At 43.8% G+C, this 144,179-nt stretch overlaps 1 protein-coding gene across 2 annotated transcripts; it reads right to left on the bottom strand.

Moving 5' to 3' along the window:
• Positions 1–33,083: 33,083 nt before the first annotated feature.
• Positions 33,084–123,788, bottom strand: ATG4C (autophagy related 4C cysteine peptidase). 2 transcript variants are annotated; one of them, XM_038752835.1, is made up of 11 exons: positions 123,764–123,788; positions 111,870–112,010; positions 106,502–106,585; positions 103,818–104,051; positions 98,614–98,944; positions 88,417–88,487; positions 86,058–86,197; positions 78,210–78,288; positions 77,455–77,531; positions 53,618–53,737; positions 33,084–33,538 (listed from the first exon to the last, which is right to left on the bottom strand). In XM_038752835.1, exons 2-11 carry the CDS (start codon positions 111,943–111,945, stop codon positions 33,368–33,370), a joined length of 1,383 nt encoding a protein of 460 aa, XP_038608763.1. In that variant the 5' UTR covers positions 111,946–112,010; positions 123,764–123,788; the 3' UTR covers positions 33,084–33,367. The 2 variants fall into 2 exon arrangements, with proteins under 2 accessions (XP_038608763.1, XP_038608764.1); XM_038752836.1 differs by lacking the exon at positions 106,502–106,585.
• Between the last annotated feature and the right edge of the window lie 20,391 nt (positions 123,789–144,179).

Raw genomic sequence — 144,179 nt, 5'->3', positions numbered from 1 at the left:
ATGTTTTCCCACAAGAGACACCCGCACACATTCCACCCTCGTCATCCCCCCATCTTACCTCCTTCCCCTCCCCACAGCACCTGTATATATGTATATATATTTGTACATATTTATTACTCTATTTTACTTGTACATATCTACTGTATTTTATTTTGTTAGTATGTTTGGTTTTGTTCTCTGTCTCCCCCTTCTAGACTGTGAGCCCACTGTTGGGTAGGGACTGTCTCTATATGTTGCCAACTTGTACTTCCCAAGCGCTTAGTACAGTGCTCTGCACACAGTAAGCGCTCAATAAATACGATTGATTGATTGATTCCAGCCAGGGAATCCGGGAGGGGGCCACGAGGCCGAACCCGGTTATATCGCCAAGCCCAGTTTCCCACCTCCGGACCCTCAAGCAGCAACCGGACGACAACGAGCGGTATCGCCATCCTGGGTACATATTAACCATGATTGAAACTACGCCCATTGGAAGTCTTAAAACCTTAACCACCAGTTTTACTTCTAAAATAAAGTAAACTGCCAAAAGTTCGGATGAAAGTGACAATTTATATTTTCACGTAGTTCATCCGGATTTTCCCTATAGCCGCAGACAAAGGAATTCTTATCCAGATAAGTAGAAGAGCACCGATAAATTTAAGGTAGCTTATGCAAGTTAGGCACTAATGAATGTCATCTTCTGTTTTGTCATGAAAAAAGATCTTTCTGCTGCTAAAGGAGACTGATTTAGATTATGAATAGCTGTAGTGATTTGCAAAAATGGCTCCAGAGAGATAGAATGAGACTCCATATACTCATGGCACTTGAGGTTTCTGCCCTTTTTGTTGAAAATTAATTTGTCCTGTGGGTTATTGGATTCGAGCTCAGCCAATGTATATTGCTCAGTCATCACAAATTTACTTAAAATTTAGTGTAGCTGAAGTTCATTCAACAAGACAAAAGTCTACAGTTGAAAGCTTCTAAAAATCTTTTTTACAAACCGGCTAACGGGGTAATTGAAAGTGTTGGAATCTAAGTAGATTCAGAAAATGTTTTGCAGGTACCCGAATATGGTTTATTATTATGTTAGAGGGGGATGTTTTTTCGGTGTTTTCAATGAAGAGGAAGTTGTATGGGGTTTAGTCCTCTTTGGCACAAAGGGAAGTGTGTTCATGTGTTGGTGTGTGGACACACACACACAGGTGTGTGTTCTGTGGTGTGACAGACGCCTCCAATCCAGACTGGCCTATATTCTTCTCCCACTCCCTTTGTGTCGTCCTGACTTGCTCCCTTTATTCCTCCTTCCTCCCCATGCCACCACCCAGCCCCTCAGCGTGTGTCATTCATTTATTTGTATTGACGTCTGTCTCCCCCCCTTAGATTGTCATCTCGCTGTGGGCAGGGAATGTGTCTGTTTATTGTATTGTACTCTTCCAAGCGCTTAGTACAGTGCTCTGCACACAGTAAATGCTCAATAAATACAATTGAGTGAATGAACGAGTGAATAATGCATGCCCATTATTTCCTTTGGGGTTCTTTTCTTTATCTGAAAATCGTTTTTGTCATGCACACAGCGTATACAAGACCTCCCTTTCTAAATTGCTAGGTTATGTACACTTCTATTTATTCTGACGACTTGACACCTGTCCACGTTTTGTTTTGTTGTCTGTCTCCCCCCTTCTAGACTGTGAGCCCGCTGTTGGGTAGGGACCGTCTCTATAGGTTGCCAACTTGTACTTCCCAAGCGCTTAGTAGAGTGCTGTGCACACAGCGCTCAATAAATATGATTGAATGAATGAATGAACTGGTTCAGGGGTTCCACCTGGCTAAGCGTGTTTTACTGGCATCAGACTGAGACTGTGCAATTAAGTTTTGTGGAGCTTCCAAGAGCATCATCATCATCATCATAATAATAATGATGGTATTTGATGGTATTTGTTAAGTGCTTACTATGCGCAAAGCACTGTTCTAAGTGCTGGGGGGGATACAAGGTGATCAGATTGTCCCACGTGGGGCTCACAGTCTTCATCCCCATTTTACAGATGAGGGAACAGAGGTCCAGAGAAGTGAAGTGACTTCCCCAAAGTCACTCGGCTGACAATTGGAGGAGCTGGGATTTGAACCCATGACCTCTGACTCCAAACCTCAGCTCTTTTCAAGCATTCTCTTGGATCTTAGAAGGTCTGTTGACTGTGAGCCCACTGTTAGACTGTGAGCCCACTGTTGGGTAGGGACTGTCTCTATATGTTGCCAACTTGTACTTCCCAAGTGCTTAGTACAGTGCTCTGCACACAGTAAGCGCTCAATAAATGCGATTGATTGATTGATTGATTGATTGAAGCCCATCGCGTAGATTCCCTGCAGAGGCTGGGGTTTGAGTTGCAGCCCTTTGAAAGATTTCACGGAGTAGAGGGGGGGCGGTTGGGATGGCGCGGTAGTTCGTCCACCTGGATTGCGCTGTCGACAAGGTTGTCGTGGGTCAGGTTGTGTAACAGGGACCGAGCACCTCCGTCCTCTTTCTCCTCCTGGTCAGTCGCCTTCATCAATCAGTCAATCAATCGTATTTATTGAGCGCTTACTGTGTGCAGAGCACTGTACTAAGCGCTTAGGAAGTACAAGTTGGCAACATATAGAGGCGGTCCCTACCCAACAGTGGGCTCACAGTCTAAAAGACTTGATGTTGCTAACAGTTCTGCTTTGCGTATAGTAAGCGCTTAACAAATGCCATCATCATCATCATCATCCTTGTCTTTTGGTTTGGCGCTTTCTTCCTCGAGATTCAAGTTGCTCAACAATTCGGCTGCCCCTTCCAGCTCGTCCTCTGCCAGGGTGCCCCACTCGGTGGCCACGGTCCCCCCAGAATAGGCTGGCACGGGGGCCGAGGGGCTCTGCGACTAGTTGGTCGACACCCGACCGCGTCTGGAATGGGCACCGTTAAGTGCTTACTATGTGCCAAGCATTATGTGCCAAGCACTGTTCTAAGTGCTGAGGGAGATCCAAATTAATTGGGTCAGATACAATCCCTGTCCCGCGTGGGGGTCACCATCTTCATCCCCGTTTTACAGAAGAGGTAACGGAGGCCCAGAGAAGTGAAATGACTTGCCCAAGATCACACAGCAGGCATGTGGCGGAGCCGGGATTCTATTTCCCATTCCTAATGATAATAATAATAATGATGGTATTTGTTAAGCGCTTACTGTGTGCAAAGCACTGTTCTAAGCACTGTGGGGATACAAGGTGCTCAGGTTGTCCCATGTGGGGCTCACAGTCTTTTCATTCATTCAATCAATCAATCAATCATATTTATTGAGCACTTACTATGTGCAGAGCACTGTACTAAGCGCTTGGGAAGTACAAAGTGGCAACATATAGAGACAGTCCCTACCCAACATTGGGCTCACAGTCTAAAAGGGGGAGACAGAGGACAAAACCAAACATACTAACAAAATAATAAAATAAATAGAATAGATATGTACAAGTAAAATAAATAAATAAATAAATAGAGTAATAAATATGTACAAACATATATACATATATACAGGTGCTGTGGGGAAGGGAAGGAGGTAAGATGGGGGGGATGGAGAGGGGGACATTCAATCATTCAATCGTATTTATTGAGTGCTTACTGTGTGCAGATCACTGTACTAGCTGTGTGACCTTGGGCAAGTCACTTAACTTCTCTGTGCCTCAGTTACCTTATCTGTAAAATGGGGATTAAGACTGTGAGCCCCCCGTGGGACAACTTCATCACCTTGTAACCTCCCCAGCGCTTAGAACAGTGCTTTGCACATTGTAAGCGCTTAATAAATGCCATCATTATTATTATTATTATTATTACTTGCCTGGGCCCAAAGGTACCAGGCTCCACAAATCAAATCATATTATCTGTTTCCAGTGCTTTGAAATATCATTTATTTCAAGTATGAATTTCCTTGTGTTGCTTTAAAATGCTATTTTTTTCAATTATGAATAACCTCGTGAAAATTGGAAACAGCGTGGCGTAGTGGTTAAAGCATGGGCCTAGGACTCAAAAGGACTGGATTCTAATCCCTGCTCTGCCACTTGTCTGCTGTGTCAACTTGGGCGAGTCATTTCACTTCTCTGGGCCTCAGTTACCTCTTCTGTGAAACGGGGGAAACGACCGTGAGCCCTGTGTGGGACACGGACCGTGCCCAACCTGATTACCTTCTAGCTACCCAGCGCTCAGAACAGTGCCTGGCACATAGTAAGCGCTTTCATTCATTCATTCAGTCGTATTTATTGAGCGCTTACTGCGTGCAGAGCACTGTCCTAGGCGCTTGGAAAGCGCGGTTCGGCAACAGATAGAGACAATCCCTGCCCAACAACAGGCTCTCAGTCTTGAAGCGCTTAACAAATACCACACAAAAAAAAAGATTTCCGACTGTAGTCCCCCTTTTAGACTGTGAGCCCACTGTTGGGCAGGGACTGTCTCTATATGTTGCCAATTTGTACTTCCCAAGCGCTTAGTACAGTACTCTGCACACAGTAAGCGCTCAATAAATACGATTGATGATGATGATGACTGTAAAAGGAGGTAGGGTCAAGCTGGCAAGGGGCTTCCAAAGCCAGTGAGGCCCCCAGCGTACCGCACAGAGTGCTAACCTAAGACGCAAGAAAACCAATCCACCAAATCAGTCCATCAACTAACCAGTCAGTGGGTGCAGAGAATTGGACCGTACTAAGTGCTCATGAAGTGCAAAAAATGAGTAGACGGAATCCCTCCAGGAGCTTCCCGTCTAGCAGGGGAGAGGGGCACGCTGAAATAATTTACGGATAGGAGCAGGAAGAAGCGGATGCGGGATGAGTTAGGGCTTCCAGAGAGTTCCGGGGCAAAGGTCATGGAAGATTTGATGAAAGGAACAGTGTTCCTGCTTTCCGCAGAAATGCAGAGCAACAAGGAAATGAGGTTCTGGGGTTCTGAGCAGGGAGCTGGATAGGAAGAGATGCCAGGAAAGGAAGAGTGCTGAGAACAGTGCCAGCGCTTAGAACAGTGCTTTGCACGTAGTAAGCGCTTAACAAATACCATCATTATTAATAATAATATTTTATTATTATTTTATTTTATTTATTTATTTTATTTATTTTATTTTGTTAGTATGTTTGGCTTTGTCTCCCCCTTTTAGACTGTGAGCCCACTGTTGGGTAGGGACTGTCTCTATATGTTGCCAATTTGTACTTCCCAAGCGCTTAGTACAGTGCTCTGCACACAGTAAGCGCTCAATAAATACGATTGATGATGATGATGATGATGATAATAATATAATAATAATGGCATTTATTAAGCGCTTACTATGTGCAAAGCACTGTTCTAATCGCTGGGGAGGTTACAATCAATCAATCGTATTTATTGAGCGCTTACTGTGTGCAGAGCACTGTACTAAGCGCTTGGGAAGTACAAGTTGGTACCATATAGAGACAGTCCCTACCCAACAGTGGGCTCACAGTCTAAAAGACTGTTACAGGTGATCAGGTTGTCCCACGGGGGGCTCACAGTCTTAATCCCCATTTTACAGAGGAGGGACCCGAGGCTCAGAGAAGTTAAGTGACTTGCCCAAAGTCACACAGCTGACAAGTATTATTATTATTATTTCTAGCCATTCTACTTGATGACTGAAATTTCCCTTACCTAAAATAATTTTCCTTCATTTGAGCTACACCTCTCAGATAGATTTCAGATCAGGAAAAGGAGGGTTCTCTCCCCTTCCCTGCCGTATATAATTGCCAAAGAGTGGGCTTTGCAGTGGAAAAAAAAAATCACACAAAAGCCAAGTCACAGCACGATTCAGGCCATCGGGATGGCTCCTAATGGAATTAATCGTAGGCGAAGAACTAACACAAGATTTGCATCCTTCCTTCGTGCCTGTAGATTATCAGCTAGTACGTCTACATTTCTCTGAAACCACTTGCCTTCGGAATGAATGAAGAATTAAAGCTCTTCATAGAAACGCTAGAAATAATTGTGCCGCACTTCATTAAGGAGAACAAACAAAAACCGGTGAGAACCCCCCAAAACCTCAGGGCCGAGAAGGGCGCGTCTTGCGTTGTGATTTCCTTCTCCCATCTTGCTCCTTGTGAATCCATCTAAAAACAACCAAGAAAGTTGAAGCCATGAAGCGATCATCTCTTTGATTGAGGTTCAATCGCACAAAATGAGATTCCCCCGATCTAACCAAATCATGGCACAGTGGACTGGAAATTTGAGATTAATAAACCTCTTTCAGCGGAGAACTAAAGAACTTTTACAGTTTTCATCCGGGGCTATTTGTTGCTTTGAAGATTTATGGTGCCCGCAGCCGATACGCTCCTTAGCCTTCACTCTCCAGATTAGACGGTTTTAAACGTGGTTCTGACTGGCATGATCTGGAATTGCCGATGATCTCAATTGAAAAAAGGGAAAAAATGTTAAAAGCGAACTTGCAAGTCAAATGAAAAGGCTTTTCCGCACGATGGGACACCCAAGGAGCCCGCATACAGTTAAAACAAGGCTAATCGTTGCTACTGGGGGCTCCTACAGCCCCCAACCAGTCAGGTGCAACCTAAGCGCGCCTCACCGGGAATTAAAACTCTCCGTGCCGTGGCGGCTTTAATTGATTGATGCTAAAAGTTTAGAAAATAAAACCTCGCCGGCTATTACAAAGCTCCTTTAACCAAGCCTTCTCCTCTGAAAGCAGGGGCCTCAATTGAAACTGGCAGTCCACATTTTTAGGTTTCAAGCCGCCCTGTCATTCTACAAGGAATGTGTCTGCCACTTCACACGATAGCCCGGGCTGAAAGACATGTACTTTGAGTCAGAGAATCAATAGAACACTTAATGGACAATTAGGAGAACAGCTGTAGGACTGTCAGAGACCCATCTGTACACAGCTCAAACCCCCTCGGCCTGGACAGGGCATGGAAAACAAAGTACACTGCTCCGGGGCATTGGCCTCATTACAAAATCTCCCTTTCATTTCCCATTTCATGTTAATATAGTATTCTTTTTCATTACAAATTTTAACACGTGTAGAAAATTATGGAAATTGCTTAAGCCATTTGTCAACTTATATCATGTGAATTGATCAATAAATTTCAGTACTTTGTTGTTAATGTAGATAAATTTTGGCATTTAATTAAGCTCCGCTGAAAATGTGACCACTTCTAGTTTCAGCAGATGCCGTCTTTTCATCTGTAATACATAACTACAGGGGTAAATACAAGCCGGTCGTGAGTTATTGCTGCGTATTTATAGACAGCCCGGCAACTCGGGAAATAGTCGGCAAAGATTTTTACAGTCAGACATTTACTCGGTGTTAATCTGAAGTGGATGACGATGAATTCTGATAGGAAATTATCAACAGAAATGCAGTCTTGTGACGCCACCGAAGAATTATGGGAGTGTATCTTTCTCAGATGATTTTGCGTCCGTCGATGTTACCGGCAGTAATTTAACAGATATTCTTAGCGGATAATTTGCAAAGCTTTAATGTGAAAAGTTCCCCAAATTATCATTATGCTTGTATGAGAGATAAAAAAGGAGCCACAACACTCATGTTCCTGCCTACCAGAATAATTGAAAATTCAGTAGTGCCTTTTTTTGTTACTCTTAGGAAGCAGAATTTTTTTTTTAATTAATTGCGCTCGAGGCGCTCGAGGTGGATAGGGTCCTTTAATAAATGCTTTGACTAGATGCTTTTTTGTTTCCAAACCCAACACACCTTATCCTAATTTGTATTTTCAGTGAGTAAGGGGGTGGGGAGGGGAGGAAAGGGTGGGAGGAAGATGTTGTCAGACAATGGAGAGCAGAAATGTACTTTTTAGGCTTTTGTCCATATGGCCTAAGGGAGCCGAGATGAAACCCTGCTCCCGACAGCCAGGGGCCCCGTAGGCTGAGCAGGGCAGTTTGACATGATAAACTGCTGGAACACATTGGGAGCGGGAAATGCACTGCTTCGTGGTGATTTTGCGATGCCTCTGGGGGAAAGAGGTTGTCGAATCCTCTGGTCCTCTACACTGTGTAATCTGCCCCCACAATCCAGATTCCCACCATTGTCTCAGGTCTTTGAGGGGTGGGGGCTTCCCAGCTCTGTGCAACAATCTTTTTCCACGGAAAAGGAGGCAGGAAGAACTCCCTTTAACGATTGCTAAGGCTGGAGACCTCAAGGCCGATCTCCCCCTTCCTATTTGGAAGAAGCGTTTTCCCCGTCGGGCCGGAAAAAGGCAGTTGAGTATTTCTGCCGCTGTGGGTTAAGAGGGCCTGGTGACCTGGGGTGATTCCCTGAGTCTGGACTCAGTCGGAGGACACAAACTGAACCTCTTCAGGGAAAAATGATTTTGTTTAAGCTGTAGGCTTCTCCTGCTTGCGTGGATCAGGTACAGCGGCCCAAATTGAAGGCCAAGACTCTGGCTCGGCGTTTCGAATCAAATGAAATTCCCCACAGTCTGGACGAGTGCTACTTTCCTGGCGATTTCTTGGGGAAAGGGGCTGGAGAGAGGGGAGGAAGACTGAAAGGCCAGAGTTGTGTATGTGCGGTTTGTTCATTATAAAAGGATTCATTCTCAACCCTGAACCTTGAGAGTTTCCCTCCTAACCCATCCTTTCAATCAATCAGTGGTATTTATTGAGTGGTTAGTGAAGCAGCATAGCTGAGTGGAAAGAACACAGGCTTGGGAGTCAGAAGGTCATGGGTTCTAATCCTGTCTCCTCTACTGGTCTGCTCTGTGACCCTGGGCAAGTCATTTCACGTGCCTCGGTCACCTCATCTGTAAAATGGGGATGAAGATCGTGAGCCCCTTGTGGGACAGGGACTGTGTCCAACCTGATTATCTCCTGTATCTATCCCAACGCTTAGTACTGTGCTTGGTACACAGTCAGTGTTTAACAAATACCATTAATATTATTACTATTACAACGCTCTGCATACAGTGAGCATTCAGTAAGTGCCATTGGTTGATTAGCTGATTGACTGGTTAATCGATCCAGAGAGATCTGGCGCTTGTCTCCTAGTGTTCAGGTCATTAGGGCAGGAAAGTGGAATATTGCCTGGGTGTAGTCTGGATTGACCTGGGCTGCAAACTGACCATGGATAATAAAATGCTAAGAAAATTCAGTCTGCTTCAGCTGGTGTGAGGAGGAAGCTTCCAGAAGAGACAGAGTTTGTAAATATTCTGGCCTGTGGCCTGGATCGCCCTCCCTCCTCATATCCAACAGACAATGACTCTCCCCTCCGTTCAAAGCATTATTGAAGGCCCATCTCCTCCAAGAGGCCTTCCCTGACTAAGCCCTCCTTTCCTCTTCGCCCACTCCCTTCTGCGTCGCCCTGAATTGTTCCCTTTATTCACCTTTCTTCCTAGCCCCACAGCACTTAACCTGCATATCTGTAATTTATTTATTGAAATTAATGTCTGCCTCCCCCCTGTAGACTGTAAGCTTCTTAAGGGCAGGGAACGTGTCAGTTTATTGTCATATTGTCCTCTCCCAAGCACTTAGTATGGCGCCCTACATACAATAAGCTCTCTGACTGACTGACTGACAAATATGAAATGGGAAACTGGCAAAAACTGTTCATAGCCCAAAGCAAGGAAGCTGGTGTGTCGGGCACCTAGTAAGCACCCAATAATAATAATAATGATGGCATTTGTTAAGGGCTTACTATGTGCAAAGCTCTGTTCTAAGTGCTGGGGGGGGATACAAGGTGATCAGTTTGTCCCAAAGGGGGCTCACAGTCTTAATCCTCATTTTACAGATGAGGTAACTGAGGCTCAGAGAAGCTGAGTGACTTGCCCAAAGTCACACAGCTGATAATAATATTAATAATAATGGTGGCATTTATTAAGCGCTTACTATGTGCGAAGCACCGTTCTAAGCGCTGGGAAGGTTACAAGGTGATCAGGTTGTCCCACGGGGGCTCACAGTCTTAATCCCCATTTTACAGATGAGGGAACTGACGCCCAGAGAAGTGAAGTGACTTGCCCAAAGTCACACAGCTGACAATTGGCGGAGCCGGGATTTGAGCCGACGACCTCTGACTCCCAAGCCCGGGCTCTTTCCACTGAGCCACGCTGCTTCTCAAAAAATACCATGAATTGATTGATTGGTTTCAGCTCCATCCCTAAGGTCACATCTGCCTCCATTGGCTTCGAGAGTCACCACCAGTATTTCCACCAAATAGAGTTCCACCAGTATGGGGCTAAGATAGGGCCCCCAGGAAGTCGATTCCCTAGACCCTTCCATTGAAGAATCAGCTTTGCGGCTGTTGTGATGGAGCAGTGTGGTTTAGTGGCAAGATCCCAGGCCTTGGAGTCCGAGGACTTGGGTTCTAATCCTGGCTCTGCCACTTCTCTGCTGTGTGACCATGGGCAAGCCACTTAACTTCCCTGCGCCCCATTACCGCATCTGTAAAATGGGGATTAAGATTGTGAGCCCCAACAAGGAGCCCACTGTTGGGTAGGGACCATCTCTATATGTTGCCAACTTGTACTTCCCAAGTGCTTAGTACAGTGCTCTGCACACAGTAAGTGCTCAATAAATACGATTGAATGAATGAATGAATGAATGAACAAGGGCTAACCGGATTTCTATTTATTTTATTTGTACATGTTTATTCTATTTATTTTATTTTGTTAATATGTTTTGTTGTCTGTCTCCCCCTTCTAGACTGTGAGCCCACTGTTGGGTAGGGACCGTCTCTATATGTTGCCGACTTGGACTTCCCAAGCGCTTAGTACAGTGCTCTGCACTCAGTAAGCGCTCAATAAATACGATTGAATGGAATGAATGGAATTACCTTGTATCTACCCCAGCACTTAGAAGAGTGCTTGGCACATAGTAAACACTTAATAAATACCATTATTATTATTATTATTATTACTACTTCTAGAAGGGTTGTTTTGGAGGGTCTCCTGGCCTCCTAAAGTAGCAACAAGATGAAACATCACCTAGCGAAGCAGCGTGGCCTTGTGGATAGAACTCAGGCCTCGGAGTCAGAAGGACTTGGGTTCTAATCCTGATTCTGTCACTTGTCTGCTGTGTGACCTTGGACAAGTCACTTCACTCCGTGCCTCAGTTACCTCATCTGTAAAATGGGGGTTGGAACTGGGAGTCCTATGTGGGCCGTGGACTACATACAATCCATTTGCCTCGTATCTGCCCCAGCACTTAGCACAGTGCCTGTCACATAGTAAGCGCTTAACAAATACCACAATTATTGTAAGTATCACTGCAACCAGAGTCCCACTGCCCTGAACCCCAATCCAGAGGGCAGTTTGGTAGAAATCAGTCAACCAATCAGTCAGTGATATTTATTGAGCGCTTACTGTGTGTAGAGCACTGTACTAAACTCTTGGGAGATTACAGTACAATAGAGTTGGCAGTCACAATCACAGCCCTCAAGGAATTTACAGTGTAGATGGAGAAATCAGAGGGGTGTCTTCCCAAGTCTTTAGGAGGTGGATGGAATTAAGCTCGCTGTGGGCAGGGATTGTGTCTATTTATTATTATAGTGTTCTCTCCCAAGCGTTCAGTACAGTGGTAGCACACAGAAAGCGCTCAATAGGTACGTTTGAGTGAATGAATGAACGAGTGAATTCACCCTCAGCCATGGAACCAGGTACTTCAGAATAATCCGCGTGCAGGGGGAAGATTCTCTGTCTCCAGCTTCCAGAAAGATGGAGAGGGAAAGGTGGAAGAAAACCTGAACATCTGTTATCTTAGACAGGTTTCCTTGGCCTGAGGCTGGTTTGGCTCTTTTTCCCCTCAAAAGTCCTGGTAAATGAACAAAATGAAACCAGCGCCTAGCCCAGATAGCCCAGTTCTAATTTTGTTCAATTACTCGTTCTTGCTCATCCATGTCAATTAGCTCAGACGATCGACTTTCTAAGCTCCCAAGTTTGACGGATCATCTAATGTTCAATTCAGGGACTTAAACAAATGATAGCAGTGCACCGTGCATCAGTTGGAAGAGACCCTTTATTTGATTCCCAAGCCACCCAGGCCACACTCAATTTCACTCACTATCGTTATTGTGGTGGTATTTTTAAGGGGATCCAATATAATCAATCCTTGGCCCACCCAAGGAAGCGAAATCTAAAAGGAATCTCAGAATCTAAAAGGTAAGGTGAGCAGGTACCTTATCCCCATTTCTCAGATGGGGAAACTGAGGCTCAGAGCTGGGACTAGCACTTGGGTCTCCTAACTCCCAGTTTGATGCTCTTTCCACTAGGCTACTCTGCCCCTTTGGCACTCCTTCCCTCCCTGCCCTTCCCCTACCCCCCAAAAAAAGGCCAAGGAAGGGAGCTAAATATCAACCAGATCTGCCATCATCTGAGATTCTCCTACGTGGTTTAAGGCCTGGTCCGCTTTTAAAAGGAAAGAAAAGAATAGTTCTGAACAGACCGACAGGGCTGGAATAAAGAAATCCCAGGCTACCCCCTGAGGGATTATTCCTCCATTCCCCGGTATAGGAATCTGGGATCAGGGGGATGAACCAACTTCCTGAGAGGGTCTAACGGCTGAAATTCCAGTGATACCGGTGAAGGTTTCGGGGTCGAAGAGCGGGGCTTCTCCGGGATCCGGTTGGTGGATTACTGAGAGTCTTTTCTTCCCTGTCTGGCATTCTGCCTCTGGCCACTTCACTGTTTGGAAGCCCGTTCGGCAGGGGGGAAAAGAAGGGAGATGAAACCCCAGTCCATCAGATTTCCTATTTTTAGCCGTTCTGGGAAGCGGCTGGGTCGGACGGAGATTGCAAAGTATTGGCTAAGATGAGGTTTGGAAAGTCCCAAGATTTGAACTCTCCAGTTTGTTCCTCTCCCTCCTGTCTCCCCAGATAATTGAGACTGGTCTGCTGTGTGACTGTATTTTTCAAGACAGGTGGCCTTTGTAACTCAGGGGGCCTCTGCTTCTGTCTTTCCAGCAACAGTTTCCCCTCGAGCTGAACCATAGAGGTCACAAGACTGAATAAAATCTAGTTCAGCTAACACTAGCCATCCTTAGCTCTTATTTATTCGATCACACCTATACTCAGCACTTGAAGATACACATAGAGGAGCGGCAGGGCGTTAGTTAGTCACTCGCATGACCCTGGGCGAGTCACTTAACTCCCCTGTGCCTCAGTTCCCTCATCTGCAAAATGGGGATGGAGACTGTGAGCCCCCCGTGGGATAGGGAGAGGGTCCGACCCAATTGGCTGGTTTCCACCCCAGCTCTTAGAATGGTGCCTGGCACGTGGTAATTGCCTAGCAAACAAATAATAATAATAATAATGATAGCATTTATTAAGCGCTTACTATGTGCAAAGCACTGTTCTAAGCGCTGGGGAGGTTATAAGGTGATCAGGATGTCCCACGGGGGGCTCACAGTCTTCATCCCCATTTTACAGGTGAGGGAACTGAGGCACAGAGGAGCCAAGTGACTTGCCCGGAGTCGCACAGCTGACAAGTGGCGGAGCCGGGATTTGAACCCAGGACCTCCGACTCCAGAGCCGGAAATGAAAGGAAATGGCAGTCAAACCAATCTGCGTTCCTTTTTCGTAGATCCAAAATTATATCCGGTTGGGCAAAGGTTGGATTTTGAGAATTCGCCTAGGGATTTTAGTTAGCCAGGCCAGCTCTCTCTTACGGCCATGGGTAACCAAGAGTTAGCCACTATTTAACCTCTACCTTTAATAATAATAGTAATAATGATAATAATACTTTAAAGCACTTACTCTATGCCAAACACTGTAATAATGATAATAATAATGATGATGGTGTTTGTTAACCGCTTATAACTACTACTACTAATAATAATAGTAATGATGGCATTTGTTAAGTGCTTACTATGTGCAAAGCACTGTTCTAAGCGCTGGGGGGGGATACAAGATGATCAGGTTGTCCCACGTGGGGCTCACAGTCTTCATCCCCATTTTACAGATGAGGTAACTGAGGCTCAGAGAAGTTAAGTGACTTGCCCAAGGTCACACAGCAGACATGTGGCAGAGCTGGGATTAGAACCCATGACCTCTGACTCCCAAGCCCGGGCTCTTTCCACTGAGCCACGCTGCTTCTCTGTGCCAAGCACTGGTCTAATCAATCAATCAATCAGTCGTATTTATTGAGCGCTTACTGTGTGCAGAGCACTGTACTAAACGCTTGGGAAGTACAAGTTGGCAACATATAGAGATGGTCCCTACCCAACAGTGGGCTCACAGTCTAGAAGGGGGAGACAGAGAACAAAACCAAACCTACTAACAAAATAAAATAAATAGAATAGATATGTACAAGTAAAATAAATAAATAGAGTAATAAATATGTACAAAGTATAAGGGTGACTCAGAACAGAGAAGAAGAGAAAATGAGGGCCTAGTCAGGGGAAGTGCTGTTGGGCTGAATATCAAACACTTAAAGACTACAGATCCAAGTGCACATATAAAATGAGGGTTTAATAATCATCATCATCATCATCATCAATTGTATTTATTGAGCGCTTACTATGTGCAGAGCACTGTACTAAGCGCTTGGGAAGTACAAATTGGCAACATATAGAGACAGTCCCTACCCAACAGTGGGCTCACAGTCTAAAAGGGGGAGACAGAGAACAAAACCAAACCTACTAACAAAATAAAATAATAGGTATGTACAAGTAAAATAAATAAATAAATAGAGTTATAAATATGTACAAAGTATAAGGGTGACTCGGAACGGAGAAGAAGAGGAAATGAGGGCCTAGTCAGGGGAAGTGATTTTGGGCTGAATATCAAACGCTTAAAGACTACAGATCCAAGTGCACATATAAAATGAGGGTTTAATAATAATAATAATAATAATAATAATAATGGCATTTATTGAGCGCTTACTGTGTGCTGAGCACTGTACTAAGCACTTGGGAAGTCCAAGTTGGCAACATATAGAGACAGTCCCTACCCAACAGTGGGCTCACAGTCTAAAAGGGGGAGACAGAGAACAAAACCAAACCTACTAACAAAATAAAATAAATAGAATAGATATGTACAAGTAAAATAAATAAATAAATAGAGTAATAAATATGTACAAAGTATAAGGGTGACTCGGAACGGAGAAGAGGAGGAAATGAGGGCCTAGTCAGGGGAAGTGCTGTTGGGCTGAATATCAAACGCTTAAAGACTACAGATCCAAGTGCACATATAAAATGAGGGTTTAATAATCATCATCATCATCATCAATCGTATTTATTGAGCGCTTACTATGTGCAGAGCACTGTACTAAGTGCTTGGGAAGTACAAATTGGCAACATAGAGAGACAGTCCCTACCCAACAGTGGGCTCACAGTCTAAAAGGGGGAGACAGAGAACAAAACCAAACCTACTAACAAAATAAAATAAATAGAATAGATATGTACAAGTAAAATAAATAAATAGAGTAATAAATATGTACAAAGTATAAGGGTGACTCGGAACGGAGAAGAAGAGGAAATGAGGGCCTAGTCAGGGGAAGTGCTGTTGGGCTGAATATCAAACGCTTAAAGACTACAGATCCAAGTGCACATATAAAATGAGGGTTTAATAATAATAATAATGGCATTTATTAAGCGCTTATTATGTGCAAAGCACTGTTCCAAGCGCTGGGGAGGTCACAAGGTGATCAGGTTGTCCCACACAGTCTCAATCCCCATTTTCCAGATGAGGTAATTGAGGCACAGAGAAGTGAAGTGACTTGCCCGGAGTCACACAGCTGACAAGTGGCGGAACCGGGATTAGAACCCACGTCCTCTGACTCCGAAGCCCGGGCTCTTTCCACCAAGCCACGAGCCTCGCTTCTTCGCTGCTTCTGTAGTCGCAATGGGGCAGAAGCAAGATAATCAGACAGTCCCTTGTTCCGCGTGGGGCTCACAGTCCAAAAGGGAGGAAGAAACTGGTATTTTATTTAAGTGGGGGAGTCCACTGTCTTACCCAGAGGCAAAGTTTCATTTTCTACCCTTTCCTCAGGATCCCCAAGCAACTCATAAGTCTTTTGGCTGCTGCTGCTGTTGCATATTGAACCCGTGACCCAAAAGATCCGTCAATTATGACTCCGAGATCTCTTCCTGAGTTGTAACTAAAAGCTTCAAACCCCAAATACCTTGAATTTGTAGAGGCAATTTCATTTTTTTCCCAAATGCTTTAATCAATCAATCAATCGTATTTATTGAGCGCTGACTGTGTGCAGAGCGTTGTACTAAGCGCTTTGGAGAGTACTTGAATTTGTAGAGGCAACTTCATTTATTTCCCAAGTGCTTTAATCTATCAATCAATTGTATTTATTGAGCGCTGACTGTGTGCAGAGCGTTGTACTAAGCGCTTTGGAGAGTACAATACAAAAAGAGTTGGTGGACCCATTTCCTGCCCACAACGATCTGCTTTTTTCATCAGAGATCTCATTTTAATCCACACGATGACCCTGAAGTATGTAGGGGTAGGAATTATTGTTGCCGTTAGACAGTTGTTGTTTTTAATGGCATCTATTAAGTGCTTACTATGTGCAAATCACTCTTCTAAGTGCTGGGGAGGTTACAAGGTAATTAGGTTGTCCCACGGGGGGCTCACAGTCTACATCCCCATTTTACAGATGAGGTAACTGAGGCCCAGAGAAGTGACGTGACTTGCCCCAAATCACACAGCTGACAGTTGGTGGAGCTGGGATTTGAACCCATGACCTCTGACTCCAAAGCCCGGGCTCCTTCCACAGAGCCACGCTGCTTCTGAATACAGTATAGCAATGTAGCAGACATATTTCCTGCCCAAACGGAGCATACAGTCGGCAGGGACTGAGGCACGGGGAAGTGAAGTGACTTACCCAAGGTCACACGCCAGACAAGTGGCAGAGCCGGGATGACCTCATCTGTAAAATGGGGATGAAGACTGTGAGCCCACCGTGGGACAGCCTGATCACCTTGGAACCTCCCCAGCGCTTAGAACAGTGCTTTGCACATAGTAAGCGCTTAATAAATGCCATTATTATTATTATTATTAGAACCCAGGGCCTCTGATTCTCAAGCCGGGGCTCTAAGCAGTAGGCCACGCTGCATGGTGATCTTTTCATTTTTTCCAGGCGCTTTCCGGAAACGTGGATTCAGGCATAATGGGGGGGGAACCGCTTGGGGTGGTGGTTTTTAGGGCTACTGGCCATCCCGAAAATAAAATCCCTTCCACTGGGATGTGGGATAACCTCCGTTTCCAGCAAAATGGATTCTCCTTCATGTATCGTAAGGGAACGTTGCCCGTGGTTCCACTGGGACTAGGTGGAGAGGAGTACACGGGTGCAATTCCCTCTCAACAGGTTCAATTCCTAAATGCTACGTATACTTGTTTAATCTCTCATTTTAAAAGTAGGAAAGGTTAGATTATAACATCAGGTTAGCTCTCTTTGAAGCAGGTAATAATTAAGTTGATTCACTGGTGCAATTACTGTCAAATCCCCCTTAATTACCAGAGATTTTATAGCAGCTTCATTATAAGTCTGCTGTAATGCATTGTGGCCCTGAGGAAAAGTGTTGCAGGAATTTCTGCAGAGCCTGGATAATTCGAACCTGCAGTTAAAAGCTTCCAGCGAAACCCCCTGCACTAAATTGGTCTTTTTTTTGACATTTTCCTCCGTTACGGAAAGTAGTTCAAGCGAAGGAACGTCGCTGAAGTAGCTCCCTAACTTTGCAAAGAAGAGTTGGCTCTATCCAGGTAGGAGGAACAAAAAGGGTCGGAAAAAGCGTAAACTAGCAGTCGATTATTCCCGAAAATGTGACATCGCATTTGACGATGAATCGAAACCGCGGAATCCGGGTAGGCATTTTGTCTGCACGCTCACAATCTAGTGTCCGTTTGACAACTTCTACCTCCCCGGCTTGTTCGAGTAGTAGTTTTGGAGGTAATAAACTGTGTAAAGAGCAGACGTGTCCTGCCGTATCACTGTTGGGGTAAGGCTTTTTGTGTTAAAAGTGTGACCCGTAACAGAAAGCAATTTGAAAAAAAAAAAAAAACCTTGGGGAAAAAAAAAAACTTCTGATTTAACTAACTTCCATTAAAGCAACTGCACAAAAAGTAGCTTTTATCGCTCTCCAATCACTGCTTCTTTCCACTGGAAAAATCTTTACAAATCAGGGACTGTAAATTGAGCTTGCGACCACTCAAGACAGATAACTGAATAATGTCTCTCATAGATCCCTTTTTAACCCAGGAATTTACTCCCGAGAATATATTAGATTCAGAAAGGGCTCCAGTGTCAATGACACTATTGGCAGCTGTGTTAACTTTTAAGGAGCGGGCTTTGTGCGGCAGTACAGTTATTAAATTTCTCCAGAGACCATGACTCATTAATCAAATATTCATACATCTCTGTAAATACACTCGGAACAGAGAATACCCTCAGAGCTGCCCATCCCAGGACAAGCGCCCTTTCATGTAACACTGACAAAATCCTGAGAACATGCGGTCATGTTTTGCATTTCTAATGCTCTATGTACTCTTGAGTAACCCGTCTCCTAAAAACGGAACACAAATGATCTTACTGATGGCCAGAGTTAGGGGGTTACAATGAAAATGATTCCGCTGTTGCTTCATACCATCTTTTTTTAAAAGTGAATCGATTCTTCTGTTCTTTGTTTACCGTCGAACGAGTAACTTTTTCCCATGCGGATGGAGAAGCTCGGGGCTGTGCTCCTATTAATCCGAGAATTTGTATTGGCGTGAAAAACAGCGGATCGCTCCTGAAACGGGAAGGCCTGAAGAACGCGCTCAATTGGAAGATTCGGGGGTTTGGGGGTTCACCGCCGTTTCCATCTGCTTGAAGCCCCTTCAAGAACCTGATGGGTCGACCAGACGACTGTCTTGATGTTGCCCGCTCTTAGAAAAATCAAGATACAATACCTGCTATATTACGGTGCTTTCTTTGTGCCAAGCACTGTGCTAAGTACTGGTAATAATAATAATAATAATAATAATAGCATTTGTTAAGCGCTTACTATAGACTGTATAGACTGGTATAGACTGTAAGCTCGCTTTAGGCAGGGCCTGTCTGCTTATTGCTATGTTATCCTCTCCCAAGTGTTTGGTACAATCAATCAATCAGTCGTATTTATTGAGCGCTTACTATGTGCAGAGCACTGTACTAAGCGCTTGGGAAGTACAAATTGGCAACACATAGAGACAGTCCCTACCCAACAGTGGGCTCACAGTCTAAAAGGGGGAGACAGAGAACAAAACCAAACATACCAACAAAATAAAATAAATAGGATAGAAATGTACAAGTACAGTGCTTTGCACACAATAAGCGCTCAATAAATACGATTGAATGAATGAACGAATGTAGATAAGCAATAAACCATCAAGACGCGGTCAGATCAGAGGCAGTTCCTGTCAATCAGTCCTATTTATTGAGCGCTTACCGGGCACAGGGCACTGTCCTAAGCGCTTGGGAGAGTGCCACACAACAATATAACAGGCATGTCCCCTGCCCACAGGAAGCTTACAGCCTCGCAAACAGGACTCATCATCTCAGAGAATCTAAGAGGGTGCAAATTCATTCATTCAGTCGTATTTATTGAGCGCTTACTGTGTGCGGAGCACTGCACTAAGCGCTTGGGAAGCACAAGTCGACAACACATAGAGACGGTCCCTACCCAATGACGGGCTCATGATAGAAGGAGAGCCTTGAGGTCCCTGGGCCTCTCTCTAGCTGTAAGGTCACGATACTCCCATGAGGAAAGGACACTGTACTAAGCATCAAAAACATGAAAGAACTGGATGGTACCCCCAAAGTTTATCTGTACTTGGGGCCATATGTCCTTTTTTTTTTTATAGTATTTGCTAAGAGCCTACTACTACTAATAATAATGATAATGATGGCATTTATTAAGCGCTATGTGCAAAGCACTGTTCTAAGCGCTGGGGAGGTTACAAGGTGATCAGGTTGTCCCACCAGGGGGGCTCACAGTCTTAATCCACATTTTCCAGATGAGGTCACTGAGGCCCAGAGAAGTGAAGTGACTTGCCCAAAGTCACCCAGCTGACAATTGGCGGAGCAGGGATTTGAACCCGTGACCTCCGACTCCAAAGCCTGGGCTCTTCCCACTGAGCCACGCTGCTTCTCTGTTCTAAGCACCGGGGTAGGTCCATCGCAATTAGGTCCAACACAGTCCCTGTCCCGTGTGGGCTCACAGTCTAAGTTGGCAGGAGAACATATCCCCGTTTTACAGTTGAGGAAACTGAGGCACAGAAAAGTGAAGTGACTTGCCCAAGGTCACACAGCAAGCAACTGGCACCTCCAGAATTAGAACCCAGGTCCTACTGACTCCCAAGTCCCAGCTCTCTCTGCTAGACCACGCTGATTCCCCCCACCCCTCCAAAAATCCCTAGAGAATCATGGCTCAGCGGGAAGAGCATGGGCTTTGGAGTCAGAGGTCATGGGTTCAAATCCTGACTCGGCCACAGGTCTGCTGTGTGACCTTGGGCAAGCCACTTAACTTCTCTGACCCTCGGTTACCTCATCTGTAAAGTGGGGATTAAGACTGTGAGCCCCATGTGGGACAACTTGATCCCATTGTATCCCCCCCCCCAGCGCTTAGAACAGTGCTTTGCACATAGTAAGCGCTTAACAAATGCCATTATTATTAATAGAGTCTCCATAACTTCCCTCAGTTTCCTGCGCTAATATTAATATACCCCAGGCTGCCAAGAAATCTTTCTACACTTTCAGCTAAACTCTCTCCTGGAACTATTGTAAGCCCACACCTCTTGTTGTGGGCGTGAGTGGCGTTTTCCTCATAAGAGCCCTCCATATGCTTGAATAACAATAATGATGGCATTTGTTAAGTGCTTACTATGTGCAAAGCACTGTTCTAAGCGCTGGGGAGGTTACAAGGTGATCAGGTTCTCCCACGGGGGGCTCACAGTTTTAATCCCCATTTTACAGATGAGGCAATAACTCTGTTTCCAATTTCCTACGGTCATTTTGAGAAGCCGTATGGCTTAGGGGATAGAGTGGATAGTGGATGGAGAAGCAGCCTGGCTCAGTGGAAAGAGCCCGGGCTTTGGAGTCAGAGGTCATGGGTTCAAATCCCGGCTCCGCCACTTGTCAGCTGTGCGACTTTGGGCAAGTCACTTCACTTCTCTGCGCCTCAGTGACCTCATCTGTAAAATGGGGATGAAGACTGTGAGCCCCCGCCCGTGGGACAACCTGATCACCTTGTAACGTCCCCAGCGCTTAGAACAGTGCTTTGCACATAGTAAGCGCTTAATAAATGCGATCATTATCATTATTAGAGTCCGAGCCTGGGAGTTAGAAGGGCCTGGTTAATAATAATAATGGCAATTATTAAGCGCTAATCCCGGGTTCTAATAAGGGTTCTAATCCCGGCTCTGCCACACGTCTGTTGTGTGACCCTGGGGAAGTCGCTTCACAACTCTGGGCCTCAGTTGCCTCAGCTTTTAGACTGTGAGCCCACTGTTGGGTAGGGACTGTCTCTATATGTTGCCAACTTGGACTTCCCAAGCGCTTAGTACAGTGCTCTGCACACAGTAAGCGCTCAATAAATACGATTGATTGATCTGTAAACATGCAGATTAAGACTGTGAGCCTCATGTGCGACAGGAACCGTGTCCACCGTGATTGTCTTGTATCTACTCCAGCGCTTAGAACAGTGCTTGGCACTGTTTCTACATACCATTTATGTATATGGTATGTATCTTTTATTTATTTATCAATTAAGTTATTTATATTGATGTCTGTCTCCCTCTCTTGGCACTGTTCTACATACCATTTATACATATGGTATGTATCTTTTATTATTTATTTTACTTGTACATATCTATTCTATTTATTTTATTTTGTTAGTATGTTTGGTTTTGTTCTCTGTCTCCCCCTTTTAGACTGTGAGCCCACTGTTGGGTAGGGACTGTCTCTATATGTTGCCAACTTGGACTTCCTAAGCGCTTAGTACAGTGCTCTGCACACAGTAAGCGCTCAATAAATACGATTGATGATGATGATGATTTAGTATTTATTTTACTAGTACATATCTATTCTATTTTATTTTGTTAGTATGTTTGGTTTTGTTGTCTGTCTCCCCCTTCTAGACTGTGAGTCCACTGTTAGGTAGGGACCGTCTCTATATGTTGCCAACTTGTACTTCCTAAGCGCTTAGTACAGTGCTCTGCATGCAGTAAGCGCTCAATAAATACGATTGATTGATTGGTTATTTATATTGATGTCTGTCTCCCTCTCTAAACTTTGAGCTCATTGTGCCCAGGAATGTGCCTCGTTGCTGTTGTGCTGTACTCTCCCAAGTGCGTGGTACAGTGCTTTGCACACAGTAAGCGCTCAATAAATACGATTGAATAAATGAATGAGTGACTGAATAATCAGTGCTTAGCAAGTACTATTTTGAATTTTCTTCGGAGCTTTTGAAGGGTTAGGACTTCTGCCTGATTCAGTGTGATCTAGAAATGCAAGTCCACTCCCTCAGTTCCTTCCCCAGACCATTCGTAAGAGGTTTAGGTAAAGACGCTTTGGCTATATTATCCACTTTTCCATCGATCAAGTTATTTTAGTAGTAGCAGTGGTATTTATTGAGTACTCATTAGGGGCAATACCCTGTACTAAGTGCTTGGGAAGTACAACAGAAATAAGTAACACATTTCTTGCCCACAGGGAGCTACACATGTGTAACATATTGGGTTCGTTATGGGCAGGGAACTCATCCGCTAATTCTGTTGTGTTGTACTCTCCCAAGAACCCAGGGCTCTGGTCGTAGTAAGCGCTCAGTAAATACCATCGACCCATTTTGTGGGTCATTTTTCTAATGGTTTACACGAAGGACTATGAGTCTTCTGGTTTCGGACAAGGCCCAGGATGTGGGCCAGTGACGTGTTTAGTTTTGGGGAGATTGAGATTCTCGGAAGGCGGGGGTGATTTCAGAGAGGCCGTTTCTCTTCCTGAATTGTAACATGCAGGTATTCTTAGTGTCCTTTCCACATAAACAAATTCTTCTTGTCATCAGGAGGAGAGGGGAAATTTTATAACCACGGAAGGGGACCGTCTTGAACTGCTGCTCGCCACCAATAATGTCCGGAGAGCTTGTGAAAGTAGAGGCAAATGCTGACTCTCAAAATGTATCTGCAAAACTGTCTCTAAATATAACAGTTTTCAAAATTTATAGGTTAGAGGGACTCTAAATAACCATGAAAGCCTTGCAAAAGTGCTTTGGCTTTTAAACAAGTTTAAGATTCTAACTAAAGCACAATGTGGATGTACTGTCGTTTCAGCCTTTTTAGCCCTTTGGATCATTTATCCGTTAATTTGTGTTTGATTTCGTGATTTTTAAAAATCTGTTCATGTTCTTAATTACTGTATTTTCAACCACCTATGGCTCCTTGTTTTCCCCATTAGTTAGTAAGTATACTGAGAAGAGGGGATGGGTTTTTATCCTTCTCCTGTTCTGCAAGCACATACTACACTAATAATTATGATATTTGTTAAGCACTGTACTAAGCGCCGGAGTGAATACAACCAAGTCAGTTGGACACAGTCCGTGTCCCACATGGAGCTCACGGTCTTAATCCCCATTTTACAAATGGGGTCACTGAGGCACAGAGAAGTGAAGTGACTAGCCCAAGGGCACAGAGCAGACAAGTGGCGGAGGCAGGATTAGAACCCATGACCTTCTGACTCCCAGGCAGGTGCTCTATCCATTACGCCGTACTGTTTCCCCTACAAATACTAGGCACTCATTAAATTTAATTAATGAAGATTTCATCCAGGCAGCAGAAGACAGTGGGTTAGAAGACTATCCCCTCTAGACTAAAAGCTTGTTTTCGGCAGGGATTGTGCCTGCCAACTCTGTTGTACTGTCGCAAGTGCTTAGTACAGTGCTCTGCACAGAGTAAGTCGTCAAAAAATATGATTAACTGATTTATGGGCTAAAATCAGAGCAAAGAGTGTTGCTAAATGGTCACTACTAGTGGATATACAACCTTGGAGAATAGACCAAGGAATATTTAGTCTCCTAAAATTTAGAAAACCAAATTTACTTTCCTCCCTCTTTTCCCTTCGCTGAGAGATGTCTTGCTTCTAAGTATTTGTACTCAAAGTGTTTTGCTGAATTCTCCCCTCTTTTAGTGACGGGTTCCCTCTCTGAATCCTGCTCCTTTTCTCCCCTCTCTTCATGGGTCTGTAGGATTTGTTACTCAAGTACTTTTCAAATCTATCTTGCCTCTCATTCTTATCTTCCAGACGCACAGAGGGGAGAGGAGGCACACTCTTACTTGTACATATCTATTCTATTTATTTTATTTTGTTAGTATGTTTTGTTTTGTTCTCTGTCTCCCCCTTCTAGACTGTGAGCCTGAACAGAGACTTTATCCAGTCTGATTATCGTGTATCTATCCCAGCACTTAGCACAGTGCTTTGGCACATAGTACACATCAACACCCAATTAATCCCAGTGGGATAAATGCCGTTGAGATTTTCGTAAAGTGCATCTTGTCTTGCGATGGTATTTATGGGCAGGGAATGTGTCTGGTAATTCTGTTGTGTTGTACTCTCCCAAGCGCTGATATAGTAAGCGCTCAATAAATATGATTGATTAATTAAGGGAGCTGATCTAGATATGACCTTATTCATTCAATCGTATTTATTGAGCGCTTCCTGTGTGCGGAGCACTGTACTAAGCACTTTGGAAGTACAAGTCGGCAACATATAGAGACGGCCCCTACCCACCAACGGGCTCACAATCAGTCAATCAATCAATCAATCGTATTTATTGAGCGCTTACTGTGTGCAGAGCACTGTACTAAGCGCTTGGGAAGTACAAGTTGGCAACATGTAGAGATGGTCCCTACCCAACAGTGGGCTCACAGTCTAGAAGGGGGAGACAGGCAACAAAACAAAACATGTGGACAGGTGTCAAGTCGTCAGAAGAAATAGAATTAAAGCTAAAGGCACATCATTAACAAAATAAATAGAATAGTAAATATGTACTATTTATTACAGAGTAATAAATCTGAATAAATAGAGAAGCAGCATGGCTTAGTGGAAAGAGCCCGGGCTTTGGAGTCAGAGGTCATGGGTTCAAATCCCGGCTCCGCCAATTGTCAGCTGTGTGACTTTGGTCAAGTCACTTCACTTCTCTGTGCCTCAGTTACCTCATCTGTAAAATGGGGATGAAGACTGTGAGCCCCCCGTGGGACAACCTGATCACCTTGTAACCTCCCCAGCGCTTAGAACAGTGCTTTGCACATAGTAAGTGCTTAATAAATGCCATTATTATTATTATTATTATAAATCTGTAAAAATATTTACACAGGTGCTGTGGGGAGGGGAAGGAGGTAGGGCGGCGGGGGGAGGAGGAGAGGAAAAAGGGAGCTCGGCCTGGGACCTTACTTTTTAACCTTCTGAAGATGGCAAGGTTTTGGTTAAAGCGCTTAGTACAGTGCTATGCACGTAGTAAGCGCTCAATAAATACGATTGATTGATTTGGTGAATATAAAGGCAAAACTATGGCTACCTTGCAGGGGCAATCCATAGAGAGTTCTGTATCTTAGACAGTAAAGGATCTTTTTGCTCAAAGTCACTCAGCAAATGATAACTTTGAGGATGCCTGCAGTTCATTAACATCACGACCAAAGGGGATTGAAGGCGTCGAATCTCTGGAGGGGGAGGGAAGGGAAAGCCTTACCCACCAAAAATCACATCAAGAATTTTTAAAAATTCATTTCTGAAATGTTAATGGGCTAATCTGGAGCCTGGTGGCTACACTCAAGGTCCATCTTCCCCAGTGCAATTTCTCGCAGAACACCTATCTCTGCTTCTACAGAAGCAGCGTGGCTCCGTGGAAAGAGCCCGGGCTTTGGAGTCAGAGGTCATGGGTTCGAATCCCGGCTCCGCCACTAGTCAGCTGTGTGACTTTGGGCAGGTGACTTAACTTCTCTGTGTCTCCGTTCCCTCATCTGTAAAATGGGGATGAAGACTTTTGAGCCCCCCGTGGGACAACCTGATCACCTTGTAACCTCCCCAGCGCTTAGAACAGTGCTTTGCACATACTAAGCGCTTAATAAATGCCATCATTATTATCATTATTATTTCAGCATCCCGTCCTCTCTGACTTCCCATTGTTTCGGGCTGAGGGAGATCATTCATCAGCCTTATTGACCGTGTTTACCCCCTGTCCCGACTTGAAAACAATCTCAGTCTTCAAAAGAGATCCCAAACCAGAATATCCAGGACCTCCAGAGCAAGCAAGAGGAAAGAAAAATCACTTCTTGCTTCAGGGATTTATAATAATAATAATAATTATTATTATTATTATTATTATTATTTGAGCTTGGCCTTATCGACAGAAGACAACTGTCTAGCTGGTTCTCAGTAGAGGTCTTGCAATGCTAAACTGGCATCCTAAAGGTTCATTCGTAATAAATAATAATAATAAATAATTCATAATAAATAATATTATTTCATTTAAATAAAATATTATTTAATGATAAATTTAATAATAAATAATGATTCATAATCAAAATAATAATATTTGCTAAGAATTTACTATGTGCCAAGCACTGTACTAAGTGCTGGGGTAGATATAAGATCATCAAGTCCCACAAGGGGCTCACATTGTAAATAGGAGAGAGAACAGGTTTTGAATCCCCATTTTGCACGTGAGGGAACTGTGCAAAGTTAAATGACTTGCCCAAGGTCACAGAGCGGGTGAGTGGCAGATTAGAACCCAGGTCCTAAGACTCCAAAGCCTGGGCCCTTGCTCCCAGGCCACACTGCGTTACCCCGAAAAAAGCCTGCTAAGAGATAATAATAATAATGATGATGATGATATTTGTTAAGCGCTTACTATGTGCAAAGCACTGTTCTAAGCGCTGGGGAGGTAACAAGGCAATCAGGTTGTCCCAAGGGGGGCTCCCAGTTTTAATCCCCATTTTACAGATGAGGTAACTGAGGCCCAGAGAAGTGAAGTGACTTGCCCAAAGTCACACAGCTGACCGTTGGCGGAGCCAGGATTTGAACCCATGAGATCTGACCCCAGTCCAAGAACCACATCACGGGGAACACCATCAGATAAGCAGCATGGCCTAATGGCTAGAGCCCGGGCCCGGGAACCAGAAGGTCTTGGGTTCTAATTCCGGCTCCATCACTTGTCCGCTGTGTGACCTTGGGCAAGTCGCTTTACTTCTGTGGGCCTCAGTTGCCTCATCTGTAGAATGGGGATTGAGACTGTGATCCCCATGTGGGACAGGGACTGTGTCCCTCCTGATTTGCTTGTATCCCCCTGCAATGCTTAGTACATTGCCTGGAACATAGTAAGTGCTTAACAAATGCCAGTTATTATTATTATCATATCATGATATATTATTATCATATCATATATCATGTCATATGATATGTCATGATATGTCATGTCATATCATGTCAGAAAGCAGCGTGGCTCAGTGGAAAGAGGACGGGCTTTGGAGTCAGAGGTCATGGGTTCAAAATCCGGCTCTGCCAATTGTCAGCTGTGTGACTTCACTTCTCTGGGCCTCAGTTCCCTCATCTGGAAAATGGGGATGAAGACTGTGAGCCCCCCGTGGGACAACCCTATCACCTTGTAACCTCCCCAGCGCTTAGAACAGCGCTTTGCACATAGTAAGCGCTTAATAAGTGCCATCATTATTATTGTTATTATAGAAGTCAGCAGTAATATTTATTCTATTTATTTTGTCAGTATGTTTGGTTTTGTTCTCTGTCTCCCCCTTCTAGACTGTGAGCCCGCTGTTGGGTAGGGACTGTCTCTACGTGTTGCCGACTTGTACTTCTCAAGTGCTTAGTACAGTGCTCTGCACACAGTAAGCGCTCAATAAATACGATTGATTGATTGACTGATTGATAAGACTCATCCCTAGATGAGCCCCTCCTTAGGAGACCAAAAACCCATTCCTTTTTCAAACCCAGAATGTCCATTCTCCACGGCCAGAGCAGATGACCGGTGTGATTCCATTCAAATGTGTTTTCTCTAACAACTCCTTCCCTACCTCCCCCGGATATTAACCGGAGCACACTTTCCTTTCATCTCGTTCAAGTTGGAGCTCTGGAGAGGCAAAGTAACATTACAGTTTTCGGACCACGTGTTAGTAAGCGATACGCAGTGCCAGAAAGCCACACAAACGGGCAAATGACGATTTTCGAGAAAAGAAAATTAAAGGTGCATGAGATTGCCCGGCCTTCATCTGGGATGATTTCTCCACAGTAGCAGAGGCCAGATCAATTAATCCGCCCCCGCTTCGCTTTTCATTTCCTCAGGGTGCTTCCTGGGATGGCAGCGATTCCGTTTTGAGGTTTTTCACATCCGCGTTGAGGACCGAGGGATGTTTTAGGCATGAAATGCCTTCCCAGCCCTTCCTCTCAGCTACAGTTTAGTCAGGGCTGAGCTCTGCAGGCGTAGTTTTCCCAAAATGTAAAATGCCTCGGAAAAGGGGTAGCCCGTGATGGTCACCTAGAACCCTTGTCCTTCTCCTTCCATTTCCTCATTCCCTAGGGAAGTAAGGAAGCCACTTGGAAAGCTAGTACACAGATGCCGCTGCAGGCTGTGCTGGAACTGGAACATATATATATATGTTTGTACATATTTATTACTCTATTTATTTTACTTGTACATATCTATTCTATTTATTTTATTTTGTTAATATGTTTGGTTTTGTTCTCTGTCTCCCCCTTCTAGACTATGTTTGTACATATTCATTACTCTATTTTACTTGTACACAGATGCCGCTGCAGGCTGTGCTGGAACTGTTTATATATATATATGTATAGATGTTTGTACATATTTATTACTCTATTTATTTATTTATTTATTTTACTTGTACGTATCTATTCTATTGATTTTATTTTGTTAATATGTTTGGTTTTGTTCTCTGTCTCCCCCTTCTAGACTATGTTTGTACATATTTATTACTCTGTTTTACTTGTACACAGATGCCGCTGCAGGCTGTGCTGGAACTGTTTATATATTTGTATATATGTTTGTACATATTTATTACTCTATTTATTTATTTTACTTCTATGTATCTATTCTATTTATTTTATTTTGTTAATGTTTGGTTTTGCTCTCTGTCTCCCCCTTCTAGACTATGTTTGTACGTATTTATTACTCTATTTTACTTGTACACAGATGCTGCTGCAGGCTGTGCTGGAACTGTTTATATATATGTATATATGTTTGTACATATTTATTACTCTATTTATTTTGCTTGTACATATCTATTCTATTTATTTTATTTTGTTAATATGTTTGGTTTTGTTCTCTGTCTCCCCCTTCTAGACTATGTTTGTACATATTTATTACTCTGTTTTACTTGTACACAGATGCCGCTGCAGGCTGTGCTGGAACTGTTTATATATTTGTATATATGTTTGTACATATTTATTACTCTATTTATTTATTTTACTTCTACGTATCTATTCTATTTATTTTATTTTGTTAATGTTTGGTTTTGCTCTCTGTCTCCCCCTTCTAGACTATGTTTGTACGTATTTATTACTCTATTTTACTTGTACACAGATGCCGCTGCAGGCTGTGCTGGAACTGTTTATATATATGTATATATGTTTGTACATATTTATTACTCTATTTTGCTTGTACATATCTATTCTATTTATTTTATTTTGTTAATATGTTTGGTTTTGTTCTCTGTCTCCCCCTTCTAGACTATGTTTGTACATATTTATTACTCTATTTTACTTGTACACAGATGCCGCTGCAGGCTGTGCTGGAACTGTTTATATATTTGTGTATATGTCTGTACATATTTATTACTCTATTTATTTATTTTACTTCTACGTATCTATTCTATTTATTTTATTTTGTTAATATGTTTGGTTTTGCTCTCTGTCTCCCCCTTCTAGACTATGTTTGTACGTATTTATTACTCTATTTTACTTGTACACAGATGCCGCTGCAGGCTGTGCTGGAACTGTTTATATATATGTATATATGTTTGTACATATTTATTACTCTATTTATTTATTTATTTTACTTGTACATATCTATTCTATTGATTTTATTTTGTTAATATGTTTGGTTTTGTTCTCCGTCTACCCCTTCTAGACTGTGAGCCCGCTGTTGGGTAGGGACCATCTCTATATGTTGCCAACTTGTACTTCCCAAACACTTAGTACAGTGCTCTGCACACAGTGAGTGCTCAATAAATATGACTGATTGATTGATAGATTAGTTATTTATTTATATTGATGTCTTTCTCCCTCTCTAAACTTTGAGCTCATTGTGCACAGGAATGTGCCTCGTTGCTGTTGTGTTGTACAGAGCTCTGCACACAGTGCTCTGCACACAGTAAGCGCTCAATAAATACGATTGATTGATTGATTGTTTGTTGCGGAGAGTCTGCAGACAGGGCAGCTAGACTGAACGAAAAGCAACGCTGAAGTTAACAGGGTGGTTCTTGCCAGGATCCAGACTGTAAGCTCGCCATGCAACTCCTTTGCATTGTATCCTCCCAAGAGCATAGTACAGCACTCCAAGCCGACTTGCTTTTATCCACCCCAGTGCTTAGTACAGTGTCTGGCACAGAGGAAGCGCTTAACAGTATATATGTGTTTGGTTTTGTTCTCCGTCTCCCCCTTTTAGACTGTGAGCCCGCTGTTGGGTAGGGACCGTCTCTAGATGTTGCCAACTTGGACTTCCCAAGCGCTTAGTACAGTGCTCTGCACACAGTAAGCGCTCAATAAATACGATTGATTGATTGATTAACAAATACCATCGTTATAATGAAGCAGCATGGCCGACCGGATAGAGCGCGGGCCTGGGAATTTCTCGTTCTGGCTCTGTGTGACCTTGGGCAAATCACTTCAGTTCTCTTGTCCTCTGGAAAATGGGGATTGAGACGGTGAGCCCTATGTGGGACGGGGATTGTGTCCAACCCGACTATTTTATATCTAACCCAGTGCTTAACAAGTACCGTAATTATTATTAATAATAATAATAATAATAATAATGGCATTTTTATTAAGCGCTTACTATGTGCAAAGCACTGTTTTAAGCGCTGGGGGGATACAAGGTGATGAGGTTGTCCCACGGGGGGGCTCACAGTCTTAATCCCCATTTTGCAGATGAGGTCACTGAGGCCCAGAGAAGCGAAGTGACTGGCCCAAAGTCACACAGCAGACAAGTGGCGGAGCCGGGATTTGAACCCGTGACCTCTGACTCCAAAGCCCGGGCTCTTTCCACTGAGCCACGCTGCTTCTCTGCACGTAGTAAGTGCTTAGTAAACACCACTGATTATTTTTTGTTTTCTTTTAAAAGGTATTTGTTAAGCACTTGCTACGTGCCAGGCACTGTTCTAAGCACCAAGCAGATAACAAAGTAATCAGGTTGGACACAGTCTCCGTCCCACATGGGGCTCACGGTCTTAATCCCCATTTTACAGATGAGATGACCGAGGGCAGGGAATGTGTCTCATGCTTCAGCTGTACTTTTCCAAGCATTTAGGGAAATGCTTTTAGACTGTGAGCCCCTTTTAGACTGTGAGCCCACTGTTGGGTAGGGACTGTCTCTATATGTTGCCAATTTGGACTTCCCAAGCGCTTAGTACAGTGCTCTGCACATAGTCAGCGCTCAATAAATACGATTGATGATGATGATTTAGGGCATGGGTTCTAATCCCAGCTCTGCCACTTATCTACCGAGTGACCCTGGGCATGTCACTTCTCTGGGCCTCAGTTCCCTCACCTGTAAAATGGGGATCAAGACCGTGAGCCCCGCGTGGGACAGGGACTGTGTCCGATCTGATCTGCTTGTGCCCATCCCGGCGTTCAGCAGATACCACAATTACCACTATCACGTTCACCGGCACCAGGCCCGTTTGCAGACCGAGCCCCGGTCATGCCCTCAAACAGGGCAATGTTTGCTTTACAATTCGATAATAAAATCCGCTTTCATTACGAAAGAACCGAGCACTGGAGGCTTAAAATGCCTTTCCAGACGAAAGGATTAGAATAATTCCAACATTAAAACCACACCGAAGGCATTTACCGCCCCCCCCCCCACACACACACACATCTTTATTAAAGCATTTGTTTGCTACTCCGAGCTCAGTATTACTCCTGGAGAACCATGAATTTTCTTTTCGTTAAAGCGAAATGCTAAAGGCAGATTTCCCTCGTAAACGATCTCCGCTTCGAAACGCAAGCACAGCTAACTCTTAGTAATAGGAGAACGTCCAGAGAAGGGATCGGAAGCGTGCACCCAACTATATGCACTCCCCCCCGGAATGTTTTATGTTTAGATTTAAAGGCCGCGGAACGAGCAGAATTCTCATAAAACGACGCTGTCGAGATGTGAAACAAACACACTGCTCCCATCCCATAATCGCCTTTATCTGGTTTGATTGGTTACAGTTAATACTAATAACATAACCTTTAAAGATGGTGAGGGATGCCGATACTTTATATTCACACCTCATATTAAGGTTCAACAGCAAGCTTAATGAGCAGCCATTATAAAATCATAGTGCTAAGTAGTACCTTAACTCACAATTCGGCTTATATAATTGCACCGGGATTATGGCGAACGATTACTGTTGGACGGATCAGGTTACATCTGCAGCAGTGCAATGCCAGAAATTTATCCTTTGGTTACATTAACAATTTACTCGCCTTTTCCCGGTCAGTGGGAGCGGCTTAAATCCCGCACGGGAAAATGGCTGGAAGGAGTCGGAACGGCGGACGGGGCGTTGCCGACTTGTACTTCCCAAGCGCTTAGTACAGTGCTCTGCACACAGTAAGCGCTCAATAAATACGACTGATGATGACCTGACGGGATCCCTCCGCCGGGGCTGCGGGGCCTCGTGGGGAAGAAGCAGCCTAAGGGAGAGTTTTTGCGGACCCGGGTTGTGGGAAGCAGCGTGGCTCAGTGGAAAGGGCCCGGGCTTTGGAGTCAGAGGTCGTGGGTTCGAATCCCGACTCCACCACTTGTCTTGGGCAAGTCACTTCATTTCTCTGGGCCTCAGTTCCCTCATCTGGAAAACGGGGATGAAGACTGTGAGCCCCACGTGGGACAACCTGATCACCCTGTATCCTCCCCAGCGCTTAGAACAGTGCTTTGCACATAGTAAGCGCTTAACAAATGCCAACTATTATTATTATTATTGGATGAGTCCCCGAGCCTGAGAAAACCAGTGCACCACCCAGCCACGGCAGGCCCGGCCCTACATCCCGCCTGGCACTGGCCCACAGCTTTCCCGGGCCGCTTCCCTTTCGGGAATCACGGAGTGTGGAAGACTGGGCCCACTTTTAAATCCGCCTCTAAAACCCTTAGGAAAATAGACCGGTCTCCGCGTCGCTTATTTTCCTTCTGAGCTCTGCCGTTGTCCGCGGGAGCTTCCTGAGGCAATGGCCGGCACCCGAACGCGACGCGTTCTTAGAGCAAGACGAACTCCTCAGTGCTGAATCTCTTTAACCTTTTCGCGTCGTCCTCTGGGAAAAGGTCGTTTTCTTCGTGGGTGGGGCTGGAGGCGAAATCGTAGTCTCTGGAGTGACCCTTTACGAACGTAAAGAGGGGATACTTCTCCTTGGACGAAGCTTTCAGCACCTGCAAGGCAAGGGCAGAGCAGAGCACGTTAAAGGAGAACGTTAAAGAGAAGCAGCGTGGCTCAGTGGAAATCAATCAATCAATCAATCGTATTTATTGAGCGCTTACTGTGCGCAGAGCACTGTACAAAGCGCTGGGGAGGTACAAGGTGATCAGGTTGTCCCACGGGGGGCTCACAGTCATAATCCCCATTTTACAGATGAGGCAACTGAGGCACAGAGAAGTGAAGTGACTTGCCCAAAGTCACGCAGCTGACAGTTGGCGGAACTGGGATTGGAACCCATGACCTCTGACTCCAAAGCCCGGGCTCTTTCCTTCTAGACTGTGAGCCCACTGTTGGGTAGGGACTGTCTCTATATGTGTACTTCCCAAGCGCTTAGTAAAGTGTTCTGCACACAGTAAGCGCTCAATAAATACCAATAAATACGATTGATTGATTGATTGATTTCCACTGAGGAAATTCCACTGATTTCCGCTGGGGAGGTACAAGGTGATCAGGTTGTCCCACGGGGGGCTCACAGTCTTAATCCCCATTTTACAGATGAGGCAACTGAGGCACAGAGAAGTGAAGTGACTCGCCCAAAGTCACACAGCCGACAATTGGGGGAACTGGGATTTGAACCCATGACCTCTGACTCCAAAGCCCGGGCTCTTTCCTTCTAGACTGTGAGCCCACTGTTGGGAAGGGACTGTCTCTATATGTTGCCAACTTGTACTTCCCAAGCGCTTAGAACAGCGCCCTGCACATAGTAAGTGCTTAATAAATGCCATCATTATTATTATTATTATTATCATTATTATTATTAAAGAGGGGTAATGGATGGCAGCTGAGAAGTTGGGGAGAGCCTGGGCTGTTCTTCAGATAGAAAACTTTGCTTCCTCCCGTGTCAATCACATGTTTAAAACCCTTTTGACATCGGGTGACCTTGTTGGGGGTCAAAAAAGACCCCCCCAACCCCGGTCTCCCCAGTTGCACCTGTCAGGAGGACAGCTCTAAACGAGAGGCCTAGTGGATAGAGCGTGTCTGCTGCGTGACCTTGGTGAAGTCACTTCCCTTCTCCGGGCCTCAGTTACCTCATCCGTAAAACGGGGATTAAGACCGCGATCCCCTCACGGGACGGGAATGGTGTCCAACCTGATTAGCTTGTCTCGACTCCAGCTCTTAGTGCAGTGCCTGGCACATAGTGAGCATTTAATACTGTTTAAAAAGAAAAAGGGCGACATGGCTTTCAGCCTGACAACGTGAAGATGGCTTTGTGGTGTCTAAATCCGACTTTCACCGGGCCGCGTGTCCACGTCAGACAACTCGGACCTTTGAAATGCAATTTCCTCAGCATCCGTGTCTGCATCCAATGGAACACACATAAATCTTGCCCGGAGGGCTGCGGCACCGCAAAAGCTTGCAAGGGATCTCCAACTCCGTGACGAAGCTGCCTTAGCTGTATCGCAGATCTGTCACTGTCACTGTCAAAAGGTCCCTTCTCCCGCCTTTCTACCTTCGACATAATATCTGGGGAACGACTCCATTCGGGTCTCTGCCGTCCGGAAGGGCGATGGGTCTCCGTTTAAAGAAATCCACCGCCCCGGACTGTTTCGGCCCCATGTTTGTATTTTGCTTGCCGCCGCGGGTTGAGGCCCTGCAGCTGAATGGGGAAATCAGTCGGAAAAGGAGAAATCTCATAACCAGCATCATCATCATCATCAATCGTATTTATTGAGCGCTTACTGTGTGCAGAGCACTGTACTAAGCGCTTGGGAAGTCCAAGTTGGCAACATCTTTTAGACTGTGAGCCCACTGTTGGGTAGGGACTGTCTCTATGTGTTGCCAATTTGTACTTCCCAAGCGCTTAGTACAGTGGTCTGCACATAGTAAGCGCTCAATAAATATGATTGATTGATTGATTGAACATCTAGAGACAGTCCCTACCCAACAGTGGGCTCACAGTCTAAAACCACACTTGGTCTTCCAACCGCTTAGGTTCATCACTTCTTAAGGCCAGAAAGGTCCTTCATTTGGGGGAGCGGATGCCCCAATTCATTCAGTCAATCAATCAGTCAATCAATTGTATTTATTGAGCGCTTACTATGTGCAGAGCACCGTACTAAGTGCTTGGGAAGTACAAATTGGCAACATATAGAGACAGTCCCTACCCAACAGTGGGCTCACAGTCTAAAAGGGGGAGACAGAGAACAAAACCAAACATACTAACAAAATAAAATAAAAGAAATAGAATAGATATGTACAAGTAAAATAAATAGAGTAATAAATATGTACAAACATATATACATATATACAGGTGCTGTGGGGAAGGGAAGGAGGTAAGATGGGGATGGAGAGGGGGACGAGGGGGAGAGGAAGGAAGGGGCTCAGTCTGGGAAGGCCTCTTGGAGGAGGTGAGCTCTCAGCAGGGCCAGTCAGTCAGTCATCTTTACTGAGCGCTTACTGGGTGCGCAGCATTGTATTAAGTGCTTGGGAGAGTACGATACAACAGTAAATAATAATAATAATAATAATGGCATTTATTAAGCGCTTACTATGTGCAAAGCACTGTTCTAAGCGCTGGGGATGTTACAATCAATCAATCAATCAATCAATCAATCGTATTTATTGAGCGCTTACTATGTGCAGAGCACTGTACTAAGCGCTTGGGAAGTACAAATTGGCAACACATAGAGACAGTCCCTACCCAACAGTGGGCTCACAGTCTAAGGTGATCAGTTTGTCCCACGTGGGGCTCACAGTCTCAATCCCCATTTCACAGATGAGGGAACTGAGGCCCAGAGAAGTGAAGTGACTTGCCCAAAGTCACACAGCTGACAACTGGCAGAGCCGGGGTTTGAACCCACGACCTCTGACTCCAAAGCCCGGGCTCTTCTCCACTGAGCCACGCTGCTTCTCTACCCATTCCGTGCCCACAACAAGCTTGCAGTCTAGAACGGGGGAGAGCCTGCGATGGTTTCCTGTGGGATTCCTCGGCATATCCAAGGAAGCTGGCATTAAAACCCAGGCTTTGATCCCAAACCAAATCTAGGATTCAGATCTGGAGCCCAACGTCCCCGGGAGCGTCAGTGTTTCCTCCTGCCTGGTGGGCAACGTGAGGCTAACTGCAGAAGGAAGGAAAAAAAACACCATCATTTGGCATAAAGTAACAAAACCAAGGCTAAAACCGGGCATGGCAGGAGATCCGTCAGGCCGGCGTGATGGTGTAATTCATCTTTGAATGCCTGGAAATGCCTGCTTGTTGAGTTGTTCCTTTCAACACTGGGCTATTAAGAAGTGTCGCTTCCCAAAGTTTGAAGTGACCATTCTTCTGGGGACAAAAAAAAAAAAAAAAAAAGGCCCAGCTGGGATGTGGCCAGAGCATCTGTCAACTTCTCAAACTGGAGGGAGCAGAAAATGCCGTCATCCGCGTTTCTGATTAATTGCGCACATTCATACCCAAATTGTTGAACGTGAGGTAATTAGGTCTGATAGCTGTATTCAATAGCTAAAATGACTTCTAATTTATTTCTGAAATGACAAATGATTTGGTCGTCGTCCCCCCCCCCCCCCGGCCCGCCGCTACAAAAATGTTTCCCTCATCACGTCTCCGGCCTCAAACCGTTTTTTTTGCGCTTCGCTGATACGCGCCTGACCCGGAAGAAGGCTATTGTGGCTGCCTTTGATTTTTGATTTTGATTTTATTTTTTATTTTCCTGCCGTTGTTCTAAATATGGATTGTCAGACAGCAAGCAAGGGGGCTCAGTTCTTTGAGCAGGGCGCTTTGGGCTGAAAAAGAGCCCTCACGTTTCTCGTGAACTGGGGCCTGACCGTTCACCTCCGACAGGGCTGAGCTGGGTAGGACAAATGGCAGTAATGATGATGATGGTGATAATTCAGAATAATAATCATGGTACTTCTGAAGCGCTTACTATGTCCCAAACACTGTTCTTAGAGCCGGGGTGGATACAAGTTAATCAGGTTGGCCACAGCCCCTGTCCCACACGGGGCTCAAACTCTCGACTTGTGAACCTGCTATTGGGTAGGGACCGTCTCTCTATGTTGCCAGCTTGCACTTCCCAAGCGCTTAGTACAGTGCTCTGCACGCAGTAAGTGCTCAATAAATGCGACTGAATGAATGAATTTAACACATGGGACAACTGAGGCCCAGAGAAGGGCATTTGTTAAGCGCTTACTACGCGCCGGGCACTGTACTAAGCACTGGGGTGGATTCAAGCAAATCGGGTTGGACGCAGGCCTTGGCTCAGATGGGGCTCACAGTCTCAATCCCTATTTTACAGATGATAATAATAATAATAATGATGGCATTTGTTAAGCGCTTACTATGTGCAAAGCACTGTTCTAAGCGCTGGGGGGGATACAAGGTGATCAGGTTGTCCCACGGGGGGCTCACAGTCTTCATCCCCATTTTACAGATGAGGGAACTGAGGCTCAGAGAAGTTAAGTGACTTGCCCAAGGTCACACAGCAGACATGTGGCGGAGCCGGGGTGGGGGAACTGAGGCCCAGAGAAGGGCATTTGTTAAGCGCTTACTATGTGCCGGGCACTGTACTAAGCACTGGGGTGGATTCAAGCAAATCGGGTTGGACGCAGGCCTTGTCCCACGTGGGGCTCACAGTCTCAATCCCCATTTTACAGATGGGGGAACTGAGGCCCAGAGAAGGGCATTTGTTAAGCGCTTACTATGTGCCGGGCACTGTACTAAGCACTGGGGTGGATTCAAGCAAATCGGGTTGGATGCAGGCTTTGTCCCACATGGGGCTCACAGTCTCAATCCCCATTTTACAGATGGGGGAACTGAGGCCCAGAGATTTACAGATGGGGGAACTGAGGCCCAGAGAAGGGCATTTGTTAAGCACTTACTATGTGCCAGGCACTGTACTAAGCACTGGAGTGGATTCAAGCAAATCGGGTTGGACGCAGGCCTTGTCTCACGTGGGGCTCGGAGTCTCCATCCCCATTTTACAGATGGGGGAACTGAGGCCCAGAGAAGGGCATTTATTAAGCGCTTACTATGTGCCAGGCACTGTACTAAGCACTGGGGTGGATCCAAGCAAATCGGGTTGGGCGCAGGCCTTGTCTCACATGGGGCTCACAGTCTCAATCCCCATTTTACAGATGGGGGAACTGAGGCCCAGAGAAGGGCAGTTGTTAAGAGCTTACTATGTGCCGGGCACTGCACTAAGCACTGGGGTGGATTCAAGCAAATCGGGTTGGGTGCAGGCCTTGTCCCACGTGGGGCTCAGAGTTGCCATCCCCATTTTACAGATGGGGGAACTGAGGCCCAGAGATTTACAGATGGGGGAACTGAGGCCCAGAGAAGGGCATTTGTTAAGCGCTTACTATGTGCCAGGCACTGTACTAAGCACTGGGGTGGATTCAAGCAAATCGGGTTGGGCGTAGGCCCTGTCCCACGTGGGGCTCACGGTCTCAATCCCCATTTTACAGATGAGGGAACTGAGGCCCAGAGAAGGGAAGTGACTTGCCCAGGGTCACACAGCAGACGTGGCGAAGCCGGGATTAGAACCCAGGGCCTTCTGTGCTCCCGGGCCAGAGCTCTAGCCACTAAGCCATGCTGCTTCTCTGAAAGCAGCGACTTTCACCTTGTCCTTCCCAAGCGCTTAGTACAGTGCTCCGCACACAGTAAGCGCTCAATAAATACGATTGATTGATGATTGATTGATTGAAAGACAGTACAGTGGGCATGCTGGCCAAAACTGGCAACGTTACGGAAAGGAAAGAAGGACAGAAGGAAGAGGGTGAGGGAGGAATTGGAGGGGTGTGGGGTGAGAGGAGGAAAAAGTGGGGAGAGCCGGGTGGGAAAATCGGGAAGGGAGGGAGAGAGGAGGAGGAAAGGAAAAAGGGAAAGGAGAAGGAAGTAGCGGGCAAGATGGGGGAGAGGGAGGAGAGACGAGAAGACACCCCACTGGAGAATCAGGCTGTCTTTCTCCTGGCGGGGAATGCATCCTAAGGAAGTCAGTCACTGTCTGGTACCGTAATAATAATAATGATGGCACTGATGAAGCGCTTACTATGTGCAAATAATAATAATAATAATAATAATAATAATAATAATAATAATAATGGCATTTATTAAGCGCTTACTATGTGCAAATGATAATAATAATAATGATGGCATTTATGAAGCACTTACTATGTGCAAATAATAATAATAATAATGGCATTTATTAAGCACTTATTATGTGCAAATAATAATAATGATAATGATGGCATTTATGAAGCGCTTACTATGTGCAAATAATAATAATGATGGCATTTATGAAGTGTTTACTATGTGCAAATAATAATAAGAATGATGATGGCATTTATTAAGCGCTTACTATGTGCAAATAATAATAATAATAGTGATGGCATTTATTAAGAGCTTACTATGTGCAAATAATAATAATGATGATGGCATTTATGAAGCGCTTACTATGTGCAAATAATACTAATAATAATGATGGCATTTATGAAGCGCTTACTATGTGCAAATAATAATAATAATAATAATAATGGCATTTATTAGGTGCTTGCTATGTGCAAATAATAATAATAATGGCATTTATGAAGCGCTTACTATGTGCAAATAATAATAATAATAATAATAATAATAATGGCATTTATTAGGTGCTTGCTATGTGCAAATAATAATAATAATAATAATAATAATGGCATTTATGAAGCGCTTACTATGTGCAAATAATAATAATCATAATAATAATGGCATTTATGAAGCACTTACTATGTGCAAATAACAATAATAATAATAATGGCATTTATTAAGCGCTTACTATGTGCAAATAATAATAATAATGATGGCATTTATGAAGCGCTTACTATGTGCAAATAATAATAATAATAATAATAATGGCATTTATTAAGCACTTACTATGTGCAAATAATAATAATAATAATGATGGCATTGATGAAGCGCTTACTATGCGCAAATAATAATAATAATAATGATGGCATTTATTAAGTGCTTACTATGTGCAAATAATAATAATAATAATAATGGCATTTATGAAGCGCTTACTATGGGCAAATAATAATAATAATAATGATGGCATTTATGAAGCACTTACTGTGTGCAAATAATAATAATAATAATAATAATAATAATGATGGCATTAGGTGCTTACTATGTGCAAAAATAATAATAGTGATGATGGCATTTATGAAACGCTTACTATGTGCAAATAATAGTAATAATAATAATCATGGCATTTATGAAGCGCTTACTATGTGCAAATAATAATAATAATAATAATGGCATTTATTAAGTGCTTACTATGTGCAAATAATAATAATAATAATAATAATAATGGCATTTATTAAGCGCTTACTATGTGCAAATAATAATGATAATAATAACAGCATTTATTAATCAATCAATCGATCGTATTTATTGAGCGCTTACGGTGTGCAGAGCGCTGTACTAAGCGCTTGGGAAGTCCAAGTTGGCAACATCTAGAGACAGTCCCTACCCAGCAGTGGGCTCACAGTCTAGAAGGGGGAGACAGAGAACAAAACCAAACGTACTAACAAAATAAAATAAATAGAATGGAATAGATATGTACAAGTAAGCGCTGGATGCACTGTGCTAAGCGCTGGGGAGGTTACAAGGTGATCAGGTTAGAACAGGGCTCAGCGCTTAGAACAGTGCTTTGCGCATAGTAAGCGCTTAACAAATGCCATCATTATTATTATTATTATTAGGTTGTCCCACGGGGGGCTCGCAGTCTTCATCCCCATTTTCCAGATGAGGGAACTGAGGCCCAGAGAGGTGAAGTGACTTGCCCAAAGTCACACAGCCGACAAGCGGCGGACCAAGCGTAAGCCTTGGTGCCTTGATAACTTCAATCCCTTTGGGATGGCCCCTTGTCAATAAAGGGATTGATACGATAAAATACGTCCGATAAAATACGATTGATGGATTGATTGATTAAAGGCAGCCATCAATCGTATTCATCATCATCACCATCAATCGTATTTATTGAGCGCTTACTATGTGCAGAGCACTGTACTAAGCGCTTGGGAAGGACAAACTGGCAACATATAGAGACAGTCCCTACCCAACAGTGGGCTCACAGTCTAAAAGGGGGAGACGGAGAACAAAACCAAACATACTAACAAAATCAAATAAATAGAATAGATATGGACAAGTAAAATAAATAAATAAATAAATCATCATCATCATCATCATCATCATCAATCGTATTTATTGAGCGCTTACTATGTGCAGAGCACTGTACTAGGCGCTTGGGAAGTACAAGTCGGCAACTTAGAGAGACGGTCCCTACCCAACAGTGGGCTCACAGTCTAGGATCATATGGTCCAAGCATCTCTGGCCATTGTCGGACACAATATTCTGAATTAGCTGAGCCTTTGGTATGGCCCAGGAATTAATTAAGGAATTAATGATGGCATTTATTAAGCGCTTACTATGTGCAAAGCACTGTTCTAAGCGCTGGGGGAGGAAACAAGGTGCTCAGGTTGTCCCACGGGGGGCCCACAGTCTTCACCCCCATTTTCCAGATGAGGGAACTGAGGTCCAGAGACGTGAAGTGACTCGCCCGAAGTCACACTAGACTGTAAGCTCATTGTGGGCAGGGGATATGCCTCTTCAATGATACACCCTACTCTCCCAAGCGCTTAGTACAGTGCTCTGAGCACAGTAAATGCTCAATCAATACAATTGACTGCTCTCTTTTTTTTTTTTGGCGGGGGGCATTGTTTTACAATGGCACTTGCAGAGAAGCAGCGAGGCGTAGGGGATGGAGCCTGGGCTCGGGCTCAGAAGGTCATGGGTTCTAATCCTAACTCCGCCACCTGTGTGCTGCGTGACCTCAGGCAAGCCGCTGAACCTCTCTGCGCCTCAGTTCCCTCATCTGTAAAATGGGAACACGCCAAATTCATTCATTCAGTCGTATTTATTGAGCGCTTCCCGTGTGCATAGAACTGTGCTAAGTGCTTGGGAAGGACAAGTTGGCAACATCATCATCATCAATCGTATTTATTGAGTGCTTACTATGTGCAGAGCACTGTACTAAGCGCTTGGGAAGTACAAACTGGCACCATATAGAGACAGTCCCTACCCAACAGTGGGCTCACAGTCATATAGAGACGGTTAACAACAATGGCATTTATTAAGCGCTTACTATGTGCCAAGCACTGTTCTAAGCACTGGGGAGGTTACAGAGTGATCAGGTTGTCCCACAGCGGGGCCCACAGTCTTCATCCCCATTTTCCAGATGAGGGAACTGAGGCCCAGAGAAGTGAAGTGACTTGCCCAAAGTCACACAGCTGACAAGGGGCGCAGTCAGGATTTGAACTCATGACCTCTGACTCCAAAGCCCGGGCTCTTTCCACTGGGCCACGCTGCTTCCCTACCCAACAGTGGGCTCACAGTCTAGAAGAATACCATCATCATTCTTATTATCCATAATAACGATGGCATTTATTAAGCGCTTACTATGTGCAAAGCACTGTTCTAAGCATTTTGTGATCATCTTCAATGCCGGCTGTTATGACAAATGGGCATGCTTGTACAATGCTAAACGTCTAGCACAGTGCTAAGTGCTTTGCACACAGTAAACGCTCCAGCGCTTAGAACCGGGCTTGGCACATAGTGAGCGCTTAACAAATACCCAAATTATCATTAATAAATATGATGGAATGAATGAATGCATGATCGTTTGCATCCTGCTACGTGCCAGAAAGCCAAGGTTTCAGCTACCCGCCAATTTCAGGAAAATTTTCCTCTACTAGGGAGTTCCATTCTTCCAAATCCCATGTCAAAGGAAATTTGTGCTGCAGAACTCACTGTATCAGACGCCACTTGCCCAAACTTCTTCTTCCGACACCCTCACGCGGTCTCCAGACAGACTTGCGTTGTTGGGTGAAAGTTTTCTGATTCCCCACCGATCTAACCAAATCATCCGCTGCAAGTACATGTGATGGCAGAACCGTGGCTCAGCGGAAAGAGCCCGGGCTTTGGAGTCAGAGGTCATGGGTTCGAATCCCGGCTCTGCCACCTGCCTCCTCCAGGAGGCCTTCCCAGACTGAGCCCCTTCCTTCCTCTCCCCCTTGTCCCCCTCTCCATCCCCCACATCTTACCTCCTTCCCTTCCCCACAGCACCTGTATATGTATATATGTTTGTACATATTTATTACTCTATTTATTTTGCTTGTACATATCTATTCTATTTATTTTATTTTGTTAGTATGTTTGGTTTTGTTCTCCATCTCCCCCTTTTCGACTGTGAGCCCACTGTTGGGTAGGGACTGTCTCTATATGTTGCCAACTTGGACTTCCCAAGTGCTTAGTCCAGCGCTCTGCACTCAGTAAGCGCTCAATAAATATGATTGATTGATTGATTGTCAGTGGGTGACTTTGGGCAAGTCACTTCACTTCTCTGGGCCTCGGTTCCCTCATCTGGAAAACGGGGATGAAGACTGTGAGCCCTCCGTGGGACAAACCTGATCATCTTGTAACCTCCCTGGCGCTTAGAACAGTGCTTTGCACATAGTAAGCGCTTAATCAATCAATCAATCAATCAATCAATCGTATTTATTGAGCGCTTACTATGTGCAGAGCACTGTACTAAGCGCTTGGGAAGTACAAATTGGCAACATATAGAGACGGTCCCTACCCAACAGCGGGCTCACAGTCTAAAAGGGGGAGACGGAGAACAAAAGCAAACATACTAACAAAATAAAATAAATAGAATAGATATGGACAAATAAAATAAATAAATAAATAAATAGAGTAATAAGTATGTACAAACATATATACATATATACAGGTGCTGTGGGGAAGGGAAGGAGGTAAGATGGGGGGGATGGAGAGGGGGACGAGGGGGAGAGGAAGGAAGGGGCTCAGTCTGGGAAGGCCTCCTGGAGGAGGTGAGCTCTCAGTAGGGCCTTGAAGGGAGGAAGAGAGCTAGCTTGGCGGATGGGCAGAGGGAGGGCATTCCAGGCCCGGGGGATGACGTGGGCCGGGGGTCGATGGCGGGACAGGCGAGCGCTTAGTACAGTGCTCTGCACATAGTAAGCGCTCAATAAATACGATTGATGATGAATAAAACGTTGGGAACGGCAAGGAATCCGCCACGCTCTTCAACGCCACGCAACTATCGGGTAGGAAAACCGAAGCAGGCGCGTTTTCTTGTTTCCCTGGACCCTCGGGTAACAATCCGTCGGATGCGGAACGGTGAAAAATGCGGCTCCGAACCTCTTTTCCGCGCAAACCGGCCCAAGGGGAAAGAACCAAAGCGGAATGGCCTTTATAAGGGCCTTGCGCTTGCCAAGAATAAGGGAATTTCTTTTTTCTTCCCATGTAATTTTTGAAACGTCACCCGGGAATGGAATGCTCCTATTTTTCGGGGCACTGTTGGACGAAAGCCCATCGGTAAACTGTCATTCCCGAACGCCGGACGGACTTCCAAGTCCGAAGCCGGCCGGGCCCGCCGCCTGGAATGGGGGCAGGTGGGTCTGGTGTGGGTAGCGGTCAATCCATCCCATTTCTCCGGCGCTCACGATGTGCAGGGCACTGTACTGAGTGCTTGGCACAGTGCTTTTAGACTGTGAGCCCACTGTTGGGTAGGGACTGTCTCTAGATGTTGCCAATTTGTACTTCCCAAGCGCTTAGTACAGTGCTCTGCACGTAGTAAGTGCTCAATAAATACGATTGATGATGATGATGATGATGCTAAGCGCTTAGTACAGTGCTCTGCACACAGTAAGCGCTCAATAAATACGACTGAATGAATGCTTGGGAGAATACCAGAGGTCATGGGTTCTAATCCTGGCTCCGCCACTACTACTACTACTAATAATAATGGCATTATTATACCCCCATCTTACCTCCTTCCCTTCCCCACAGCACCTGTATATATGTATATATGTTTGTACAGATTTATTACTCTATTTATTTTACTTGTCCATATCTATTCTATTTATTTTATTTTGTTAGTATGTTTGGTTTTGTTCTCTGTCTCCCCCTTTTAGACTGTGAGCCCACTGTTGGGTCGGGACTGTCTCTATATGTTGCCAATCTGTACTTCCCAAGCGCTTAGTACAGTGCCCTGCACACAGTAAGCGCTCAATAAATACGATTGATGATGATGATGATGATTATTATTATTATTATGGCATTATAATGGCAATAACGGAGAAGCAGCGTGGCTCAGTGGAAAGAGCCCGGGCTTTGGAGTCAGAGGTCATGGGTTCAAATCCCGGCTCCGCCACTTATCAGCTGTGTGACTTTGGGCAAGTCACTTCACTTCTCTGGGCCTCAGTTCCCTCATCTGTAAAATGGGGATGAAGACTGTGAGCGCCCCCCCCCCCGTGGGACAACCTGATCACCTTGTTAACCTCCCCAGCGCTTAGAACAGTGCTTTGCACATAGTAAGCGCTTAATAAATGCTATCATTATTATTATTATTGTTATTTGTTAAGAGCTTACTATGTGCACAGCATTCATTCATTCAGTCAATCGTATTCAGTCAATCAATCAGTCGTATTTATTGAGCGCTTACTGTGTGCAGAGCACTGCACTAAGCGCTTGGGAAGGACAAGTTGGCAACATCTAGAGACGGTCCCTACCCAACAGTGGGCTCACAGGCTAGAAGAGTGCTTACTGTGTGCAGAGCACTGTACTAAGCGCTTGGGAAGGACAGGTTGGCAACATATAGAGACGGTCCCTACCCAACAATCAATCAATCGTATTTATTGAGCGCTTACTGTGTGCAGAGCACTGGACTAAGCGCTTGGGAAGTCCAAGTTGGCAACATATAGAGACGGTCCCTACTCAACAGTGGGCTCACAGTCTAGAAGAGTGCTTACTGTGTGCAGAGCACTGTACTAAGCGCTTGGGAAGGACAGGTTGGCAACATATAGAGACAGTCCCTACCCAACAATCAATCGTATTTATTGAGCACTTACTGTGTGCAGAGCACTGTACTAAGCGCTTGGGAAGGACAAGTTGGCAACATATAGAGACAGTCCCTACCCAACAGTGGGCTCACAGTCTAAAAGCTGCCTTGGGGAAGCAGTGTGGCCTAGTGGCTAGAGCAGGGGCCTAGGAGTTACGGGACCTGAGTTCTAATCCCACCTCCGCCACAGTTCCTTTCAGTGATGAAATCTTTGTGAAGACTTCCCCCTTCTTGACTGTGAGCCCACTGTTGGGTAGGGACCATCTCTATATGTTGCCAACTTGGACTTCCCAAGCGCTTAGTACAGTGCTGTGCATGCAGTAAGCGCTCAATAAATACGATTGAATGAATGAATGAATGAATGAAAGGACCCGCGTTCCAATCCTCCTCTGCCATCTGTCTGTGTGGCTTTGAGCGAGTCAGCCGCGTAGCTCAGTGGAAAGAGCCCGGGCTCTGGAGTCGGAGGTCACGGGTTCAAATCCCGCTCCTCCACTTGTCCGCGGTGTGACTTTGGGCAAGTCACTTCACTTCTCTGGGCCTCAGTTATCCCATCTGTAAAACGGGGATGAAGACTGGGAGCCCCCCGGGGGACAACCTGATCATCTTGTAACCTCCCCAGCACTTAGAACAGTGCTTGGCCCAAAGTAAGCGTTTAATAAATGTCCTCATTATCATTATTACTATTCTTCTCTGTGTTTCCATTTCCTCACCTGTCTACTTGTCCTGTTGTCTGTCTCCCCCTTCTATCATCATCAATCGTATTTATTGAGCGCTTACTGTGTGCAGAGCACTGTACAGTCTTCTAGCCTGTGAGCCTGTTGTTGGGGAGGGACCGTCTCTAGATGTCGCCGACTTGGGACTTCCCAAGCGCTTAGTACAGTGCTCTGCATACAGTAAGCGCTCAATAAATGCGATTGAATGAATGAATGACAATTCCCGTTCTCCCTCCTACTTTAGACTGTGACCCCTGGTGCGGGACAGGGACTGTGTGTCCAGACTGATGATCTTGTAGCTACCCCAGTGTTCAGTACAGTGCCTGGCGCGGAGAAAAGCACCCAACAAATACCACACTTATTATCCCAGACTGAGCCCCCTCCTTCCTCTCCCCCTCGTCCCCCTCTCCATCCCCCTCATCTTACCTCCTTCCCTTCCCCACAGCACCTGTATATATGTATATATGTTTGTACAAATTTATTACTCTATTTATTTTACTTGTACATATCTATTCTATCGATTTTATTTTGTTAATATGTTTGGTTTTGTTCTCTGTCTCCCCCTTTTAGACTCTGAGCCCACTGTTGGGTAGGGACCGTCTCTATATGTTGCCAACTCGTACTTCCCAAGCGCTTAGTACAGTGCTCTGCACACAGTAAGCGCTCAATGAATACGATTGATTGATTATTATCACTGGTGGCCGAGATCTTTGCCACCCAAATGAGGCGGCTGTTTTTCAGGATTCCCCCTTGGGGAATTCCAGGTGTTTTTTGGGCGAAAAAATAAAACCCTCACTGTTGACGGCACAGCCCGGGAGGCAGGTCTGGGGCTAGAACCCAGGCGTCCTGTTGGCCGGAGTCAATCAATCAATCAATCGTATTTATTGAGCGCTTACTGTGTGCAGAGCACTGTACTAAGCGCTTGGGACGTCCAAGTTGGCAACATCTAGAGACGGTCCCTACCCAACAGTGGGCTCCCAGTCAAGCTCCTTCCACTAGACCAACCGCATCATCAACTTGATTTCTTGCTTGTTTGTGCCCAATCACCAGGGAGATTTCAAGGTGTACTTAATAATAATGATAATAATAATGATGATGGCATTTATGAAGCGCTTACTATGTGCAAAGCACTGTTCTAAGCGCTGGGGAGGTTACAAGGTGATCAGGTGGTCCCACGGGGGGGGCTCACAGTCTTCATCCCCATTTTCCAGAGGAGGGAACTGAGGCCCAGAGAAGTGAAGTGACTTGCCCGAAGTCACACAGCTAAGTGGCGGAGCCAGGATTCGAACCCATGACCTCGGACTACAAAGCCCGGGCTCTTTCCACTGATCCAGGCTGCTTCTGAGGAACGCCTACCTTCTTAAGTCCCAAGAAGGGAACTGAAGGAGAAAAGTTAGCTCATTCGATGGGCTTGGCAATTAGGGAAAACATATCGGGATCGGGATGAAGCCATTCACTGTTACGTCCCTCAAGATCACGATCCACTGGGGAGAAAGTGTTTTTTCCGGATAAAAGGCCGGCTCACGGTCGCAGTGATGAGGTGCAATTTACGGTTTTCGGGGGGCACAGACGAGGGGAAATAGTTGGGCCCGTTTGTCCGACCCGCCCCCGTGAAAAGAGGAGACTGAAAGGGAAGACGGTTGAAAAATGAAGACTAAGAAAAGGTTCCCACGTATCCCATTTTCTCCTCTTCCCATTCATTTTCTGTCGTGTTCCCATTAGATTTCTTCTCTTCCGCAGCAGGGAAGGACAGTGAAACATAACGTGGGGAAACTTTGCATTTTGCTTGTCCGTGCTATTGTTTTTGTTTTCGAGAAAATTATAGCCTCCTCCCCAGTTAAGCCTCTCTCCCAAATCAGCAGCGACAGTGAACGTACGGGTTATCTGGAATTCATTCACTCATTCAGTCGTATTTGTTGAGCGCTTACTGTGTGCAGAGCACTGTACTAAGCGCTTGGGAATGATGTGAGCCCGCTGTTGGGTAGGGACCGTCTCTAGATGTTGCCGACTTGGACTTCCCAAGCGCTTAGTACAGTGCTCCGCACACAGTAAGCGCTCAATAAATACAATTGAATGAATGAATGAATAAATAAGCCCCCACAGAGGGGTTCAAAGTTGAGACTGTAGCTTCAGTTTTGCTCTCATCCTTCGATGAGATCCTGCGATGCAATTAACAACCATTACCATATATAATAATAATAACTGTGGTATTTGTTAAGCGCTTACTGTATTCCAGGCCCTGTACTAAGCAACGGGGTGGATACGAGTTAATCGGGTTGGATACGGTCCCTGTCCCCCTGGGGCTCACAGTCTTCATCCCCATTTTACAGATGAGGGAACTGAGGCCCAGAGAAATGAAGGGACTTGCCCAAGGTCACACACAGCACACAAGCGGTGGAACCGGGATTCAAACCCAGGTCCTTCTGACGCCCAGGCTCTATCCTGGGTGTCAGGAAGCAGGGAAGCAGCGTGGCTCAGTGGAAAGAGCCCGGGCTTTGGAGTCAGAGGTAACAGGCAAAGAGAATAATAATAATAATGATGATGATGGCATTTATTAAGCGCTTACTATGTGCAAAGCACTGTTCTAAGCGCTGGGGAGGTTACAAGGTAATCAGGTTGTCCCTCGGGGTGCTCACAGTCTTAATCCCCATTTTACAGATGAGATAACTGGGGCCCAGAGAAGTGAAGTGACTTGCCCAAAGTCACACAGCTGACAATTGGCGGAGCCGGGATTTGAACCCGTGACCTCTGACTCCAAAGCCTGGGCTCTTCTCCACTGAGCCACGCTGCTTCTCTAAAGAGAAGCTAAAGAGACCAAAAGCTACCGTTTTTCCTTGGACTAATCCCCTCCTCCCCCTCTCCATCCCCCCGCCTTACCTCCTTCCCTTCCCCATAGCACCTGTATATATGTATATATGTTTGTACATATTTATTACTCTATTTATTTTACTTGTACATATCTATTCTATTTATTTTATTTTGTTACTATGTTTGGTTTTATTCTCTGTCTCCCCCTTCTAGACTGTGAGCCCGCCGTTGGGTAGGGGCCGTCTCTAGATGTTGCCAACTTGTACCTCCCAAGCGCTTAGTCCAGTGCTCTGCACACAGTAAGTGCTCAATAAATACGATTGATTAATCATTGATTGATTGCTTGACTAATCAAAAAAAGGCACTTGGACGAACAAGAAATAATGCGCGATTTGGTCTGCTCAGATCATTCATTCATTCAGTCTGGCCTTCCCAGACTGAGCCCCCTCCTTCCTCTCCCCCTCATCCCCCTCTCCTTCCCCCCGCCCCCGTCTTACCTCCTTCCCTTCCCCACAGCACCTGTATATATGGATATATGTTTGTACATATTAATTACTCTATTTATTTATTTTACTTGTACATATCTATTCTATTTATTTTATTTTGTTAATCTGTTTTGTTTTGTTCTCTGTCTCCCCCTTCTAGACTGTGAGCCCGCCGCTGGGTAGGGACCGTCTCTATAGGTGGCCGACTTGGACTTCCCAAGCGCTTAGTACAGTGCTCTGCGCACAGTAAGCGCTCAATAAATATGACTGATTGATTGATGATTGATTGATTGATTGACTAATCAAAAAAAGGCACTTGGACGAACAAGAAATCACGCGCGATTTGGTCTGCTCGGATACTTCGTTCATTTTTCCCGTTCCCCGCAAGGGATTGGCCTTTGGAAATTCTCTGCCAGTGGAAAACCATCCGATGGATAATGCCAAGGGCCAGTTGGGGGATTTTTATTTCAACATTGCCATCTGGTGGAACCCGGCCACCGCCTTCAATTTGGGTCCCGTCCGCTGCCTTCGTGAGATACCGGCGTAAATTACCACTTTTTCAAAGAACGCGAAGCCTTCCATCTCCATTAGTTCATTTCCAAATGAACATTTCCATTTCCCCCTCCTCCCTCTCCCCCTCCCCACCCCCCTGCCTTACCTCCTTCCCTTCCCCACAGCACCTGTATATATGTTTGTACAGATTTATTACTCTCTTTACTGATTTATTTCACTTGTACATATCTATTCTATTTAGTTTAATTTGTTAATATAATCATAATAATAATAATGATGGCATTTGTTAAGCGCTTACTATGTACAAAGCCCTGTTCGAAGCGCTGGGGAGGATACAAGGTGATCAGGTTGTCCCACGGGGGGCTCACAGTCTTCACCCCCACTTTACAGATGAGGGAACTGAGGCTCAGAGAAGTGAAGTGACTTGCCCAAGGTCACGCAGCAGACGTGGCGGAGCCGGGATTCGAACCCATGACCTCTGACTCCAAAGCCCGGGCTCTTTCCACTGAGCTACGCTGCTTCTCAATGTTTGGTTGTTAATATGTTTTGTCTTGTTGTCCGTCTCCCCCTTCTAGACAGTGAGCCTGCTGTTGGGTAGGGACCGTCTCTAGATGTTGCCAACTTGGACTTCCCAAGCGCTTAGTACAGTGCTCTGCACACAGTAAGCGCTCAATAAATACGACTGATGGATTGATTGATTTCCATCCCTCAAGAGAACTGAAAAGCTTCCCTTCTATGGAGAGGATTTTAATACCAATAATAATAATAAGGATGGCATTTATCAAGCGCTTACTATGTGCGAAGTGCTGGGGAAGTTACAAGGTGAAGTCACAGTCTTCATCCCGCCAGCTGTCAGCTGTGTGACTTTGGGCAGTCACTTCACTTCTCTGGGCCTAAGTTACCTCAACTGTGAAATGGGGATGAAGACTGTGAGCCCCCCGTGAGACAACCTGATCACCTTGTAACCTCCCCGGCGCTTGGAACAGTGCTTTGCACATAGTAAGCGCTTAATTCTATTTATTTTATTTTGTTAATATGTTTTGTTTTGTTGTCTGTCTCCCCCTTCTAGACTGTGAGCCCGCTGTTGGTTAGGGACCGTCTCTATATGCTGCCAATTTGTACTTCCCAAGCGCCTACTACAGTGCTCTGCACACAGTAAGCGCTCAATAAATACGATTGAATGAATAAATGCTATTATTATTATCAGTGCTTAGAACAGTGTTTTGCACATAGTCAGCGCTTAATTCTATTCATTTTATTTTGTTAATATGTTTTGTTTTGTTGTCTGCCTCCCCCTTCTAGACTGTGAGCCCGCTGTTGGGTAGGGACCGTCACGATATGTTGCCAACTTGGACTTCCCAAGCGCTTAGTACACTGCTCTGCACACAGTAAGCGCTCAATAAATACGATTGAATGAATGAATGAATCCCCATTTTACAGATTAGGGAACTGAGGCACAGAGAAGTGACTTGTCCAAAATCACACAGCTGCCAAGTGGCAGGGCCGGGGTTTGAACTCACGACCTCGGACTCCAAAGCCTGGGCTCTTTCCACTGAGCCACGCTGCTTTTAAATATCTCAGTAGGTTCTGACGTTATTCTCTACGAAATATTTTCTTCACAAAACCTGACGTTTAGTCCTTAATTGTGGTATTTGTTAGGCGCTTACTACGTGCCAGGCACTGTGCTAAGCGCTGGACAGGATACAAGCAGACGGGGTTGGACACAGTCCCTGTCCCACGTGGGGCTCACAGTTTCAATCCCCCTTTTACAGATGAGGAAATTGAGGCCCAGAGAAGTAAATGATAATAAGAATAATTTTGGTATTTGTTAAGCGCTCACTATGTGCAAAGCACTGTTCTAAGCGCTGGGGAGGATACAAGGTGATCGGGTTGTCCCGTGTGGGGCTCACAGTCTTAATCCCCATTTTGCAGATGAGGGAACTGAGGCCCAGAGAAGTGAAGTGACTTGCCCAAGGTCACACAGCAGACATGTCTCCCCCTTCTAAACTGTGAGCCCACTGTTGAGTAGGGACCGTCTCTATATGTTGCCAACTTGTACTTCCCAAGCGCTTAGTACAGTGCTCTGCACACAGTAAGCGCTCAATAAATACGATTGATTGATTGACCCACTGTTGGGTAGGGACTGTCTCTATATGTTGCCAACTTGTACTTCCCAAGCGCTTAGTACAGTGCTCTGCACACAGTAAACGCTCAATAAATACAATTGATTGATTGATGTGGGGGAGCCGGGATTAGAACCCGTGACCTCTGACTCCCAAGCCCGGGCTCTTCCCACTGAGCCACGCTGCTTCTCTGTGTAAATCAATCAATCAATTGTATTTATTGAGCGCTTACTGTGTGCAGAGCACTGGACTAAGCGCTTGGGAAGTCCAAGTTGGCAACATATAGAGATGGTTCCTACCCAACAGTGGGCTCATCATCATCAATCGTATTTATTGAGCACTTACTATGTGCAGAGCACTGTACTAAGTGCTTGAAACAAACTTGAAACCGTGGGGCTCACAGTCTAAAAAAGTGTAAAGTGACTTGGCCAAGGTCACACAGCCCGACAAGTGGGGTTCCTCTTATGCTGCTGTCGTGCCCGTGGCAACCCTTACCTTGGTGATTTCTTCAGAAGCTCGTTCAAAATCCTGGACATTTCTGCAGTAGAATCCTATGGTACAGCTCGGATCCATTTTTCGAAATGACATCTTTTTGGGGGAAGGACAGTGGAATGACTGCGATTTAAAAAAAAAAAAACCAAATACACACATTAACAATTTTCAGAAAAAGGAACCAAAGCGTTCTCTCTTTTGGGGGGCTTGTAATCCATGAGATCTGTATTTATTGCACATTTGGTCAGACTAATTGGGCACCAAAACTTCTAGAACCTTTTCTGAATGAGAAGCGGCACGGCATAAAGTAGATAAAAGCACAGGCCTGGGATTTAGGAGGTCGTGGATTTAAATCCTGCACTTGTCTGCTGTGTGACCTTGGGAAGTCACTTTACTTCTCTGTGCCTCCATTACCTCATCTGTAAAAGGGGGATTGAGACCGTAAACCCCGCGTGGGACAGGGACAGTGTCCAACCCAATTTTCTTGAATCCCGTACGGTGCCTGGCACATAGTAAGTGCTTCATACCATTATTATCGTCATTATTAATAATGGTTTCTGGCCCCATTTTATGTGAAAAGCCCCGCCGCTTCCCCAAAATCATACAGGGACAGAACTAATAATAATAACTATAGTTTTTGATAAGCGCTTATTATGTGCCAAGCACTGTTCTAAGCACTAGGGTAGATACAAGGGAATCAGGTTGTCCCATATGGGGCTCATAGTCTTAATCCCCATTTTTAAAGATGAAGTAACAGGCACAGAGAAGTGAAGTGGCTTGCCCAGGGTCACACAGCAGGCTGTTCTATTTATTTTGTTAATGATGTGCATCTAGATTGTGAGCCCGCTGTTGGGTAGGGACCGTCTCTATTTGTTGCCCACTTGTACTTCCCAAGCGCTTAGTACAGTGCTCTGCACACAGTAAGCGCTCAATAAATACGATTGAATGAATGAATGAAAAGTGGCTTGCCCAAGGTCACACAGCAGGCTATTCTATTTATTTTGTTAATGATGTGCATCTAGATTGTGAGCCCATTGTTAGGCAGGGACCGTCTCTATTTGTTGCCCACTTGTACTTCCCAAGCGCTTAGTACAGTGCTCTGCACACAGTAAGCGCTCAATAAATACGATTGAATGAATGAATGAAAAGTGGCTTGCCCAAGGTCACACAGCAGGCTATTCTATTTATTTTGTTAATGATGTGCATCTAGATTGTGAGCCTGCTGTTGGGCAGGGACCGTCTCTATTTGTTGCCAACTTGTACTTCCCAAGCGCTTAGTACAGTGCTCTGCACACAGTAAGTGCTCAATAAATACGATTGAATGAATGAATCTAGCTTTACCTCTATTTATTCTGATAATAATATCAGAATATCACCTGTCCTCATGTTTTGTTTTGCCGTCTGTCTCCCCCTTCTCGACTGTGAGCCCGTTGTTGGGTAGGGACCTTCTCTATATGTTGCCAACTTGTGCTTCCCAAGCGCTTAGTACAGCGCTCTGCACACAGTAAGCGCTCAATAAATACGATTGATTGAATGAATGACTGAAAAGTGGCGGAGCCAGGATTAGAACCCATGTCCTCTGACTCCAACTATAACACTGAACATTTTCTCCACCATAGACACTGTTAGTGTCGTAAAGCGGGGGCGGAGGGTGAGGGGGAAGAAAAAGAAAGCTTCTTGACTAGTCTTTTCTACATATTTCCCACAGATAATAATAATAATGGCATTTGTTAAGCGCTTACTATGTGCAGAGCACTGTTCTAAGCGCTGGGGGGGATACAAGGATAACACCCCCTCTGGAAATAGCATGCAAAACTAACGGTTCTTCGGACAGATTATAAAATGACAGTGACCTAAAATCGGACATTTTCTAGAGGATTTTTTATCTCGGGGGAGGGGGATTTTCAAGCCCTGGGAGTTTAAGGCAAATTGAACTTCATTCCATCTGATTGTAAACCATCTACCGTTAATTAGCATTCGCTACAGAGATCACTTGAGCTTCAGAAATTAAAATAAATTAGGGTCTTCCAGCCAGCCTTCTCCCTGGGCCTCATCTCTGCCCTACACCATTTTGATGGTGCTGTTACAATAAGCAAAAATAATTCCAATCAGACAAAGATACTTTTTCTTCCACCCTTAACAGATTATTCCCTAATAGCTTCAAGACTGTGAGCCCGTTGTTGGGCAGGGACCGTCTCTGTATGTTGCCAACTTGTACTTCCCAAGCGCTTAGTACAGTGCTCTGCACACAGTAAGCGCTCAATAAATACGATTGATTGATTGATTGATCTCTGCCCTACGCCACTTTGATGGTGCTGTTACAATAAGCAAAAACAATTCCAATCAGACAAAGATACTTTTTCTTCCACCCATAACAGATTATTCCCTAATAGCTTCAAGACTGTGAGCCCGTCGTTGGGAAGGGACCGTCTCTATATGTTGCCAATTTGGACTTCCCAAGCGCTGAGTCCAGCGCTCTGCACACAGTAAGCGCTCAATAAATACGATTGAATGAATGACTGAAAAGTGGCGGAGCCAGGATTAGAACCCATGTCCTCTGACTCCAACTATAACACTGAACATTTTCTCCACCATAGACACTGTTAGTGTCGTAAAGCGGGGATGGGGGGTGAGGGGGGAGAAAAAGAAAGCTTCTTGACTAGTCTTTTCTACATATTTCCCACAGATAACACCCCCTCGGGAAATAGCATGCAAAACTAATGGTTCTTGAGACAGATTATAAGATGACAGTGACCTAAAATCGGACATTTTCTAGAGGATTTTTTATCTCAGGGGGAGGGGGATTTTCAAGCCCTGCGAGTTTAAGGCAAATTGAACTTCTTCATCCCATATGATTGTAAACCGTCTGCCGTTAATTAGCATTAGCTAAAGAGATCATTTGAGCTTCAGAAATTAAAGTATACTAGGGTCTTCCAGCCAGCATTCTCCCTGGGCCTCATCTCTGCCCTAATGCCACTTTGATGGTGCTGTTACAATAAGCAAAAATAATTCCAATCAGACAAAGATACTTTTTCTTCCACCCTTAACAGATTATTCCCTAATAGCTTCAAGACTGTGAGCCCGTTGTTGGGCAGGGACCGTCTCTGTATGTTGCCAACTTGTACTTCCCAAGCGCTTAGTACAGTGCTCTGCACACAGTAAGTGCTCAATAAATACGATTGATTGATTGATCTCTGCCCTACGCCACTTTGATGGTGCTGTTACAATTAGCAAAAATAATTCCAATCAAACAAAGATACTTTTTCTTCCACCCTTAACAGATTATTCCCTAATGGCTTCAAGACTGTGAGCCCGTTGTTGGGAAGGGACCGTCTCTATATGTTGCCAACTTGGACTTCCCAAGCGCTGAGTCCAGTGCTCTGCACAAAGTAAGCGCTCAATAAATACGATTGAATGAATGAATTAATAATAGCTGAAGAATTTCCAATATTCACCAAGAACAGGGACTCAAGCTCCTTGGTTTATTCAGTAATGATGGCGGGGTGGGCAGGCAAAAAATACTTTTCCTTCCACTCACCAGATTACTTCCAAGCATCAGATTATTTTCTAATAGCCAAAGAATCTCCGCTATTCACCAAGAAAAGACTAAGGCCAGACAGATCTGGTGAACTCCAAGTGAAATGCTACCCAAAGCCTGTGCCTAATATTCACGGGTATTTAGTGTCCTAGTGCTCTCTAGGAAAATCCCTAATTGGCTCGTTCGAAGGACATATTTACTATTCTATACTATAGTATATTCTATTTATTTTGGTAATGATGTGCATCTAGCTTTATTTTTATTTATTCTGAGGACTTGACACCTGTCCGCATGTTTTGTTCTGTTGTCTGTCTCCCCCTTCTCGACTGTGAGCCCGTTGTTGGGTAGGGACCGTCTCTATATGTTGCCGACTTGGACTTCCCAAGCGCTGAGTACAGCGCTCTGCACACAGTAAGCGCTCAATAAATACGATTGAATGAATGAATGAATAATAGCTGAAGACTCTCCAATATTCACCAAGAACAGGGACTCAAGCTCCTTGGTTTATTCAGTAATGATGGCAGGGTGGGCAGGCAAAAAATATTTTTTCTTCCACTCACCAGATTACTTCCGAGCATCAGATTATTTCCTAATAGCCAAAGAATCTCCGCTATTCACCAAGAAAAGACTAAGGTCAGACGGATCTGGTGAACTCCCAGTGAAATGCTACCCACAGCCTGTGCCTAATATTCACAGGTATCTAGTTACCTACTGCAGTCTGGGAAAATCCCTAATTGGCTCGTTTGAAGGACATATTTACTATTCTATACTATAGTATATTCTATTTATTTTGGTAATGATGTGCATCTAGCTTTATTTTTATCTATTCTGATGACACCTGTCCACATGTTTTGTTCTGTTGTCTGTCTCCCCCTTCTCATCTGTGAGCCCGTTGTTGGGTAGGGACCGTCTCTATATGTTTTCAACTTGGACTTCCCAAGCGCTGAGTCCAGCGCTCTGCACACAGTAAGCGCTCAATAAATACGATTGAATGAATGAATGAATAATAGCTGAAGACTCTCCAATATTCACCAAGAACAGGGACTCAAGCTCCTTGGTTTATTCAGTAATGATGGCAGGGTGGGCAGGCAAAAAATATTTTTTCTTCCACTCACCAGATTACTTCCGAGCATCAGATTATTTCCTAATAGCCAAAGAATCTCCGCTATTCACCAAGAAAAGACTAAGGCCAGGCGGATCTGGTGAATTCCCAGTGAAATGCTACTTACAGACTGTGCCTAATATTCACGGGTATTTAGTTACCTACTGCAGTCTGGGAAAATCCCTAATTGGCTCGTTTGAAGGACATATTTACTATTCTATACTATAGTATATTCTATTTATTTTGGTAATGATGTGCATCTAGCTTTATTTTTATTTATTCTGATGACTTGACACCTGTCCACATGTTTTGTTCTGTTGTTTGTCTCCCCCCTCTCGACTGTGAGCCCGTTGTTAGGTAAGGACCATCTCTATATGTTGCCAACTTGGACTTCCCAAGCGCTGAGTCCAGCGCTCTGCACACAGTAAGCGCTCAATAAATACGATTGAATGAATGAATGAATAATAGCTGAAGAATTTCCAATATTCACCAAGAACAGGGACTCAAGCTCTTTCATTTATTCAGTAATGACACTGTTACAATCAGCATTGGCGGGGTGGGCAGGCAAAAAATACTTTTTCTTCCACTCACCAGATTACTTCCGAGCATCAGATTATTTCCTAATAGCCAAAGAATCTCCACTATTCACCAAGAAAAGACTAAGGTCAGACGGATCTGGTGAACTCCCAGTGAAATGCTACCCAAAGCCTGTGCCTAATATTCACAGGTATTTAGTTACCTACTGCAGTCTGGGAAAATCCCTAATTGGCTCGTTTGAAGGACGTATTTACTATTCTATACTATAGTATATTCTATTTATTTTGGTAATGATGTGCATCTAGCTTTATTTTTATTTATTCTGATGACACCTGTCCACATGTTTTGTTCTGTTGTTTGTCTCCCCCTTCTCGACTGTGAGCCCGTTGTTGGGTAGGGACCGTCTCTATATGTTGCCAACTTGGACTTCCCAAGCGCTGAGTACAGCGCTCTGCACACAGTAAGCGCTCAATAAATACGATTGAATGAATGAATGAATGACAGGGGCTGTTCATTCAGTCGTATTTTTCGCAGAGAAGTAAAATGACTTGCCTAATCAATCAATCAATCGTATTTATTGAGCGCTTACTATGTGCAGAGCACTGTACTAAGCGCTTGGGAAGTACAAATTGGCAACATATAGAGACAGTCCCTACCCAACAGTGGGTTAACAGTCTAAAAGGGGGAGACAGAGAACAAAACCAAACATACTAACAAAATAAAATAAATAGAATAGATATGTACAAGTAAAATAAATAAATAAATAAATAGAGTAATAAATATGTACAAACATATATCCATATATACAGGTGCTGTGGGGAAGGGAAGGAGGTAAGATGGGGGGGATGGAGAGGGGGACGAGGGGGAGAGGAAGGAAGGGGCTCAGTCTGGGAAGGCCTCCTGGAGGAGGTGAGCTCTCAGCAGGGCCTTGAAGGGAGGAAGAGAGCTAGCTTGGCGGATGGGCAGAGGGAGGGACACACAGCAGACAAGTAGCGGACCCAGGATTAGAACCCAGGTCCTTCTTACTCCCAGGCCCGTGCTCTATCCACTGAACCACACTGCTTCCCCACAAGGAGCTTACAGACTACAGGGGAAGAGAGACATTAAATTACAGATCAGTGGTATGTATTGAGGGATGATGATGATGATGGTATTTGTTAAGCGCTTACTATGTGCAAAGCACTGCTCTAAGCACTGCTTACTATGAGCAGAGTAATAATAACAACAATAACAGTTATGGTACTCGTTAGGCACTTACTATGTGCCAAGCACTGTTGTAAGCATTGGGGTAGATACAGGTTAGTCAGGTTGGACACAGTCCCTAGGGCTCACACTTAATCCCCATTTTACAGATGAGGTAACTGAGGCCCAGAGAGGTGAAGTGACTTGCCCAAAGTCACACGGCAGACATGTGGCAGAGCCAGAATTAGAACCTATAACTGAAGCCCAGAGAAGTGAAGTAACTTGCCCAAAGTCACACGGCAGGCATGTGGCAGAGCCAGAATTAGAACCCATAACTGAGGCCCAGAGAAGTGAGGTTACTTGCCCAAAGTCAAACGGCAGACATGTGGCAGAGCCAGAATTAGAACCCATAACTAAGGCCCAGAGAAGTGAGGTTACTTGCCCAAAGTCACACAGCAGACATATGGCAGAGCCAGAAATTAGAACCTATAACTGAAGTCCAGAGAAGTGAAGTGACTTCAGAAATTAGAACCTATAACTGAAGCCCAGAGAAGTGAAGTGACTTGCCCAAAGTCACACAGCAGACATATGGCAGAGCCACAAATTAGAACGTATAACTGAAGCCCAGAGAAGTGAAGTAACTTGCCCAAAGTCACACGGCAGGCATGTGGCAGAGCCAGAAATTAGAAACTATAACTGAAGCCCAGAGAAGTGAAGTAACTTGCCCAAAGTCACACAGCAGACATATGGGAGAGCCAGAAATTAGAACCTATAACTGAAGTCCAGAGAAGTGAAGTAACTTGCCCAGAGTCACACAGCAGACATACGGCATAGCCAGAAATTAGAACCTATAACTGAAGCCCAGAGAAGTGAAGTGACTTCAGAAATTAGAACCTATACCTGAAGCCCAGAGAAGTGAAGTAACTTGCCCAAAGTCACACAGCAGACATATGGCAGAGCCAGAAATTAGAACCTATGACTGAAGCCCAGAGAAGCGAAGTAACTTGCCCAAAGTCACACAGCAGACATATGGCAGAGCCAGAAATTAGAACCTATAACTGAAGCCCAGAGAAGTGAAGTGACTTCAGAAATTAGAACCTATACCTGAAGCCCAGAGAAGTGAAGTAACTTGCCCAAAGTCACACAGCAGACATATGGCAGAGCCAGAAATTAGAACCTATAATTGAAGCCCAGAGAAGTGAAGTAACTTGCCCAAAGTCACACGGCAGACATATGGCAGAGCCAGAAATTAGAACCTATAACTGAAGCCCAGAGAAGTGAAATGACTTCAGAAATTAGAACCTATAACTGAAGCCCAGAGAAGTGAAGTGACTTGCCCAAAGTCACACAGCAGACATATGGCAGAGCCACAAATTAGAACGTATAACTGAAGCCCAGAGAAGTGAAGTAACTTGCCCAAAGTCACACGGCAGGCATGTGGCAGAGCCAGAAATTAGAAACTATAACTGAAGCCCAGAGAAGTGAAGTAACTTGCCCAAAGTCACACAGCAGACATATGGGAGAGCCAGAAATTAGAACCTATAACTGAAGTCCAGAGAAGTGAAGTAACTTGCCCAGAGTCACACAGCAGACATACGGCAGAGCCAGAAATTAGAACCTATAACGGAAGCCCAGAGAAGTGAAGTAACTTGCCCAAAGTCACACAGCAGACATATGGCAGAGCCAGAAATTAGAACCTATAATTGAAGCCCAGAGAAGTGAAGTAACTTGCCCAAAGTCACATGGGAGACATATGGCAGAGCCAGAAATTAGAACCTATAACTGAAGCCCAGAGAAGTGAAGTAACTTGCCCAAAGTCACAAGGCAGACATGTGGCAGAGCCAGAAATTAGAAACTATAACTGAAGCCCAGAGAAGTGAAGTAACTTGCCCAAAGTCACACAGCAGACATATGGTAGAGCCAGAAATTAGAACCTATGACTGAAGCCCAGAGAAGTGAAGTGACTTGCCCAGAGTCACACAGCAGACATATGGCAGAGCCAGAAATTAGAACCTATAACGGAAGCCCAGAGAAGTGAAGTGACTTCAGAAATTAGAACCTATACCTGAAGCCCAGAGAAGTGAAGTAACTTGCCCAAAGTCACACAGCAGACATATGGCAGAGCCAGAAATTAGAACCTATAATTGAAGCCCAGAGAAGTGAAGTAACTTGCCCAAAGTCACACGGCAGACATATGGCAGAGCCAGAAATTAGAACCTATAACTGAAGCCCAGAGAAGTGAAATGACTTCAGAAATTAGAACCTATAACTGAAGCCCAGAGAAGTGAAGTGACTTGCCCAAAGTCACACAGCAGACATATGGCAGAGCCACAAATTAGAACGTATAACTGAAGCCCAGAGAAGTGAAGTAACTTGCCCAAAGTCACACGGCAGGCATGTGGCAGAGCCAGAAATTAGAAACTATAACTGAAGCCCAGAGAAGTGAAGTAACTTGCCCAAAGTCACACAGCAGACATATGGGAGAGCCAGAAATTAGAACCTATAACTGAAGTCCAGAGAAGTGAAGTAACTTGCCCAGAGTCACACAGCAGACATACGGCATAGCCAGAAATTAGAACCTATAACTGAAGCCCAGAGAAGTGAAGTGACTTCAGAAATTAGAACCTATACCTGAAGCCCAGAGAAGTGAAGTAACTTGCCCAAAGTCACACAGCAGACATATGGCAGAGCCAGAAATTAGAACCTATAACTGAAGCCCAGAGAAGTGAAGTAACTTGCCCAAAGTCACACAGCAGACATATGGCAGAGCCAGAAATTAGAACCTATAACTGAAGCCCAGAGAAGTGAAGTGACTTCAGAAATTAGAACCTATACCTGAAGCCCAGAGAAGTGAAGTAACTTGCCCAAAGTCACACAGCAGACATATGGCAGAGCCAGAAATTAGAACCTATAATTGAAGCCCAGAGAAGTGAAGTAACTTGCCCAAAGTCACACGGCAGACATATGGCAGAGCCAGAAATTAGAACCTATAACTGAAGCCCAGAGAAGTGAAATGACTTCAGAAATTAGAACCTATAACTGAAGCCCAGAGAAGTGAAGTGACTTGCCCAAAGTCACACAGCAGACATATGGCAGAGCCACAAATTAGAACGTATAACTGAAGCCCAGAGAAGTGAAGTAACTTGCCCAAAGTCACACGGCAGGCATGTGGCAGAGCCAGAAATTAGAAACTATAACTGAAGCCCAGAGAAGTGAAGTAACTTGCCCAAAGTCACACAGCAGACATATGGGAGAGCCAGAAATTAGAACCTATAACTGAAGTCCAGAGAAGTGAAGTAACTTGCCCAGAGTCACACAGCAGACATACGGCAGAGCCAGAAATTAGAACCTATAACGGAAGCCCAGAGAAGTGAAGTAACTTGCCCAAAGTCACACAGCAGACATATGGCAGAGCCAGAAATTAGAACCTATAATTGAAGCCCAGAGAAGTGAAGTAACTTGCCCAAAGTCACATGGGAGACATATGGCAGAGCCAGAAATTAGAACCTATAACTGAAGCCCAGAGAAGTGAAGTAACTTGCCCAAAGTCACAAGGCAGACATGTGGCAGAGCCAGAAATTAGAAACTATTACTGAAGCCCAGAGAAGTGAAGTAACTTGCCCAAAGTCACACAGCAGACATATGGTAGAGCCAGAAATTAGAACCTATGACTGAAGCCCAGAGAAGTGAAGTGACTTGCCCAGAGTCACACAGCAGACATATGGCAGAGCCAGAAATTAGAACCTATAACGGAAGCCCAGAGAAGTGAAGTGACTTCAGAAATTAGAACCTATACCTGAAGCCCAGAGAAGTGAAGTAACTTGCCCAAAGTCACACAGCAGACATATGGCAGAGCCAGAAATTAGAACCTATAATTGAAGCCCAGAGAAGTGAAGTAACTTGCCCAAAGTCACACGGCAGACATATGGCAGAGCCAGAAATTAGAACCTATAACTGAAGCCCAGAGAAGTGAAATGACTTCAGAAATTAGAACCTATAACTGAAGCCCAGAGAAGTGAAGTGACTTGCCCAAAGTCACACAGCAGACATATGGCAGAGCCAGAAATTAGAACCTATAACTGAAGCCCAGAGAAGTGAAGTAACTTGCCCAAAGTCACACAGCAGGCATGTGGCAGAGCCAGAAATTAGAAACTATAACTGAAGCCCAGAGAAGTGAAGTAACTTGCCCAAAGTCACACAGCAGACATATGGGAGAGCCAGAAATTAGAACCTATAACTGAAGTCCAGAGAAGTGAAGTAACTTGCCCAGAGTCACACAGCAGACATACGGCATAGCCAGAAATTAGAACCTATAACTGAAGCCCAGAGAAGTGAAGTGACTTCAGAAATTAGAACCTATACCTGAAGCCCAGAGAAGTGAAGTAACTTGCCCAAAGTCACACAGCAGACATATGGCAGAGCCAGAAATTAGAACCTATAACTGAAGCCCAGAGAAGTGAAGTAACTTGCCCAAAGTCACACAGCAGACATATGGCAGAGCCAGAAATTAGAACCTATAACTGAAGCCCAGAGAAGTGAAGTGACTTCAGAAATTAGAACCTATACCTGAAGCCCAGAGAAGTGAAGTAACTTGCCCAAAGTCACACAGCAGACATATGGCAGAGCCAGAAATTAGAACCTATAATTGAAGCCCAGAGAAGTGAAGTAACTTGCCCAAAGTCACACGGCAGACATATGGCAGAGCCAGAAATTAGAACCTATAACTGAAGCCCAGAGAAGTGAAATGACTTCAGAAATTAGAACCTATAACTGAAGCCCAGAGAAGTGAAGTGACTTGCCCAAAGTCACACAGCAGACATATGGCAGAGCCACAAATTAGAACGTATAACTGAAGCCCAGAGAAGTGAAGTAACTTGCCCAAAGTCACACGGCAGGCATGTGGCAGAGCCAGAAATTAGAAACTATAACTGAAGCCCAGAGAAGTGAAGTAACTTGCCCAAAGTCACACAGCAGACATATGGGAGAGCCAGAAATTAGAACCTATAACTGAAGTCCAGAGAAGTGAAGTAACTTGCCCAGAGTCACACAGCAGACATACGGCAGAGCCAGAAATTAGAACCTATAACGGAAGCCCAGAGAAGTGAAGTAACTTGCCCAAAGTCACACAGCAGACATATGGCAGAGCCAGAAATTAGAACCTATAATTGAAGCCCAGAGAAGTGAAGTAACTTGCCCAAAGTCACATGGGAGACATATGGCAGAGCCAGAAATTAGAACCTATAACTGAAGCCCAGAGAAGTGAAGTAACTTGCCCAAAGTCACAAGGCAGACATGTGGCAGAGCCAGAAATTAGAAACTATAACTGAAGCCCAGAGAAGTGAAGTAACTTGCCCAAAGTCACACAGCAGACATATGGTAGAGCCAGAAATTAGAACCTATGACTGAAGCCCAGAGAAGTGAAGTGACTTGCCCAGAGTCACACAGCAGACATATGGCAGAGCCAGAAATTAGAACCTATAACGGAAGCCCAGAGAAGTGAAGTGACTTCAGAAATTAGAACCTATACCTGAAGCCCAGAGAAGTGAAGTAACTTGCCCAAAGTCACACAGCAGACATATGGCAGAGCCAGAAATTAGAACCTATAATTGAAGCCCAGAGAAGTGAAGTAACTTGCCCAAAGTCACACGGCAGACATATGGCAGAGCCAGAAATTAGAACCTATAACTGAAGCCCAGAGAAGTGAAATGACTTCAGAAATTAGAACCTATAACTGAAGCCCAGAGAAGTGAAGTGACTTGCCCAAAGTCACACAGCAGACATATGGCAGAGCCACAAATTAGAACGTATAACTGAAGCCCAGAGAAGTGAAGTAACTTGCCCAAAGTCACACGGCAGGCATGTGGCAGAGCCAGAAATTAGAAACTATAACTGAAGCCCAGAGAAGTGAAGTAACTTGCCCAAAGTCACACAGCAGACATATGGCAGAGCCAGAAATTAGAACCTATAATTGAAGCCCAGAGAAGTGAAGTAACTTGCCCAGAGTCACACAGCAGACATACGGCAGAGCCAGAAATTAGAACCTATAACGGAAGCCCAGAGAAGTGAAGTAACTTGCCCAAAGTCACACAGCAGACATATGGCAGAGCCAGAAATTAGAACCTATAATTGAAGCCCAGAGAAGTGAAGTAACTTGCCCAAAGTCACATGGGAGACATATGGCAGAGCCAGAAATTAGAACCTATAACTGAAGCCCAGAGAAGTGAAGTAACTTGCCCAAAGTCACAAGGCAGACATGTGGCAGAGCCAGAAATTAGAAACTATAACTGAAGCCCAGAGAAGTGAAGTAACTTGCCCAAAGTCACACAGCAGACATATGGTAGAGCCAGAAATTAGAACCTATGACTGAAGCCCAGAGAAGTGAAGTGACTTGCCCAGAGTCACACAGCAGACATATGGCAGAGCCAGAAATTAGAACCTATAACTGAAGCCCAGAGAAGTGAAGTGACTTCAGAAATTAGAACCTATACCTGAAGCCCAGAGAAGTGAAGTAACTTGCCCAAAATCACACAGCAGACGTATGGCAGAGCCAGAAATTAGAACCTATAACTGAAGCCCAGAGAAGTGAAGTAACTTGCCCAAAGTCACACAGCAGACATGTGGCAGAGCCAGAATTAGATCCCATGACCTTACCAATCCCAGGCCCATGATCTATCCACTAAGCCAAGCAGCTTCCCAGTACTTCTTAGAGTGCCGTGCTAAGAGCTTGGGAGTGTACTCGTTCATTCATTCAATCGTATTTATTGAGCGCTTACTGTGTGCACAGCACTGTACTAAGCGCTTAAGTGTACAGGAGTACAGTCCAGAAAGAATTAGCAGGCGTGTTTCCTGCCCATAGCGAGCTTCCAGTCTTTGGATGTATATGGACTTAAGGAGTGTGGGGCTGGAGAGGGGTGAGAAGCAGAGGGTTTCAGAGATACAGAGCCAAGGTCATAGGCAACGCAGGGAGGATTCAATCGTATTTACTGAGTGCTTACTGCGTGCAGAGCACTGTAATAAGCGCTTGGGAGAGTACGGTAGAACAGTAAACAGACCCATTCCCTGCCCGCAACGAGCACAGAGTCCAGAGGATGCGTTTACGGTCTAGAGGCAAATCGAGTGGGGACATAAGGGTTCAGTCAGGGAAGGCTTCTTGGAGGAGATCAATCAATAATAATAATAATAATAATAATGGCATTTGTTAAGCGCTTACTATGTGCAGAGCACTGTTCTAAGCGCTGGGGGGGATACAAGGTGATCAGGTTGCCCCACAAGGGGCTCACAATCAATCCCCATTTTACAGATGAGGTAACTGAGGCTCAGAGAAGTTAAGTGACTTGCCCAAGGTCACACAGCCGTCATGTGGTGGAGTCGGAATTCGAACCCATGACCTCTGACTCCAAAGCCCGTGCTCTTTTCACTGAGCCACGCTGCTTCTCGATCAATCAATCAATCAATCGTATTTATTGAGCGCTTACTGTGTGCAGAGCACTGTACTAAGCGCTTGGGAAGTACAAGTTGGCAACATATAGAGAGAGTCCCTACCCAACAGTGGGCTCACAGTCTAGAAGGCTCACCGTCTAGAAGATGTGAGGAGATGTGATTTGAGTGCGGTTTTGAAGATACCTATTTATTATGTACATATGTACATATTTATTACTCTATTTATTTTACTTGTACATATCTATTCTATTTATTTTATTTTGTTAGTATGTTTGGTTTTGTTCTCTGTCTCCCCCTTCTAGACTGTGAGCCCACTGTTGGGTAGGGACTGCCACTATATGTTGCCAGCCTGTACTTCCCAAGTTCTTAGTACAGTGCTCTGCACACAGTAAGCGCTCAATAAATACGACTGATTGATTGATTGATTGATACCTTGAAACGCCCAGGCGACGTTACCGAAAAGCTCCCGAGGAGGCCTGGCTCCAACCCCACAAATGTATAACTCCACCTAGATGGGACGGTTCTTTCTGAATGGTTTAACCACAGCGTTTTGAAATCATTTACTTTTGCGAAGAGCAACCTAGATGGGACGATTCTTTCTAAATGGTTTAACCACTAGACCGTGAGCCCGTTGTTGGGTCGGGACCGTCTCTGTATGTTGCCAACTTGGACTTCCCAAGCGCTCAGTACAGTGCTCCGCTCACAGTAAGCGCTCAATAAATACGATTGAATGAATGACTCCCCACAGCACATATGTATCTATCTGTATATATCTGTAATTTATTGTTTATTTGTATTAATGTCTGTCTCCCCCTCTAGACCGTGAGCTCGTTGTTGGGTAGGAACCGTTGCTATGTTTCCAACTTGTACTTCCCAAGCACTTAGTACAGTGCTCCGCACACAGTAAGCGCTCAATAAATACCATTGAATGAATGAATGAATGAACCACAGCATTTTGAAATCGTTTACTTTTGCAAAGAGCAACCTAGATGGGACGGTTCTTTCTAAATGGTTTAACCACAGCGTTTTGAAATCATTTACTTTTGCGAAGAGCAACCTAGATGGGACGGTTCTTTCTAAATGGTTTAACCACAGCGTTTTGAAATCATTTACTTTTGCGAAGAGCAACCCAGATGGGATGGTTCTTAAATGGTTTAACCACAGCGTTTTGAAATCATTTACTTTTGCGGAGAGCAACCTAGATGGGACGGTTCTTTCAGAATGGTTTAACCACAGCGTTTTGAAATCATTTACTTTTGCGAAGAGCAACCTAGATGGGACGGTTCTTTCTGAATGGTTCAACCACAGCGTTTTGAAATCATTTACTTTGGCGAAGAGCAACCTAGAGGGGACGGTCCTTTCTGAATGGTTTAACCACAGCGTTTTGAAAGCATTTACTTTTGCAAAGAGCAACCTAGATGGGACGGTTCTTAAATGGTTTAACCAAAGCATTTTGAAATCATTTACTTTGGCGAAGAGCAACCTAGATGGGACGGTTCTTTCTGAATGGTTTAACCACAGTGTTTTGAAATCATTTACTTTTGCGAAGAGCAACCGAGATGGGACGGTTCTTTCTGAATGGTTTAACCACAGCGTTTTGAAATCATTTACTTTGGCAAAGAGCAACCTAGATGGGACGGTTCTTTCTGAATGGTTTAACCACAGCGTTTTGAAATCATTTACTTTGGCGAAGAGCAACCTAGATGGGACGGTTCTTTCTGAATGGTTTAACCACAGTGTTTTGAAATCATTTACTTTTGCGAAGAGCAACCGAGATGGGACGGTTCTTTCTGAATGGTTTAACCACAGCGTTTTGAAATCATTTACTTTGGCAAAGAGCAACCTAGATGGGACGGTTCTTTCTGAATGGTTTAACCACAGCGTTTTGAAATCATTTACTTTGGTGAAGAGCAACCTAGATGGGACGGTTCTTTCTGAATGGTTTAACCACAGCGTTTTGAAATCATTTACTTATGCGAAGAGCAACCTAGATGGGACGGTTCTTTCTGAATGGTTTAACCACAGCGTTTTGAAATCATTTACTTTTGCGGAGAGCAACCCAGATGGGACGGTTCTTTCTGAATGGTTTAACCACAGCGTTTTGAAATCATTTACTTTGGTGAAGAGCAACCTAGATGGGACGGTTCTTTCTGAATGGTTTAACCACAGCGTTTTGAAATCATTTACTTTGGCGAAGAGCAACCTAGATGGGACGGTTCTTTCTGAATGGTTTAACCACAGCGTTTTGAAGTCATTTACTTTTGTGAAGAGCAATTATGACCCATCATGGAACTGTAAGGGACAGAGCTCCTCTCACCTGGAGAGTTTCCAGTATGCTACTATTTTTAGACTGTGAGCCCACTGTTGGGTAGGGACTGTCTCTATATGTTGCCAACTTGTACTTCCCAAGCGCTTAGTACAGTGCCCTGCACACAGTAAGCGCTCAATAAATACGATTGACGATGATGATTCTCGGCTACGGGAGGGAGAGTCAAGCAGAGGCCTGTCCTTGCCATTCCATTGTACCTATCTATTCTATTTATTTTGTTAGTATGTTTGGTTTTGTTCTCCGTCTCCTCCTTTTAGACTGTGAGCCCACTGTTGGGCAGGGACCGTCTCTATATGTTGCCAACTTGGACTTCCCAAGCGCTCAGTCCAGTGCTCTGCACACAGTAAGCGCTCAATAAATACGATTGATTGATTGATTGATTGACTGTCTCTATATGTTGCCAACTTGTACTTCCCAAGCGCTCAGTCCGGTGCTCTGCACACAGGAAGCGCTCAATAAATACGATTGATTGATTGATTGATTGATTCCGAGCTTGGGCAGTGGCTAGCGAGTGGAAGGCAATTTGCTACAAAACTCCCCTGCAGTGACATGGGAGAGGGTCGAGGGCGGAGACTCGATGGTAAACCATTCCCTGATTTTTTAACCTGGAAAACTCTCCGGATCCACTACCGGAACGATCGCAGATGGAGGCGGGGCGTTCTGGGAGGGATGCGTCCATGGAGTCGCTATGAAAGGAGACGACTCCACAGCATAAGACAATCAATCAATCAATCAATCAATTGTATTTATTGAGCGCTTACTGTGTGCAGAGCACTGTACTAAGCGCTTGGGAAGTCCAAGTCGGCAACATATAGAGACAGTCCCTACCCAACAGTGGGCTCACAGTCTAAAAGGGGGAGACAGAGAACAAAACCAAACATACTGGGGACCGAGACCGCGTCCCTTATGCTTCTTGTATATATGTATATATGTTTGTACATATTTATTACTCTATTTATTTATTTATTTATTTTACTTGTACATATCTATTCTATTTAATTTTGTTAGTATGTTTGGTTTTGTTCTCTGTCTCCCCCTTTTAGACTGTGAGCCCACTGTTGGGGAGGGACTGTCTCTATATGTTGCCAACTTGTTCTTCCCAAGTGCTTAGTACAGTGCTCTGCACACAGTAAGCGCTCAATAAATACGATTGATTGATTGATTCTTATCTAGCAGAGGTGCAGAGTGGCTTAGGGGTCAGAGCCCGGGCTCGGGAGTCAGAGGACCTGGGTTCTAATCCCGGCTCCGCCACTTGTCAGCTGTGTGACTTTGGGCAGGTCGCTTCACTTCTCTGTGCTTCAGTTGCCTCATCTGGAAAATGGGGATTGAGACTGTAAGCCCCACGTGGGACAAGGATTTATTTGTATCCAACCCAGCGCTTAGTACAGTGCCCGGCACATAGGAAGCGCTTAACAAATACCATAATTATTACTCTCTCTTTCTCAGTTCCTGCATCTGCAAAATGGGGATTCAATCCCTGCGTTCCCTCCTTAGAATATGAGCCCCATGTGGGATCTGATTATCTTGTACCTACCCCAGCGCTTAGTACAGTGTTTGGAACACATAGTGTTTCCTCCTTCTTAGACTATGAGCCCCGTGTGGGATCTGATTATCTTGTATTTACCCCAGCGCTTAGTACGGTGTTTGGAACACATAGTAAGTACTTAACAAATGCAAGGCACTTCACTTCTCTGTGCCTCAGTTCCCTCGTCTGTAAAATGGGGATTAAAACTGTGAGCCCCACGTGGGACAACCTGATCAACCTGTATCCTCCCCAGTGCTTAGAACAGTGCATTGCACATAGTAAGCGCTTAACAAATGCCATTATTATCATTATTATTAATTACCACAATTTTTATCCCAGCACCCGGCGTGGTGCTTAGTAGGGTGCTTAGCACATAGTCATGTTTTATGGAGTGCTTACTGTGTGCAGAGCTCTGTACTAAGCGCTTGGGAGAGTACAATATAACAAGAGTTGATAACAGTCTAGAGGAGGAGACTTTATAAAGGAATAAATTACAGATGTGTACCTAAGTATTGTGGGGCTGAGGAAAGGGTGAATAAAAGGTTCAAATCCAAGTGCGGGGGCAAAGAAGAAGAGAAGCAGCGTGGCTCAGTGGGAAGAGCCCAGGCTTTGGAGTCAGAGGTCCTGGGTTCAAATCCCAGCCAACTGTCAGCTGTGTGACTTTGCGCAAGTCACTTCACTTCTCTGGGCCTCAGTCACCTCATCTGTAAAATGGGGGTGAAGACTGTGAGCCCCCCGTGGGACAACCTGATCACCTTGTAACCTCCCCAGCGCTTAGAACAGTGCATCTCCATCCCCCGCATCTTACCTCCTTCCCTTCCCCACAGCACCTGTATATATGTTTGTACATATTTATTACTCTATTTATTTATTTTACTTGTCCATATCTATTCTATTTATTTTATTTTGTTAATATGTTTGGTTTTGTTCTCTGTCTCCCCCTTTTAGACTGTGAGCCCACTGTTGGGTAGGGACCGTCTCTATGTGTTGCCAACTTGGACTTCCCAAGCGCTTAGTACAGTGCTCTGCACACAGTAAGCGCTCAATAAATACGACTGATGATGATGATGACTGCACATAGTAAGTGCTCAATAAATGTCACTATTATTATTATTATTAAAGGGAAGCAGCGTGGCCTAATGGATCGAGCGCGGCCCTCGGAGTCAGGAGGACCTGGGTTCTAACCCCGGCTCTGCCGCTCGTCTGCTCTGTGACCTTGGGTTAGTCACTTCTTGGTGCCTCAGTTTGCTCATCTGTAAAATGGGAATTAAGACTGTGAACCCCGGTTATTCTGACTCTAACCCAGCGCTTAGAACAGTGCGTGGCACATAGTAAGTGCTCAATAAATGTCACTATTATTATTATTATTATTATTAAAGGGAAGCAGCGTGGCCTAATGGATCGAGCGCGGCCCTCGGAGTCAGGAGGACCTGGGTTCTAACCCCGGCTCTGCCGCTCGTCTGCTCTGTGACCTTGGGTTAGTCACTTCTTGGTGCCTCAGTTCGCTCATCTGTAAAATGGGAATTAAGACGATGAACCCCGGTTATTCTGACTCTAAGCCAGCGCTTAGAACAGTGCTTGGCACACAGTAAGTGCTCAATAAATGTCACTATTATTATTATTATTATTAAAGGGAAGCAGCGTGGCCTAATGGATCGAGCGCGGCCCTCGGAGTCAGGAGGACCTGGGTTCGAACCCCGGCTCTGCCGCTCGTCTGCTCTGTGACCTTGGGTTAGTCACTTCTTGGTGCCTCAGTGTTAAACGGGAATTAAGACGGTGAACCCCGGTTATTCTGACTCTAACCCAGCGCTTAGAACAGTGCTTGGCACATAGTAAGTGCTCAATAAATGTCACTAGTATTATTATTATTATTAAGGGAAGCAGCATGGCCTAATGGATTGAGCGCGGCCCTCGGAGTCAGGAGGACCTGGGTTCTAACCCCGGCTCTGCCGCCCGTCTGCTCTGTGACCTGGGGTTAGTCACTTCTTGGTGCCTCAGTTCGCTCATCTGTAAAACGGGAATTAAGACGGTGAACCCCGGTTATTCTGACTCTAACCCAGCGCTTAGAACAGTGCTTGGCACATAGTAAGTGCTCAATAAATGTCACTATTATTATTATTAAAGGGAAGCAGTGTGGCCTAATGGATCGAGCGCGGCCCTCGGAGTCAGGAGGACCTGGGTTCTAACCCCGGCTCTGCCGCTCGTCTGCTCTGTGACCTTGGGTTAGTCACTTCTTGGTGCCTCAGTTCGCTCATCTGTTAAACGGGAATTAAGACGGTGAACCCCGGTTATTCTGACTCTAACCCAGCGCTTAGAACAGTGCTTGGCACATAGTAAGTGCTCAATAAATGTCACTATTATTATTATTATTAAAGGGAAGCAGCGTGGCCTGATGGATCGAGCGCGGCCCTCGGAGTCAGGAGGACCTGGGTTCTAACCCCGGCTCTGCCGCTCGTCTGCTCTGTGACCTTGGGTTAGTCACTTCCTGGTGCCTCAGTTTGCTCATCTGTAAAATGGGAATTAAGACTGTGAACCCCGGTTATGCTAACTCTAACCCAGCGCTTAGAACAGTGCTTGGCACATAGTAAGTGCTCAATAAATGTCACTATTATTATTATTATTAAAGGGAAGCAGCGTGGCCTAATGGATCGAGCGCGGCCCTCGGAGTCAGGAGGACCTGGGTTCTAACCCCGGCTCTGCCGCCCGTCTGCTCTGTGACCTGGGGTTAGTCACTTCTTGGTGCCTCAGTTCGCTCATCTGTAAAATGGGAATTAAGACTGTGAACCCCGGTTATTCTGACTCTAACCCAGCACTTAGAACAGTGCTTTGCACATAGTAAGTGCTCAATAAATGTCACTATTATTATTATTATTAAAGGGAAGCAGCATGGCCTAATGGATCGAGCGCGGCCCTCGGAGTCAGGAGGACCTGGGTTCTAACCCCGGCTCTGCCGCTCGTCTGCTCTGTGACCTTGGGTTAGTCACTTCTTGGTGCCTCAGTTCGCTCATCTGTAAAACGGGAATTAAGACTGTGAACCCCGGTTACTCTGACTCTAACCCTGCGCTTAGAACAGTGCTTGGCACATAGTAAGTGCTCAATAAATGTCACTATTATTATTATTATTAAAGGGAAGCAGCGTGGCCTAATGGATCGAGCGCGGCCCTCGGAGTCAGGAGGACCTGGGTTCTAACCCCGGCTCTGCCGCTCGTCTGCTCTGTGACCTTGGGTTAGTCACTTCTTGGTGACTCAGTTCGCTCATCTGTAAAATGGGAATTAAGACGATGAACCCCGGTTATTCTGACTCTAAGCCAGCGCTTAGAACAGTGTGTGGCACATAGTAAGTGCTCAATAAATGACACTATTATTATTGTTATTATTATTAAAGGGAAGCAGTGTGGCCTAATGGATCGAGCGCGGCTCTCGGAGTCAGGAGGACCTGGGTTCTAACCCCAGCTCTGCCGCTCGTCTGCTCTGTGACCTGGGGTTAGTCACTTCTTGGTGCCTCAGTTCGCTCATCTGTAAAATGGGAATTAAGACGGTGAACCCCGGTTATTCTGACTCTAAGCCAGCGTTTAGTACAGTGCCTGGCACATAGGAAGCGCGTTACAAGTACCATGAAAAAAAGCAGCCAGTCTCTCTCGGCCTCCACTTTTTGATGCTGTTGTTACGACTGCCAAGCGCAGGCAGTTTGATGTGGAAAATATCACCATCCCCGCCCCTCCCGACGGCCTGCCCTGGCTAACCCAGAATCCAGGAGTTACCCTTCACAATCAATCAATCAATCATATTGATTGAGCGCTTACTGTGTGCAGAGCACTGTACTAAGCGCTTAGAGCTTCCCAACTTGGCGGCCCCATCAAAAAAGTACCGATCCGTGCGGCTCGCCTGATAATAATAATAATAATAATTAACATTTGTTAAGCGCTTACTATGTGCAAAGCACTGTTCTAAGCGCTGGGGGGGATACGGGGTGATCAGGTTGTCCCACGTGGGGCTCACAGTCTTAATCCCCATTTTACAGATGAGGGAACTGAGGCCCAGAGAAGTGACTTGCCCAAGATCACACAGCAGGCATGCGGCGGAGTCGGGATTCGAACCCATGACCTCTGACTCCAAAGCCCGGGCTCTTTCCACTGAGCCACGCTGCTGATTAAAAATGATTAAAGAACAAACAGGCTGTTAAAAGCTGCAACACCGAGGACCTGAATAAAAACGAAGTACTTAGAAGATTTCACAGGGATCTGACTGAAGATGTCGGAGGGCAGAACGATCTGCGGGCAATCAGGGGTATTTACAGTAAGCAGAGAAGCAGCGTGGCTCAGTGGAAAGAGCCCGGGCTTTGGAGTCAGAGGTCACGGGTTCAAATCCCGGCTCCACCACTCGTCAGCTGTGTGACTTTGGGCCAGTCACTTCACTTCTCTGGGCCTCAGTTCCCTCATCTGGAAAATGGGGATTAAGACTGTGAGCCCCACGTGGGGCAACCTGATCACCTTGTAAATTCCCCAGCGCTTAGAACAGAGCTCTGCACATGGTAAGCACTTAATAAATGCCATTATTATTATTATATTATTATTACAGTAAGCAGCATGGCGTAGGGCGAAACATAATGGGATAGTGGCTAGAACCCAGGCCTGGGAATTAGAGAAGCAGCGTGGCTCAGTGGAAAGAGCCCGGGCTTTGGAGTCAGGGGTCATGGGTTCAAATCCCGGCTCCGCCACTTGTCAGCTGTGTGACTTTGGGCAAGTCACTTCACTTCTCTGGGCCTCAGTTCCCTCATCTGGAAAATGGGGGTTGACTGTGAGCCCCCTGTGGGACAACCTGATCACCTTGTAACCCCCCAGCGCTTAGAACAGTGCTTTGCACATAGTAAGCACTTAATAAATGCCATTATTATTATTGTTATTATATTATTATTATTATTATATTATTATTATTACAGTAAGCAGCATGGCGTAGGGCGAAACATAATGGGATAGTGGCTAGAACCCATGCCTGGGAATTAGAGAAGCAGCGTGGCTCAGTGGAAAGAGCCCGGGCTTTGGAGTCAGGGGTCATGGGTTCAAATCCCGGCTCCGCCACTTGTCAGCTGTGTGACTTTGGGCAAGTCACTTCACTTCTCTGGGCCTCAGTTCCCTCATCTGGAAAATGGGGATGAAGACTGTGAGCCCCCCGTGGGACAACCTGATCACCTTGTATCCCCCCAGCGCTTAGAACAGTGCTTGGCACATAGTAAGCGCTTAACAAATACCATCATTATTATTATAGAAGGCCATGGGTTCTAATCCCAGCTCCACCACATGTCTGCTGTGTGACCTTGGGCAAGTCACTTCACTTCTCTGGACCTCAGTTCCCTCATCTGTATGATGGGGATTGAGAATGTGAGCCCCACAGGGGACAGGGACTGGGTAGGGACTGTCTCTATATGTTGCCAACTTGTACTTCCCAAGCGCTTAGTACAGTGCTTTGCACACAGTAAGCGCTCAATAAATACGACTGATTGATTGACAGGGACTGTGTCCAGCCCCATTTGCTTGCATCCACCCCAGTGCTTAGAACAGTGCTTGGCACATAGTAAGCGCTTAGCAAATACCATTATTATTATTATAATCATTATTACAGAGCACTGTACTGAGTACTTGGGAGAGACCCTGAACAAAAAAGTAGCAAAGAGCAAACAACTGAATCTAAAAACAGTCAAAGCTTTGGGCATTACTCCGAGGAGTAGAAATTAAGTCTACATATTCTCCTGAAAGCAAAGTGAACCAAAATGTCGATTATTTAGTGATAACATATATAATCCTGACCCCAGTTCATCCTTCTAATCCCTCCCCGCCCCGTTTTCTTGTCCTCTCTTCTCTTTTAACATGGCTAGCATTTTAAGGTCCTCGGTGCTGCCTTTCCTGGAAAATTGCTTGGCGATTTGATCATTTATTTTGGAGGCTCGCTACTTTATAACAAGATAGGGACAGAGATAAATGAAGTCCTAAGTCTATCATAAATTAAAATTGTGCATCAGGCATTTAACCTTTGGTCATTTTTGTGGATTATGGTTCTATAAGGAGCAAAATGATGATGAATAACAGGTAACCGTAATTTCAGGAAAACACAGCGAGGCTGAACATCTCTCAATAATTAGCGTTTGATTCATATGGGAAGAAAACAGTGCCGGCTCTTTCTCCCCCCGTACCTCAAGAGGGAAATCCTTTATGCTGACATCTACAAAAGATTGGCAGTAATGAGGATCCATGTAAATCAAACTGTCATCTACAAGGACAAAACAGAAGACAAGTAATTCAGAAAACACCTTATTATTGCACTACTTACAATCCAATTTCTATGCAGAACAGCTGCAAAAAAAAAAAAAAAAAAAAAATAGAGGGGAAGGCACAGATTGCCAGGCTGATATTCATCGACTGAAACATAGGTTTTCACAGGACAGATTAACTTTTGCATAATCAAATATGCTTGTATAAGCAGAATTTTTATAAAGTGATGAGACTGTCATTTAATTTTTGGTGATAAAATTACTTTTACAAACACACAATTATATTCTAGAGTTTGCAGGTGAAAAATGTGGAGCACTACTTCATCCTGACAGGAGGAACATATTGCTTGTCATTTTATCATCAAGCAACACCACTGCGACGGGTAAAAAGTAAATATGTAAATAGGAACCGCCAGGCTGAGGCGGCGGCGGCTTCTAAAGTTTTCCGAGACCGATAAATTACACCTTGTTTATGCAACGAGAGAAATTAAACATACATTTTAGAGAGTCCAATTAATTTACGGGCCACATGACAGATGAGTGGACTCGGGTGAGCCTGATGAATTAATAAGGTACTCGTTTTGCTGTTTTAATCATTCCGTTGCCAGTGATCCCGTATTAACTTCCCGGCTTTTTAAAGAAAACACCGAAGAGGCATATGTTATTGAATCACTAACCTTGAAATCCCGCGAAGTAATACGACTGCTTCGGTTTGCCTCCGATAATGCCCACGCAGTATTCAAGGCTTAAAATTCCCTGCCGAGAAAAATGGATTCGGGCTTGTGAGTCCAGAGAGGGACACCAGCCCGTCTGAGAGGACGGAATAACAGTACAACCTTGTTAAATCTGGATCGATAAAAATCCGGAGTGTCAGAAACACAAGTCACCACAACTTTCTCGCTCTTTCTCAGAAACACTCTCGGAGCGTCGCAAGCGTCGTGAGGGTGGGGGCAGAGAGAGGGGGCCAAATTTGCGCCATTGTCAAGCAGTGTGGCTCAGTGGAAAGAGCGCTACAGTAATTGTTATTGTACAATTAAATGATTCAGGGAGTGAAAGATAGATCCTCTGAGAAAAGGTTACGTGCCTGTCCCGCCATCGACCCCCGGCCCACGTCATCCCCCGGGCCTGGAATGCCCCCAATCCCTCTGCCCCTCCGCCAAGCTAGCTCTCTTCCTCCCTTCAAGGCCCTGCTGAGAGCTCACCTCCTCCAGGAGGCCTTCCCACACTGAGCCCCTTCTTTCCTCTCCCCCTCATCCCCCTCTCCATCCCCCCGTCTTACCTCCTTCCCTTCCCCACAGCACCTGTATATATGTATATATGGTTGTACATATTTATTACTCTATTTATTTATTTATTTATTTATTTTACTTGTACATTTCTATCCTACTTATTTTATTTTGTTGGTATGTTTGGTTCTGTTCTCTGTCTCCCCCTTTTAGACTGTGAGCCCACTGTTGGGTAGGGACTGTCTCTATGTGATGCCAATTTGTACTTCCCAAGCGCTTAGTACAGTGCTCTGCACATAGTAAGCGCTCAATAAATATGACTGATTGATTGATTGATTGATTGGGATTGTTTGCCTAGAGAAAACAGATTAATGGGTGACCTTACTTGCCGCTTTCAACTATTTAAGGGTTGTTTGGGGGGGCTTTTTTGGAAGAGGGGGGCAGCCTTGTGGGCAGGGACCGTGTCAACCAACTGCATTGGACTCTCCCAAGCGCTTAGTACAGTGCCGGGCACACAGTAAGCGCTCAATTAACGCTATCGATTGATCGGGCCCCGTGACCACGGAGGCCCAATCGAAAGGAAGTGGGAAGAGTTGAAAGCAGGAGAGCCCAGGGTTGAACATAAGTATTTCCCGTGCTTTGGTCTACCAACTGCACTGGACTCTCCCAAGCGCTTAGTACAGTGCCGGGCACACAGTAAGCGCTCAATTAACGCTATCGACTGATCGGGCCCCGTGACCACGGAGGCCCAATCGAAAGGAAGTGGGAAGAGTTGAAAGCAGGAGAGCCCAGGGTTGAACATAAGTATTTCCCGTGCTTTGTTGGGGAAAAAACAAAACAAAACAGTGGAATGGGTTACCAAGGGAGGGTGTCTTGTCTCCAGGCCTGGAGGTCTTTAACAAATAATAAACGTCCATCCGTTCTGGATGGTTTAATTTATTCACCTGCTTAAGGACAGGAGGTTGCGAAAATCCCCTATACTTGGATTTGCATCCATTCATTTATTCAATCGTATTTTTGTACTTCGAAGTACAAAAGAGACAGGGACTGTCTCTATAGGTTGCCAATTTGTACTTCCCAAGCGCTTAGTCCAGTGCTCTGCACATAGTAAGCGCTCAATAAATACGACTGATGGTGATGATTTATTTTAGAGAAGCAATGTGGCTCAGTGGAAAGAGCCCGGGCTTGGGAGTCCAAGGTCATGGGTTCCGATCCCGGCTCCGCCACTTGTCAGCTGTGTGACCTTGGGCAAGGCACTTACCTTTTCTATGCCTCAGTTCCCTCATCTGTAAAATGGGGATGAAGACTGTGAGCCCCACGTGGGACAACCTGATCACCTTGAATCCCCCCCTCAGTGTTTAGAACGGTGCTTTGCACATAGTAAGCGCTTAACAAATGCCATCATTATTATTAGTAGTAGTAGTAGTACTGTGAGCCCACTGTTGGGTAGGGACCATCTCTATGTGTTGCCAACTTGTACTTCCCAAGCGCTTAGTACAGTGCTCTGCACACAGTAAGCGCTCAATAAATATGACATTGATTGATTGATAGTAGTAGTAAGCACTTAACAAATACCATCATCATTATTATTATTATTATTACAGTGTTTGGTATACAGTAAGTGCTTACTGTGAGCCCACTGTTGGGTAGGGACTGTCTCTATATGTTGCCAACTTGTACTTCCCAAGCGCTTAGTACAGTGCTCTGCACACAGTAAGCTCTCAGTAAATACGATTGATTGAGAGGGGGAGCCTCAAGGTCTTAATTCCCATTTTCCAGATGAGGGAACTGAGTCACAAAGAAATTAAGTGACTTGCCTAAGATCATACAGCAGACAAGTGCTGAGTGCTTAGTGCACACAGTAAGCGCTCAGTAAATACGACTGAATGAAGTGGCAGAGCCGGGATTAGAACCCAGATCCTCTGCCTCCCAAGCCTGTGGGAGCGGTGTAAGAAAGGCCGAGGGTATCCCAAATCCTAGCACCTTGGAATGTGAAAGAAGTCATCAGCTTCCAGCTAATTAAATCAATCCGTGGTATTTATTGACTGCACTGTATTAGGCGTTGGGAGAGTACACTACGATAAAGTTCATTCATTCATTCATTGTCGTATTTATTGAGCGCCTACTGTGTGCAGAGCACTGGACTAAGCGCTTGGGAAGGACAAATTGGCAACAAACTTGTAAAGTTGATGGACATGTTCCCTAACCACAGGGAGCTTACAGTTTAACGGGGGAGACGGGGGTTAGAATAAATAATTAGTACGGTAAATGGGAGAGTATAAGGGTATGTAGCAGCGTGACTCAGTGGAAAGAGTACGGGCTTGGGAGCCAGAGGTTATGGGTTCGAATCCCGCCTCTGCCAGTTGTCAGCTGTGTGACTTTGGGGAAGTCACTTAACTTCTCTGTGCCTCAGTGACCTCACCTATCATATGGGGATTAAGACTGTGAGCCCCACGTGGGACAACCTGATCACCCTGTAACCTCCCCAGCACTTAGAACAGTGCTTTGCACATAGTAAGTGCTTAATAAATGCCATTTATTATCATTATTATTATTATGGGTTCTAATCCCAGCTCCGCCGCTCGTCAGCTGTGTGATTTTTGGGCAAGTCACTTCATTCATTCATTCATTCATTCAATGGTATTTATTGAGCGCTTACTGTGTGCAGAGCACTGTACTAAGCGCTTGGGAAGTACAAGGTGGCAACATATAGAGACGGTCCCTCCCCAACAGCGGGCTCACAGTCTACAAGGGGGAGACATACAACAAAACAAAACATGTTAACAAAATAAAATAAATAGAATAAATATGTGCAAGTAAAATAGAGTAATAAATACGTCCAAACATATATACACTGCTCTGGGCCTCAGTTACCTCACCTGTAAAATGGGGATTAAGGTGAGGGACAACCCGATCACCTGGTATCCCCCCAGCGCTTAGAACAGTGCTTTGCACATAGTAAGCGCTTAACAAATACCATTATTATTATTAGTATTATTATTATTATTATTATTATTATGTACGTAAATATGGTGGAGCAGAGTGGAACGACAAGTCACTTCTCTGTGCCACGGTTACCTCATCTGCAAAATGGGGATTCGGACTGTGAGCCCCACGGGGGACTGGCATTCTGTCCAACCCGATTTGTTTGTATCCACCCCAGTGCTTAGTACAGTGCCTGGCACATAGTAAGTGCTTAATAAATACCACAATTATTTATAACAAGTGATTAAAGGGGTACAGATCCAAACGCATAGAAAACGTGGAAGGGAGGGTGAATAGGAAAGAGAAGGGCCTACAAGCTTTCCTTCCTAGGCAGAAAAGAATGATATCCGCCAGATATTATTATTATTATTTCATTATTATGATTATACATTATTATCGAATTTGTTAAGCATTTCCTAAGCGCTGAACATGGGAACAGAACAAGGCAGAGTTTGCTGGTGGAATGAAAAATCCAGTTGTCTGTGGTGAGTGGAGTAAAAAAAACCCCCAACAAACTCACTGCTTAAAGCTGCTCACTCACTGCTAAAGAGAAGCAGCGTGGCTCAGTGGAAAGAGCCCGGGCTTCGGAGTCCGAGGTCATGGGTTCGAATCCTGGCTCCGCCACATGTCTGCTGTGTGGCCCTGGGCAAGTCACTTCACGTCTCTGAGCCTCTGTTCCCTCATCTGGAAAATGGGGATTAAGACTGTGACCCCACGGGAGACTGGCATTCTGTCCAACCCGATTTGTTTGTATCCACCCCAGTGCTTAGTACAGTGTCTGGCACGTCATAAGTGCTTAATAAATACCACAAATATTTATAGCAAGAGATTAAAGGGGTACGGATCCAAACGCATAGAAAACATGGAAGGGAGGGTGAATAGGAAAGAGAAGGGCCTAGTCAGAGCTCCAGGAATACAAGTTTTTCTTCCTAGGCAGAAAAGAATGATATCCGCCAGATATTATTATTACTATTTCATTATTATTATTATAGATTATTATAGAATTTGTTAAGCACTTGCTAAGCGCTGAACATGGGAACAGAACAAGGCAGAGTTTGCTGGTGGAATGAAGAATCCAGTTGTCTGTGGTGAGTGGAGTAAATGGAGTAAAAAAAAAAACCCAACAAACTGACTGCTTCAAGCTGCTCACTCACTGCTAAAGAGAAGCAGCGTGGCTCAGTGGAAAGAGCACAGGCTTCGGAGTCCGAGGTCATGGGTTCGAATCCTGGCTCCGCCACATGTCTGCTATGTGGCCCTGGGCAAGTCACTTCACGTCTCTGAGCCTCAGTTCCCTCATCTGCAAAATGGGGATTCAGACTGTGAGCCCCACGGGGGACTGGCATTCTGTCCAACCCGATTTGTCTGTATCCACCCCAGTGCTTAGTACAGTGCCTGGCATGTAGTAAGTGCTTAATAAATACCACAATTATTTATAACAAGTGATTAGAGGGGTACGGATCCAAACGCATAGAAAACGTGGAAGGGAGGGTGAATAGGGAAGAGAAGGGCCTAGTCAGAGCTCCAGGAATACAAGTTTTTCTTCTGAGGCAGAAAAGAATGATATCCGCCAGATATTATTATTATTATTTCATTATTATTATTATAGATTATTATAGAATTTGTTAAGCACTTGCTAAGCGCTGAACATGGGAACAGAACAAGGCAGAGTTTGCTGGTGGAATGAAAAATCCAGTTGTCTGTGGTGAGTGGAGTAAAAAAAAAACCCAACAAACTCACTGCTTAAAGCTGCTCACTCACTGCTAAAGAGAAGGAGCGTGGCTCAGTGGAAAGAGCACGGGCTTCGGAGTCCGAGGTCATGGGTTCGAATTCCGGCTCCGCCACATGTCTGCTGTGTGACCCTGGGCAAGTCACTTCACGTCTCTGAGCCTCTGTTCCCTCATCTGGAAAATGGGGATTAAGACTGTGAGCCCCCCGTGGGACCACCTGATCACCTTGTATCCCCCCCAGCGCTTCTTAGAGCAGTGCTTGGCACATAGTAAGCGCTTAACAAATGCCATCATTATTATTATTATTATTATTAAAGGCATTATCTTTAAACTGCAGTGAAAATTTACCAAAATTCGCAATTGTTGAAAGGAATATACTGTTTTTTTAGTCTGATAGGAAACACCGATTTGTCTTAATTTCTCGTCTGAGCCATATGAACTCGTCAGTCAATCAAACAATCGTATTTATCGAGCGCTTACTGTGTGCAGAGCACTGTACTAAGCGCTTGGGAAGGACAAGTTGGCAACGTATAGAGACAGTCCACGAGAAGCAGCATGGCCTGGCGGCAAGAGCCCGGGCTTGGGAGTCGGAGGTCGTGGGTTCGGATCCCACCTCCGCCACTTGTCTGCTGTGTGACCTTGGGCAAGTCGCTTCACTTCTCCGTGCCTCGTCCCCCATCGGTAAAATCGTGATTGAGACTGTGAGCACCAAGTGGGACAGGGACGGTGTCCAACCTGATCACCTTGTATCTACCCCCGCGCTTAGAACAGTGCTTGGCACATAGTAAGCGCTTAACAGATGCCATCATTATTATTATTATTATTTAGTGCTTACTGTGTGCACAGCACTGTACTAAGCACTTGGGAGAGTGCAATATAACAGACACATTCCCTGCCCACAACGACCTTACAGTCTTGAAAGAAAACCTCGAGCACTATCAATTTATTCCTACCAATCCTTAGCACTTTTATATATGTGTTGATTCAACTGTGAATTATTTAGTTTTGACTTTTAGACTGTGAGCCCACTGTTGGGTAGGGACTGTCTCTATGTGATGCCAATTTGTACTTCCCAAGCGCTTAGTACAGTGCTCTGCACATAGTAAGCGCTCAATAAATACGATTGATTGATTGATTGATTGACTATTCTAGCCAATTGTCAGCTGTGTGACTTTGGGCAAGTCACTTCACTTCTCTGTGCCTCAGTTACCTCATCTGTCAAATGGGGATTAAGACTGTGAGCTCCCCCCCCGTGGGACCACCTGATCATCATCATCATCATCAATCGTATTTATTGAGCGCTTACTATGTGCAGAGCACTGTACTAAGCGCTTGGGAAGTACAAATTGGCAACATATAGAGACAGTCCCTACGCAACGGTGGGCTCACAGTCTAAAAGGGGGAGACAGAGAACAAAACCAAACATACTAACAAAATAAAATAAATAGAATAGATATGTACAAGTAAAATAGAGTAATAAATATGTACAAATGATCACCTTGTAACCTCCCCAGCGCTTCGAACAGTGCTTTGCAGCACGTAGTAAGCGCTCAATAAATGCCATCATTATTATTAAATATATATTTTTACGTCCATCTCCCTCAGAATGTAAACGCCTGTATTTATTTGGTAATTCTGTATTTCCTAAGCCGCTACCACAGCAGCGTGGCTCAGTGGAAAGAGCCCGGGCTTGGGAGCCAGAGGTCCTGGGTTCAAATCCCGGCTCCGCCGCTTGTCAGCTGGGTGACGTTGGGCAAGTCACTTCACTTCTCTGGGCCTCAGTTCCCTCATCTGGAAAACGGGGATTAGGGCTGTGAGAGCCCCCCGTGGGACCACCTGATCACCCTGTAACCTCCCCAGCGCTTAGAACGGTGCTTTGCACATAGTAAGCGCTTAATAAATGCCAACATTATTATTATTCCTCCTCATCATCATCATCAATCGTATTTATTGAGCGCTTACTATGTGCAGAGCACTGTACTAAGCGCTTGGGAAGTACAAATTGGCAACAATAATAATAATAATAATAATAATAATTGAATTCCCACTTGGCGTGGTGTGCTGTAATGATAATAATAACAATAATAATAATAATAATAATATATAATTATAATAATATATTATAATAATATAATAATTATTATTATTGTTATTATTATTATTACAGCACACCACGCCAAGTGGGAATTCAATAAATACTCCTGCTACCACTGCCCATCCTCATTCTCCCCTTGCAATCAGCCGTGACACACCACCTCCGTACCCTCACGTGCTCTTAGGAATGGAAAAAATCCTCTAGTTCGGGAAAACCAAGTCAGTTTGCTTCAATAATTGATTTTCTCGCTCGGTGCTCTTCAATTCCCGCTGGATTTTTTTAATACTGAACAGCAAAGTCCCTCTCCGGTGGAGCTTTACGGCCGACCACTGCAAAAAGGGTGCCGCCAATGGGAGGCTACCAATTTTTAGAATATTTGTTTTTCCAGTACAGTGCTCTGCACAGAGTAAGCGCTCAATAAATACGGCGGATTGATTGATTTCCGATCTACGAGGCTCTGAGAAAACGCCGGGGGGGCTCGTTCTGTCGTACCTTTACGAATTCTAAATAGTCGACGTTGGTCCTCTCCCCTCCCAGCCGAACGGGCACTAAGATGAGGACGGCTTTGTCGCCCGTTTTCCCCGAGTCCGTCGACGCGTCGTGCAGCTTATCGGTTACATCGAAATTGTAAACTGAAAGAGATCCGAGGGGCACGCGCATTAAGGTGGGGGAAGGACCGGTGTGCCTCGGTTTCTCCGAGGATTCTCCGCGTTTCGTCTCATCTCCAGCATCGCTGACCCTTTCAGACTGTGAGCCCGCTGTGGGGTAGGGACCGTCTCTCTATGTCGCCAACTTGGACTTCCCAAGCGCTTAGTACAGTGCTCTGCACACAGTAAGTGCTCAATAAATAGGATTGATTGATATATGTATATATGTTTGTACATATTTTTTTTTTACTCTAATTTATTTGTACATATCCTATTTATTTTATTTTGTTAGTATGTTTGGTTTTGTTCTCTGTCTCCCCCTTTTAGACTGTGAGCCCACTGTTGGGTAGGGACTGTCTCTGTGTGTTGCCAATTTGTACTTCCCAAGCGCTTAGTACAGTGCTCTGCTCAATAAATACGATTGATGATGATGATGATGATTGATTGAGCCCTGTGGATTGACTGACTCGCTGATGCACGGCAACAGCCGGATTATCAGAAAAATGCATTTATTGTAATCCTATCTGGCACATACTGAGCGCCCCTTAAAAGTTTATCCCAGGGTGCTTTTCATTCCCTACAGAACGTCACCCTAATGAGATATTCCTTAAAAACCCCACCGTTTTTCTTTTCCGTCAGTTGCTGACACCAAAAATGACTCCAGATATTCTGACTTTCCCTGTGTGAGAAGCAGCATGGCGCTGTGGGAAGAGCCCGGGCTTTGGAGTCAGAGGGTCATGGGTTCAAATCCCGGCCCGGCCAATTGTCAGCTGGGTGACTTTGGGCAAGCCACTTCACTTCTCTGGGCCTCAGTCCCCTCATCTGGAAAATGGGGATGAGGACTGGGAGCCCCCCATGGGGCCACCTGATCACCCTGTAACCTCCCCAGCGCTTAGAACGGTGCTTTGCACGTAGTAAGTGCTTAATAAACGCCATCATTAGTATTATGGGTTCTAATTCTGGCTCCGCCACTTGTCAGCTGTGTGACTTTGGGCAAGTCACTTCTCTTCTCTGGGCCTCAGTTCCCTCATCTGGAAAATGGGGATGAAGACTGTGAGCCCCCTGTGGGACAACCTGATCACCCTGTAACCTCCCCGGCGCTTAGAACAGTGCTTGGCACATAGTGCTTAATAAACGCCATCATTAGTATTATGGGTTTTAATTCCGGCTCCGCCACATGTCTGCTATGGGACCTGGGGCAAGTCACTTCACTTCTCTGGGCCTCAGTCCCCTCATCTGTAAAATGGGGATGAAGACTGTGAGCCCCCCGTGGGACCACCTGATCACCTTGTAACCTCCCCAGCGCTTAGAACAGTGCTTTGCACAGAGTAAGCGCTTAATAAACGCCATCATTAGTATTATGGGTTCTAATTCCGGCCCCGCCACATGTCTGCTATGGGACCTGGGGCAAGTCACTTCACTTCTCTGGGCCTCAGTTACCTCATCTGTAAAATGGGGATGAAGACCGTGAGCCCCCCGTGGGACCACCTGATCACCTTGTAACCTCCCCAGCGCTTAGAACAGTGCTTTGCATATAGTAAGCCCTTCATAAACGCCCTTTTTAAAAAAAAAACCTAAAGCAGCAAGCTTCACTTCTCTGTGACTCAGTTACCTCATCTGCAAAATGGGGATTAGGACTGTGAGCCCCATATGGGAGGGGGACTGTGACCAAACCTGATTATCCCGTATCGACTCCGGTGCTTAGAACAGTGCTTTGCACATAGTAAGCGCTTAATAAATGCCATCATTGGTATTATGGGTTCTAATTCCGGCTCCGCCACATGTCTGCTATGGGGCGAGTCACTTCACTTCTCTGGGCCTCAGTTCCCTCATCTGTAAAATGGGGATAAGAGTGTGAGCCCAGAGACTGTGTCCAACCCAGTTTGCTTGCATCCACCCCATCACGTAACACAGTGCTTGGCGCAGAGTAAGAGTTTAACAACTACATCAATTATCATCATCCCCGTTATTATTATTATTATTAATATTAAAAAAAAAAAACCAATACTTGCTCTCCTGGCGGGATTCTGTTTGGAAATTTAATGTTGCTGCTAGTAGAGAGTTCCCAGTGGAGATGTCAGAGTAAATGGACTGCATTCATTCATTCATTCAATCGTATTTATTGAGCGCTTACTGTGCACAAAGCACTGTGCTAAACAACTGGGAAAGTACTGGATGAAAACGAGGTTACCCACGGTACCTACCTGTGCAATCTTGTGCAACGTAAACGGTTAATCCTCGCAAATCAGGGTGTCGCACTTCTTCAACTGCTTTTCTAAGTGAAAATACACAACGTCACAACTTTCCTGTACAACAGAGCCGAATCAATCAATCAATCGTATTTATTGAGCGCTTACTGTGTACAGAGCACTGTACTAGGCCTTCGGGAAAGTAATAAGGTAATAACAATCATTCATTTGTTCATTCAATCGTATTTATTGAGCGCTTACTGTATGCAGAGCACTGGACTAGGCCTTCGGGAGAGTAATAAGGTAATAACAATCATTCATTCGTTCATTCAATCGTATTTATTGAGCGCTTACTGTGTGCAGAGCACTGGACTAGGCCTTTTGGGAGAGTAATAAGGTAATAACAATCATTCATTCATTCATTCAATCGTACTTATTGAGCGCTTACTGTATGCAGAGCACTGGACTAGGCCTTCGGGAGAGTAATAAGGTAATAACAATCATTCATTCGTTCATTCAATCGTATTTATTGAGCGCTTACTGTATGCAGAGCACTGGACTAGGCCTTCGGGAGAGTAATAAGGTAATAACAATCATTCATTCGTTCATTCAATCGTATTTATTGAGTGCTTACTGTATGCAGAGCACTGGACTAGGCCTTCGGGAGAGTAATAAGGTTATAACAATCATTCATTCATTCATTCAATCGTATTTATTGAGCGCTTACTGTGTGCAGAGCACTGGACTAGGCCTTTTGGGAGAGTAATAAGGTAATAACAATCATTCATTCATTCAATCGTACTTATTGAGCGCTTACTGTATGCAGAGCACTGGACTAGGCCTTAGGGAGAGTAATAAGGTAATAACAATCATTCATTCGTTCATTCAATCGTATTTATTGAGCGCTTACTGTGTGCAGAGCACTGTACTAGGCCTTCGGGAGAGTAATAAGGTTATAACAATCATTCATTCATTCATTCAATCATATTTATTGAGCGCTTACTGTGTGCAGAGCACTGGACTAGGCCTTTTGGGAGAGTAATAAGGTAATAACAATCATTCATTCATTCATTCAATCGTACTTATTGAGCGCTTACTGTATGCAGAGCACTGGACTAGGCCTTCGGGAGAGTAATAAGGTAATAACATTCATTCGTTCATTCAATCATATTTATTGAGCGCTTACTGTATGCAGAGCACTGGACTAGGCCTTCGGGAGAGTAATAAGGTAATAACAATCATTCATTCGTTCATTCAATCGTATTTATTGAGCGCTTCCTGTGTGCAGAGCACTGGACTAGGCCTTTTGGGAGAGTAATAAGGTAATAACAATCATTCATTCATTCAATCGTACTTATTGAGCGCTTACTGTATGCAGAGCACTGGACTAGGCCTTAGGGAGAGTAATAAGGTAATAACAATCATTCATTCGTTCATTCAATCGTATTTATTGAGCGCTTACTGTGTGCAGAGCACTGTACTAGGCCTTCGGGAGAGTAATAAGGTTATAACAATCATTCATTCATTCATTCAATCGTATTTATTGAGCGCTTACTGTGTGCAGAGCACTGGACTAGGCCTTTTGGGAGAGTAATAAGGTAATAACAATCATTCATTCATTCATTCAATCGTACTTATTGAGCGCTTACTGTATGCAGAGCACTGGACTAGGCCTTCGGGAGAGTAATAAGGTAATAACAATCATTCATTCGTTCATTCAATCATATTTATTGAGCGCTTACTGTATGCAGAGCACTGGACTAGGCCTTCGGGAGAGTAATAAGGTAATAACAATCATTCATTCGTTCATTCAATCGTATTTATTGAGCGCTTCCTGTGTGCAGAGCACTGTACTAGGCCTTCGGGAGAGTAATAAGGTTATAACAATCATTCATTCATTCATTCAATCGTATTTATTGAGCGCTTACTGTGTGCAGAGCACTGGACTAGGCCTTTTGGGAGAGTAATAAGGTAATAACAATCATTCATTCAGTCGTATTTATTGAGCGCTTACTGTGTGCAGAGCACTGGACTAGGCCTTCGGGAGAGTAATAAGGTAATAACAATCGTTCATTCGTTCATTCAATCGTATTTATTGAGCGCTCACTATGTGCGAAGCACTGTTCTGTGGGGAGGGGGAGACTTGGCTGCTTTTTTTTGGTATTAAGCGCTTACTATGTGTGAAGCACTGTTATAAGCGCTGGGGAGGTTACAAGGTGATCAGATTGCCCCACGGAAGGCTCACAGTCTCCATCCCCATTTTCCAGACGTGGTAACTGAGGCCCAGAGAAATGAAGTGACTTGCCCAAAGTCACCCAGCTGACTAGTGGCGGAGCCGGGATTTGAACCCAGGACCTCTGACTCCAAAGCCCGGGCTCTTTCCACTGCTTCTCCATGGGCTTGCCCAAGGTCACACGGCATACCGGGGGTGGAGCCGGAATTCGAACCCATGACCTTCTGACTCCAGGGCCGGTGCTCTAACCACTTCGCCAAGCTGCTTCTCAGAGAGTGCAATACAGTGACAGACGGGCATCTTCGTTCAGTCGTATTTACTGAGCGCTTACCGTGTGCAGAGCACTGTACTAAGCGCTTGGAAGGTACAATTCGACAACAGACAGAGACAGTCCCTGCACACAATGAGCTTACGGCTGCGTGGCTCAGTGGGAAGAGCCCGGGCTTTGGAGTCAGAGGTCATGGGTTCAAATCCCGGCTCCGCCACTTGGCAGCTGGGTGATTTTGGACAAGTCACTTCTCTGTGCCTCAGTTCCCTCATCTGTAAAATGGGGATTAAAACTGTGAGCCCCATGTGGGACAACCTGATCACCTTGTCACCTCCCCAGCGCTTACAACAGTGCTTTGCACATAGTAAGCGCTCAACAAATACCACCATTATAATTATTATTATTATTTTTAGTACATAAGAGACTTGCTGAATGAGAGCAAGTCTAAATACAGACCAATTTTCAAAATCAGGTGGCAGCATGGCCTAGTGGATGGAGCCTGGGCATCAGGAGGACCTGAGTTCGAATCCCGCCTCTGCCACTTGTCTGTTGGGTGACCTTGGGCAAGTCACTTCACTTCTTTGGGCATTGGTTTCCTCATTATTATGCCATTATTATTATTATTATTATTATGAGAAGCCACGTGGCTCAGTAGGAAAGAGCCTGGGCTTTGGAGTCAGAGGTCATGGGTTCAAATCCCGGCTCCGCCAATTGTCAGCTGTGTGACTTTGGGCAAGTCACTTCACTTCTCTGGGCCTCAGTGACCTCATCTGGAAAATGGGGATTAAGACTGTGAGCCCCACGAGGGACAACCTGATCACCTTGTAACCTTCCCAGTGCTTAGAACAGTGCTTTGCACATAGTAAGTGCTTGATAAATGCTATCATTATTATTATTATTATTATTATCTGTAAAACAGGATTAAGACTGAGCCCCTCGTGGGACAGGGACTGCGTCCAACCCGATCAGCTTGTATCTACCCCCTCACTTATTTGGAACAGTAAGCATTTTACTACTCTTTACAGTAGTTATAATAAATAATTACTATTTATAGTCAACTTTGTTTAATAGCTTCATTTAAGTTGCTTAATTTGTTATAAACCATTTGTAGTGATAATAGTTACTATTATTATTGAGTGCTTTAAGGAGTTTCCTCAGCTACAGCTCAGGCCCTGCAACGCAGAGCGGCAGCGTGGCTCAGTGGAAAGAGCCCGGGCTCGGGAGGCAGAGGTCATGGGTTCAAATCCTGCGCCAACTGTCAGCTGTGTGACTTTGGGCCAGTCACTTCACTTCTCTGGGCCTCAGTTCCCTCATCTGCAAAATGGGGATGAAGACTGTGAGCCCCCCGTGGGACACCCTGATCACCTTGTAACCTCCCCAGTGCTTAGAACAGGGCTTTGCACATAGTAAGCGCTTAGTAAACGCCATCATTATCGCAATTATTAATTCTGGCTCTGCCGCGTATCTGCTGTGTAACCTCGGGCAAGTCACTTCACTTCTCTGTGCCTCGGTTACCTCATCTGTAAAATGGGGATTGAGACTGTGAGCCCCGTGTGGGACAGGGACTGTGTCCGACTTGATTTCCCTACCCAACAGCGGGCTCACATCATTCCCAAGCGCTTAGTACAGTGCTCTGCACACAGTAAGCGCTCAATAAATGCGACTGAATGAATGAAATTTGCCTGTATCCACCCCACAACTTAGTACAGTGCCTGGCACAGAGTAAGCGCTTAACAAATACCACGATTATTATTATTCTTCTCTATTATTAGCTCATCCATAAAAGGGTATTAAGACTGTGAGCCCTATATGGGGCATATGCGTCCAAATCAATTACCCTTTATCTACCCAGCGGGACCGTCTCTTTATGTTGCCAACTTGTACTTCCCAAGCGCTTAGTACAGTGCTCTGCACACAGCGCTCAATAAATACGACTGATTGATTGATTCATTCATTCATTCAATCGTATTTATTGAGCACTTACTGTGTGCAGAGCACTGTACTAAGCGCTTGATTGATTGTTTTGCACGTAGTAAGCGCTTAATAAATGCTATCATTATTATTACTACCTCAGCGCTTAGTACAGTGCCTGGTGCATAGGGAACGCTGGACAAATACCACAATTATTGTTATTATTAGCTTATTTGATGATGATGAAAAAAGGCAAGTGACTAGCTATCTTAATTGTCACAATCTGGCCGGCATGCATCTAAACGGAGGCTAGGGACCGTCTCTATATGTTGCCAACTTGGACTTCCCAAGCGCTTAGTACAGTGCTTTGCACACAGTAAGCGCTCAATAAATACGATTGATTGATTGATTGATTGACTGATTGATTAAGAAGACTGTACAATCATTTTCAGTGGATACGTCTCTAAATAGTTGCTTAGGGACCATCTCTATACGTTGCCAACTTGTTCTTCCCAAGCGCTTAGTACAGTGCTCTGCACACAGTAAGCGCTCAATAAATACGATTGATTGATTGATTGATTGATCGATTGTTTTGCACGTAGTAAGCGCTTAATAAATGCTATCATTATTATTACTACCTCAGCGCTTAGTACAGTGCCTGGTGCATAGGGAACGCTTGACAAATACCACAGTTATTATTATTATTAGCTTATTTGATGATGATGAAAAAAGGCAAGTGACTAGCTATCTTAATTGTCACAATCTGGCCTGCATGCATCTAAACGGAGGCTAGGGACCGTCTCTATATGTTGCCAACTTGGACTTCCCAAGCGCTTAGTACAGTGCTCTGCACACAGTAAGCGCTCAATAAATACGATTGATTGATTGATTGATCGATTGTTTTGCACGTAGTAAGCGCTTAATAAATGCTATCATTATTATTACTACCTCAGCGCTTAGTACAGTGCCTGGTGCATAGGGAACGCTGGACAAATACCACAATTATTGTTATTATTAGCTTATTTGATGATGATGAAAAAAGGCAAGTGACTAGCTATCTTAATTGTCACAATCTGGCCTGCATGCATCTAAACGGAGGCTAGGGACCGTCTCTATATGTTGCCAACTTGGACTTCCCAAGCGCTTAGTACACTGCTCTGCACACAGTAGGCGCTCAATAAATACGATTGATTGATTGATTGACTGATTGATGAGGAAGACTGTACAATCATTTTCAGTGGCTACGTCTCTAAATAGTTGCTGGGTAGGGACCGTCTCTATACGTTGCCAACTTGTTCTTCCCAAGCGCTTAGTACAGTGCTCTGCACACAGTAAGCGCTCAATAAATATGATTGATTGATTGATCGATTGTTTTGCACGCAGTAAACGCTTAATAAATGCTATCATTATTATTACTACCTCAGCGCTTAGTACAGTGCCTGGTGCATCGGGAACGCTGGACAAATACCACAATTATTGTTATTATTAGCTTATTTGATGATGATGAAAAAAGGCAAGTGACTAGCTATCTTAATTGTCACAATCTGGCCGGCATGCATCTAAACGGAGGCTAGGGACCGTCTCTATATGTTGCCAACTTGGACTTCCCAAGCGCTTAGTACAGTGCTCTGCACACAGTAAGCACTCAATAAATACGATTGATTGATTGATTGATTGATTGATGAGGAAGACTGTACAATAACTTTCAGTGGCTACGTCTCTAAATAGTTGCTTAGGGACCGTCTCTATATGTTGCCAACTTGTTCTTCCCAAGCGCTTAGTACAGTGCTCTGCACACGGTAAGCGCTCAATAAATACGATTGATTGATTGATTGTTTTGCACGTAGTAAGCGCTTAATAAATGCTATCATTATTATTACTACCTCAGCGCTTAGTACAGTGCCTGGTGCATAGGGAACGCTTGACAAATACCACAGTTATTATTATTATTAGCTTATTTGATGATGATGAAAAAAGGCAAGTGACTAGCTATCTTAATTGTCACAATCTGGCCTGCATGCATCTAAACGGAGGCTAGGGACCGTCTCCATATGTTGCCAACTTGGACTTCCCAAGCGCTTAGTACAGTGCTCTGCACACAGTAAGCGCTCAATAAATACGATTGATTGATTGATTGATGAGGAAGACTGTACAGTCATTTTCAGTGGCTACGTCTCTAAATAGTTGCTTAGGGACCGTCTCTATATGTTGCCAACTTGTTCTTCCCAAGCGCTTAGTACAGTGCTCTGCACACGGTAAGCGCTCAATAAATATGATTGATTGATTGATTGGTTGATTGCTTTGCACGTAGCAAGCGCTTAATAAATGCTATCATTATTATTACTACCTCAGCGCTTAGTACAGTGCCTGGTGCATAGGGAATGCTTGACAAATACCACAGTTATTATTATTATTATTAGTTTATTTGATGATGATGAAAAAAGGCAAGTGACTAGCTATCTTAATTGTCACAATCTGGCCTGCATACATCTAAAAGGAGGCTAGGGACCGTCTCTCTATGTTGCCAACTTGGACTTCCCAAGCACTTAGTACAGTGCTCTGCACACAGTAAGCGCTCAATAAATACGACTGATTGATTGATTGATGAGGAAGACTGTACAATCATTTTCAGTGGATACGTCTCTAAATAGTTGCTTAGGGACTGTCTCTATACGTTGCCAACTTGTACTTCCCAAGCGCTTAGTACAGTGCTCTGCACACGGTAAGCGCTCAATAAATACGACTGATTGATTGATTGATTGATGAGGAAGACTGTACAGTCATTTTCAGTGGATACGTCTCTAAATAGTTGCTTAGGGACCGTCTCTATACGTTGCCAACTTGTTCTTCCCAAGCGCTTAGTACAGTGCTCTGCACACGGTAAGCGCTCAATAAATACGACTGAATGAATGAAATAGAGCAAATTTTGAGCCACACCCTGCCCTCTTATTCTTGAGTGACATATTCACGAGTCAGTTTATGGCGAAATTGGGACCCACATTGAGCGGGTAAAGACTATAAAAAACACACACACAAAAAAAATCAAGTAGTATCCAAATAAATGGCACATAAAAAAGGCAGGGTATAGTGAAATTTGACTTTCCCCTATTTTTTTTTTTTCCACCCACACTGAATGTCACAGACCCTTTACTTTTACTGTGATGTAATTATAATATTAATAGTCCCGCACATTTACAGTTCACAAGAATCTGATGTGGGCAGAGAAATGCTGAAAACATCAATTTTAGCTCTGACATTTCATTACGCTATCAGTACATTACAGCCCCCGGGTTACAGTATTAAAAAAAAAAAGAAAAGAAAGAAAATGTATAATGTTATGCATGTTCCAAGGTTGAAAGAGTTGTTAGTTTATAAGAACATTTCATTAACGGCAGCTAAAAAGCTGGGGACGGGAGAAACCCCGGACGCTTACCGGTAAAGCCAGAGGCAAAAAAGGATGGCAAAAATATAGCTATTTTTTGATAGCTATATCATCATCAATCGTATTTATTGAGCGCTTCCTATGTGCAGAGCACTGTACTAAGCGCTTGGGAAGTACAAATTGGCAACATATACAGTCCCTACCCAACAGTGGGCTCACAGTCTAAAAGAAGCTATATGAAGTTGAGAAGCAGTGTGGCTCAGTGGATAGAGCCCGGGCTTTGGAGTCACGGGTCCTGGGTTCAAATCCCGGCTCCGCTACTTGTCGGCTGGGTGACTGTGGGCAAGTCACTTCGCTTCTCTGGGCCTCAGTTCCCTCATCTGGAAAATGGGGATGAAGACTGTGAGCCCGCCGTGGGACAACCTCATCACCTTGTAACCTCCCCAGCGCTTAGAACAGTGCTTTGCACATAGGAAGCGCTTAATAAATGCCATTATTAGTAGTATTAAGTAGGAGAAGAGTTGGTGCATTTCAAGGCCCAGCCGCTATTACTGGTTCTTTGTAATCGTGTGTATTTCGGACTCCGTTAATATATTTTTTTGTCTGTAATCAGGGGGAAGAAAATGAGATTAAAATGAACTTTTTTCTTTTAATTAAGAGGTCCGGGCAATTTGGGAAAATGCCCAAATCCGTAGTTAAAAAGCAGCGAGACTTAGTGGATAGAGCCTGGGCGTCGGAAGGACCTGGGTTCTAATCCCCGTTCCGCCACACGTCTGCTGGGGGACCTTGGGCAAGTCGCTTCACTTCTCTGGGCCTCGGTTACCTCATCTGTAAAATAGGGATTAAGAGTGTGAGCCCGAAGCAGCGTGGCTCAGTGGAAAGAGCCCGGGCTTTGGAGTCAGAGGCCATGGGTTCGAATTCCAGCCCCGCCAATTGTCAGCTGTGTGACTTTGGGCAAGTCACTTCACTTCTCTGGGCCTCAGTTCCCTCATCTGTAAATTGGGATTAAGACTGTGAGCTCCCTGTGGAACAACCGGATCGCCTTGTAACCTCCCTGGCGCTTACAACAGTGCTTTGCACATAGTAAGCGCCTCTTCTAGACTGTGAGCCCGCTGTTGGGTAGGGACCGTCTCTATATCAATCAATCAATCGTATTTATTGAGCGCTTACTGTGTGCAGAGCACTGTACTAAGCAGAGCGTGGCTCAGTGGAAAGAACCCGGGCTTTGGAGTCGGAGGTCATGGGTTCGAATCCCGGCTCCGCCACCTGTCTGCTGTGTGATCTTGGGCAAGTCACTTAACTTCTCTGGGCCTCAGTTACCTCATCTGTAAAGTGGGGATTAAGGCTGTGAGCCCCACGTGGGGACAACCTGATCACCCTGTATCCTCCCCAGCGCTTAGAACAGTGCTTTGCACATAGTAAGCGCTTAACAAATGCCAATTATTATTATTATTATTACAAGTTGGCAACATATCATCATCATCATCATCATCATCAATCGTATTTATTCATTCATTCATTCATTCATTCGTATTTATTGAGCGCTTACTGTGTGCAGAGCACTGTACTAAGCGCTTGGGAAGTCCAAGTTGGCAACATATAGAGACAGTCCCTACCCAACAGTGGGCTCACAGTCTAAAAGGGGGAGACAGAGAACAAAACCAAACATACTAACAAAATAAGATAAATAGATATGTACAAGTAAAATAAATAAATAGAGTAATAAATTTGTACAAACGTATATACAGGAAATGAACATAGTGGTGTTTCTTAGTGAATGGCGTGGTCATAAGCAGTTCATTTAGATTCATTCATTCAATCGTATTTATTCAGCGCTTACTGTGTGCACAGCACTGTGCTAAGCGCTTGGGAAGTCCAAGTTGGCAACATATAGAGACGGTCCCTACCCAACAGTGGGCTCACAGTCTAAAAATTGCCAACTTGGACTTCCCAAGCGCTTAGTACAGTGCTCTGAACACAGTAAGCGATTGACTGAATGAATGAATGACTGACTGAATGAATGAATAAATGCCATCATTATTATGTGGGACAGGGACCGTATCCAACGCGACTGCCTACTGTTGTGGGGTGGATACAGGCAAATCAGGTCGGACACAGTCCCTGTTGCACGCGGGGCTCACAATCCCCGTTTTACAGATGAGGGGACTGAGGCACAGAGAAGTGAAGTGACTTGTCCGAGGCTACACAGCAGATAAACGGCACAGCCAGAATTAATAATTGCGATAATGATGGGCATTTACGAAGCGCTTACGGTGTGCAAACGCCTACCCCAGAGCTTAAAATAATAATAATGACAATATTGCTTCTCAGTAGCGCTTGGCCCGTAGGAAGCGCTTACCAAGCACCGTGATGGTTGTTATTATCCGTAGTATTAGCAGCTACAAAACACAAACTTACCTTAGGATATGGGCAACAACAGCCGGCCCGTACCAATCTCCGGCTGTCTTCCCAGACTTCCTGCCGTATTCCGTCAGCCGGTGCAAGCCGAAGTACGTCCGGGGGCTGTCGCCGAACCACGAGATGATTTTGCGGTGGACCCCTTCGTTTCTCACTTCGTCCCGGACGCAGCTGGTCCCGCGCGAAGCGCCCCGGGGAGCGGACGGGGCCCTGGGGTCCCTCTGGCCGCCCCACGAGGCCTCGAACGAGGCCGTGAGCTTTTTCACGGGATGGGACGTCCACGACTCGGAATCCGAGCTCTCCGCGCCCAGTGCGTCGGGCCAGGTCCACGCTAGGTTGGAAAAGGAGGATCGGTTTGGGCGTTTCTCAAATAGGCGCTTGGCCATCTGTCAAATCATCATCATCGTCATCAATCGTACTTATTGAGCGCTTACTATGTGCAGAGCACTGGACTAAGCGCTTGGGAAGGACAAATTGGTAACATATAGAGACAGTCGACAGCCTGCTCCTGTTTGGAGGCCGAGGCTCGGCACGCTAATGACGAGAAAACTGGGGATCAATCCATCAATCAATCAATCAATCAATCAATCGTATTTATTGAGCGCTTACTATGTGCAGAGCACTGTACTAAGCGCTTGGGAAGTACAAATTGGCAACACATAGAGACAGTCCCTACCCAACAGTGGGCTCACAGTCTAAAAGGGGGAGACAGAGAACAGAACCAAACATACCAACAAAATAAAATAAATAGGATAGAAATGTACAAGTAAAATAAATAAATAAATAAATAAATAGAGTAATAAATATGTACAACCATATATACATATATACAGGTGCTGTGGGGAAGGGAAGGAGGTAAGATGGGGGGATGGAGAGGGGGACGAGGGGGAGAGGAAGGAAGGGGCTCAGTCTGGGAAGGCCTCCTGGAGGAGGCCTTCAATCAATCAATCGTATTGATTGAGCGCTTACTGCGTGCAGAGCACTGTACTAAGCGCTCGGGAAGTCCAAGTTGGCAACATATAGAGACGGTCCCTGCCCAACAGCGGGCTCACAGTCTACGAGTGGCCGGCTCTGGAGTTAACGGGGGAATCCGAATCCGTATCTTATCACTCACCGCCGGACTTTCCTAATAATAATAATGATAATGATGGCATTTGTTAAGCGCTTACTATGGGCAAAGCACTGCTCTAAGCGCTGGGGGGGATACAATGTGATCAGGTTGTCCCGCGTGGGGCTCACGGGCTCCATCCCCATTTTACAGATGAGGGAACTGAGGCTCCGAGAAGTGAAGTGACTGGCCCAAGGTCACACAGCAGACATGTGGTGGAGCTGGGATTCGAACCCATGACCTCAGGATTTCCTCATTCTAAGTACAAAGTTAGGCTCCAGCAACCTGAGAAGAAGCGTGGCTCAGTGGAAATAATAATAATAATGATGGCCCGGGCTTTGGAGTCCGTGGTCATGGGTTCATATCCCGGCTCCGCCAGCTGTCAGCTGTGTGACTTTGGGCAAGTCACTTCACTTCTCTGGGCCTCAGTTCCCTCATCTGGAAAATGGGGATGAAGACTGTGAGCCCCCCGTGGGACAACCTGATCACCTTGTAACCTCTCCAGTGCTTAGAACGGTGCTTTGCACATAGTAAGCGCTTAATAAATGCTATTATTATTATTATTATTATTACTCGCTCATCTACGAACCCATTTTCCATTCTCCGAGAAGTGAAGTGACTGGCCCATGGTCACACAGCAGACACGTGGTGGAGCCGGGGCTCGAACCCATGACCTCAGGATTTCCTCATTTTAAGTACAGAGTTAGGCTCCAGCAACCTGAGAAGCAGAGTGGCTCAGTGGAAATAATAATAATAATAATAATGATGGCCCGGGCTTTGGAGTCCGTGGTCATGGGTTCATATCCCGGCTCCACCAACTGTCAGCTGTGTGACTTTGGGCAAGTCACTTCTCTGGGCCTCAGTTACCTCATCTGTAAAATGGGGATTAAACTGTGAACCCCCCTTGGGACAACCTGATCACCTTGTAACCTCCCCAGCGCTTAGAACAGTGCTTTGCACATAGTAAGCACTTCATAAATGCCCTTTTTAAAAAAAAACCTAAAGCAGCAAGCTTCACTTCTCTGTGCCTCAGTTACCTCATCTGTAAAATGGGGATTAGGACTGTGAGCCCCATATGGGAGGGGGACTGTGACCAAACCTGATTATCCCGTATCGACTCCGGTGCTTAGAACAGTGCCTGGCACATAGGAAGCGCGAAACAAATACCACAAACAAACAAAAAAAAGAACTAACACTATTGAAATTGATTACAACGAAAAAACCAATGTCGATGAATTTGTTTCTGCAGATGCCAGGCAGAACCAAATTCATTCATTGAATCGTATTTACTGAGTGCTTCCTGTGTGCAGAATATTGTACCTTCTCCCCCCTTCTAATAATAATAATAATAATAATAATAATAATAGTAATAATAATAATAAAGCACTGTTCTAAGCACTGGGGGGGGTACAAGTTGATCAGGTTGTCCCACGTGGGGCTCACAGTCTTAATCCCCATTTTTTTTTTACAGATGAGGTAACTGAGGCACAGAGAAGTGAAGTGACTTGCCCAAAGTCACACAGCTGACAATTGGCGGAGCAGGGATTTGAACCCGTGACCTCTGACTCCAAAGCCCGGGCTCTTTCCAATGAACCACGCTGCTTCTCCTAAGCTGTGAGCCCGTCTCTATCTACTGCCGAATTGTACTTTCCAAGCGCTTAGCACAGTGCTCTGCACACAGTAAGTGCCCAACAGATACGATTCCATGAATGAATGAACAAATACCATTTTTTAAAAAAGAAGAAATATCATGACTTCTTGAAGGAATAGTCTGTGGTAAAAAAAAAACTCCGGATCATTTGACTCTAATTCAGTTCCTTCTACCTTGCCGTGGATACTCTTTGTCTTTTAGCACTCGAGAAGCAGCGTGGCTCAGTAGAAAGAGTCCGGGCTTTGGAGTCAGAGGTCATGGGTTCAAATCCCGGCTCTGTCAGCTGTGTGACTTTGGGCAAGTCACTTCACTTCTCTGGGCCTCAGTTCCCTCATCTGGAAAATGGGGAGTAAGACTGTGAGCCCCCCATGGGACAACCTCATCACCTTGTAACCTCCCCAGTGCTTAGAACGGTGCTTTGCACATAGTAAGCGCTTAATAAGTGCCATTATTATTATTATTATTACTCGCTCGTCTACGAACCCATTTTCCATTCTCTTCTTTCTCAGCTTACTGTGTGCTGAGCACTGTACTAAGCGCTTGGGAAGTACAAGTTGGCAACATATAGAGACGGTCCCTACCCAACAGTGGGCTCACAGTCTAGCCATTATTATTATTATTATTGTAACCTCCCCAGCGCTTAGAACAGTGCTTTGCACATAGTAAGCGCTTAATACCATCATTATTATTATTATTTTTAAGTACTTGCCAAGGGCTTCTAGGTGAATTCAAACCTCATGTTTTATGGAAACAGAATGCAGGGAAATTAGGCTTGTAAAATGAGTAATAACGGGCTTGACGCAGTGGAACATGAGAGCCGGAGGACAGAGCACGTCAGAAAGTCAAAGAAATCACCCCGCGGCCATCTCGGCGCTCCGGTTTGAGAGTTAGTTGGGGTTCGAAGAGGAGAAGTATTTATTTATTTAGTTTATTTGTGCATATTTTTATTCTATTTACTTTATTTTGTTAATGTTTTGTTCTCTGTCTCCCCCTTCTAGACTGTGAGCCCGCTGTTGGGTAGGGACCTTCTCTACATGTTGCCTACTTGTACTTCCCAAGTGCTTAGTGCAGTGCTCTGCACACAGTAGGTGCTCAATAAATACGACTGAATGAATGAATCCCCCCGCCTTACCTCCTTTCCCTCCCCACAGCACCTGTATATATGTATATATGTTTGTACAGATTTATTATTCTATTTATTTTACTTAAATAGAATAAATATATATAAAAATATGTATGTATAAAATAAATAGAATAAATATGTACATTTTATTTTGTTAGTATGTTTTGTTTTGTTGTCTGTCTCCCCCGTCCTAGACTGTGAGCCCACTGTTGGGTAGGGACCGAATCTATATGTTGCCAACTTGTACTTCCCAAGCGCTTAGTGCAGTGATCTGCACACAATAAGTGCTCAATAAATACGATTGAATGAATGAATGAATCCCCCTGCCTTACCTCCTTTCCCTCCCCACAGCACCTGTATATATGTTTATATGTTTGAACAGATTTATTACTCTAATTTACTTGTACATATTTATACTATTTATTTTATTTTGTTAATATGTTTGGTTTTGTTGTCTGTCTCCCCCGTTCTAGACTGTGAGCCCGCTGTTGGGTAGGGACCGAATCTATATGTTGCCGACTTGTACTTCCCAAGCGCTTAGTGCAGTGCTCTGCACACAGTAAGTGCTCAATAAATACGATTGAATGAATGAATGAATGAATGAATCCCCCCGCCTTACCTCCTTTCCCTCCCCACAGCACCTGTATATATGTTTGTACAGATTGATTACTCTATTTTACTTGGACATATTTATTCTATTTATTTTATTTTGTTAATAAGTTTGGTTTTGTTGTCTGTCTCCCCCATCCTAGACTGTGAGCCCACTGTTGGGTGGGGACCAAATCTATACGTTGCCAACTTGTACTTCCCAAGCGCTTAGTACAGTGCTCTGCACACAGTAAGCGCTCAATAAATACGACTGAACGAATGAGCCCGCTGTTGGGTAGGGACCGTCTCTCTTTGTCATCAACTTGGACTTCCCAAGTGCTTAGTCCAGTGCCCTGCACACAGTAAGCGCTCAATAAATACTATTGAATGAATGAATGAATCCCCCCGCCTTACCTCCTTTCCCTCCCCACAGCACCTGTATATGTTTGTAAAGACTTATTACTCTATTTTACTTGTACATATTTATTCTACGTATATATGTATATATGTTTGTACAGATTCATTACTCTATTTTACTTGTACATATTTATTCTATTTTGTTGATATGTTTTGTTGTCTGTCTCCCCCGTCCTAGACTGTGGGCCCACTGTTGGGTAGGGACCGAATCTCTATGTTGCCGACTTGGATTTCCCAAGCGCTTAGTCCAGTGCCCTGCACGCAGTAAGCGCTCGATAAATACGATTGAATGGAAGGGACAGAGCCAATCAACCTACCTCGCCCGAGAAAGTGCAGGACGAGTCCTTGGGCGAGCAGCATCTGGCCCGTTCTCAGGGTGCAGCCCCAGCCGCAGTCCGTGGTCAGGCCCGAACCCCCAATCGGGGGGAACTCTTCCCGGTAGGTCAGCCATATCCGCGAGATGAAGTCTTTCCGAAACTCGCCGACGTTCCCAGAGACGACGAGGTGATCCTCCGGGGCCCGGTTGGAGCCGACGGGGATTTCGTCGCCTTCTGCAAAACGACAGTCAATCCATCGTATTTATTAATAATAATAATGATGGCATTTGTTAAGCGCTTACTATGTGCACTGTTCTAAGCGCTGGGGAAGCTGAGCCCCCTCCTTCCTCTCCCCCTCGTCCCCCTCTCCATCCCCCCCATCTTACCTCCTTCCCTTCCCCACAGCACCTGTATATATATATATTTATTTTACTTGTACATATCTATTCTATTTATTTTATTTTGTTAGCATGTCTGGTTTTGTTCTCTGTCTCCCCCTTTTAGACTGTGAGCCCACTGTTGGGTAGGGACTGTCTCTATATGTTGCCAACTTGTATTTCCCAAGCGCTTAGTACAGTGCTCTGCACCCAGTAAGCGCTCAATAAATACGATTGATTGATTGATTGATTGATTGTCTCCCCCTTCTAGACTGTGAGCCCGCTGTTGGGTAGGGACCGTCTCTAGATGTTGCCAGCGTGGACTTCCCAAGCGCTTAGTCCGGTGCTCCACACACAGTAAGCGCTCAATAAATACGATTGAATGAATGAATGAATGAATGAATGAATGCGAGCCTGTGGTTGGGTAGGGATCGTCTCTGTTGCTGAATTGTAGTTTCCGAGTGCTAAGTACAGTGCTCTGCACACAGTAAGCGCTCAATAAAGATGACTGAATGAATATCAAAGCAAGTAAACAGGCATCAATAGCATCAATATACATAAAAAGAGCTGGCTCTGTCACTTGTCAGCTGTGTGACTTTGGGCAAGTCACTTCACTTCTCTGGGCCTCAGTGACCTATCTGGAAAATGGGGATGAAGACTGTGAGCCCCCAGTGGGACAACCTGATCACCTTGTAACCTCCCCAGAGCTTAGAACAGTGCCTTGCACATAGTAAGCGCTTAATAAATGCCAGTATTATTATTAATAATAATAATGTTAGTATTTGTAGTAGTAATAATAGTAATAGTAATAATAATTATTATTGGTAGTAATAATAATGATAGTATTTGTTAAGCGCTTACTATCTGCAAAGCACTGAGCAATAAACAGACATAGAGCTTCTGGCTCTATATGTTGCCCACTTGTACTGCCCAAGCGCTTAGTACAGTGCTCTGCACGCAGCAAGCGCTCAATAAATCCGGTTGAATGAATGAATGAATGGTCTAGAAAAGTCACAAACTCCTGAATGCTGCTTGTGGCGGGATTGGAATGAGCCTGCCGACTCTGCTGAACTGTAATAATAATAATGATGGCATTTGTTAAGCGCTTACTATGTGCAGAGCACTGTTCTGAGCGCTGGGGGAGGATACAAGTGGCCTTCCCAGACTAAGCCCCTTCCTTCCTCTCCCCCTCGTCCCCCTCTCCATCCCCCCCATCTTACCTCCTTCCCTTCCCCACAGCACCTGTATAGATGGATATACATATTTATTACTCTATTTATGTATTTTACTTGTACATATCTATCCTATTTATTTTATTTTGTTAGTATGTTTGGTTTTGTTCTCCGTCTCCCCCTTTTAGACTGTGAGCCCACTGTTGGGTAGGGACTGTCTCTATATGTTGCCAACTTGGACTTCCCAAGCGCTTAGTACAGTGCTCTGCACACAGTAAGCGCTCAATAAACACGATTGATTGATATGTTGCCAACTGGGTCTTCCCAAGCGCTTAGTACAGTGCTCTGCACACAGTAAGCGCTCAATAAATACGATTGAATGAATGAATGAATGAATGAAAGGGGGCCGCCACCGGGGAGAGGGAACCGATGCTCTTCCCCTGTGGAATCCATTCATTCGTTCAGTCGTATTTATTGAGCGCTTACCGTGTGCAGAGCACTGTACTAAGCCCTTGGGAGAGCACAAGAGGACAGTGGACACGTCCCCTGCCCACAGTGAGCTTCCAGTCTGGAGGAGGGATTTATTGTTACTCTATTGTTACTCTATTTATTTATTTTACTTGTACATATCTATTCTATTTATTTTACTTTGTTAGTATGTTTGGTTTTGTTCTCTGTCTCCCCCTTTTAGACTGTGAGCCCACTGTTGGGTAGGGACTGTCTCTATATGTTGCCGATTTGTACTTCCCAAGCGCTTAGTACAGTGCTCTGCACATAGTAAGCGCTCAATAAATGCGATTGATGATTGATGATGAGGGGACAGGCCACATGAATAAATGAATAAATCACCTGGGCGCATCATCATCAATCATATTTATTGAGCACTTACTATGTGCAGAGCACTGTACTAAGCGCTTGTATCAAGGGCGCATCTGCCTTGTGCAGTGATAAGACGGATGATAAGATGATAAGACTGTACTAAGCGCTTGTATCAAGGGCGCATCTGCCTTGTGCGATGATAAGACGGACACGGGGTCCTCGATCTTAACAAATACCGGAACAGCTTTGTGTGGAAAAGCCCCTCAGTAAACGTCTACAAGTGACTCGGAATTAAAATGGGTTTTAGGACTTTTACCTTCCGCTGTGAAATGGTAACATTTTCCCAGCAGTAACACGGGAGAATTCCTACTAAAATACGTCTTTGTTTTCAAGACCCAACCTAAAAAAAAAAATAAAAAATAATAAAGAAAGGGAAAGAAAAGAACAATGTTCGGTGATCGAAACGCATTCAAATTTCCCAGTTGTGTCTACCTTCAGACTGCCAACAATTATCTTCTATCACCAACTAAATATCCAGAGATTTAAAGGCAATAAAAACGGCTTTAATTCTATTTGTTCTGACAGTTTTGGCACCTGTCTACACGTTTTGTTTTGATCATTCATTCCGTCGTATTTATTGAGCGCTTACTGTGTGCAGAGCACTGTACTAAGCGCTTGGGAAGTACAAGTCGGCGACATATAGAGACGGTCCCCTACGCGACAGTGGGCTCACAGTCTAGTTTTGTTGTCTGTCTCCCCCTTCTAGACTTTGAGCCCGTTATTGGGAAGGGACCGTCGCTCTATATGTTGCCGACTTGGGCTTCCCAAGCGCTTAGTACAGTGCTCTGCACACAGTAAGCGCTCAATAAATACAATTGATTGATAGAAGGCGGAGACAGACAACAAAACTAGACTGTGAGCCCACTGTCGGGTAGGGGACCGTCTCCCCCTTCTAGACTGTGAGCCCGTTATTGGGAAGGGACTGTCGCTCTATATGTTGCCGACTTGGGCTTCCCAAGCGCTTAGTACAGTGCTCTGCACACAGTAAGCGCTCAATAAATACGACTGATTGATAGAAGGCGGAGACAGACAACAAAACTAGACTGTGAGCCCACTGTCGGGTAGGGGACCGTCTCTAATTGTCACCGACTTGTACTTCCCAAGCGCTTAGTCCAGTGCTCTGCACACGGTAAGCGCTCAATAAATACGGTTGCGTGAATGTCTGAATAATTCCTTTGTCCTGGAGATCGAACAGCCGTAAATAATGATAATAATAATGGCATTTGTTAAGCGCTTACTATGTGCAGAGCACTGTTCTAAGCGCTGGGGGGATACAAGGTGATCAAGTTGTCCCACCTGGGGGCTCCCAGTCTTCATCCCCATTTTCCAGATGAGGGAAATGAGGCTCAGAGGAGTGAAGTGACTTGCCCAAGGTCCCACAGCAGACATGTGGCGGAGCCGGGATTCGAACCCGTGACCTCTGACTCCAAAGCCCGGGCTCTTTCCACTGAGCCACGCTGCTTCTCTTAATGTGGGATTGTGTCTTTGGAAAGAACACTTTACCTCATCAGAGAAGTGGGCCCACGCTAGTTTTGAAAGGAGGCGGCCAAACCACACTTGGACGGAGGGTGAAACAACCTCTCGGGGAATTAGAAAGGACAACCCCCGTAATAACCGCCAAGAGACAACCCTGACTTGCCCAAGGTCACACAGCAGACGTGGCGGAGTCAGAATTCGAACCCATGCCCTCTGACTCCAAAGCCCGGGCTCTTTCCACTGAGCCACGCTGCTTCTCTACCCTCCCCTAAGCGCTCAGTAATAATAATGACGGCATTTATGAAGCGCTTACGGTTAAGCGCTGAACACAGTAAGCGCCCCCGGCTCCGCCACTCGTCAGCTGTGTGACTCTGGGCAAGGCGCTTCACTTCTCTGTGCTTCAGTTGCCTCATCTGGAAAATGGGGATTGAGACTGTAAGCCCCACGTGGGACAAGGATTTATTCGTATCCAACCCAGCGCTTAGTACAGTGCCCGGCACATAGGAAGCGCTTAACACACACCATAATTATTACTCTCTCTTTCTCAGCTCCTGCATCTGCAAAATGGGGATTCGATCCCTGTGTTCCCTCCTTCTTAGAATATAATAGTCCCTTTTAGACTGTGAGCCCACTGTTGGGTAGGGACTGTCTCTATGTGTTGCCAATTTGTACTTCCCAAGCGCTTAGTACAGTGCTCTGCGCATAGTAAGCACTCAATAAATACGATTGATTGATTGATTGATAATAATAATGGCATTTATTAAGCGCTTACTATGTGCAAAGCACTGAGCCCCATGAGGGATCTGATTATCTTGTCTCTACCCCAGCGCTTAGTACGGTGTTTGGAACACATAGTAAGTAGTTAACAAATGCAGGGCACTTTTTTTTTTTTAAATGGCATTTATTAAGCGCTTACTATGTGCAAAGCACTTCACTTCTCTGTGCCTCAGTTCCCCCATCTGTAAAATGGGGATTAAAACTGTGAGCCCCACGTGGGACAACCTGATCAACTTGTATCCTCCCCAGTGCTTAGAACAGTGCATTGCACATAGTAAGCGCTTAACAAATGCCATTATTATTATTATTATTATTAATAAATAATAATTATGGTATTTGTTAAGCGCTATGTGCCAGGCACTGTACTAAGCGCTGAATACGACGGAATGAATCTCGCGGTGTGTATATATGTATATATGTTTGTACATATTTATTACTCTATTTATTTTGCTTGTACATATCTATTCTATTTTATTTTGTTAGTATGTTTGGTTTTGTTCTCCGTCTCCCCCTTCTAGAGTGAGCCCGCTGTTGGGTAGGGACCGTCTCTATATGTTGCCAACTTGGACTTCCCAAGCGCTTAGTACAGTGCTCTGCACACAGTAAGCACTCAATAAATACGATTGATTGATTGATTGATTGATTGATTGAAAAGGTGTTTCCAGTTCTTTAACTTGCGGGAATACAGTAGGTCGGATGTCTCTTCCGACGGTTGAAAAGGAAATGTCGAATGGGCCGGGATCCTGCAATCTTTTCCAACGGGACAGAGTTTGGGAGAGCCCGGGACATATTTTATTAATGATGTGTGTTTGGCTATAATTTTATTTATTCTGACGGTATTAACACCTTTCGACCTGTTTGGTTTCGTTGTCCGTCTCCCCCCTTCTAGTCCGTGAGCCCGCCGTTGGGTAGGGACCGTCTCTAGATGTTGCCGACTTGGACTTCCCAAGCGCTTAGTCCAGTGCTCTGCACACAGTAAGCGCTCAATAAATACGACTGAGTGAATGAATGAATGAACCCAACCCACATCAAGCTGGTGGAGAAATCGGCCCGTAAACCTCTCAGCCCAGCTCTCCTTCCAAATTGCACTTTGGGGGGATTCATTCATCCGATCGTATTTACTGAGCGCTTACTGTGCACAGGGCACTGTACTAAGCGCTTGGGAAGGGCAAGTCGGCAACATATAGAGACGGTCCCTACCCAACAACGGGCTCACGGTCTAAAAGGGGAGGACAGACAATAAAACACGTTTGAGTCATTCAATTGCCTTTATTGAGCTCCTACTGTGTGCAGAGCACTGTACTAAGCGCTTGGAGAGCAGAAGGGGCCAAAGACTCACTCCCACTGTTCTTCTAGACTGTGAGCCCACTGTTGGGTAGGGACCATCTCTATATGTTGCCAACTTGTACTTCCCAAGCGCTTAGTACAGTGCTCTGCACACAGTAAGCGCTCAATAAATACGATTGATGATGATGATGACTGTCTCTATATGTTGCCAACTTGTCCTTCCCAAGCGCTTAGTACAGTGCTCTGCACACAGTAAGTGCTCAATAAATACGATTGATTGATTGATTGATCTCCTTGGACGCAACAAGCGTGATAATTGCTGGTGGCGAGTCTCCCTCTCTCCCCGCGGACCAGTCAGTCGGTCATTTGTATTTATTGAGCGCTTACAGTGTGCAGAGCACTGTACTAAGCGCTTGGGAAGGACAAGTCGGCAACACATAGAGACGGTCCCTACCCAACAACGGGCTCACAGTCTAGAAGGTAAATGCCATCACTATTATTATTATTGTATCCTCCCCCCTGCTTAGAACAGTGCTTTACACATAGGAAGTGCTTCATAAATGCCATCATTATTATTATTATTATTATTATTGTATCCTCCCCCTGCTTAGAACAGTGCTTTGCACATAGTAAGTGCTTAATAAATGCCATCATTATTATTATTATTATTGTATCCTCCCCCCTGCTTAGAACAGTGCTTTGCACATAGTAAGTGCTTCATAAATGCCATCATCATTATTATTATTGTATCCTCCCCCCTGCTTAGAACAGTGCTTTGCACATAGTAAGTGCTTAATAAATGCCATTATTATTATTATTATTATTGTATCTTCCCCCCTGCTTAGAACAGTGCTTTGCACATAGTAAGTGCTTAATAAATGCCATCATTATTATTATTATTATTGTATCCTCCCCCCTGCTTAGAACAGTGCTTTACACATAGTAAGTGCTTCATAAATGCCATCATTATTATTATTATTATTGTATCCTCCCCCCTGCTTAGAACAGTGCTTTGCACATAGTAAGTGCTTCATAAATGCCATCATTATTATTATTATTATTATTGTATCCTCCCCCCTGCTTAGAACAGTGCTTTGCACATAGTAAGTACTTCATAAATGCCATCATTATTATTATTATTATTATTGTATCCTCCCCCCTGCTTAGAACAGTGCTTTACACATAGTGCTTCATAAATGCCATCATTATTATTATTATTATTGTATCCTCCCCGCTGCCTAGAACAGTGCTTTGCACATAGTAAGTGCTTCATAAATGCCATCATTATTATTATTATTATTATTGTATCCTCCCCCCTGCTTAGAACAGTGCTTTGCACATAGTAAGTACTTCATAAATGCCATCATTATTATTATTATTATTATTGTATCCTCCCCCCTGCTTAGAACAGTGCTTTACACATAGTAAGTGCTTAATAAATGCCATCACTATTATTATTATTATTGTATCCTCCCCCCTGCTTAGAACAGTGCTTTGCACATAGTAAGTGCTTAATAAATGCCATCACTATTATTATTATTATTGTGTCCTCCACCCTGCTTAGAACAGTGCTTTACACATAGTGCTTCATAAATGCCATCATTATTATTATTATTATTATTGTATCCTCCCCCCTGCTTAAAACAGCACATAGTAAGCACTTAACAAATACCAAAATTATCATTATTATTATTATCATATGAGTTAATTAGGTTGGATACAGTCCCTATCCCACATGGGGCTCACAGTCTATTTGGGAAGGCGAACTGAGGCACAGAAAAGTTCAGCGACTTGCCCAGGGTCACACAGCAAGCAGTCGGCGGCGGAGCGGGATTAGAACCCAAGTCCCCTGATTCCCAGGCCCATGCTCTTTCCGCTAGGCCACACTGCTTTTCGACTCCATACCCAATCGCTCCTCTTTTTTGGATGTATCGCAGCGGGTTTAAAAGCAGTTTGGGTATGTGCAGTTTAAAAAAAAAATAAATAAATCACACTTACTGTATTTCTAGATGTATCGCCGTGGGTTTAAGAGCGGTTTGGGTATGTGCAGTTTTTAGAAAAAAAAATAAATAAATCACACTTACTGTATTTCATGTTGTTCCAAGCAGATAGGAATTTCGTTTTTATCTTGTCAACTTCATCTGTCCCCGTGGCCTCCATATTCAAACTGTCGCACACAAGCCATCCCTCGGTTGCATGGTTCTGTTTTGCTGAACGCCTTTGCTCTACAGACATTTTTAAAAAGGTCCGTGAGGACGGCCAGACAGTCTCCAATCAATCAATCAATCGTATTTATTGAGCGCTTACTGTGTGCAGAGCACTGTACTAAGCGCTTGGGAAGTACAAGAAAATGTAAAAAAAAAAAAAAGCGGCAGCATTTCCGTTCAGACTGCTTCAACTTAGAGAGATGTTAATGCACTTATCCAGACGTTGTTAAATGAGCAGTTCAGAAATCCAGGGCCTGATCCAAGTAATGAAGTGGTTAAACGTAACATGTCCGGGGGGGGGGGGGGGGGGGGGGGGGGGGGGGGGGAAATGCAACCAGAAACCGAAAATAGAAAAAAAAAATGATCATATGTTTGATGAATATTTAAGCAATGGAAACGTTTAATTCCAAATATACAGCGATGAAATGATCACAGAAGCGAAAGAAAAAAAATCCCCTTCGATGGCTCTCAGTTGCCCAACAAACCAATCTAGAGTATACAGCTCGTGCTCTGGGGTTTGAGAGAGTACCCTAGTTTTTATTTTATTTTTACGTTGTGAAAATGATCTGAATTCCTATAAAGGGTTGGAGCTCTTCAAATGAAGCCCATTTCACCGCTATTTGGAAAGACACCATTTCTATAAAAAGATTCATTTAATACATTTTAACACTGCGTATCTTTTATTTTTTATATTTTTTATATTGTTATATTTTTTATTTTTTATATTTTTATATTTTTTCTTTTTTATATTTTTTATATTTTTATTTTTTATATTTTATATATATTTTATTTTTTATATTTTTTATTCTTTATATTTTTTATTTTTATATTTTTTATTTTTATATTTTATATTTATTATCGCATGTCTTTTATTTTTATATTTTTTATATTTTTTATTTTTTTATATTTTTTGTTTTTTATATTTTTTATATTTTTTGATTTTTGATATTTTTGATTTTTGATATTTTTTATATTCATCTTTTATATTTATCATTGCGTATCTTTTTTTTCCCTGTAACGGACTACTAACATAGAGAAGCGGTGCGGTTCAATGGAAAGAGCCCGGGCTTTGGAGTCGGGGGTCATGGGTTCAAATCCCGGCTCCTCCAATTGTCGGCTGGGTGACTTTGGGCCGGTCACTTCACATCTCTGGGCCTCAGTTCCCTCATCTGGAAAATGGGGATGAAGGCTGTGAGCCTTCAACCTGATCACCTTGTAACCTCCCCGGCGCTTAGGAAGGAAGAGTGCTTAGAACAGTGCCAGCGCTTAGAACAGTGCTTTGCACATAGTAAGCGCTTAACAAATACCATCATTATTATTATTATTGTCATTATTACCCTAACTCTTGCCCCCAGTAGCCTCCCATGACTAAATCCTCATTTTCCCTTCTCCCGCACCCTTATGGGTCACATTTGCACTTAGATTTGCTCCCTTTCATCATCCCAACAGCCTGGCACATAGTAAGTGCTTAATAAATACCGTAATTACTATTTATTGAGCACTTACTGTGTGCAGAGCACTGTTCAGCGCTTAGAACAGCGCTTTGCACATAGTAAGCGCTTAATAAATGCCTTCGTTATTATTACTAAGCGCCTAGTAGAGTATAGAGAAGCAGCGTGGCTCAGTGGAAAGAGCCCGGGCTTTGGAGTCAGAGGGCATGGGTTCGAATCCTGATTCTGCCACACGCCTGCGGTGTGACCTTGGGCAAGTCACTTCACTTCTCGGAGCCTCAGTGACCTCGTCTGTAAAATGGGGATTAAGACTGTGAGCCACGCTGCTTCTAGCGTGGATGAAGCAGTTTACCCACGTAGGACTTAATGCTGACTTAAAAAATAAAACCAAAAACCAAAACCCTTGACCGAAAGACCTCTGCCCAAATTACCCCTGGCCTGGAGTTGACATCGAGGAGCCTAATTCCTCCGGTCAGTCGTATTTATTGAGTGCTCACTGTGCGGAGCACTGTACTACACCCTTGGGAGAGTCCAATAAACAGACACTCTATTTATTTATTTATTTTATTTGTACATATCTATTCTATTTATTTTATTTTGTTAGTATGTTTGGTTTTGTTCTCTGTCACCCCTTTTTAGACTGTGAGCCCGCTGTTGGGTAGGGACCGTCTCTACATGTTGCCAATTTGTACTTCCCAAGCGCTTAGTACAGTGCTCTGCACATAGTAAGCGCTCAATAAATACGATTGATGATGATGATGATGATGACACGTTCCCTAAACCTTCTCGTTCCCCCTGGACTGTGAAAAAAGATACTGCAGACTTGTATTTGGTCCAAACACACACCTCCCCTGGTTTCCTGTATATATGTATATCCTGTATATATGTATATATGTTTGTACATATTTATTACTCTATTTATTTATGTATTTATTTTACTTGTACATATCTATTCTATTTATTTTATTTTGTTAGTATGTTTGGTTTTGTTCTCTGTCTCCCCCTTTTAGACTGTGAGCCCACTGTTGGGTAGGGACTGTCTCTATATGTTGCCAATTTGGACTTCCCAAGCGCTTAGTACAGTGCTCTGCACATAGTAAGCGCTCAATAAATACGATTGATGATGATGATGATGACACGTTCCCTAAACCTTCTCGTTCCCCCTGGACTGTGAAAAAAGATACTGCAGACTTGTATTTGGTCCAAACACACACCTCCCCTGGTTTCCTGTATATATGTATATCCTGTATATATGTATATATGTTTGTACATATTTATTACTCTATTTTACTTGTCCATATCTATTCTATTTATTTTATTTTGTTAGTATGTTTGGTTTTGTTCTCTGTCTCCCCCTTCTAGACTGTGAGCCCGCTGTTGGGTAGGGACTGTCTCTATATGTTGCCAATTTGTACTTCCCAAGCGCTTAGTACAGTGCTCTGCACATGGTAAGTGCTCAATAAATACGATTGATGATGATGATGTATATCCTGTATATATGTATATATGTTTGTACATATTTATTACTCTATTTATTTATTTTACTTGTCCATATCTATTCTATTTATTTTATTTTGTTAGTATGTTTGGTTTTGTTCTCTGTCTCCCCCTTCTAGACTGTGAGCCCGCTGTTGGGTAGGGACTGTCTCTATATGCTGCCAACTTGCACTTCCCAAGCGCTTAGTACAGTGCTCTACACACAGTAAGCGCTCAATAAATACGATTGATTGATTTCCGATGGCAGGGTGACATATATATACTGATTTGGGGTTTCTGGTGTGCTTTGATCTCTGCCGTGCAATCAAATAATAATAATAATAATAATAATGGCATTTATTAAGCGCTTACTATATGCAAAACACTGTTCTAAGCGCTGGGGAGGTTACAAGGTGATCAGGTTGTCCCACGGGGGGCTCACAGTCTTCATCCCCATTTTACAGATGAGGGAACTGAGGCACAGGGAAGTGACATGACTTGCCCAGAGCAGCATGGCTCAGTGGGAAGAGCATGGGCTTTGGAGTCAGAGGTTATGGGTTCAAATCCCGGCTCTGCCAATTGTGTGACTTTGGGCAAGTCACTTCACTTCTCTGGGCCTCAGCGGCCTCATCTGTAAAACGGGGATTAAGACTGTGAGCCCCTAGTGGGACAACCTGATCACCTTGTAACCTCCCCAAAGTCACCCAGCTGACAATTGGCGGAGCCGGGATTTGAACCCACGACCTCTGACTCCAAAGCCCGGGCTCTTTCCACTGAGCCACGCTGCTTCTCCAATGGGCCGTTAATTCTCCCTACCAGGCTTTATCAATCATCATCATCAATCGTATTCATTGAGTGCTTACTATGTGCAGAGCACTGTACTAAGCGCTTGGGAAGTACAAATTGGCAACATATAGAGACAGTCCCTACCCAACAGTGGGCTCACAGTCTAAAAGGGGGAGACAGAGAACAAAACCGAACATACTAACAAAATAAAATAAATAGAATAGATATGTACAAGTAAATAAATAAATTAATCATATGTATTGAGCACTGTGTGCAGAGCACTGTACTAAGCGCTTGGGAAGTCCAAGTGGGCAACATATAGAGATGGTCCCTACCCAACAGTGGGCTCCCAGTCTAGTGCCTCGTTTTTCTCGGCTCTCCCAATCGAGGATAACAAAGATTTCTGGAAAACCGGGCCTACGTCACCCACCTTCGAGGAGGTAAAAGACCTCCAGCTTTCTCTCCTGGGCCCTGAAAGTGGATTAATCAATCAACCAACCGTATTTATTGAGCGCTTACTGTGTGCAGAGCGCTGTACTAAGCGCTTGGGAAGTCCAAGTTGGCAACATAGAGAGACGGTCCCGACCCAACAGCGGGCTCACAGTCTAGAATCTGATTTTCCCTGGGGCTGTGCAAGAGACACTGACAGTCAACCGATTATCTTTTTGACGTTATATAGGAGCCGATCAAAGCCGCTTCCGATTAGACAGGAATCTCATTTTTTATCATCATCATCAATCGTATTTATTGAGCGCTTACTATGTGCAGAGCACTGCACTAAGCGCTTGGGAAGTACAAATTGGCAACACATAGAGACGGTCCCTACCCAACAGTGGGCTCACAGTCTAAAAGGGGGGGGGACAGAGAACAAGACCAAACATACCAACAAAATAAAATAAATAGGATAGATATGGACAAGTAAAATAAATAAATAAATGGAGTAATAAATATGTACAACCATAAATACATATATACAGGTTGAGAGCTTACTATATGCAGAGCACTGGACTATCCGCCTAGATGGGCCGGATCGATATTCTGGAGTCACTTTTTTGGGGGGGGATTCACTAATAATGGATTTAGACACGCATTGTTTGGGGATCATCATCATCATCATCAATCGTATTTATTGAGCGCTTACTATGTGCAGAGCACTGTACTAAGCACTTGGGAAGTACAAATTGGCAACACATAGAGACGGTCCCTACCCAACAGTGGGCTCACAGTCTAAAAGGGGGAGACAGAGAACAAAACCAAACGTACCAACAAAATAAAATAAATAGGATAGATATGGACAAGTAAAATAAATAAATAAATAGAGTAATAAATATGTACAACCATATATACAGGTTGAGCGCTTACTATATGCAGAGCACTGGACTATCCGCCTAGATGGGCCGAATCGATATTCTGGAGTCACTTTTTTTTTTTTGGATTCACTAATAATGGATTTAGACACGCACTGTTTGGGGATCATCATCATCATCATCAATCGTATTTATTGAGCGCTTACTATGTGCAGAGCACTGTACTAAGCGCTTGGGAAGTACAAATTGGCAACGCATAGAGACGGTCCCTACCCAACAGTGGGCTCACAGTCTAAAAGGGGGAGACAGAGAACAAAACCAAATATACCAACAAAATAAAATAAATAGGATAGATATGTACAAGTAAAATAAATAAATAAATAGAGTAATAAATATGTACAACCATATATACAGGTTGAGCACTTACTATATGCAGAGCACTGGACTATCCGCCTAGATGGGCCGAATCGATATTCTGGAGTCACTTTTTTTTTTTTGGATTCACTAATAATGGATTTAGACGCTCATTGTTTGGGGATCATCATCATCATCAATCGTATTTATTGAGCGCTTACTATGTGCAGAGCACTGTACTAAGCGCTTGGGAAGTACAAATTGGCAACACATAGAGACAGTCCCTACCCAACAGTGGGCTCACAGTCTAAAAGGGGGAGACAGAGAACAAAACCAAACATCCCAACAAAATAAAATAAATAGGATAGATATGTACAAGTAAAATAGAGTAATAAATATGTACAGCCATATATACATATATACAGGTTGAGCGCTTACTGTATGCAGAGCACTGGACTATCCGCCTAGATGGGCCGAATCGATATTCTGGAGTCACTTTTTTTTTTTTGGATTCACTAATAATGGATTTAGACGCGCATTGTTTGGGGATCAAACAATGATCCTTGCATCATCGCATTAAAGCAGGCTGGTTCCCCTTGGTGCCGTGTAAGAAGAAGAAAAATCCAAATTAATAATAAAGCAGGAGCTCAGTTTCACGTCACAGTTGGGCAGAAAAATACCCAATGGCTCAGACTTTGCCTCTCTTCTGACATATACATGTATGAGCAGCGTGGCTCAGTGGAAATCAATCAATCAAACGTATTTATTAATAATAATAATAATAATGATGGCATTTGTTAAGCGCTTACTATGTGCAGAGCACTGTTCAAAGCGCTGGGGGTGGATACAAGGTGATCAAGTTGTCCCACGTGGGGCTCCCAGTCTTCATCCCCATTTTCCAGATGAGATCACTGGGGCTCAGAGAAGTGCTTTACTATGTGCCAAGCACCGTTATAATAATAATAATGAAGCACTTACTACGTGCCAAGCACTGTTCTAATAATAATAATAATTTATGGCATTTATTAAGCTCTTACTATGTGCCAAGCACTGTTCTAATAATGATAATAATGATGGCATTTATTGAGCGCTTACTATGTGCCAAGTACTGTTCTAATAATAATAATGATGGCAGTTATTAAGCGCTTACTACATGCCACGCACTGTTCTAAGCGCCGGGGAGGTCACCAGGTGATCAGGTTGTCCCACGGGGGGCTCCCCGTCTTCATCCCCATTTTCCAGATGTGGTAACTTTGAGGCCCAGAAAATAATAATAATAATAATAATAATGGCATTTATTAAGTGCTTACTATGTGCCAAGCACTGTTTTAATAATAATAATGATGGCATTTATTAAGCGCTTCCTATGTGCCAAGAGCTGTTATAATAACAATAATAATAGCATTTATTAAGCGCTTACTCTGTGCCAAGCACTGTTCTAAGCGCTGGGGGTGGATACAAGGTGATCAAGTTGTCCCCCATGGGGCTCACAGTCTTCATCCCCATTTTCCAGACGAGGTAACTGGGGCTCAGAGAAGTGAAGTGACTTGCCCAAGGTCACACAGCAGACATGTGGCGGAGCCGGGATTCGAACCCATGACCTCTGACTCCAAAGCCCGGGCTCTTCTCCACTGAGCCGCGCTGCTTATTGAGCGCTTACTGTGTGCAGAGCACTGTTCTAAGCGCTTGGGAAGTCCAAGTTGGCAACACATAGAGACGGTCCCTACGCAACAATCAATCAATCAATCAATCAATCGTATTTATTGAGCGCTTCCTGTGTGCCGAGCACTGTACTAAGCGCTTGGGAAGTCCAAGTTGGCAACATCTAGAGACGGTCTCGACCCAACAGCGGGCTTGCAGTCTAGAAGGGGGAGACAGACAACAAAACCGAACATATTAACAAAATAAAATCAATAGAATAAATATGTACAAGTAAAATAAATAGAGTAATATACATATATTCCACTAAGACATGCTGCTTCTGGTACCCAGTAGGTGCTCAGTAGGTACAAGTCAAATAAATAAATAAACAGCGGGCTCACAGTCTAGAAGGAGCCCGGGCTTTGGAGTCAGCGGTCATGGGTTCAAATCCCGGCTCTGCCACTTGTCAGCTGTGTGACTTTGGGCATGTCACTTCACTTCTCTGGGCCTCAGTGACCTCATCTGGAAAATGGGGATGAAGACTGTGAGGCCCCCGTGGGGCAACCTGATCACCCTGTAACCTCCCCAGCGCTTAGAACAGGGCTTGGCACAGAGTAAGCGCTTAATAAATGCTATTATTATTATTATTATTATAACAGTTCTTGGCACATAGGAAGCGCTTAATAAATGCCATCATTGTTATTATTAGAACGGTGCTTGGCACATAGTAAGTGCTTAATAAATGTCATCATTATTATTATTAGAACAGTTCTTGGCACATAGTAAGCGCTCAATAAATGCCATCATTATTATCATTATTAGAACAGTGCTTGGCACGTAGTAAGCGCTTAATAACCGCCATCATTATTATTATTATAACAGTTCTTGGCACATAGGAAGTGCTTAATAAATGCCATCATTGTTATTATTAGAACGGTGCTTGGCACATAGTAAGTGCTTAATAAATGTCATCATTATTATTATTATTATTAGAACAGTTCTTCATCACCATCATCATCATCAATCGTATTTATTGAGCGCTTACTATGTGCAGAGCACTGTACTAAGCGCTTGGGAAGTACAGATTGGCAACATATAGAGACAGTCCCTAAGTTCTTGGCACATAGTAAGCGCTCAATACATGCCATCATTATTATCATTATCAGAACAGTGCTTGGCACGTAGTAAGCGCTTAATAACTGCCATCATCATTATTATTAGAACAGTTCTTGGCACATAGGAAGCGCTTAATAAATGCCATCATTGTTATTATTAGAACGGTGCTTGGCACATAGTAAGTGCTTAATAAATGTCATCCTTATTATTATTATTAGAACAGTTCTTGGCACATAGTAAGCGCTCAATACATGCCATCATTATTATCATTATCAGAACAGTGCTTGGCACATAGTAAGCGCTTAATAACTGCCATCATTATCATTATTATAACAGTTCTTGGCACATAGGAAGCGCTTAATAAATGCCATCATTGTTATTATTAGAACGGTGCTTGGCACATAGTAAGTGCTTAATAAATGCCATCCTTATTATTATTATTAGAACAGTTCTTGGCACATAGTAAGCGCTCAATAAATGCCATCATTATTATCATCATCAGAACAGTGCTTGGCACGTAGTAAGCACTTAATAACTGCCATCATTATTATTATTAGAATGGTGCTTGGCACATAGTAAGTGCTTAATAAATGTCATCATTATTATTATTAGAACAGTTCTTGGCACATAGTAAGCGCTCAATAAATGCCATCATTATTATCATTATTAGAACAGTGCTTGGCACGTAGTAAGCGCTTAATAACTGCCATCATTATTATTATTATAACAGCTCTTGGCACATAGGAAGCGCTTAATAAATGCCATCATTGTTATTATTAGAACAGTGCTTGGCACATAGTAAGTGCTTAATAAATGTCATCCTTATTATTATTATTAGAACAGTTCTTGGCACATAGTAAGCGCTCAATAAATGCCATCATTATTATCATTATCAGAACAGTGCTTGGCACGTAGTAAGCGCTTAATAACTGCCATCATTATTATTATTAGAACAGTTCTTGGCACATAGGAAGCGCTTAGTAAATGCCATCATTGTTATTATTAGAACGGTGCTTGGCACATAGTAAGTGCTTAATAAATGTCATCCTTATTATTATTATTAGAACAGTTCTTGGCAAATAGTAAGCGCTCAATAAATGCCATCATTATTATCATTATCAGAACAGTGCTTGGCACGTAGTAAGCGCTTAATAACTGCCATCATTATTATTATTATAACAGTTCTTGGCACATAGGAAGCGCTTAATAAATGTCATCATTGTTATTATTAGAACGGTGCTTGGCACATAGTAAGTGCTTAATAAATGTCATCCTTATTATTATTATTAGAACAGTTCTTGGCACATAGTAAGCGCTCAATAAATGCCATCATTATTATCATTATCAGAACAGTGCTCGGCACGTAGTAAGCGCTTAATAACTGCCATCATCATTATTAGTATAACAGTTCTTGGCACATAGGAAGCGCTTAATAAATGCCATCATTGTTATTATTAGAACGGTGCTTGGCACATAGTAAGTGCTTAATAAATGTCATCCTTATTATTATTAGAACAGTTCTTGGCACATAGTAAGCACTCAATACATGCCATCATTATTATCATTATTAGAACAGTGCTTGGCACATAGTAAGCGCTTAATAACTGCCATCATTATCATTATTATAACAGTTCTTGGCACATAGGAAGCGCTTAATAAATGCCATCATTGTTATTATTAGAACGGTGCTTGGCACATAGTAAGTGCTTAATAAATGTCATCATTATTATTATTATTAGAACAGTTCATCATCATCATCATCATCAATCTTATTTATTGAGCGCTTACTAAGTGCAGAGCACTGTACTAAGCGCTTGGGAAGGACAGATTGGCAACATATAGAGACAGTCCCTAAGTTCTTGGCACATAGTAAGCGCTCAATAAATGCCATCATTATTATCATTATCAGAACAGTGCTTGGCACGTAGTAAGCGCTTAATAACTGCCATCATTATTATTAGTATAACAGTTCTTGGCACATAGGAAGCGCTTAATAAATGCCATCATTGTTATTATTAGAACGGCGCTTGGCACATAGTAAGTGCTTAATAAATGTCATCCTTATTATTATTAGAACAGTTCTTGGCACATAGTAAGCGCTCAATAAATGCCATCATTATTATCATCATCAGAACAGTGCTTGGCACGTAGTAAGCGCTTAATAACTGCCATCATTATTATTATTAGAATGGTGCTTGGCACATAGTAAGTGCTTAATAAATGTCATCCTTATTATTATTAGAACAGTTCTTGGTACATAGTAAGCGCTCAATAAATGCCATCATTATTATCATTATTAGAACAGTGCTTGGCACGTAGTAAGTGCTTAATAACTGCCATCATTATTATTATTATAACAGTTCTTGGCACATAGGAAGCGCTTAATAAATGCCATCATTATTATTAGAACGGTGCTTGGCACATAGTAAGTGCTTAATAAATGCCATCCTTATTATTATTATTAGAACAGTTCTTGGCACATAGTAAGCGCTCAATAAATGCCATCATTATTATCATTATTAGAACAGTGCTTGGCACGTAGTAAGCGCTTAATAACTGCCATCATTATTATTATTATAACAGTTCTTGGCACATAGGAAGCGCTTAATAAATGCCATCATTGTTATTATTAGAATGGTGCTTGGCACATAGTAAGTGCTTAATAAATGTCATCATTATTATTATTATTATTAGAACAGTTCTTGGCACATAGTAAGCGCTCAACAAATGCCATCATTATTATCATTATCAGAACAGTGCTTGGCACATAGTAAGCGCTTAATAACTGCCATCATTATCATTATTATAACAGTTCTTGGCACATAGGAAGCGCTTAATAAATGCCATCATTGTTATTATTAGAACGGTGCTTGGCACATAGTAAGTGCTTAATAAATGTCATCCTTATTATTATTAGAACAGTTCTTGGCACATAGTAAGCGCTCAATAAATGCCACCATTATTATCATTATCAGAACAGTGTTTGGCACGTAGTAAGCGCTCAATAACTGCCATCATTATTATTAGTATAACAGTTCTTGGCACATAGGAAGCGCTTAATAAATGCCATCATTGTTATTATTAGAACGGTGCTTGGCACATAGTAAGTGCTTAATAAATGTCATCCTTATTATTATTATTAGAACAGTTCTTGGCACATAGTAAGTGCTTAATAAATGCCATTATCATTATTATTATTATTATCATTATTATTAGAATGATGCTTGGCACACAGTAGGCGCTTAATAAATGCCATTATTATTATTAAATCACCAATTGGCACAAAGTAAGCAGTTAATAAATGTCATCATTATTATTATTATTACTTTCTGGGCCTCAAAGTTACATCTATAAAATGGGGATGAAGACTGGGAGCCCCCCGTGGGACAACCTGACCACCTGGTGACCTCCCCAGCGCTTAGAACAGTGCTTGGCACGTAGTAAGCGCCTAATAAATGTTATTATTATTATTATTATTATTATTATTATTAGGAAGAAGGCTAGCTTGGCATTCCGGGCCAGGGGAAGGACGTGGGCCGGGGCGTCGACGACGGGCAGGGCGATTAGTAGGTGGTCGGACTCTGTACTGAGCGCCTAACAAATGCCAGTAAAAAAAAAAAAAAGGAGAGAGGAGACTGACCTCGGCGAAGGGGCGAGCGGGCGAACGGGCGGGCGCCTTCCGGGCCACCGTAGTGGATTTCCGGAAGTCCCGCGGCCGCTGGACTACAACTCCCGGCAGGCTCCGCGACGGCGCCCGGCTTGGGGACTCCAAGTCCCGGCATTCTGCGCGCGCCCCTCTATTCTCAGCCGGGCGGGGGGACTACAAGTCCCGGCAGGCCCTGCGAGGGCACCCCCACCCACCCCCACCGGGGACTACAAGTCCCGGCATGCCGCGCGCCGCGGCCGCCTCGTGGCCCTTCGGGGCGTCGAGGCCCTTCTGCTTCCCACAGGCCTGGGCGCCTCACACGACGCCTGTGGGAAACGAGGGAGAAATGACATAATAATAATAGTAATAATAATAATAATAATAATAATAATAATAATAATAATTGTATTTGTTAAGCGATGACCATGTGCCAATAAAAATAACGAGAATGATGACCATGTGCCAATAAAAATAACGAGAATGATGGCATTTATAGTAATAGTTATAGTAATGATAATTGTATTTGTTAAGCGATGACTATGTGCCAATAAAAATGATGATGGCATTTATAGTAATAATAACAGTAATAACAATTGTATTTGTTAAGCGATGACCGTGTGCCAATAAAAATAACGAGAATGATGGCATTTATAGTAATAGTAATGATAATTGTATTTGTTAAGCGATGACTATGTGCCAATAAAAATGATGATGATGATGGCATTTATAGTAATAACAGTAATAATTGTATTTGTTAAGCGATGACCATGTGCCAATAAAAATAACGAGAATGATGGCATTTATAGTAATAGTAATGATAACTGTATTTGTTAAGCGATGACTATGTGCCAATAAAAATGATGATGATGATGGCATTCATAGTAATAATAACAGTAATAATAATCGTATTTGTTAAGCGATGACCATGTGCCAATAAAAATAACGAGAATGATGGCATTTATAGTAATAATAACAGTAATAATAATTGCATTTGTTAAGCGATGACCATGTGCCAATAAAAATAACGAGAATGATGGCATTTATAGTAATGGTGATAGTAATGATAATTGTATTTGTTACGCGATGACTGTGCCAATAAAAACGATGATGATGATGGCATTTATAGTAATAGTAATGATAATTGTATTTGTTAAGCGATGACTATGTACCAATAAAAATGATGATAATGATGGCATTTAGAGTAATGGTAATAATAATTGTAATAGTAATAATAATAATAGCAGTAATAATAATTGTATTTGTTAAGCGATTACTATGTGCCAATGAAAATAACGAGAATGATGGCATTTATAGTAATAGTAATAGTAATGATAATTGTATTTGTTAAGCGATGACTATGTGCCAATAAAAATGATGATGATGATGGCATTTATAGTAATAATAATAGTAATAATAATTGTACTTGTTAAGCGATGATTGTGCCAATAAAATGATGATAATGATGGCATTTATAGTAATAGTAATAGTAATGATAATTGTATTTGTTAAGCGATGACTATGTGCCAATAAAAATGATGATAATGATGGCATTTAGAGTAATGGTAATAATAATTGTAATAGTAATAATAATAATAGCAGTAATAATAATTGTATTTGTTAAGCGATTACTATGTGCCAATGAAAATAATGATAATGATGGCATTTATAGTAATAGTAATGATAATTGTATTTGTTAAGCGATGACTATGTGCCAATAAAAATAATGATAATGATGGCATTTATAGTAATAGTAATCATAATTGTGTTTGTTAAGCGATGACTATGTGCCAATAAAAATTATAATAATGATGGCATTTATACTAATAGTAATGATAATTGTATTTGTTAAGCGATTACTGTGTGCCAATAAAAATAATGATAATGACGGCATTTATAGTAATAATAATTGTATTTATTAAGCGATGACTATGTGCCAATAAAAATAATAATAATGATGGCATTTATAGTAACAGTAATGATAATTGCATTTGTTAAGCGATGACTATGTGCCAATAAAAAAAATAATAATGATGGCATTTATAGTAATAGTAATGATAATTGTATTTGTTAAGCGATGACTATGTGCCAATAAAAATAATAATAATAATGGCATTTATAGTAATAGTAATGATAATTGTATTTGTTAAGGGATTACTATGTGCCAATAAAAATAATAATAATGATGGCATTTATAGTAATAGTAATGATAATTGTATTTCTTAAGCGATTACTATGTGCCAATAAAAATAATGATAATGATGGCATTTATAGTAATAGTAATAATAATTGTGTTTGTTAAGCTATTGCTATGTGCCAATAAAAATGATGATAATGATGGCATTTATAGTAATAATAATGATAATTGTATTTGTTAAGCGATTATTATGAGCCAATAAAATTAATAATAATGATGGCATTTATTAAACTTTTACTATGTGCCAATAATAATAATATAATAATGATGGCATTTATTAAGCTTTTACTGTGTGCCGATAATAATAATGATGGCACTTATTAAGCTCTCACTATGTCTTCAGAAATAATAATAATAATAATAATAATAATTGTATTTGTTATGCAATTACTATGTGCCAATAATAATAATAATAATAATGATGGCATTTATTAAGCTTTTACTATGTGCCAATAATAATAATAATAATGGCATTTAGTAAGCGCTTAAAATGTGCCAATAATAATAATGATGGCACTTATTAAGTGCTTACTATGTCTTCAGAAATAATAATAATTGTATTTGTTAAGCGATTACTATGTGCCAATAATAATAATAATCATAATGATGGCATTTATTAAGCTTTTACTATGTACCAATAATAATAATGATGGCATTTATTAAGCTTTTACTATGTGCCAATAATAATAATGATGATGGCATTTATTAAGCGCTTACTATGTCTTCTGAAATAATAATAATAATAATTGTATTTGTTAAGCAATTACTATGTGCCAATAATAATAATAACAGTGATGGCATTTATTAAGCTTTTACTATGTACCAATAATAATAATGATGGCATTATGCTTCCTATGTCTTCAGAAATAATAGTGATAATAATTGTATTTGTTAAGCGAGTACTATGTGCCAATAATGAGAATAATAATAATGATGGCATTTATTACGCTTTTACTAGGTGCCAATAATAATAATGACGGCATTTATTACGCTTTTACTATGTGCCAATAGTAATAATGATGGCATTTATTAAGCACTTGCTATGTCTTCAGAAATAATAATAATAATAATTGTCTTTGTTAAGCGATTACTCTGTGCCAATAATAATAATGATGGCATTTATTAAGCTTTTACTATGTGCCAATAATAATAATGATGGAATTTATTAAGCTTTTACTATGTGCCAATAATAATAATGATGGCATTTAAGCGCTTACTATGTCTTCAGAAATAATAATAATAATAATAATTGTATTTGTTAAGTGATTACTATGTGCCAATAATAATAATAATAATAATAATGGCATTTATTAAGCGCTTTCAATGTGCCAATAATAATAATGATGGCATTTATTAAGCGCTTACTGTGTCTTCAGAGACCACATTAGGTCATGTTGCATTGCCCGGTAACACGGTGAAAGGCGCTTGGGTATAATAATGGGATTTATTAAGCGCTTACTATGTGCAAAGCATTCATTCATTCAATTGTATTTATTGAGCGCTTACCGTGTGCAAAGCGCTGGACTAAGCGCTTGGGCTTGGGAGGTTACAAGATGATCAGGTTGTCCCACGGGGGGCTCACAGTCTTCATCCCCCTTTTACAGATGAGGGAACTGAGGCCCAGAGAAGTGAAGTGACTTGCCCAAAGTCACACAGCTGACAATACTAATAATAATGGTGGTATTTGTTAAGCGCTTACTATGGGCAAAGCACTGTTCTAAGCGCTGGGGGGGCTGCAAGGTGATCAGGTTGTCCCCCTTGGGGCTCACAGGCTTAATCCTGTGATTGATTGATTGATTGATCCCCATATTACAGATGAGGTAACGGAGGCACAGAGAAGTTAAGTGGCTTGCCCAAGGTCACACAGCTGACGGGTGGCGGAGCAGGGATTCGAACCCATGACCTCTGACTCCCAAGCCCTCGCTCTTTCCACCGAGCCACAATGCTTCCAATTGGCGGAGCCGGGATTTGAACCCATGACCTCTGACTCCAAAGCCCGGGCTCTTCCCACTGAGCCACGCTGCTTCTTGACAGTGCTCTGCTCCCTTCAAAGCCCTACTGAGAGCTTACCTCCTCCAAGAGGCCTTCCCTTTTTCATTCATTCATTCAATCGTATTTAATGAGCGCTTACTGTGTGCAGAGCACTGTACTAAGCGCTTGGGAAGTACAAGTCATCAACACATAGAGACGCTCCCTACCCAACAGTGGGCTTACAGTCTAGAAGCTGTCCTCTCCTCCTCCCCATCCCGCCCGCCCTACCTCCTTCCCCTCCCCACAGCACCTGTATAGATGTTTGTACAGATTTATAACTCTATTTATTTTACTTGTCCATATTTACTATTCTATTGATCTTGTTAATGATGTGCATCTAGCTTTATTTCTATTTATTCTGATGACTTGACACCCGTCCACATGCTTTGTTTTGTCGTCCGTCTCCCCCTTCTAGGCTGTGAGCCCGTTGTTGCATAGGGACCGTCTCTATATGTTGCCGACTTGGACTTCCCAAGCGCTTAGTACAGTGCTCTGCACACAGTAAGCGCTCAATAAATACAATTGAGTGAATGCATGTCCACATGTTTTGTTCTGTTGTCTGTCTCCCCCCATATCTATTCTATTTATTTATTTTATTTTCTCTGTCTCCCCCTTTTAGACTGTGAGCCCACTGTTGGGTAGGGACTGTCTCTATATGTTGCCAACTTGGACTTCCCAAGCGCTTAGTACAGTGCTCTGCACACAGTAAGCGCTCAATAAATACGATTGATTGATTTATTTTATTTTGTTAGTATTTTTGGTTTTGTTGTCTGTCTCCCCCTTCTAGACTGTGAGCCCGCTGTTGGGTAGGGACCGTCTCTAGATGTTGCCAACTTGGACTTCCCAAGCGCTTGGTACAGTGCTCTGCACACAGTAAGCGTTCAATAAAGACGATTGATTGATTGATTCTAGACTGTGAGCCCGTTGCTGGGTAGGGACCGTCTCTATATGTTGCCGACTTGGACTTCCCAAGCGCTTAGTACAGTGCTCTGCACACAGTAAGTGCTCAATAAATACAATTGAATGAATGAATGTCCACATGTTTTGTTCTGTTGTCTGTCTCCCCCCTTCTAACTGTGAGCCCGTTGCTGGGTAGGGACCGTCTCTATATGTTGCCGACTTGGACTTCCCAAGCGCTTAGTACAGTGCTGTGCACACAGTAAGTGCTCAATAAATACAATTGAATGAATGAATGTCCACATGTTTTGTTCTGTTGTCTGTCTCCCCCCTTCTAGACTGTGAGCCCGCTGTTGGACAGGGACCGTCTCTATATGTTGCCGACTTGGACTTCCCAAGCGCTTAGTATAGTGCTCTGCACACAGTGAGCGCTCAATAAATACGATTGAATGAATGAATGAATAGTAAGTGCTCAATTGATTCAGGCATTCAGTCGTATTTATTGAGCGCTTACTGCGTGCAGAGCACTGTACTGAGCACTTGGAAAGTACAATTCAGCAATAAAAAGAGACAATCCCTGCCCACACCGGGCTGGCAGTCTAGAAGCGGGGAGACAGACATCAAAACAAGTAAACAGGCATCAATATAAATAAATAGAATTATAGATCTATACAGATCTATATGTAGATATAGATATATAGATATAGATATATAGATCTATTCTATTCTATTTATTTTATTTTGTTAGTATGTTTGGTTTTGTCCTCTGTCTACCCCTTTTAGACTGTGAGCCCACTGTTGGGTAGGGACTGTCTCTATATGTTGCCAATTTGGACTTCCCAAGTGCTTAGTCCAGTGCTCTGCACACAGTAAGCGCTCAATAAATACGATTGATTGATTGATCTATATATAAATATCTATCTATCTATCTATCTATCTATCTATCTATCTATCTGTCATCTATAGATCTATACACACCAAAACCAGTAAACTGACTAACTGGGGAAGCAGCGTGGCTCAGCGGAAAAAGCCCGGGCTTTGGAGTCAGAGTTCATGGGTTCAAATCCCAGCTCTGCCAAATGTCAGCTGTGTGACTTTGGGCAAGTCACTTCACTTCTCTGGGCCTCAGTTACCTCATCTGTAAAATGGGAATTAAGACTGTCAGCCCCCTGTGGGACAACCTGATCACTCTGTAACCTCTCCAGCGCGTGGCTAGAGAAGCAGCGTGGCACGAGAAGCAGCGTGGCTCAGTGGAAAGAGCCCGGGCTTTGGAGTCAGAGGTCATGGGTTCAAATCCCAGCTCCGCCACTTGTCAGCTGTGTGATTTTGGGCAAGTCACTTAACTTCTCTGGGCCTCAGTTACCTCATCTGGAAAATGGGGATGAAGGCTGTGTGCCCCATGTGGGACAACCTGATGACCTTGTATCCCCCCCAGCGCTTAGAACAGTGCTTTGCACATAGTAAGCGCATAACAAATACCACCATTATTATTAGAACAGTGCTTTGCACATAGTAAGCGCTTAATAAATGCCATCATCACTGACGCTCGTCGTGAGCAGGGAATGTTTCCGTTTATTGTTACTGCGTACTCTCCCAAGTGCTTAGTCCAGTGGTCTGCACTCAGGAAGCGCTCAATAAATACGATTGATTGATTGATTGATTAAATATGAATAAATGAATGATTCCCAAGTGCTTAGTACAGTGCTCTGCACACAGTAAGTGCTCAATAAATATGATTGATTGATTGATTGATTGATGACAGGCCTCCAAGGTAGAGAGCCCGAACAGACTCCAACTGAATTCAGGAGAGTTTAAGCATTTTAAAAACGTGTCCTAAAACGCTCCTCTTTTTTCTTACCGCGTACTCTCCCAAGCGCTTAGTCCAGTGGCCTGCACTCAGGAAGCGCTCAGTAAATATGAATGAATGAATGATGACAGGCCTCCAGGGTAGAGGGCCCAAACAGACTCCAATTGAGTTCAGGAGAGTTTTTAAAACGCATCCTAAAATGCTCTTCTTTTTTCTTACTGCGTACTCTCCCGAGCGCTTAGTCCAGTGGTCTGCACTCAGGAAGCGCTCAATAAATACGATTGATTGATTGATTGATTGATTAAATATTAATGAATGAATGATGACAGGCCTCCAGGGAAGAGCCCAAACAGACTCAAATTGAATTCAGGAGAGTTTAAGCATTTTAAAAACGCGTCCTAAAACGCTCCTCTTTTTTCTTACCGCGTACTCTCCCAAGCGCTTAGTCCAGTGGTCTGCACTCAGGAAGCGCTCAGTAAATATGAATGAATGAATGATGACAGGCCTCCGGGGTAGAGAGCCTGAACAGACTCCAATTGAATTCAGGAGAGTTTAAGCATTTTAAAAACGCTTCCTAAAACGCTCTTCTTGTTTTTTACTGTGTACTCTCCCAAGCGCTTAGTCCAGTGGTCTGCACTCAGGAAGCGCTCAATAAATACGATTGATTGATTGATTGATTAAATATTAATGAATGAATGATGACAGGCCTCCAGGGAAGAGCCCGAACAGACTCCAACTGAATTCAGGAGAGTTTAAGCATTTTAAAAACACATCCTAAAACGCTCTTCTTTTTTCTTACCGCATACTCTCCCAAGCGCTTAGTCCAGTGGTCTGCACTCAGGAAGCGCTCAGTAAATATGAATGAATGAATGATGACAGGCCTCCGGGGTAGAGAGCCTGAACAGACTCCAATTGAATTCAGGAGAGTTTAAGCATTTTAAAAACACATCCTAAAACGCTCTTCTTTTTTCTTACCGCGTACTCTCCCAAGCGCTTAGTCCAGTGGTCTGCACTCAGGAAGCGCTCAATAAATACGATTGATTGATTGATTGATTAAATATTAATGAATGAATGATGACAGGCCTCCAGGGAAGAGCCCGAACAGACTCCAACTGAATTCAGGAGAGTTTAAGCATTTTAAAAACGCGTCCTAAAACGCTCCTCTTTTTTCTTACCGCGTACTCTCCCGAGCGCTTAGTCCCGTGGTCTGCACTCAGGAAGCGCTCAATAAATACGATTGATTGATTGATTGATTAAATATTAATGAATGAATGATGACAGGCCTCCAGGGAAGAGCCCAAACAGACTCAAATTGAATTCAGGAGAGTTTAAGCATTTTAAAAACGCGTCCTAAAACGCTCCTCTTTTTTCTTACCGCGTACTCTCCCAAGCGCTTAGTCCAGTGGTCTGCACTCAGGAAGCGCTCAGTAAATATGAATGAATGAATGATGACAGGCCTCCGGGGTAGAGAGCCTGAACAGACTCCAATTGAATTCAGGAGAGTTTAAGCATTTTAAAAACGCTTCCTAAAACGCTCTTCTTGTTTTTTACTGTGTACTCTCCCAAGCGCTTAGTCCAGTGGTCTGCACTCAGGAAGCGCTCAATAAATACGATTGATTGATTGATTGATTAAATATTAATGAATGAATGATGACAGGCCTCCAGGGAAGAGCCCGAACAGACTCCAACTGAATTCAGGAGAGTTTAAGCATTTTAAAAACACATCCTAAAACGCTCTTCTTTTTTCTTACCGCGTACTCTCCCAAGCGCTTAGTCCAGTGGTCTGCACTCAGGAAGCGCTCAATAAATACGATTGATTGATTGATTGATTAAATATTAATGAATGAATGATGACAGGCCTCCAGGGAAGAGCCCAAACAGACTCAAATTGAATTCAGGAGAGTTTAAGCATTTTAAAAACGCGTCCTAAAACGCTCCTCTTTTTTCTTACCGCGTACTCTCCCAAGCGCTTAGTCCAGTGGTCTGCACTCAGGAAGCGCTCAGTAAATATGAATGAATGAATGATGACAGGCCTCCGGGGTAGAGAGCCTGAACAGACTCCAATTGAATTCAGGAGAGTTTAAGCATTTTAAAAACGCTTCCTAAAACGCTCTTCTTGTTTTTTACTGTGTACTCTCCCAAGCGCTTAGTCCCGTGGTCTGCACTCAGGAAGCGCTCAATAAATACGATTGATTGATTGATTGATTAAATATTAATGAATGAATGATGACAGGCCTCCAGGGAAGAGCCCAAACAGACTCAAATTGAATTCAGGAGAGTTTAAGCATTTTAAAAACGCGTCCTAAAACGCTCCTCTTTTTTCTTACCGCGTACTCTCCCAAGCGCTTAGTCCAGTGGTCTGCACTCAGGAAGCGCTCAGTAAATATGAATGAATGAATGATGACAGGCCTCCGGGGTAGAGAGCCTGAACAGACTCCAATTGAATTCAGGAGAGTTTAAGCATTTTAAAAACGCTTCCTAAAACGCTCTTCTTGTTTTTTACTGTGTACTCTCCCAAGCGCTTAGTCCAGTGGTCTGCACTCAGGAAGCGCTCAATAAATACGATTGATTGATTGATTGATTAAATATTAATGAATGAATGATGACAGGCCTCCAGGGAAGAGCCCGAACAGACTCCATCTGAATTCAGGAGAGTTTAAGCATTTTAAAAACGCGTCCTAAAACGCTCCTCTTTTTTCTTACCGCGTACTCTCCCAAGCGCTTAGTCCAGTGGTCTGCACTCAGGAAGCGCTCAGTAAATATGAATGAATGAATGATGACAGGCCTCCGGGGTAGAGAGCCTGAACAGACTCCAATTGAATTCAGGAGAGTTTAAGCATTTTAAAAACGCGTCCTAAAACGCTCCTCTTTTTTCTTACCGCGTACTCTCCCAAGCGCTTAGTCCAGTGGTCTGCACTCAGGAAGCGCTCAGTAAATATGAGTTTAAGCATTTTAAAAACGCATCCTAAAACGCTCTTCTTGTTTCTTACCATGTACTCTCCCAAGCGCTTAGTCCAGTGGTCTGCACTCAGGAAGCGCTCAATAAATATGATTGATTGATTGATTGATTGATTAAATATGAATGAATGAATAATGACAGGCCTCCAGGGTAGAGAGCCCGAACAGACTCCAGTTGAATTCAGGAGAGTTTAAGCATTTTAAAAACGCGTCCTAAAACGCTCTTCTTTTTCCTTACCACGTACTCTCCCGAGCGCTTAGTCCAGTGGTCTGCACTCAGGAAGCGCTCAGTAAATACGAATGAATGAATGATCCCCACACCACCTGTATATATGTTTGTACATATTTATTACTCTATTTATCTTACATGTACGTATCTATACTATTTATTTTATTTTGTTAGTATGTTTGGTTTTGTTCTCTGTCTCCCCCTTCTAGACTGTGAGCCCGCTGTTGGGTCGAGACTGTCTCTATGTGTTGCCGACTTGTACTTTCCAAGCGCCTAGTACAGTGCTCGGCACACAGTAAGCGCTCAATAAATACGATTGATTGATTGATTGATGACAGGCCTCCAGGGTAGAGAGCCCGAACAGACTCCAGTTGAATTCAGGAGAGTTTAAGCATTTTAAAAACGTGTCCTAAAACGCTCTTCTTGTTTCTTACCGCGCCTGAATGGTGGAAAGCAGGTAGATTACCGGGCAAGCAACCAACTAACCATTTGCTCGCCCACCTCATAAACCAAGGTTTGTTAAATTGGTCCAAACCAAATGAGTCTTCCCTTGTCCACCGTAAGGGTTGCCCGCACTTCCCTCCTTTGAAGGGAGAACATATCTATTCTATTTATTTTATTTTGTTAGTATGTTTGGTTTATTTTATTTTTTTTTTTCTCTTGTCTCCCCCTTTTAGACTGTGAGCCCACTGTTGGGTAGGGAGTCTCTATATGTTGCCAATTTGTACCTCCCAAGTGCTTAGTACAGTGCTCTGCACATAGTAAGCGCTCAATAAATATGATTGATTGATTGATTGATTGATTGAAGGGAGGGCCTGCTTATTTTCCGCTTCATTCTTCCATCCATTCCATTCTTCCATCCGTCCGATAACCGAAATCAAGGCGCGGATTTCAAAATAATTACAGGTGGCAGGCCCCGGTAGTTAAATGGGAGCCACAAAATTGCAGCTCGCCGCGTGTGCGGCAAATTAAATTTCAGCACGTCAGAGACTAAAAATAACTCGCATTTTTTAACAAACTTTGTATTAAAGTCGCCGAGGGAGTAACACAGCAGCACTGATAGGGTGAGGTATTGGGCAGAGTCGCCTCCACTCAACCCCGCGCTGTTAAATTATGCAGGGCTTGCAAATAAATATTTAAAATCTACGTTTGCCGAAAACAATCTACAGCCTTCCCTATTAACGGGCCAAATGGAGCAGCATTAATTCGGAGAGCAAAATCTGTGGATTAAGTGTTTCCGAGGTAACTTTGATAAAGGACGGTTAGCTCTTTCTGCTCGTTGCAGCAAATCTATTAACCTAATAATAATAATGACATTTATTAAGTGCTTACTATGTGCAAAGCACTGTTCTAAGCGCTGGGGGAGGTTACAAGGAGATCAGGTTGTCCCTCAGGGGGCTCACAGTCTTAATCCCCATTTTACAGATGAGGGAATTGAGGCACAGAGAAGTTAAGTGACTTGCCCAAAGTCACACAGCTGACAATTGGCAGAGCTGGGATTCGAACCTAAGACCCCTGACTCCAAAGCCCGTGGTCTTTCCACTGAGCCACGCCTATATAGTGAGATACTCAGGAAGTATCCTTTCCCCACGGCACCTGTATATATGTATATATTTTTGTACATATTTATTACTCTATTCATTTATTTTAATTGTACATATCTATTCTATTTATTTTATTTTGTTAGCATGTTTGGTTTTGTTCTCTGTCTCCCCCTTTTAGACTGTGAGCCCACTGTTGGGTAGGGACCGTCTCTATATGTTGCCAACTTGTACTTCCCAAGCGCTTAATACAGTGCTCTGCACACAGTAAGCGCTCAATAAATACGATTGATTGATTGATATATGTTTGTACATATTTATTACTCTATTTATTTATTTATTTTAATTGTACATATCTATTCTATTTATTTTATTTTGTTAGTATGTTTGGTTTTGTTCTCTGTCTCCCCCTTTCAGACTGTGAGCCCACTGTTGGGTAGGGACTCTCTCTATATGTTGCCAACTTGTACTTCCCAAGTGCTTAGTACAGTGCTCTGCACACAGTAAGCGCTCAATAAATACGATTGATTGATTGATTGATTGATTTTATTTTGTTAGTATGTTTGGTTTTGTTCTCTGTCTCCCCCTTTTAGACTGTGAGCCCACTGTTGGGTAGGGACCGTCTCTATATGTTGCCAACTTGTACTTCCCAAGCGCTTAGTACAGTGCCCTGCACATAGCAAGCGCTCAATAAATACGATTGATTGATTGACTGATTGACTTTATTTTGTTAGTATGTTTGGTTTTGTTCTCTGTCTCCCCCTTTTAGACTGTGAGCCCGCTGTTGGGTAGGGACCGTCTCTACATGTTGCCGACATGTACTTCCCAAGCGCTTAGTACAGTGCCCTGCGCACAGTAAGCGCTCAATAAATACGACTGATTGATTGATTGATTGAAGTTTGAAAAAGGCACTAAATATTTGACAGGCTTCTGGTGGCGCTGAAGCAGGCCCAGTAATAAATTGTGTAAATCAATCAATCAATCGTATTTATTGAGCACTTACTGTGTGCAGAGCACTGTACTAAGCGCTTGGGAAGTACAAATTGGCAACATATAGAGACAGTCCCTACCCAACAGTGGGTACGGAGATGAGTTAAGGTGCGTATAATTTATGCAGGAGACCTTATGTTTTTAAAATTGATCCTGGGCAGCCGCAGAGCTTAGTAATTGCTCCTTCCCCAAAAGCGTCTTTTTGACTTTTCCAGTCCAGCCATTCGCAGATTGTGAAAGAGCTGAAATTGAAAAAACGGTCCTCGAGGCATAGAAATCTTTGATAATTAGAAAAGAGTCAATGTGGCGAAGAGCGCATCCAAAAAGAAATAAACACACACGTCACATACACGCACACACACACACACACACAGTGGGAAGAGCACGGACTTGGGATTCGGGACGTGGGTTCGAATCCCGGCCCCGCCACTTCTCTGCTGTGTGACCTTTGGGCAAGCCGCTTCACTTCTCCGTGCCTCAGTTCCCTCATCTGTAAAATGGGGATTAAGACTGTGAGCCCCCCGTGGGACAACCTGATCATCTTGTATTTGCCCCAGCGCTTAGAACAGTGCTTTGCACATAGTAAGCGCTTAACAAGTACCATAATCATTATCATTAACAAAATAAAATCAATTAATCAATCAATCAATCGTATTTATTGAGCACTTACTGTGTGCAGGGCACTGTACTAAGCGCTTGGGAAGTCCAAGTTGGCAACATATAGAGACGGTCCCTACCCAACAGTGGGCTCACAGTCTAAAAGGGGGAGACAGAGAACAAAACCAAACATACTAACAAAATAAAATAAATAGAATAGATATGTACAATTAAAATAAATAAATAAATAAATAAATAGAGTAATAAATATGTACAAACATATATCAATCAATCAATCAATCGTATAGAAATCTTTGATAATTAGAAAAGAGTCAATGTGGCGAAGAGCGCATCCAGAAAGAAAGAAACACACACACACACACACACACACACACACACACACACACACACACACACACAGAGTGGGAAGAGCACGGACTTGGGATTCGGGACGTGGGTTCGAATCCCGGCCCCGCCACTTCTCTGCTGTGCGACCTTTGGGCAAGCCGCTTCACTTCTCCGTGCCTCAGTTCCCTCATCTGTAAAATGGGGATTAAGACTGTGAGCCCCCCGTGGGACAAACCTGATCATCTTGTATCTGCCCCAGCGCTTAGAACAGTGCTTTGCACATAGAAAGCGCTTAACAAGTACCATAATCATTATCATTAACAAAATAAAATCAATCAATCAATCAATCGTATTTATTGAGCGCTTACTGTGTGCAGGGCACTGTACTAAGCGCTTGGGAAGTCCAAGTTGGCAACATATAGAGACGGTCCCTACCCAACAGTGGGCTCATAGTCTAAAAGGGGGAGACAGAGAACAAAACCAAACATACTAACAAAATAAAATAAATAGAATAGATATGTACAATTAAAATAAATAAATAAATGAATAGAGTAATAAATATGTACAAACATATATCAATCAATCAATCGTATAGAAATCTTTGATAATTAGAAAAGAGTCAATGTGGCGAAGAGCGCATCCAGAAAGAAACACACACACACACACACACACACAGAGTGGGAAGAGCACGGGCTTGGGATTCGGGATGTGGGTTCGAATCCCGGCCCCGCCACTTCTCTGCTGTGCGACCTTTGGGCAAGCCGCTTCACTTCTCCGTGCCTCAGTTCCCTCATCTGTAAAATGGGGATTAAGACTGTGAGCCCCCCGTGGGACAAACCTGATCATCTTGTATCTGCCCCAGCGCTTAGAACAGTGCTTTGCACATAGTCAGCGCTTAACAAGTACCATCATCATCATCATCGTCCCCATTTTCCAGATGAGGTCACTGAGGCCCAGAGAAGTGAAGTGACTTGCCCAAAGTCACCCAGCTGACAAGTGGCGGAGACGGGATTTGAACCCATGACCTCTGACTCCAAAGCCTGGGCTCTTTGAAGACTGTGAGCCCCCCCATGGGACAACTGTATCCCAAATTGGCGCTTAGAACAGTGCTTTGCACATAGTAAGCGCTTAACAAATGCCATCATCACTATTATTATTGATCACCTCGTATCCCCCCAGCGCTTAGAAGAGTGCTTTGCACATAGTAAGCCTTTTAACAAATGCCATCATTATTTTTTATTATTATTTTAATATTATAATAATAATGGCATCTGTTAAGCGCTTACTATGTGTCTGTAAAATGGGGATGAAGACTGTGAGCCCCATTATTAATTATGATTATTAAATAATTATTATTTAATAAATACTATTGAATGGGTGAACTATTGTAATCATTGTAATAATTATTTAATAAATACTATTAAATGGAGTGAAAAGTGGAATTTTAAGGGTTTGCGTGAGCTGCCAGCAGATGGCGGGCTTCATTTGCTGTTTTTGGATCCAAAAAAAATCTGAATTTTCTGAGTTTGGTGTGTTTACCATTTCTTCAAATCCCTGACCAAGCCAGAGGGAACTTCAGAGGTTCTGTCCTTGGGTCCCACGTGGGACAATCAATCAATCAATCAATCAATCAATCGTATTTATTGAGCGCTTACTGTGTGCAGAGCACTGTACTAAGCGCTTGGGAAGTCCAAGTTGGCAACATATAGAGACGGTCCCTACCCAACAACAGGCTCACAGCCTTCCAGTCCGGGCACTGATGGGTTGGCATTCGTTCATTCATTCAGTCGTACTTATTGAGCACCTACTGTGTGCAGAACACTGTACTAAGCGCTTGGGAAGTACAAGTTGGCAACATATAGAGACGGTCCCTACCCAACAACAGGCTCACGGCCTTCCAATCCGGGCACTGATGGGTTGGCATTCGTTCATTCATTCAGTCGTACTTATTGAGTGCCTACTGTGTGCAGAACACTGTACTAAGCGCTTGGGAAGTCCAAGTTGGCAACATATAGAGACGGTCCCTACTCAACAACGGGCTCACAGCCTTCCAATCCAGGCATGGATGAGTTGGCATTCGTTCATTCATTCAATCGTATTTATTGAGCGCTTACTGTGTGCAGAGCACTGTACTAAGTGCTTGGGAAGTCCAAGTTGGCAACATATAGAGACAGTCCCTACCCAACAACGGGCTCACAGCCTTCCAATCCGGGCACTGATGGGTTGGCATTCGTTCATTCATTCAATCATACTTATTGAGCGCCTACTGTGTGCAGAACACTGTACTAAGCTCTTGGGAAGTCCAAGTTGGCAACATATAGAGACGGTCCCTACTCAACAACGGGCTCACAGCCTTCCAATCCAGGCATGGATGAGTTGGCATTCGTTCATTCATTCAATCGTATTTATTGAGCGCTTACTGTGTGCAGAGCACTGTACTAAGTGCTTGGGAAGTCCAAGTTGGCAACATATAGAGACAGTCCCTACCCAACAACGGGCTCACAGCCTTCCAATCCGGGCACTGATGGGTTGGCATTCGTTCATTCATTCAATCATACTTATTGAGCGCCTACTGTGTGCAGAACACTGTACTAAGCTCTTGGGAAGTACAAGTTGGCAACATATAGAGACGGTCCCTACCCAACAACAGGCTCACAGCCTTCCAATCCGGGCACTGATGGGTTGGCATTCGTTCATTCATTCAGTCGTACTTATTGAGCGCCTACTGTGTGCAGAACACTGTACTAAGTGCTTGGGAAGTCCAAGTTGGCAACATATAGAGACGGTCCCTACCCAACAATGGGCTCACAGCCTTCCAATCCGGGCACTGATGGGTTGGCATTCGTTCATTCATTCAATCATATTTATTGAGCGCTTACTCTGTGCAGAGCACTGTACTAAGCACTTGGGAAGTACAAGTTGGCAACACATAGAGACAGTCCCTACCCAACAACAGGCTCACAGCCTTCCAATCCGGGCACCTACTGTGTGCAGAACACTGTACTAAGCGCTTGGGAAGTACAAGTTGGCAACATATAGAGACGGTCCCTACCCAACAACAGGCTGGCAGCCTTCCAATCCAGGCATTGATGAGTTGGCATTCGTTCATTCATTCAATCATATTTATTGAGCGCTTACTGTGTGCAGAACACTGTACTAAGCGCTTGGGAAGTCCAAGTTGGCAACACATAGAGACGGTCCCTACCCAACAACAGGCTCACGGTCTAGAGAAGCAGCGTGGCTCAGTGGAAAAGAGCCCGGGCTTTGGAGTCAGAGGTCATGGGTTTGAATCCCGGCCCCGCCACGTGTCTGCTCTGTGACCTTGGGCAAGTCACTTCACTTCTCTGAGCCTCGGTTCCCTCATCTGGAAAATGGGGATTAAGACTGTGAGCCCCCCGTGGGACAACTTGATCACCTTGTGTCCACCCCCAGCGCTTAGAACAGTGCTCTGCACATAGTAAGCGCTTAACAAATGCCATCATTATAATTATTATTATTATTAGAAGGGGGAGACAGACAACAAAACAAAACATATTAACAAAATAAAATAAAATAAAAGGTTACTCTCCGGCCTTCTCTCATTTCTCTTTGGTGATACCCTGGTGATAACTTTCAGCCATGGCGGCAAATCACTTCCTCGATAGCCGGACATGAAATAAAAGAAAATCAGATGGGGCCCTCGCGCCAGAATGGATAAGTTCCTTGGAAGTTATTTGTCCGGCGATTTCCTGTACTTGCCATGGGAAAGCTTCCTTTGCAGGCCGTGGAACTCGCTCGGATCGGAGGCGAGGAAGGGAAGGGAGGGATTTAAGCAGCAGGAATTCACAGCCCTCCTGTCGGGAGAGGTCTGTGGGGACAGTAGAGGATGGAGCATCCCGGAATTTACCTATGTCAGGATTATCCGGGCAAACAGAGGGTGTTCGTTCATTCATTCAACCGTATTTATTGAGCGCTTACTGTGTGCAGAGCGCTGTACTAATTAGTCAATCAATCAGTCGTATTTATTGAACGCTTACTGAGTGCAGAGCGCTGTACTAATCAATCAATCAATGAGTCGTATTTATTGAGCACTTACTGTGCGCAGAGCGCTGTACTAATCAATCATTCAATCGTATTTATTGAGCACTTAGTGTGCAGAGCGCTGTACTAATCCATCAATCAATCAATCGTATTTATTGAGTGCTTACTGCATGCAGAGCGCTGTACTAATCAATCAATCAATCAGTCGCATTTATTGAGCACTTACTGTGTGCAGAGCGCTGTACTAATCCATCAATCAATCAATCGTATTTATTGAGTGCTTACTGCATGCAGAGTGCTGTACTAATCAATCAGTCAATCAGTCGCATTTATTGAGCACTTACCGTGTGCAGAGCGCTGTACTAATCAATCAATCAATCGTATTTATTGAGCGCTTACCGCGTGCAGAGTGCTGTACTAATCCATCAATCAATCAGTCATATTTATTGAGAGCTTACTGCATGCAGAGCGCTGTACTAATCCATCCATCAATCAATCAATCGTATTTATTGAGCGCTTACTGCGTGCAGAGCGCTGTACTAATCAATCAATCAATCAGTCTTTTAGACTGTGAGCCCACTGTTGGGTAGGGACTGTCTCTATGTGATGCCAATTTGTACTTCCCAAGCGCTTAGTACAGTGCTCTGCACATAGTAAGCGCTCAATAAATACGATTGATTGATTGATTGATTGATCAGTCGTATTTATTGAGCGCTTACTGTGTGCAAAGCACTGTACTAATCCATCAATCAATCAATCAATCGTATTTATTGAGCGCTTACCGCGTGCAGAGCGCTGTACTAATCAATCAATCAATCAGTCGTATTTATTGAGCGCTTACTGTGTGCAAAGCACTGTACTAATCCATCAATCAATCAATCAATCGTATTTACTGAGCGCTTACTGCGTGCAGAGCACTGTACTAATCAATCAATCAATCAGTCGTATTTATTGAGCGCTTACTGCGTGCAGAGCGCTGTACTAATCCATCAATCAATCGTATTTATTGAGCTCTTACTGCGTGCAGAGCGCTGTACTAATCCATCAATCAATCGTATTTATTGAGCTCTTACTGCGTGCAGAGCGCTGTACTAATCCATCAATCAATCGTATTTATTGAGCTCTTACTGCGTGCAGAGCGCTGTACTAATCCATCCATCAATCAATCGTATTTATTGAGTGCTTACTGCGTGCAGAGCGCTGTACTAATCAATCAATCAATCGCATTTATTGAGCACTTACTGTGTGCAGAGCACTGTACTAATCCATCAATCAATCGTATTTATTGAGCACTTACCGTGTGCAGAGCGCTGTACTAATCCATCAATCAATCAATCATATTTATTGAGAGCTTACTGCATGCAGAGCGCTGTACTAATCCATCCATCCATCAATCAATCGTATTTATTGAGCGCTTACTGCGTGCAGAGCGCTGTACTAATCAATCAATCAATCAGTCTTTTAGACTGTGAGCCCACTGTTGGGTAGGGACTGTCTCTATGTGATGCCAATTTGTACTTCCCAAGCGCTTAGTACAGTGCTCTGCACATAGTAAGCGCTCAATAAATACGATTGATTGATTGATTGATTGATCAGTCGTATTTATTGAGCGCTTACTGTGTGCAAAGCACTGTACTAATCCATCAATCAATCAATCAATCGTATTTATTGAGCGCTTACCGCGTGCAGAGCGCTGTACTAATCAATCAATCAATCAGTCGTATTTATTGAGCGCTTACTGTGTGCAAAGCACTGTACTAATCCATCAATCAATCAATCAATCGTATTTACTGAGCGCTTACTGCGTGCAGAGCACTGTACTAATCAATCAATCAATCAGTCGTATTTATTGAGCGCTTACTGCGTGCAGAGCGCTGTACTAATCCATCAATCAATCAATCGTATTTATTGAGCGCTTACTGCGTGCAGAGTGTTGTACTAATCAATCAATCAATTAGTCGTATTTATTGAGGGAAGCAGCGTGGCTCAGTGGAAAGAGCCCGGGCTGTGGAGCCAGAGGTCACAGGTTCAAATCCCAGCTCCACTGGTTGTCAGCTGTGTGACTTTGGGCATCACTTAACATCTCTGGGCCTCAGTTGCCTCATCTGTAAAATGGGGATTAAGACTGTGAGCCCCCCGTGGGACAACCTAATCACCTTGTAACCTCCCCAGCGCTTAGAACAGTGCTTTGCACATAGTAAGCGCTTAATAAATTCCATTATCATTATTATAAGGTGATCAGGTTGTCCCACGGGGGGCTCACAGTCTTAATCCCATTTTCCAGATGAGGGAACTGAGGCACAGAGAAGTGTATTTATTATTCTATTTATTTTGTTAATGATGTACATTTAGCTTTAATTCCGTTTGTTCTGACGACTTGACACCTGTCCACATGTTTTTTTTTTGTCTTTCTCCCCCTTCTAGACTGTGAGCCCGTTGTTGGGTAGAGACCGTCTCTAGATGTTGCCAACTTGTACTTCCCAAGCGCTTAGTACAGTGCTCTGCATACAAGTAAGCACTCAATAAATACGATTGAATGAATGAATGGACTTGACCAAAATCACACAGCTGACAATTGGCGGAGTGGGGATTCGAACCCGTGACCTCTGACTCCAAAGCCTTTCCACTTTCCACTGGGCCACGAAAAAGTAGTTTTCTCTGATTGGAATCATTTTTGCTTATTGTAACAGCACCATTACTTCCTTCCTTCCTTCCTCTCCCCCTCGTCCCCCTCTCCATCCCCCCATCTTACCTCCCTCCCTTCCCCACAGCACCTGTATAGACGTATATATGTTTGT

Source organism: Tachyglossus aculeatus, chromosome 10, assembly GCF_015852505.1.
Source record: "Tachyglossus aculeatus isolate mTacAcu1 chromosome 10, mTacAcu1.pri, whole genome shotgun sequence".
NCBI classification, from domain to species: domain Eukaryota; kingdom Metazoa; phylum Chordata; class Mammalia; order Monotremata; family Tachyglossidae; genus Tachyglossus; species Tachyglossus aculeatus.
The sequence above is the reverse complement of the archived record's forward strand: the minus strand, read 5'-3'. Positions and strand labels throughout refer to the sequence as shown.

Excerpts from the sequence above, each read along its gene's own strand:
- ATG4C (XM_038752835.1), bottom strand. The coding sequence starts at position 111,945 with ATGGAGGCCACGGGGACAGATGAAGTTGACAAGATAAAAACGAAATTC. Across the intron at positions 104,052-106,501 it reads TTACCATTTCACAGCGGAAG|AAGGCGACGAAATCCCCGTC; the intron begins GTAAAAGTCCTA and ends GTCGTTTTGCAG. Across the intron at positions 53,738-77,454 it reads TAAAGGATTTCCCTCTTGAG|TCATTCCACTGTCCTTCCCC; the intron begins GTACGGGGGGAG and ends TTTAAATCGCAG.